A 144,179-nucleotide genomic window follows, 5' to 3' on the forward strand; every position below is an offset into this window, starting at 1 on the left:
AAGTGATTCTCTCACCTCAGCCTTCCAAGTAGCTGGGATTACAGGCACCCGTCACCATGCCCAGCCAATTTTTGTATTTTTAGTAGAGACAGAGTTTCACCATGTTGGCCAGGCTGCTCTCAAGCTCTTGATCTCAGGTGATCTGCCTGCTTCAGCCTCCCAAAGTGCTGGGATTACAGATGTGAGCCACTGCGCCCTGCCCAAACCTTAGTTTTGAGGACTGTTGTGACCATGAAAATTCAGCCCCCAACAAGTGCTCATGGAATTGCCAAGGAAAAATAAAAACCACATAAACAACTTCATTTTAGGGCATGGTCAAGCTACTTTGGGTAGAAAAAAACACTAGAAAAAAAAATAGAAGCATCACCTCTGTTACATGGCATTCACTCCCAAGACATCAAATTTTCTCCAGTATTTTGAAATAGGTCATGGAAAAGGAAGCCATTTCCCTTCATCTTTCAACAGTATGTAACTACTGATGTATTTCAATGAAGCTAATTCCTGTTGTTGTTTTTTTTTTATCTATTTTCACTTACACTATCAATGAAGAAGTCCTATTTTGCAAGTCCCACTGGGAATCTTCTCTTACCATCCACTTGTTCACAATGATAAATGGTTTCATTCCCAAGCAATTTACTTAGAAGGAAAAAATGAAATACTCAGGGCACACACAAACATAAATACCTTCATTGCTTGGAAACACATCTGGGATAAGGGGGACCATTTTTCTCCCTCTCATAGCATTCCCACCTAGGCTTATAAATAGGAAAATTTTCCCTCTTTCCAATTTTTTCTTTATTCCCATGATGGGAAAGGAAGTGTCTAGCATTCAGTGATACAATTTTTCCCTACAGAGCAGAGGAAAAAAGTCTCTACCTAGCCCTCTTCCTTGTGTTTTTTTTTTTGTTTGTTTTTTCTTTTGTTTTTTTTTTTTTTCTCTCTGGCATCCACCTACTCAAAACACACACACATTTTTAAGCTCCTTCAGGAGGACAGCTTCAATTCCAGATGGTTACTTTCATTCTAGGAGAGGATTATAGAAAGTCTGTTCAGACTACAAATGCAAAATGGGTTCCCATTCTAACTTCACCAATAATTAAGCTGGTATTTGATCTGCCCCATTTGACCCCAAAGTACTTCTCTCAATTGGCTCTAAACTCAAAAGTGGGAGAAAGGTATAATATATTGGCCCCTTAACTCTTAAAAGGCTTTTGTGTTTTGCAAATATGGTAGATTAGAAAAATGGCCACAGATTAATCTCCTTCCCACAGCCTCACAAGGTAGTGTTTCTCACCAATAGTTGGAGTTTGGGTCCAAGCCTTGAATGTGGGCTGACTAGTACCTTGCTTTGACCAGTAGGACAGGGGCAAAGGAACAAAAACAAATACTTGAAAAGTACTTGGTCTTGTTCTCACAGGCTTGCTCTCTGGCTATTCATGGAAGCCAGCCACCATGTGAACAAGCCCAGGCTAACCACCTGGAGGATAAGAAACCAACATGGAGAGTGAGCTCAGATATGCCAACAATCAAGACCAGGCTAGCCACCACAAACCAGCAGGCCCTTGCCAATCCACCAGCAGGAATGCAGATGCATGCACAAGCCCAGTCAAGATCAACTGAGCCCAGCTCAGACCAGAAGAAGCACCAGCTGAGCCCAGCCCAAACCGCCAATCCACAAAATCATGAGCCAAATTAATGGCTGTTGCTTAAGCACTAAATTGTAAGAGAAATGATACAGCGAAGAAAAAAGCATCAGATGATATTGCCCCTTGGTTGCTTTCTATATCAGTGTGCTCAAGTGTCAGGTCCAGCTGGTCAATCTCAGAGAACTTCCTGTTATCCTCTCCTTGAACCACCTTTTTAATGCTTATCAAGAAACAGGTGTAGAACTCAGAAGCCCTTATCTTGGGAGGCTCACCAGATTCTAGACGGTAAGTCTTAAAGCACTCAATGGAACTTCTGGCATATAGTCACTATTATCATTATTATTACTTTGCAGATTTAAAATGCTCTTTCTCAGAATAATCTGACAGGGAGAAATTCTTGGTGGACATTTTTGGCAAGTTGGATAAAGTAGCGGTTTGAATTCAAGCCCAGCATTCACCGTTACGGACACTGCCAAAAAGTTCCTAGCATTTCAGCAATTTTCACTCTTCTGAAAGAACTAGGAGGTGGAAAATTATCCTGTTTCCCAGTCAAGAAAAAATGTTTTTGTAGACTGTTGTACACAGTGACAAAACCTTGTCTGTTTCTCCATAAGCAGAAATCTGTAGACACCAGGAAATATAGCAGAATTCTTCTGAGGTTTACTAGTGTGTAGACAGCCTTACGATTGAACTGGATTCATAATCCTTGCCTTGCTGACACAGATGGCATCAAGAATGCACAGCCAACCTCATTAACTCTAGGACAAAGGGGATTATACAAAATAAATTAAACTCAAAGAGTCTTAGAGGATTCTGGGCCTCCTTGACACACATCTGACCTTGTGTGGCAAAGTGAGTTCTGGAAACAACAATGGGGTTTGTTACTTACCTTTCTGAGTCACAGTTTGGGGACTTGTTGCCAAAAAACAATGTTGAAATGATTAGATTGCTAAAATGATGCTGTCATGCAAAGACAGCTCCAACATTTCTATTTCTTTTTTAAGTCAAACAACAGCAGGCTCCTCACTGAAATGTTGCATTTCAGCAGAATTTCAATTTACATTTTTCATTCATTTGCAAAATTTGGATTTATTGCTTTTTTAAGGAAGAAAGCAGTGATATTTTGTGGAGGGAGGCAGGAAATGAGACAAATAATTTTTTGTAAGACTTGTTTGTATGGTCTGTCCATATGAAAAAAAATGGAATTCCCATGCAATAAAATAAATTACAAGCAAAAGTTTGTTTGTATATAGTTCCATGTATGTTTCTGCAGAGAGAAATGATAGCTTTTATCAGTTGATCAGAAAGGGGAAAAAGGATTAAAAGTATTTATCAGAAAGAGGAAATGGGCAATAATATAGCAGTTAAAAAATGTGTTCAGGGGGCCAGCCTTTTTTACTTTTCGCCACTTACTAATAGAGTGATTTAGGAAAATAAAAATATGTCTGAGTTTTGTTAGTAAGAATGTGGCTAATAATGCTTATCCAATAGGGGAGTTGTGAAAATTTGATCAGATCAGATATATAACTGGGATATAGTAGGCACTCAGTAAATAACAATGTACTTTCTGTCCTCTAATTGAGCCCCTTGTGTTATATTTAAAACCTCTCACAATCCAAACCCAACACAAATTCTCAAGAGATTCATCTATCAACACTCTATATGTTTTTGTCATATATCCCAGCAGCCCTGGCCTGCTATGTGGTTTCTGTCAACTTCCCTAACCCCTTCTTACCAGTAAAATAGGAATCACCATGAGGATCAAATGACATTATATATACAAAGAACTTGGACCAGGGCAGAGTGTATGATAAGCACTCAATAAATGTTAACTAGATATTACACTTATTATCCTCATCATCATCATTATTACATACCTCACCCTGACCTCTCCTTTCTCTGTATCATCATGGATGACACTTTATTTTTCTCAGCTTTCCTACATCCTGCTCATGTGTAAGTCTCAATTCACTGATCCCTCCCAGGAATGGTTGAGCCACCATGCCCCCTGATCCACGTGCCTCTCCTATCTCACATACCATATCACTCTATGTTTCCCTGCTCATCTGTCTGTCTCTCTAGCTAGTCTGTGAGCTTCTAAGGGCAAGAATTGTGCTTTATTCATCTCTGTACTACCAGGGCCCAGCACAGAGCCTGGTTTATGGCAACTGCTCAGTGAATAATGGTGCAACTGAAATAAAGAATAAATGTATGGATTCTATCTCCTTCCAAACAAGCATAGTTCTTATTTAATTTCTTCATTTATTTTAACTATTTTAGTTTTTAGTGGAAAAAAAATGATTTAAACTGGTGTCTTAATCCATCCATTCAGGCTGTTAATAACAAAATACCATAGACTGGGTGGCTTATAGACCACAGAAATTTATTTTTTACAGTTCTGGGAAGTCCAAGATAAAGACAGAAGAATAGTTGGTGTCTGGTGAGCACTTTCTTCCTGGCTCATAGATGGTGCCTCCTCACTGTGTCCTCACATGGTGGAAGAGACTAGTCAGCTCCCTGATGTCTCTTTTAAGAGCACTAATTCCATTTATGAGGGCTCTAATCTTATGACTTAATCACTTACCAAAGGCTTCACCTTTTGATACCATCACTGATATGGTTAGTCTTTGTGTCCCCACCCAAATCTCATCTTGAATTGTAAGCCCCATAATCCCCATAATCTCCACGAGAGACCAAGTGGAGGTAATTGAATCATGGAGAAAGTTTCCACCATGCTGTTCTCATGATAGTGAGTGAGTTCACACAATATCTGATGGTTTTATGAGACTCTTTTCCCTTCACTTGGCACTTCTTTTGCCTGTCACCTTGTGAGGAAGGTGCCTTGCTTCCCTTTCACCTTCCACCATGATCGTAAGTTTCATGAGGCCTCCCCAGCCATGCTGAACTGTGAGTCAATTAAACCTCTTTCCTTTATAAATTACCCAGTCTTAGGCAGTTCTTTATAGCAGTATGGAAACAGACTAATACAGTAAATTAGTACCATAGAGAGTCAGGTGCTGCTATAAAGATACCCAAAAATGTTGAAGCAACTTTGAAACTGGGTAACAGGCAGAGGTTGGAACAGTGAGAAAGTTTGTAACTTCCTAGCAACTTGTTGAATTCCTTTGATCAAAATGCTGATAGTGAAATGGACAATGAAGTCCAGGCTGAGGTGGTCTCAGATAAAGATTAGGAACTTCTTGGTAACTGGAATAAAGGTGATTATTGCTATGCTTTAGCAAAGAGACTGGCAGCATTTAGACTCTGCCTTAGAGATCTCTGGAAATTTAAACTTGAGACAGATAATTTAGGGTATCTGGCAGAAGAAATTTATAAGCAGCAAAGTGTTCAAAATGTGACTTGGGTGCTCTTAAAAGCATTCAGTTTTATGCATTCCAAAAGAGATGGTTTGGAATTGGAACTTATGTTTAAAAGGGAAGCAGAGCACAAAAGTTTGGAAAATTTGCAGCCTGAAAATACAATAGAAAAGAAAAAAACATTTTCTGAGGAGAAATTCAAGCCAGCTTCAGAAATTTGCATAAGTAATGAGGAACAAATGTTAATTACCAAAACAATGGGAAGTATGTTTCCAGGGCATGTCAGAGGTCTTTATGGCAGCCCCTCTCATCACAGGCCTGAAGGCCTAGGGGGAAAACGTTGTTTTCTGGCCAGGGCTCAGGACCTTGCTGCCTTGTGCAGTCTCGGGACTTGGTGCCCTGTGTCCCAGCCATGGCTGAAAGGGGTCAACATACAGCTCAAGCCATTGCTTCAGAGGGTGCAAGCCCCAAGTCTTGACAGCTTCCATGTAGTGTTGGTCCTGTGGGTGCACAGAAGTCAAGAATTGAGGTTTGGGAACTTCCACCTAGATTTCAGAGGATGTATGAAAACACCTGGATGTCCAGGCAGATGTTTGCTGCAGGGGTGCAGCCCTCATGGAGAACCTCTGCTAAGGTAGTGTGGAAGGGAAATGTGGGCTCAGAGCCCCCACACAGCATCCCCAGTGGGGTCCTGCCTAGTAGAGCTGTGAGATGAGGGCCACTGTCCTCCAGACCCCAGAATAGTAAATCCACCAACAGCTTGCACCATGCACCTGGAAAAGCCACAGGCACTCAATGCCAGCCCATGAAAGTAGCCAGGAGTGGGGTTATACCCTGCAAAGCCACAGGAGCAGAGTTTCCCAAGACCATGGGAACCCACCTCTTGCATCAGTGTGACCTGGATGTGAAACATGGTGTCAAAGGAGATCATTTCAGAGCTTTAAGATTTGACTGCCCCAGTGGATTTCAGATTTGCATGGGGCTTGTGGTCCCATTGTTTTGGTCAATTTCTCCTATTTGGAATGGATGTATTTACCCAATGCCTATACCTGCATTGTATCTAGGAAGTAATTAACTTGCTTTTGATTTGACAGGCTTATAAGCAGAAGGTACTTGCCTTATCTCAGATGAGATTTTGGACTTGGAATTTTGGCTTAATGCTGGAATGAATTAAGATTTGAGGAACTGTTGGAAAGGCATGATTGGTTTGGAAATGTGAAAAGGACATGAGATTTTAGAGGGGCCAGGGGTGGAATGATATGGTTAGGCTTTGTGTCCCCACCCAAATTTCATCTTCAATTGTACTCATCATAATCCCCAAAATCCCCACGTGTCAAGGGAGAGAGAGTCTCTCAAGGGAGAGACCAGGTGGAGATAATTGAATCGTGGGGTGGTTTTCCCCATGCTGTTCTCATGATAGTGAGTGAGTTCTCTCACAAGATCTGATGGTTTTATTAGGGGCTCTTCCCCCTTCACTTAGCACTTCTCCTTCCTGCCGCCTTGTGAAAAACGTGCCTTGCTTCCCCTTCACCTTCTGCCATGATTGTAAGTTTCCTGAGGTCTCCCCAGCCATGCTGAACTGTGAGTCAATTAAACCTCTTTCCCTTAAATTACCCAGTCTCAGGCAGTTCTTTATAGCAGTATGGAAAGGGACTAATACAGTTCCCTTGGGGATTTGAATTTCAACAAATGAATTTGGGGGGGAGGTAAACATTCAGACCATAGCAAGTGGTTTAAGCAAAAGGGAATGTATCTCTCAATTAAGAAGTCCAATAGACAGCTCCTGGCATACCTGGATACAGGTATTGTACCCACCTCTAACTCTGCTTTCGTCCATGTTGGTTTCATATTGATGCAGCCTCAGTCGTGCTCCCTTTTGGTGGCCAGATGGTCATTGGTGACCTCAGACTGCATCTTCCCAGACTACTTGTGCCAAGGCAAATAACTTATTCTTCCCAATAGTTCTATAAATGTTCCAGAATAGAAATTAACTGGCTAGATACCCTCCCCTGGAGAAAGGTAGTAGGAACTCCATATTCTCTAAAAGACTAGTTGCTTCCCAAAGGAAATTGGGTGTGGTTACCAGAAGAAGAATATATATAGGCTCAACAGGCAAAAATATACTTGTCTATCACAGGTTCCCTCCCTGTCTCTAGTCCTACTTGCTCCTAAATTTTCACCTAGAGACTTGGGCTTCCACCAATACTAACCACCTGCTTTCTTCTTCTCAGTTTGTTGTAGCCTCTTTCTTACAATCTGTGACACTTTGAGAAGACCCACTAGCCACCTTTAGTCTGTGCACCCACGGCCTGCTTACTTAAGTCATATCTGTGCAGCTTCCTGATCATACTCAGTGCTGGAGTTTTAGAGGTCTCAATACTGGACACCTCTTTCCTGCCCTGGTGCAAGACCAACTTAGAAATAAGTAAAAGATTCAGGCAGTTGGGATTTTAAAAGTTCCCTTCCCCACAGATAACAGTTGTTGGAGAACAAGACTTAAATGAGTAGCAGCAATGGGTTTCCTAGTATTGCACATTAGAACTGGGCAGACTTCTCTACCTGGTCACACAGAGTGCTGAAAGCCTGCTGGCTTCCCCATGGAGCCCGCCCCAGAAAAAAAAATTGAAAACATGAAAACAACTCAATTCCTACAGCACTGAGGAGTAGAATTGTGCTTTCTGCAGGCAGGAAGGAATAAAGAGAAAAACAGAAAGAGGCCACACCAGGGATGCCTAGTTCCTTCTCCCAAACTAACCAATCAAGTAAGTCTCTGCTCCCCCAGAGAAGGAGTGATGGACATGCGAGGGAGAGATGCCTGTGTATTACACCAATGCATGCTCTTCTGCATGCAGTGGGAGACAAGAGTCCCCCCAACAATCAACCTGGGTCTGGCTTGTTTGTGCATCACTGGTGCTGTAATCCTGACAAAGAAACACCTCCTTTCCAATCATGTTCTCTTTGCAAGCAGTTGGAAGTAATCGATAGGGATGTTGTCACTCTTTGGACACCCCCAGGAAGATCCCACCTCCAATGGGAGAAGATCCCACCTCCATGGGAAGAGGCTGAAGGGGAGGGGGCAAGTAGCCAACCCATTAAAATCAACTTGATGGCAGTTCCGTTTGTCTTCCAAAAAAAAAAGTGTGTGTACTGCCAAAGATTTTTGCTGACTCTTGGCTTTTTTGCTTTTAGTGCTATTGTTCACCCTGGGGATTTATGGTAATTCTTACTCCCTAAAAGATATCTCTGTAAGAATGCCCATAAATTTAGGAGGAATTGTTTCGATTTTTCTTACTAATTATTTTGCCTCTCAGTTATATATCAGCAATTTTTAAAGTCATAGGATGTTTCTTAGATACAATGGAGTATGAGACACAGGGCTCTGGGATCCAACAGATACCTAATTAAGAGTAAATCAGGTCAAAGCACAGACGGGGAACCTACTGCACACAGAAGATTGCTCTACCTGCCATGGGAGGCCAGGGGGGAACAGAAAAGTAGTGTCTGACCTTGAAGCAATAGCCATTCCCAAGGCTACTTCCATGAATACAAAATGACTTAGCAAAGCAAGCACATTTTAATACAGCAAGTTTTGTTTGGGATATTTCCAACTATATTAGACAGGGGTCTCTTGATGAGTACACAAGGGAGGCATTTCTTTCTGTTCTCTATACAAGAAAAATCTAGTAAATCTAGTATTTTACTGACAAATTATTTTGTTTGCAAACAATGAGCCATGAATATCATACAAGCTAATTATGGTTTTCTTTTTTATTTTGGCTGCCAGGGAGCTCAAAACCAATATTCAACCCATTTCTAACAAACGTATAGGAGCTTGTAGCAGGCATTTTACATACTAATCTTAGTTTTCCTTGGTTCTCCAATCCTAATGGTCCCTTCATCCTAATTTGTTCATCCATTTATGGTGGCCTGCTCACTGGGTTACAGAGTCCCTGGCCTTCACAGGTTCATAATTTTAGAAAGCAGCCCAAGCTACCTGTCTCTCTGCTCAATTTCAGAAGATGTTTGTCATTATAGAAACCTGGAAGCAGCCCATGCCTGGAAACAGGTAAGGGGTAGCTGAGATAAGGAATGTTCTTGACTTTGGGCAGAAGAGAAGAGACTAGAAAAAAATCCCTAGAACAAAGGCTGAGAGTAGAACAGAGTGTGCACAGCCAGGAATGGTAATAACCATTACAGAATTGAGTAGAAGTCATGAACAAGGACTTCCCGAGCCTGGGTTGAGGTAGAGGGACAGAAAAGGATGGGGGTACTTACACATGCTGTGGAAGATGCAACACTGGGAAGGAGAACATATATTCCATGAAAGCAGGAGACACATTGTCTTGCCCATTACTGTCACACATGCCAAGCATGGCATTGCATTCAACTAATATATTTTCAATGAACAAATGCCTCAGTAGGGATTGTTCATTCGTGATCTGCTTCTCTCTTGACACCTCTATACCTTGAACTCAACCTTCCTTTCATTTTCTGATGCAACAGTGTTGGAGAAGGCAAAGTAAATACAGTGACCTAGAATCAACAGTTGCAATATTAGTGAGCCCTCAGCATATTGGGCTAGCCAATGTACCAGGGGAGCGACTGATGCCATCTTACTTATGATTCTGCAGAGCTTAGCAGTTTAGCACATAGGCTGTAGATCCAGATATCTTGGGTTCATCTCCCAGCTCTGATACCTGGCATCTGTAGGACCACAGGCAAGTTATATGAACACTCTGTGCCTCAATTTCCCCATCTGTACAATGGGGATAATAACAGTAGCAACTGAACAGGACTGTTGTGCGGACTGAGCCAAGATATGTGCCTGGTATATAATAAATACCATATAGGTGTTAGTCACTATTTCTAGCTAAAGGCCTGGTCAGCTATGGCTCATACCTGCATGGTGATGCTATAAACTTTACTCTTTATAGTGAAGCAGACACTGGGAGCCAGGGTGGTACAGAGCATGGGAACACAGCTATAGAGGAACGGAAGAGGTCAACAGAATAGGGTATCAATGAGGATGGGGTCAGGAAGGACAGAGTGCACCAGCAGAACACGCATCTGGGAATGTACCCCTTCGAGTCCTCATTGGCTGAGATTCAAACATGAGACCCAAGTCTCCAGACCAGCCTGGAAAGACCAAGTCAGAGGGCCAGACCTCGAGGGTCTGGCACCCAAGGAAGAATTATTGGTTCTTGGCTCCTTCCCAACATTCCGCTGGGGAAAAAAATCCTTAGTCCTTCCGTGGTGTTTTTCAAGGAACCACCATTCAACTAGTCATGTAGGCAAACACCTTAGAACCACCCTAGAGTTATCTTTTGTCCTCATCCCCAGAATTTCCACTGCCAAAGCCTGACCTACACCCAGCTACTTCTCTCTATCTCTGCTACCACCACCTGGGACAGGCCACCATCACCTCTTGCCCGGGTAACTGGTCAGACCCTGCTTACTGGTCTCCCCCAAGCTTCCCCATCTCTCCACAACCCACTTTCTGAACAGCAAGCAGATGGATGTATTTTTTAGTGTAAATCTAATCACACCCTCTTCTACCTAAAACTCTACACTAGCTTTCTGTCACCCTTGGAATAAAATTGATGCTTCTTCCTTTAACCCATGAGGGCCTCAATCATCTGGGCTCTGCTGACTTCATCCTTCAACACGTTTCCTCTCTTGTACCATAATTTAGCTGCATCATTCTTTTTTTTGCATTTCCCAAACATGCTAGGCTATTAGCACTCTGTGGCCCTTTGCATTGGCTGATCCATCTGCTTAGAACTTTCTGATTTCCAGTCTTTTCCCCTAGATGGTTTCTTTTTGTCATTCAAGCCTCAGCTCAAACGGAAGACCTTCCCTAGCCCCCCCATGCTAGGGAAGCATCCAATTCCACTTTATCTCGCCCTCTGCCCCTCACTTCATGGCACTGAAAACTAATAGGAATGTTCTTGTTTGTTTGTTTACTTTTTCACTGTGCCCCCAAGTAGAAGGTGAGCTCTACGGGAGCAGGAATTTTACCTGTCTTGCTATCTACTATTTCTCTAGATCAATACAGTGCCTAGAACAATACCCGGCACGTAGTAAATGCTAAGAAAATATTTGTTGTGTGAGCAATGTAATCAATCAGAATGTGCCCCAGAGCCTGGGCTGTAGTCTTTAACCCTCTGTAATAGAGCAGACACTGAGAGCCAGGGTGGTACAGGACGTAGGAACAGGGCTATAGAGAAAGGGAAGAGGTCAACAGAATAGGGTATCAATGAGGATGGGGTCAGGAACTTGCACAAGCTTGCAGGTAAGTGTAAGGAGAGAGAGGACACAGAGACCAGCAGTCAAGCAAGACATGAGCAGCAATGTTCAACTGGATTGCAAGGCCACTGCCTTGGAGATGGAAAATCTATGTGTGAGGGAAGGTCAGGGCAGCTACTTGGATGGAGCATGTCAAGCTGACAGAGAGCCCATTTGGTCCATCCATCCTATCAACAAATCTCTCGGAACTTCTACCATGAGCAAGGCAGTAAAGTGAAATTTGTAAAAGACAAAGAAATTAGTGCACTTTGGTCCCGCCTAAAGTAGGCTCCTGGGCTACTGAGAACTCAAGTACATATGTGGTACTGTGTGGTAAGTACTATAACATTTAGAGTCTAAGGGAGCACAAAAGAAGAATTCCTCCCTCAAGTCCGTTCTGGGAACAAGGGAGGCTTTGCAGAGGAGGGGCAATTGAGCTGGGCATTGATGGCCAAGGAGTTCCCGGGAACCACGTTGAACCTGGGAGAGTAGAACACCTGAAATCCTGTGAAATCCACAAAATTCGTTCCCTGGCTTGTTGGCATTATGCTTCCCCAGCTAAACACCCCCAGCTACAAGGTCTGCCAACTATCTGCCTTTTCAAATCATGCGTTTTATCTGAAACAGCTTTGAAGCTCCCTGGGCTTACTGTCTTCCATTGTTCAAAGTAACTACTGGAAACGCTACCTCTTGGCAGTGAACCTTAACTCTGATCCATCGCCAGTGGGAGGTTCAATTGGTAAATCCTTTGGAAGAGTAATTTAGAAGACTGTTTCAGAAGTCTTTTTTAAATGGCCATGCATTTATTGTTCTGAATAATCCTGTTTCTGGAAATCTATCCCAAGGAAATGATTCTAAATTCGGAAAGAAAGATAAAAGCTGTATGTGTAAGTGTTCACTATATATACTAGTTATATTAAGAGCAAGCTAAATGTTCAGTTATAAGGGAACTAATTTTTTTAAATGGTTCATGCAGTGGAATATTATTTAACCATCACAAAGGGCACTTTCTTAGAATATATAAGAGCATAGAGAAATACTGCTAAAATAATGTTACGTGAAATAGGATTTCAAGACTTACAGGCAATATGAACACAACTATACAAGAAAAGTATGGCTTTGTCATTTTATGACAAAGGCTGGGAAATGAGTAGAAGGAATGTTACGTGCTCCATTACTGCATCTGGGGGGGTGTTTATTGGTGATATGCAGGAAGCACTGGGACTGTTTAAAAGGACTGGGTTAATGTGCTGTTGAAACCCAAACTGAAAGTGGCTCTTGCACTTGGATTTTAAGTGCCCATTCTACTGATACAGCTTGACTTCCCCTTCTGCCACCCAGACCCCACACAGAGAATACAAGCTTCCCCAGGGCATGAAAAGAGACAGAGACTGAGAAGGAGAGAGAAACATAAACCTAGCAACACAGACACACAAACACTCTCAACAACAGGGAACTCAGAGGGACGGCACAGTAGAGATACATTGAAGGAAGCAATATTGTCCATGGAAACCAGCTGATAAAGATTTAACTCTTAAAGCAAACTTGGAGCAAGTGCCTAAGTGATGACTGTCAACGAACTCATGCCAGTTAGAAGGTCTGAAAACGGGAGTCAGATCTTCCAATACTCCAATCTTCCACACTGAGCAATGTGGAACTCTCAGGAGAGTCCACATAGCATATCCTCAAAGACACAGATGCCAACCAGACCTGAATTTGGATAGGTCTGCCAATCTCACTGAGAGCTCACACCAGTTCCTTAGTGTGGGGAGCTGGAGATCAATAATGGAACCCACTATTTGGTGTTTGTTTATGCTGTGGATGTTATGACTAAATTTTGTATGTCTCCTATTCTGGAAGAATTTTGGTTTAAGTCATTCTGTTATTTTTACGTTTAAAAATAGAAAGCAAGGCCGGGCACAGTGGTTTATGCCTGTAATCCCAGCACTTTGGGAGGCCAAGGTGGGCAGATCACGAGGTCAGGAGATCGAGGCCAACAAGGTGAAACCCCGTCTCTACGAAAAATACAAAAATCAATTGGGTGTAGTGGTGCGTACCTGTAATCCCAGCTACTCAGGAGGCTGAGGCAGAAGAATCACTTGAACCCGGGAGGCGGAGTTTGTGATGAGCTGAGATTGCACCACTGCACTCCAGCCTGGCAACAGAGTGAGACTCCAACTAAAAAAAAAAAAAAAAAGCAAAACCTTTCTTATTCTAGATACATATATGTGGATACCTGAAATTATTGTAGTCAAGATTATATTCTCTAAAGCCACAAAAACAAACAGAACATAAAAGCAAATCTCCTTAAAGACTGTGGCTTTTTAAATGCTTATTTATACTGGGTGTAATATATATAAACATATATGTATGCAGGAGAAAAAAGGTGGTTACAGAAATTTCGGTGTTAACAGTGATTGTCTTTGGCTGATTAAACTGAATGATTTATTTTGTTTTTCAATGTTTCTGATTTAGACCAATTTTTCTTGATTCTCATGTATTACTTTCATATTCTCAAAAGGAAACCTACTTCTCACATAGGTTCTGTTGGAAGTTAATTGGCAGGGTGGGGTAAGGGGGTTTATAATGCTATTCCATATCCCACCATACAGTTTTGCTGGCAGACAATTCTCATCACACAAGAGCTGTCCCCCGGCTGCCTACACGCATTGCTAACACTTTATTTCCTTGTGTTTCCTGCTCTACTTGGACATAAATATGCCTGGCTCCAACCCCCACATTGCCCAATGCCTTCAACTCAGAATATCTGTCTTCTACCAGCTCTATCCCAATCCTAGACCTGATCAGGGGAAATTTAAGAGCCTAGGCCAGCAGTTGGTGACCCGAAATCATTGATTCTGGCTGCTGTTCCTATTGTGACCTCGATCCCTACACCTAGTAACTGGGCCATTCCAGGTATGAGCTATGGTAGATTGATTGTAGCGATGCCCCCAATTAAAGGCCTTCCTGTATCTGTGCCCTTTGTAATGGGATATTGAAGTCCCCACCACCCAACCACACACACACATCTAAAGATGGTGTCCATTTTTCTTACCTCCTTGAATCTGGGCTGGCTGTGTGAATTGCTTTGGCAAATAGAATGTGATAGAAGCCTAGGCCTAAAGAGGATTTATCCACTTCTGTTCTCTCTCTCTGTCCCCCACATCCCTCCCTCTCACACCTCTGCCACACCATAAGAACATGCCCAGGTAGCGTGGGACCACACCCAAACTAGCCTGCTGCAGGATGAGAAGACAGCCTACAGCCCACTATGCAGAGAGAGAGCCCTTCCAAGATCCACAGACTTCCTGCCAAGCCCATAGATGACTGCAGAAACTACATGAGCCCATCTAAAAGCAGAAGAACCTCCCAGGTGACCAGCAGATTCATGGCCAATAATGTTTCTTGTTTTCAACCACAGTTGTAAGGTGATTTGTCACATGGCATTATTGTGTCAATAGATTGTGATACAGAGTTGATACTCCAGTTCCAATGAATGTCTTTTCTCCCAGATCATCTAAATCTCTGCCCAAAATGCAGGTCCATGCCCCAGTATCCAGAGAAACTTGAGTCTTGCCATGGCCCTAGAGTGCTCTCTGCTTTGGCCCCAGGGTCTGCCTGGCCAGATCCTTTCCTAGCCCCTCTTATCAAGACTTTCCAGACACAGTTCCTCTCTGGGCCACTGCCACCAAGCTCCATGTGACCTTGACAGTGACCATTAACCTCATTCACTGTGCATAGAGCCCATCCCACAGCCTGTGAACATGGATATACATGAAATGCTTAATGATAAGCACTAAATGTAGAGTGATAAGAGCAATTGGGAAAATGAGGACACCCATGGTTATTAAGCACACAGTCTGTGCCAGACACCATAGTCAATGCTTCTGCTTATCGCATTCATACAATGTCTCTAATAGTAGATGTTATTATCCCCATTGTGATGACAATATTGAAGTTCAAGGAGTTTGAGTAACTTGTTCAGGATTGTACAGTTAATAACTGGTATAAGTGTGATTTAAAAGCACGTTTGATTCAAAAACTCTGCTCTTTTCACAGTTGCCACGAGTATCAGTTAGCTATTGCTGAGGAAAAGTCCACCACGAAACCTCAACATCTATTTGTCCCTGGTCTGGGGGATCAGCTGGAGTTTGGCTGATCTCAGCTGGGGTCCCTCATCCATCTGTGGCCAGTGGAGGTAGGGGGAGTGGTGGATCCACTCTAGACCTGACTCTAGAATGTCCTGGTGGAAGCAACCTAGCTGGGATATAGCTCAGCTCTACATCCACAGAGGATGATCTCTCTCATCCTCCTACCTTTGGGGGCCAGCAGGCTAGCCCAGGCATGTTTTTCTCCTAGCAAAGGCAGCAGCACAAAGGAGCAGAAAGAGACAAGCAAGTGCTCTTGAGGCTTGGACTCAGGGCTGGCACACCATCACTTTGCCTTTTTCTATTAGCCAAAGTGAGTCACATGACAGAGCCCCAAATCAAAGGGTGGAAAAGCACGCCTACCTATAGGGGGAGAGCCCTGCTAAGTTACATTGCTGGGGCATGGATCCAGGGAAGGGTGAAGAATTGGGCCTATTAGTTAAACTTAGATATCATGTCCCCTTATACCTGTAAGATGGTGGCAAATGTGAATCCTGCAAAGCAATGTCTTGTGGGTCAAGAGCATGAGCTTGGAAACAGACTGCCAGGTTCAACTTGTAGTCCTGCCACCTTTTAGCTGCATAGACTTGGTTGAATTATGAACTTCTCTGTATTTCAGTGACCTCATCTATAAAATAAGAATAATTAAGCCAACCTCTTAGCATTGTTAATGAAGATTAAATATAAAGCACTTTGTTTATATGTATTATATGTACAGATAACATGATTGCCTATGCATAAAATTCCAAAGAATCAACAGAAAAGTTCCTGGAACTAGTAGGTAATTATAGCATAATTGCAGAATACAAAGTTAATATACAAAAGTCAATTGCTTTCCTATAAAGCAGCAATGAACAATTGGAATCTAAAACTGAAACAGACATAGCATTTAGTAAATGTGAGCTATGATTACATAAAGAGGTTATAGGCACAGAGAGCAGGGTGCTTCCTCTTCTGTTCTTCCATTCGTTTGTCTCAATCTAAACCTCTTTAGGCCAGTTTCAGCCTCTAGCACTCAACATTGGTGTATAATCTCAAAGCACACTGATGAGTATTCTTTGTTACTGACTTCATTTTCCTCAAGAAAAACTGAACTCTGGAGGACATCTGGGCTTTATATAAGGTAACAAAGTAAGCATCATCATCACCATCATCATCACCATAATTATCACCATCATAACCCTGGTCTTCAGGTTCTCAGTCTCCAGGCTCTTACCCAGCCAGTGAGCCATGCTGCTCCTTTAAATAAAATGAGGGGTTTGGAAGAGAAGATGAAGAGAAATCCTTGGGAAATTTGAGAGAAATGAGTAAAGAAAAAGAAAATATATCCTTTTACCAGAGTTTTCCTTCTTAACCCTGACTTGGAGTTGCTCTTTGCTCTGGAGGAGAGCTCTAGATGAGCTGGGAGATTTGGATCTCATTTGTAGTATTTCTGAAAAGCAGCTGTGCAAACCCAGGCAAGTCATTCTGCCTCTTTGGGTGTCAATTTCCTCCCTTGAAAAGTGAAAATGATGTCTCCCTGTCTGTCTTACCAGTGATAAGGAAAATCAGATGAAATGATGGATGCAAAGGAGCTGTTCAAACTATAAAACATAGCATGGGCCAGGCTCGGTGGCTGACGCCTGTAATCCCAGCATTTTGAGAGGCCGAAGTGGGTGGATTATGAGGTCAGGAGTTCAAGACCAGCCTGGCCAATACGATGAAACCCCATTTCTACTAAAAATACAAAAATTAGCCAGGTGAGGTGGCACACGCCTGTAGTCCCAGCTACTCAGCAGGCTGAGGCAGAAGAATCGCTTGAACCTGGGAGGTGGAGGTTGCAGTGAGCTGAGATTGTGCCACTATACTCCAGCCTGGGTAACAGAGTGAGACTCTGTCTCAAATAAATAAATAAATAAATAAATAAATAAATAAATAAATAAATCACAGCATGAATGTGACCATAAGAAAAAAAATGAAAAAAAAAAATCTCTAATGAGGTTGTGGCCTAGTCCTTTGCAAAGACATTGAAATTTGGTGTCCTGGTGACTTTCTACATGGTTCCTAGGGAGTAAAGAACATGTCATCTACACACATACCCTCGAAAGCTCATTAATTGCACTGCTGGGTAGAAACACATTCATACACATGAAAATCTATCACTTATGGTGCTCTAACAATACCTGAGTTTTGCCGCTCAGGAAAAGTCCGAAGCAGAGACTTGCAGGTACCTAGCGGTCCAATGGAGTGATTGTGCACCAACGCTTTGAAGCCAAGAAGAACTGGGTTCAAATCACTGACTTAAAGTCTGATGCTCAGATGCATTATTAGAGAAAAGAGGGCAGGAGATGATAATATCAACCTCATGGAGCCATTGTGCTGTATCAATATATATAAATATTTAAAATGAGATAATGTCTACAAATCTCATTGATTGAGAAAAAGAAGAGGGAGAGTGATATCTTAAGTGCCAATCCCTTGGTGTGTGTTACCTCCCTGGAATCCTTATAGAGTTCCTACATTGTGGTATCAGTCTCCTTCAAAGCTTCCAGATCCTTGTGTGTCTCATGCTAACACATCTACAAATAGACGGACCAAGGCTGTTAAAATGCTACCACAGATCAGTGGGCTCATGGAAGGAGCCAGGAAAGGCTGAGGAAGGGAACAGCTCATACCATCATGGCACCCAACAGTTGAGCAACAAAGGCTATGGCAAGAATAAGTGGAGATATTCTGAATCTTCAGCTCCCAGAGTCCCTCCAGATTTGCTTAGAGACTCACTCCACTCTACGGACCACAGGCACCTGGAGCACTTTCTGTGACAAAAGAAAACAAACAGGAGGATAAGTAAGAAGTACAATTTTAGGTTATTACAGAAGATTATCGCAAACAAATAGAACTAGGTCTAAATCTCAGCATGCAATTTACTAGCTGGATGGACTTAGGTGGGTCCTGTGACCTCTCTGAGCCTCTTATCTATAAAACAAGAATAATCAAACCTACCATAGGATTGTGCTGAGGATTAAAGTACATGTCACTTGTAAAACATCTAATCCAAAGCTGGTGCTTAATATATGTTAGTTCTTTCTTCTCTTTCCTCTTACTTCTTGCATGTGGGATAAATTATCAAATTAAATATATTTACATTAAAGGCAACATCCAAACAATAGAATTCAAAAGGAACGTAGGGAGAGGAAAAATTCACAGTATCCATTCCTTAGAACTTCAGTCCTTATTTTAAAAATAGATTATTACAAACCAGTGGGTACTTCGAGAAAATTGTGTCTAATTCTACCCATTTTGAAGACTGGAGGATGTAGAATTGATGCCCAGAAAAATAAAATGGCTTGAAAAAATTCACACAGAGAGTTACAGGCAGATCTTGTATTAGAACCCAGTGTATTAATCAGCTACTGCTGCATAATAAACATCCATCAATCTCAGCAATGTGAAACCTCCATTATGGATTCCCAGGCACCTACCTGTGAATTAGCTGGGCCATGATGGCCAAGATACTCTTCTCAGGGCAAGAGAAGCCCCAAGACAGCTCTACCGCCAAACCACATTTCAAGCCTTTTCTTACATCATCTACTAACTTCCCATTGCCCAAAGCAAATCACAAGGCCAAGCCCCTCAGTAATGGGGTCAGGAAGTATGCCACATTCAGGGAGGATGACTCAGCCCAGGGTGTTCTTGTGGGAGTGGTGGGAGATAGAGAGAGAATATAAATGCCTGCAGTACAGGCAGGTAACATGCAAGGGTGAAGTGGGCCAAGACGAAAGGCAATAAGGAGAGGTAGGGCGTGTGGAACTGTGAGACCATGCCTTCAACTCCAACTGATTGTTGCTAGATCTTATCTTTCAAGAGATGCTGACATGAGGATCTCTATAAAGAAAGCTTCCTCCGTCTTAAATCAATGAGCAGGACAACAGAACAAGCTGATGGGCCACATTACCTCGAGCCCTCGAGCCTTCACCACACTACCTGTCCCTAAGGTTCTCATTGGTCTTTCTGCGACTGAGGATCTCAGTGTGAGTCCCTAGAAATATTCACAAGTGTCAGATCATGGCAACAGGTGAAATGGCAGCCCTGTCACATCCTGAGTTGACAGTATGTAGCAGGTGTCCTAAAATTAAGCTGAGTGGTTTTAGGGAAGTAGGGGAAGGAGAAGTCTTACAAATTTAATTCTTAGAGGCAAGTGCCTTTCTTTCATCAGGGCTCCAAGCTACAGCAATTTGCACAAGGAGCAATCTGCACATTTTCATCCCGTCTATCTTCCCAGGTTATTAAATATTTCTTGTCTAAGCTAAGTCGACAAAGTTTCTTCCAACATCTGGAATTTTTAATATCTGAGACTGTTTTGGGGAACTTCATTGTATTCTTCTGCTGACAAGTAAAAACAAGAATAATAGTAATAAGATGATGCTGATGATAATAATAGAATAATAATGAGTCACCATATAATGAACCCTTGCTCTATGCCAGGCACTGTTATAAGCTCCTTATATGTACTGATATATTAGATTTTAATTATCCTATAAGTGTTGTTCTCCATTTTACAGAATAAGAAACTGAGACACAGAGAGGGGAAATAATCTGACTAATATTATTCAGTAAGTAAAGACATTCGTTTTCCCCAATAAATAACTCTTACCAAGCAAGTGACCCACCCTTCAGAAAAAAATCTGATAACATCCAAAATTGCCTTTATGAGTCACAAAGACAGTTATTTATTAAATCTCTACTCTATGGTCAACATATTTTATTGAATTCTCACAATAGCACCATGGAGTGTGCCTAATCCCCATTTTCTCCACAGGAAATTAAGGCTCAGAGATTTGCAATCATTTCCCCCACTATCTAGATATAATTTGGAAGAAGAGGCTTTGAAACCCACATCGGTCTGGCTCCACTGGAAGACAGAGCCTCCAGTTTAGAAATGAGGCGGCGATATTATGATATATGTATATGTTGGTTTTTGCCCACAGTTCCTGGCTCATAACTCAGTTTTTTGTTATGATGTTGGGGCGCTTTAGGCCTCAGAAGCAGGACTCAGAAAACAGAAGCTCTCTCTCTCTCTGACCTTCCCCTGCCCACCTTTCACGAGCTCAAAGCAAAACTCCAATCTTCCCCTGCCTTTCTGATTGAGACCCTCGCTCCACAGAGGATCCTGCCCCATACCCTGGAGGGGAGAATGCTGCAGAGAGGCCCAATCATATTTTGACATGGTTGTCCATGCTTCAATCATGCCTGTGCAAAGTAGTCTCCATAAAGGGCCCAACAGGACAAGTTCAGGAAGGTTTTGGATAGCTGAACACATGGAGGTTCCTGGAGGGTGGCCCACCAGAGAGGGCATGCAAGCTCTGCCCCCTTCCCCCATACCTCACCCTATGCATCTCCTATCTGTATCCTTTGTAATATTCTTTATAATAAACAAGTACATAATTGTTTCCCTGAGTTCTGCGAGCAACTCCAGCAAATTAATCAAACCCGAAGAGGGAGTCGTGGGAACCCCAACTTGAAGCTTGTTGGTCAGAAGTTTGGAGGCCTGGACTTGTGACTGGCGTCTGAAGCAGGAGGAGGGTAGGGGAGAAGTCCTGTGGAACTGAGCCCTCACCCTGCAGGATCTGACACTGCTTCCAGGTAGACAGAAGAGGTCAGATAAGAGATCTGAAAATGAAGAGATCGCATCTGCTCTGACAAGAGGGGATATGGGATGGTTTTACCTGGGCCCTAAATCCAAAAAGCATTTTAACTAATCAACCCTTAGATACAGGGTGTCCTTAGAGGACACCCAGCTGGCATCTGCTGCAGAATTGATTGCTTATTTGTTGGTGGGGAGAAACCCTTCACATTCGGACACAGAAATCTTTTGTCTGTGTTGATTGTGGTGTTGAGTAAGAGAATAGACAATCTCACTTTGAGTTTATGGGGTTTTTTTCACTCACAGAGGCTCACAAATTCTTACTTACCTTCCCTCCCAGGCCTTCCCTCCAATCAAAGTTCCAGACTCATCACAGCCTCCCCAGAGCCTAAGCCAGAGATCCTGAAAGTCAGGTCCTGCCTTCCTCTGGCCTAAGCTGGAGATCCTGAAAGTCATGGTCCTGCCATGACCATGATAAAAGGTCATGGCCTTTTTATCTCACCAAGTGTGGTGCCTGCTCCTTCACATGCTTGGAGAAGGCTATGACCAGGACTGCTCTCTCTGCCCTCTTGTCCTCTTGCCACCCTCAACTTCTCTTCAACAACCCACATCCAGTTTGCCTTTTAATACCGCAATAAGGTCGATCTCATAAAATCATGGGTTTCTAGAAAGTTTGGTAGCATAATGAAACTTAGAGATGATCTAGTCTACCCTTAGTTTATCAGAGAAATTATGAGGCTTCCTGAAAATGCCAGCCCACACTGATACCTAACCCTCCACACTCTCTTTTGTGTGGATTTTATTGTTGTTGTTGTTGATACCATGCACATGAGCACTATATATTTGTCTTGTATTTTTTCTGATGGTCTTTTGTGTATCTTGTCTCACAATGACAACATCAAACAATCAGACCTTCAAGCCAGAGGAGCCCTTATAAATTCACTGGGAAGAGTACCTTCATTTTCCTGCTGAAGAGTTGAGTAGAAAGAAGGACCGAGACTCACCCAAATCCCACCACCTCCAACACTGGAGGAGCACAGACCAATGAATTTTAAGACCAGCCCCCTTGTACTCTACCAAAAGTAGGTGACAACTTCCATTGGCTTTACTTCCTAGAGTTGTCCAATAAAGACCAGTTGAATAGAGTGTAGAGATCATCACCCATTCAAGGCAACCAAACCAGCTCTGAAACCAACAGGCCCAGCAATGAATGCTTAGAGGCAAGAGAGACTGTATAAAAGAATACACAGGTGCAGAGTGAATACACTAAAAATAATACTAGCTAAAATGTATTGAGTCCTCAGCAGTTGGCATGTATCAACTCCTTTAATCCTCACAATAATCTATGAAGGAGGTTGATATAATTTGGCTGAGTCCCCACCCAAATCTCATCTTGAATTGTAGCTCCCATAATTCCCACATGTTGTGTGAGGGCCTCGGTGGGAAATAATTGAATCATAATGGTGGTTCCCCCATACTGTTCTCATGGTAGTGAATAAATCTCACGAGATCTGATGGTTTTATAAGGGTTTTACCCCTTTCGCTTGACTCTCATTCTCTTTGCCTGCCGTCATGTAAGACATGCTTTTGCTTCTTCTTTGCCTTCTGTCATGATTGTGAGGCCTTCCCAGCCATGTGGAATTGTGAGTCCATTAAACCTCTTTCCTTTATAAATTACCCAGCCTTGGGTATGGCTTTATTAGCAGCATAAGAATGAACTAATACAGAGGTATTATTATTATCCCTCTTTTACAGGTGAAAAAACCAAAGCACACAGAGATAAGGTACCCAAAGTCACACAGTCAAAAAGTGGCACAGCCAGGACTCAAGCCCAGCCTGTCTGGGTACAGAGCTTGTGCCCACAATCCTTGCACCACAGCCTCTTGATTAATGCATCTCCTCTCACTGTTAGCTCCTTGAGAGCATGGGCACTGTCTTGTTCACTACTTTATCCCCAGCACACAGCAAGGCAGCCAGAATTGAAAACTTATTGACCTAAATCAAACTGAACTGAAAAGTCTTTTATCACATGGCCAGGAGAAAGGTGCTATCAACCACTTGTTAATAGGGTGATCCAAAGAAAGTAGCTTGATCTCAGCTCCTCTCAGCATATATAAATGGGGATGGTAGTAACACATCATTGCATTAACTCCAGTTGTATTTAAGATAATGTTTATAAAGTGCCTGGCACATGATAAGTGGTCAACAGTGGTAACTGGTGTTATTAATGGTGGCAGGGAAAGCAAGACAAGAAAATAAACTCCACTGGTGCTGGGACTATGTATGTGCTCAGAAGCGGTCAGATCAGAGATCTGGAAATGAAGAGATCACATCTGCTCTGACAAGAGGGGAAATGGGATGGTTTTGCCTGGGCCCTAAATCCAAAAACCATTTTAACCAATCAACCCTTAAATACAAACTCTCACATGAATCTCAGAGTCCATCTAATTTATGTAGGGAGTAGCCATGCTCTGAAATCCAAAGACATCTAGACTCAAGGTCTGTATGTTTATGGCGGCACTATTCACAATAGCAAAGACTTGGAACCAACCCAAATGTCCAACAATGATAGACTGGATTAAGAAAATGTGGCATATATACACCATGGAATACTATGCAGCCATAAAAATGATGAGTTCATGTCCTTTGTAGGGACATGGATGAAATTGGAAATCATCATTCTCAGTAAACTATCACAAGGACAAAAAACCAAACACTGCATGTTCTCACTCATAGATGGGAATTGAACAATGAGAACACATGGACACAGGAAGGGGAACATCACACTCTGGGGACTGTTGTGGGGTGGGGGGAGTGGGGAGGGATAGCATTAGGAGATATACCTAATGCTAAATGACGAGTTAATGGGTGCAGCACACCAGCATGGCACATGTATACATATGTAACTAACCTGCACATTGTGCACATGTATGCTAAAACTTAAAGTATAATAATAATAAATAAGTAAATAAATAAATAAATAATAAATAAAATAAAAAAATAAAACAATAAAAAAAAGAAATACAACTACATGGGCCTTAATAAAAATTTTAAATACACTCTCACACACACTAAAAAGAAAAAAAAAAAAAAAAAAGACTTGCTCTGTGACCTTGGACAAGTCACTCAGCCTCTCTGGGCCCCTATTTCCTCATCCATAAAATAAGGCATTTGAACTAAATGATCTCTAGGCCTTTTTCCAGCTTTACTTAATAATCATGCTAAACTACTGGAAACAAAATGTCTTTCAGCCCATCTGGCTCCTTGGTGGAAGAACCAACACAGGACTTTATGAGTCAGGGCTTGGGAGCAAGTTCTAAATGGAAATGATAGCTTTGTGGAGGTTTTTGTTTATTGTGACCATAACTCACACTTACATGGTGTTTTACCATTCACAGCACCATTTTCTGTAGATTCTCATTTCATCTGCTCTACAGCCCCATGAGTCTGATCCTCCTCACTCTGTAGAAGAGGAAGCTCATTCTGAGAGTGTATCAGGAATTTGTTCAGCTGCAAGTAACAGCTGGCCTGACCCATGTGGTTTAAGAAAAGAGGAGTTTATTTTTATCTAGAATTAGTCAGGGATGGGCCAGCCAATGGTGGCAGGACTGGTGTCTCTGATTCTCTTGCGCTTTCTTTTTAATCATAAAATGATCCAGACATCGCATCCATGGTCAAGGCAGGATGCAGGGAATGAACGAACTAGTGACAACAGCCTCCCTTCCCAGGAAGCAAGACTTCCCCAGAACCCCTTCCAGCATCCTCTTTGCTCATATTTTATCAGCTCACACTATCACAGCTTTGGTCCTAGTTGCAAGGCAATCTGCCATGGCTCTTTTACCTGCCTGTGTTAGTTTGCTAGGGCTGCCATAGACAACAAAATATCGCAGACATGGTTGCTTACACAACAGACATTTGTTGTCACACAGCTCTAGAGCCTGGGAAGTCCAAGATCAAGATATCAGTAGAGTTGCTTCGATCTGAGAGCTGTGAAGGAAACCTCTATTACAGGCCTTGCTCCTTGGCTTGTAGATGGTCATCATCTCTCTGTTTCTTTTCACTTCATCTTCTCTCTCTGCATGTCTCTGTGTCCAACCTTCCCCTTTTCACAAGGACAGGAGTCATATTGGAATAGGCTTCAAGCTAATAACCTAATCTTAACTTGATTACCTCTGTAAAGACTCTCTCCGAATAAACTCACATCCCTGAGGAACATCAACATATGAATTAGAAGGGGAGGGGAGCACAATTCAACCCTCTGTAGCGGAGGCAGCTAGGCAGTAGGGTATTGGCCAATAAAGAGTGTCTGTCTTCGAGAGTTAAGAAATTTGCTCAAAACTAGTAAGTGGCAAAATTGGGACTTGAATTCAGCTCTTGACTAGAAGTTTAGGGCTCCTTCTCCTAAGACCTCCTACCTCTCATTTAGCCTCTCATTAACAGGCGACAGTAGTTTATAATGGTGCAGAGAACATGCTCTGGATTCAGATTCCCTGGGTTAAAATCTACAGTCACTGTATGACCTTAAGTAAGTTACCTAACCCCTCTGGCTTCGATGAAAGGGGAGACTCATTCACGATTTAACAAATAAGGATTGAGTTTCTTGTCTGGCACTGTTCTCAGTGCTGAGAGTGTCCACAATAGAAATAAAAGCACCTATTGAATAGTGTTATATTAATTTGATGAGATAACTCATGTAAATAAAATATTTAGTTCTACAGTATTAGTAGAACTAATACTACTAATACTAGTGGCATAGCACATAGCAGGCATTCAAGAAATGTTATCATTATCATCACAGTAATTGTCATTAGCCACTCTTCCTCTCTCCTCTTTCTGGAATTTCTGAGATTGTACTTTACAGTCTGGTCACTGCATATGTCCGGACAACGGATGTAGGTCAGCCGTGAACACCACCGCTGGTGGACACAAAACCACAGTGTGCAAGATACCCTGGAAACTGCCTAATACTCTACCATGAGATGTGTGTTTGCTGGCCCAGAAGTCTGGAGAAGGAAGTCGCTTTCCCCTTGATGCCCAGCAGAGCAGAAATGATGGAGGGGCCAAGACCAGTAGCCTCCAGCAATCAAAAGACAATGGGGCTATCACTGCAAGTTTGGCGGTCATGGGGAAAGTGAGTCAGAGAGAGAAGACAGAACTTGAGACCCTCTGGAAAGATAGTAATGGAAAATAAATGATTCATTTCATAACACTGGGTCCAGAATATGATGTTTCAACTGGGACAGTTAAGGTCTGTATCAAAGGAGGAAAGGTGGGACTGAATGATAATGACTTTGGAAAGAAAGGAGGAAGGGAGCTAATATTTAGCATCATTCTACTACGTGTCAGACACTATATACCACATCTCCTGAATCCCCATGACAACCGAGAGAGGCAAAATGGTATAAGAGATAAGAGGGAAAGTTATGAGAACTGTCAGATAAAACCCAAATATGAGTTCCAGCTTGGCTATTCGCCAGTAAATACTGTGCTGTCTCTGGAAAATTACTTAACCTTTCCGAGTTGGTTTTCTTATTTGTTAAGAATGGTAATGACAAACATACCTAATAAATTTTAAAAATGAAGGTATATGCTTAATAAAGAGTAGTTCCTGCTTTTATTATTTTTTGTTCTTTTTCCTAGTATTACTGCTACCATCTCAACTAGTAAGTAGATTTTTGTGCTAAAATTCTGAATAATCCTGACATTCTGCTAGAAAGCTTCTTGGCTATTTGCATATGATGATCCATCTTTTACTTCTGAACATATAGAATAGGCAAGTGAATTCTAAGAGCACTTAAGCCATTTTGTTCCAAGAAGATAATTTATATAAGTTATAGCAAGCAATTTGGAGGAAAAAAAAAATGAGAATAAAGGAAGCCCTCCCTCTCAGGGCACCCAAATGATAAAGCCAAGGTGTAACTGGCAATCTGTACTGTCAATCATTTGGGGTATAAAGGAAGAGGTGGGGCTGCTAAAAATCAGAGAAGCTTTGGTCCCCCTCTGACTTTCTCAGCCCTGCCTATCCTAGTCCCCACTCTCACCACCCACCTAAGGTGGGGAGAGGCCCCCAGATCTGTTGAGATGAAGAAGACTTCACCAGCAGAGGGCTGATAATATTAGATTTTTACTTAATAGGATCTTGGATGAAAAACTAAGAGTTTATTTTAAATAAAACACTTTATAATAAATGTCTGTCTCTTGACATTCCAAACCTTTTTCTGAGTATCCTCTGAAAATAATAAATTTTGTGACCGGCAGGGAGAATTTTTGGCCAAAAACACTCCTGACACATAATTCTCCCCATTCTCCACATAAGGAGATGGGGCACAGAGAATGTAGACAATGTGCCAGTTTGTGGTAGACCTGGCTTTTGAGGTCACATCTGTCCATCCCCAAAGCCCATGTTTTATTACACCTCACTCATTTCCTTTCTTTAGACAGAAAACCTGTGGATTCAGCAGCCTCGGGGCCTAGGACTTGTGTCTCAGCCTTGAAAGACAGGTCTTACCTAGCACATGGGAATAATAATAATGGCTAACCTGCACATGAAAACCTCCCAAATGCCGAACACTGTGCTAATTTTTAATGAGAATTATTTAATGTTGACAATTCTTCGACGTGGGAACTGTTATCATCTCTAGTCTATAGAGGAATCTGAAATTAAAGTGCCAAGTCATACAGTTGTGACTACTAAGCAGAGACAGGACTTGAACCCCAGCAGAGTATCATGGATGGGGACCCAGGCTCCTAACCAGCACACACTGCTGCCTATGGTAATAATGTACCTACATGGTGCTGGGAAAGGCTGTTTATGGAGAAGATGGACAGGACCTGTCTCCCTGAGACTTGTCAACAGTGACTTGCTCTAACAAACATCAGTAAAAATCGTGTAGTTATCAACTGATGAGCACACCTTCTCTACCAGAGAGTGTATCCCCAAAGCAGGAGAGACCATGAAAGGGAATGAGTTGGGGAAGGAGGAGCCACATGGGGTGTGCTAGCTACTGAACTAGCCACCATCGGGAACAACCAGTTCCTCCATCTTGCAGGCCCATCCTCTACCAATGCATCTTGGGATGCTTTACCAGGAGGTGAGAGAGGAGTAGGGAGGAAGAATTTACCCCTTGACTCCTACAACCCGTGGGTTAAGAGTTCATCCTGGGGTGAAGTGGGTAGAGACAAACAACACCAAGTCTCAAGGTGCCTGACGCTTCAGCTTCAACAGGGAAACTCTAGGGCTTGATGCAAGAGGCTCGCAGCACTGGACATAGGAGAGACACGGTCAGGTTGAGCCAGCATGCAGCTGGTCAAAATCCATACAGTGTAAATAGCCACAGCCCAGTGCAAAGTGAAAATGCAGGGCCCCTTGTTCAAAATGATTACAAATTTCAAAACGGCTATGGCAGAGCATTCAAGCAAGCATGGAGCCCTTCAAAGCCAGGGCCCTGTCCAACTGCACTGACCACATAGCCATGAAGCAGGCTCTGCCACGTACAGTTGATCACCACAGGGGTAACTGGGGCCAGAACAAAAAGCCCTGAAGACAGGTAGACAGGTGAGGCTGAGAGCACCTGAAGTGGCTTCTGAGATAGGCTCAAGTCAAGGCTTGATGAAAGGGTGAGAGGAGACAAGCTTAGGGCATACGGTGGGGCTAGAATGTGCTGGGACTTGGAGAAATTGGTTTCCGTCATGTACACAGATCACTTACAGAAGTCAGCACCTGTGAGAGCAGCCTCTAGGTTGCATGTGTTATATAAAAGGTTAGCAGTCCAGGTAGTAAGAGTAGAGATTACCAAATGAGAACTAGATTAGCCAGGAAAGGCCTCAGGGAGGCTATTAGATGCTACTTGGGGACAGAAAAAGTGGGAGAAAGAAAGCAGGGGTCATTTCCATTAGTTCTTCCCAAGTACCAGGTAAAATCTGGTGCCCCCTGGCTGGTAGCAGACACCTCTGTGTCCATAGAAGTTAACAAGTAAAAGCTTTGCCTGTGTGCAATAGACAAGGGGGATGGCTCTCATTTGCAGCTGGGACTAGAATATCTCTAAAGTAAGAGTATCGTTTCCTACTGGAGTACTCTTTCTCCATTATCCAGCTGAGCAAGGCGCTCTTGCCCTCCCACCCCTCCTCCGCCTCCACCCACTTGGTAGCAGGCAGCAGCAAACTTATTATGTGATTGTACAAGGACTCAGCTATGGACCACTTGTTCTTCAATTTTTCACAGCCAGGCAGCTTTTTATCTTTGAAAGATTGGTTCTCATTATTCATTCTCCAATTTCCAAACTTACATCAGCCCTTAAGATGTGATATTCAACACTATCGTCCTAATAAGATTCTGAAGTTCCCTCTAGCATGTGTTAGGGTCTTCTGGGCCCACCCCAAGCTGTGATATCTTTAATTCATACCCATCATTCTTGGACGAGGTCCTAGTACCCCTTTCTCCACATCACAGCTCCTCTGAAGCTCACCCTAGTCTCATGAATGGGAACTAGCTCTCTGTAGTTCAATAAAAGTAGGGCCCTCATATTCGGGGTCAGGCCTTAGCCATTCCCAAAAGAAGACAGTCACATAGTTCTAATGCTGTCCCTCTCTATGATTCTATAACTTAGATTTAGGTTATATGCAAACTTGGGATCCTGAGACCCAGTCAAGACCACCAGGTTGGTGTGACAAACTGGACCCTGGAATCATGAGGCAGGTGAGAGTCTTGTGATTCCCAAGCCACGGCCCTTCTAGTAGTCGGTGTGCTCTACTTGGGTACATACTCGAGTTTGTCTGGGTGACCTGCATCATATCTCAATGCCTCTCAAAATCAGGGGCTCACCTCAGACCCTTTATAGGGGCCTCGTGTCATTTCCAGTGTTTGTGGGTCTCCTCCTTTCTGGTACCAGAGCTGCCTGTCCCGCTGTAATAGAATACTCACCACTAATTTCCACCAAAGCCCCCGTGGTTCTCACAAGGTCAGCCTCCACCTGTTATCCCCATTGCTCATTGCTGCCCATCTGTTTGGCTACTTCAACAAGCCCTACTGCCAAAATTGGGTCTGAGATGGATGCAGACCCTATGCCTGGACTTCCCAGCTGTCCTTTCTGGAGCCAGCCTCTGTGGCTGGGCCAATTTCCCCAGCTACTATCGTACCTGGCCCCAGCTTGCTGCCCCTGCTTGTAGAGCCTGTGCTGCCAAGACCCCAGCATGCCAATTTCCAAACCCATCTAAGCACCTTTCTTCCTGGAATACTTTATTAATCATGTCCAACACCAAGCACAGAAATCCAGAAGAGAGAGAGAATTAATGGGAGCAGGAACTCCACTGGCATCGCCAGCTGTGGATTTTATTTGGCTTCATTCATTTATTCATATTAAAAAAAAATTTATTGGCCAAGCTCCCCATGCCAGACACTAGAAAACAGCAGTAAACAAGAGGGAGAGGTTCTGTCTTCATTACGCTTGGAATCTAGTAGGTAGAAAAGACTTTAAACGGAGTCACACAAGGAAATACACGGCAATTACATTTGTGGTGGATGCTAGCAAAAACTGCATAACCCTGGATCGTAAAACACAGAGGGATCCATTGCTGACTAGCCCTTCATTATCCTCAACTGACATCACAAGATTTAAACTGAAATTCTCCCTAATTCACAAATTCTTTGACATTTTTTCCAATTGTCCTTAACTTTGGTACAGGCATAATTTTATGATTCAAATAAAAATAAAAAGCAAACTACAACCTTCTGATTACTGCCATCAGCTCTAATAATAGCTTTGAGCTCCTTGAAAAGAGGGAGGGGAAACAGAAGAAAACTCTCTGGATAGATAAATGCCAAGCACTGTTTGATGATTGTAGTTCACATTACAGAGGCGAGGAGAGGAGCCGGGAAGCAGAAGTCAGGTGCCTTTGGGATTTCACAGGCTGGAGACCCCATGCATTTTTCTAATTCGAATAGGATAAGCCTCTGAGGCCCTTAATGCAAGATGGGTTTTGAGTGTTTCCAAGCTTCCTGAGAAAGATAAAGCCCACCTTCTTCATCAGAATTATTCAACTGTGGTGTAACTGCTTAGCAAGGGAATGGGGAGGGCTTATAGGACTCCTGTAGCTCCTCCTACCCACCCTGAAGATTTGCTTATGGCTAATACTACCCTGAGCACACCCCACTTTCTTTCTTGGCCTCTCCACATCTTATCTTCCCAAAACCGGCTCCCCATGCCTCAAACCCCACATTGCAGACAACTCCCTTTCCTCAACCCTCCTGCAGAAGCACCTCTTCCCTATTCCCTTACTCATGAACTCCAACTTTCTCAATGAGACCTGCTCCTGGTAGAGGCCAGGAAAGCAATCAATCCTAGGAAACTAATTTGAGCCATTGACATACTCCAAGGCTGTTTTCTTTTTAAAAAGGAGTGTCACCTGAGTTCTGGTCTCAGCTTTGCCACTTATTATGTGTGAGCTTAAGCAAGCCTCCTGGCCTTAGTAGCTGCAGGTTACTCATCAGTAAAACAGAGATAATACCAACCATACCATGAGGTAATATAGTCCAGTGGCTAAAAGTCTAGCTTCCCAAGTTTGAATCCCAGCTCTGCCACTCCCTAGCTGTGAGATCTCAGGCAGATTACTAAAACTCTTCCTACCTTAATTTCCTCATCAGTAAAATGAGGATAGCAATAATATCTACTTCAGAGGGTTTTATGAGGATTTAATGATATGTAAATACATAAAGCTCTTGGGCCAGTGCTTATGCTTTAAGCACTATACAAGGGTCTGCTATTCATAATAATGGTATTATTATTACATGCACTGAAGGATGAATGTGCTAACCAAACGTGGGAACAGATGGGACAATGCTCTTTGTACTCCAAGGGCAGTACTTACTTCAAGAGAGATCTCAGAACCTGAGCTCAGTGTATGGATGTCCTAGGAGGAAAGGAACAAGATAACTGAAAGGAAAAAAATTGTAGTCAGAGACAGATCAGCAGAAGTCCGAGATGAAACAGACTCTACACTTCTTGAGGGCAGGACTGTGTCTATGCTATGGTCTAATGTTTGTGCCCTCTCCCCAAACTCATATGTTGAAATCTTAACCCCCAAGGTGATGATATTAGGGGTTTGGGGGAGGTGATTAGGTCATAAGAGTAGAGCCCTCATGAATGGGATTAGTGTCCTCATAAGAGACCTTGCCTCTTCCACCCTGTGAGGACACAGCTAGAAGGCACCATCTATGAACCAGAAAGCAGGCCTTCACCAGACACTGAATCTGTTGGCACCATGATCTTGGACTTCCCAGTCTCTGAAACTGTGAGAAAAAAAATTTTGTTGTTTATAAGTCAACTGGTCTAAGGCATTCTGTTGTAACAGCTTGAATAGACTAAGACAGTCTATTTTTACCACTATTCAATCCACAAAGCCCAGTGTAGGGCCTGGCATATAGTTGATAGATATGGAAGAAAAGAAGGGAAAGAGGAAGAGAAAGTAACAAAGAGGAAAGGAGGGAGGAAAGGGAGGGAGACGGAGGGAGAGAGGGAGGGAGATAGAGGGAGGGAGATGGAGGGAGGGAAATGGAGGGAGGGAGACGGATGGAGGGAGGGAGGGAGGGGGAGGGAGGGAAGGAGGGAAGGAGGGAGGGAGATGGAAGGAGGGAGGGAGGGAGAGAGGGAAGGAAGGAGGGAGTCATCATTCATAGTTTGGTGATGGAAGTGGGTAGTAGAAGAAGGCATATCACTGGATTTGAGAAAGCCAGTGAAATAGGAGAAGAAAGTATTTGTGAAAGGAAAATAAATCTTGGGGCCCCAAAATCACTAAGCTAAAGGGAAAAGTTAAGCTGGAAACTGCTGGGGCAAACCTTCCTCCCATTCTATTCAAAGTCACCCTTCTGCTCACTGAGATTAATGCATAACTGATTGCCTCCTTTGGAAAAGCTAATCAGAAACTCAAGAAAATGCAACCATTTGTCTCTTATCCACCTATGACCTGGAAGCCCCCTCCCCACTTCCAGTTGTCCTGCCTTTTCCAGACCAAACCAATGTTCATCTTACATATGTTGATTGATGTCTCCTGTCTCCCTAAAATGTATAAAACTAAAGTGTGCTCTGACCACATTGGGTACATGTCATCAGGACCTCCTGAGGCTATGTCATGGGGGCACATCCTCAACCTTGGCAAAATAAACTTTCTAAATTAACTGAGACCTGTCTCAGATTTTGGGGTTTCACATACTGGACATGCCAGCCTCATAGGCATCAAAGTCCTTCAAGATAATGGTAGGACCGAATCTGGAAAGGAAGCTCATGAGTCAGGAGCTTCAAGAATGTGGAGGAGGAGCCAGGAGGTTGAGAAAACTCAGCCAGGAGAAGAGACAGAGGGTGGTGGAGCTGCCGAGAGGCATGAGCCTCAGAAATGCTTCTACACAGGGATGCAGGAGTAAGGATGGAGCACGTGCAGCCAGGAGAATGTTGTCTGGCACGTGGTGAAACATGCAGCTCCCCACAGCGAGGGCAGGTAAAGTGGTATATTTAGAGGAAGGCAGCCCTCAGCAAAGAGCAGAAAAGCAGAGAGAGCAGTCAAGGAAGCCGGATGTGCTTCCAGTGTAACAGTCAGTACAGGACGGTCACAAGTTATATTTGTGAGCACATAAGCTCACTTCAGTTTTATACTGACTATAATTTATTTTAACAAGCCTCTGTTCCCAGCTGACAGTAAGAAAATTATATTTAGCCCAATGCAGTCCACACAGTCCTGTCTAGTAATTTCTCCAGTCACTGCTGTTTTAAGACTTAGTCATATCTCAGATAAGCATTCAATCTAATGCAACTATTATTATTATTATTATCAGTTATTAGAACATAAGCGGTAAGAGGGCAAGGAGGAACTGATTTGATTCACCACTGTATTCACAGCACCTAGAAGGGTTCCTGGCTCATAGTAGGTGCTCAATAAATATTTGTTAAATGGATGACCATCTGGTTCAAAGCTCCTCGTTGAATACACACTCTGTTCCCAAGCAATAGGCGTCTTCATACTGCCCACTGCACCACAGCAGGGAGTGTGTATGACTTGACCTGGGCACATCAGCTGCTGCATCTGTGGCAGCATATTCCATGGCTCCTGGGCCTCCAGGAGGGAATTCTGTGTAGCTTGTTGCCCTGGATAATCAAGCCACAGGCATGCCCTTCCTTTCCTGGAGATGCTAGCCTTGACTCCACCAGGAAGTACGGTGGGGTGGTGAGCCAGCCCTGTCGCTACTAAATTCTATGGCTCATCCGGGCCCTTACAGGTTACTGTATCAGTTATCTCTTGCTACAACAGTGTTGCATAACAAACTACCCCCAAACTCAGTGGCTTACAATAACAAGCATTTACTATTCAATTCTGCAGGACGACTAGGTGGCCTTGCCTCAGGTTGCAGGTCCGCTGGGTGGCGGGTATGGTTGTGGCTCATGTGTTTTTCACTTTCCTGGAAAGGAAGGCTCTCCAGCCAACCCAGCCCTTCTCTAGGCAATGGCAGAAGGAGTGAGTGAAAACACACACGTGCACATGCACACGTGCATGCCCACGATGCTTCTCCAGGCTCAGGACTCGGCCCGTTACTCTCACCCACATCCCATTGGCTAAGGCAAATCACATGGCCATGCCCACATCAATGGGATACGGGAAGAGACCCCACCTCTAGCAGGAATAACCCCAAAGTCCCCTGGCAAAGGGCATGGATATAGAAGAGAAGAAATATTGGACACAATTGTGCAGCCGACCACAGCAACCCTGCCAGTCCACCCGGTGGGAACTCAGACGTCCCTGGGCACTGACCTCTCTCTCCACCACCCTCTCCACAGCTGTTGTGTCCCGCTCCTTCAGGATGTCTGTGTGAGCCACCAGCTTGCATTTAGGATCCTGGCAGGAAGCAGACACTCCGGCCAACTTTGGAATGTCCACTCTTCATGGGGAAGCATAAGGCCCCCAACCCCTTTCCTATCAAAGCAGGAGGGGGTAGCATGACCTCCCTCAAACAGCATCCCCTCTCTGCCTGCAAGATTGCTTCACTTGTGCTCTGAGGAAATGAGACAGAATCTGCCATGCTGGGTTTCCTGGTGGCTTTTATCTGACACTCCACAGGGTCTCCTTTGAGGTTAGTCTTGGGGAAATTGGCACCTTCATTGTTGGTGACCTGGATAAAAATGGAGAAAAAAAATACAGCTCATAGTTCAAATTATTGTCACACTTCTTTACCCTAGGAACCTGGGTTTCAGAGAAGAAAGAGAAAGGATTGAGGATGGCAAAGAAAGCACAGAGATGAAAACACCAGTGGGGGAAATAACACTCTCTCACAGAGTTTCAAGGGGGCTTAAATAAGAAAATGTGGGTGTTCAGTAAATATTTGTTTGATTTTCTTAAACTTTTAATTCATTCTACCTCCACTAAAAAGAGCTCTGGCCAAAAACACCACTGGGCAACTTTAGAGAAAAATAGCAGCAGCAGGGAGTGTGGTCTGAGAACGATAACTTGCCAGTAGATAGGTGGAATTTAGCCAAAGCAAAAAAATAGTGCTATTTATCTTAGACTTCTAAAAGCACCAACCTGGCCCAGGCACAATTTTTCAAATGACACACACACACACACACTCACACACCCCACATAAACAAACCCTATTATTATCCAAAGCAAATAAATGTACTAAGCAGATTTCTCACTGAAAGGAAATAGCATGAAACGAAGAAAAAGCAATAATTCCTAGACATTTTGGTTAATAAAAGCACAAAGCTGGCTAACTTTTGGTCTTTAATGTCTATATCAAAATTATGATAAATTGTATACATTAGGTGGGCCGTAGGCATAAACAGTGCTTTACCCACCATATAAAAAGATAAAAACCTAACTCACAAGCGGCATTTCCTACTACTAGAACCCAAGCCCACCCAGTCAGTCACAGAGTCCTGGGAAGAGACCACTTGAAGAAACTGGAATGTCACGTGCCTCATGCTCAAGGTGAGTGGAAGCATTGGGACGTCTAGAGCATTTCAGGAAATGGAAACAGCTCTGCAAAGGCTGAGGTCCGGGTGACACAGAGCAGTCAGGCAACCAAAAGGCCAGTATGCCTGGAATACTGTCAGTGAGATGGTTAGTGCCAGGAGGTGCAACTGGGGAAACATCAATGGCTGGACCACACTGTGCCTTGGAGGACACATCACTTACTACCTGACTGATACCACCATCTTTCAGCTCATTGTGGCTCATCTGCTAAGCAGACATGATTGGCGTACACAGAGCCCAGTCAAAAATGAGATCTTTCCCAATTCATGTTACTAGACTCCCTTCTGTTTCTTTTACTTATATCCTAAGCAGTCTCTAAAGCAATGCTCTGAAAAAAATATTTACCACAATCTGTTGGCCATGAGATAGATTCTTAACAAAAGCACAGATCTCTTTTCTCAATCCTGTTGGACAGCTGAAGGATTAAGGTCTATCTCAAAGACTAGCTTTTCACCAAATCTGTTTTCCGTATATCCTAGGACAACAGCTAGGCTGTATTTCTCAGCCTCCTTCACAGTTAGTTGGAGCCATGTAACTGAGTACTGCCAACAGAATGCGGGCAGAAGTGATGTATGTCCCATCCAGGCCTAGCGCATAAAAACTTCTCTCCATTCCCATCTGCTGGCTGGACGTCAGTGTCTGGAGACACCTTGGAAGCCAGCTACTGAACATGACAAACCACCATCAGCCTGGGTCCCTGAATGACTGAGTGGAGCAGGCCTCATTCCTATCCATGCCCTACTTTTGATTAGATTTCATATGAGGATGAAATAAACTTCTATTGCATAAATCATTGAGCTTTTAGAGTACACATATTATACCAACTAATGGTACCTTAACTATATCTGGAATTTGACCTATTTCCTCAAGGACAGTTTTGGTTAACTTTTCCCCATTTGGAATTACAGAAAGCAAGACTCATGGTCTTCAAAATCCTCTCTTGAAGAGAAGGTAATGCACTATACTTGTTGGAACAGCAGAAGTATAGTCATGCAAGCTGGAATCATGGCAATCTTGCTGTCCATTCTAGAATCTGCAGTTAAGGCATATCTTGGAGATATTACAGATTCAGTTCCAGACCACTGCAATAAAGCAAATAAAGTGAGTTACACAATTTTTTGTTTCCCAGTGCATATAAAATTTATGTTTACACTGTCTATTAGGTGTGCAATAGTACCTGAGAAAACAACATATATATATCTTAATTTAAAAATACTTTATTGCATGACAAAGATCTAATATCCAGAATCTGCAAGGAACTTAAACAAACTTACAAAAAAAATCAAAAACTGGGCAAAGGATATGATCAGACACTTCTCAAAAGAAGACATTTATGCAGTCAAGAAACACGAAAAAAAGCTCAACATCACTGAACATTAGAGAAAAGCAAATCAAAACCACAGTGAGATACCATCTCATGCCAGTCAGAATGATGATTATTTAAAAGTCAAGAAAAAATAAATGCTGGTGGAGCTATGGGGAAATAGAAGTGCTTTTACACTATTGGTGGGAATGTAAATTAGTTCAATCATTGTGGAAGACAGTATGGCAATTCCTCAAGGATCTAAAACCAGAAATACCATTTGACCCAGCAATCTCATTACTGGGTATATACCCAAAGGAATATAAATCATTCTGCTATAAAGACACATGAATACGTATGTTTATTGCAGCACTATTTACAATAGCAAAGACATGGAACCAACCCAAATGCCCATCAAGAACAGACTGAAAAAAGAAAATGTGGCACATATACACCATGGAATACTATGCAGCCATAAAAAAGAATGAGATCATGTTTTTTGCAGTGACATGGATGAAACTAGAAGCCATCATCCTCAGCAAACTAACCCAGGAACAGAAAACCAAATACCATATGTTCTCACTCATAAGTGGGAGCTGAACAATGAGAACACATGGACACACGGAAGGGAGCAACACACACTGGGGCCTGTGGGGGGTGGGGAGGTGAGGAGAGGGAACCTAGATGACAGGTTAATTGGTGCAGCAAACCACCATGGCACATGTATACCTATGTAACAAACCTGCACATTCCACACATGTATCCCAGAACTTAAAGTAAAATTAAAAAAAAAAAAAAGAACAGCCAGAAACTGAAAATTACAACCTAATATAAAGCAATGATTGGTACAGAACCATGTTTTTGCTTAGAGAAGAATAAACAAGTAGAGTGGAAGCATCTGAAGACAAACCTGAATAAATATGGGAAAAATATGATAATGGTGGTATTTCAGATTGGTGGGGAAAGAGATATAGGTTGTTCAATAAATTGTGTTTCAGAAAAAAAAATACTTCATTGCAAAAACTGCTAATGAGCCTTCAGTGAGTCATTATCTTTTTGCTGGTGGAGGATCTTGGCTTGATGTTGATGCCTGCTGACTGACTAGGGTTGTGGTTGCTGAAGGCTGGGGTGGCTGTGGCAATTTCTTAAAATAAGACAACAATAAAGTTTGTCATATCAATTGACTTTTTTTTTTTTTTTTTTTTTTTTTTTTTTTTACAAAAGAGCTCTCTGTAGCATGAGATGCTGTTTGATAGCATTTTACTCACAAGAGAACTTCTTTCAAAACTGGAGTCAATCCTCTCAAATCCTGCCACTGCTTTATTGACTAAGTTTATACAATATTCCAAGTCATTGTTGTCAATTCAACAATGTTCACAGCGTCTTCACCAGGAGTGCATTCCGTCTCAAGAAACCTCTTACTTTGCTCGTCCCTAAGAAGCAACTCCACATCCTTAAGGATTTGTCGTGAGATTGAAACGTTTCAGTCACATCTTCAGGCTCCACTTCTAATTCTATTCTCTTACTGTTTCCAACACATCTGCAGTTACTTCTTCCACCAAAGTCTTGAAACTCTCGAAGTCATCCATGAGGGTTGGAATCAAGTTCTTCCACATTCCTGTTAACATTGATATTTTGATCTCCTCCCATGAATCAGGAATGTTTTTAAAGAATGATGAATCCTTTCCAGAAAGTTTTCAATTTACTTTGCCCAGATCCATCAGAGGAACTGCTGTCTATGGCAACCACAGCCTTAGAAAATGCATTTTTTTAATAATAAGACTTGAAAGTCAGAATTACTTTCTGATCTATGGGCTGTAGAATGGATGTTGTGTTAGCAGGCATGAAAACAACATTAATCCCCTTATGAGTCTCCGTCAGAGCTCTTGGGTGATGAGGTGCATTGTTAATGAGCAGTAATATTTTGAAAAGAATCTTTTTTTCTGAGCATCAGGTGTCAAGAGTGGGCTTAAAATATTCATAAACCATGCTGTAAACAGATGTGCTTTCATCCAGGCCTTGTTGTCCTATTTCTAGAGCACAGGAAGAGTAGATTTAGCATAAATAAGACAACAATAAGGGTCCTAGGATTTTCAGAATGGTAAATGAGCATTGGCTTTAAAGTCACCAGCTGCATGAGCCCCTAACAAGAGAATCAGCCTGTCCTTTGAAGTTTTGAAACCAAGCATTGACTTCTCCTCTCTAGCTATGAAAGTTCTAGATGGCATCTTCTTCCAATAGAAGGCTGTTTCATCTATTGTACATGGAAAATCTATTGTTTAGTGTGGCTGCCTTAATTGTCTTAGCTAGATCTTCTGGGTAACTTGCTACAGCTTCAACATCAGCACTAGCCTTACAATTTGATGTTATGCATATGGCTTCTTTCCTTAAACTGCATGAACCCACCTCTGCTAGCTTCAAACTTTTCTTCTGCAGCTTCCTAACCTCTCTCAACCTTCATAGCACTGAAAAGAGTTAGGGTCTAGCTACAGATTAGGCTTTGGCTTAAGGGGATGCTGTGGCTAGTTTCATCTGTTCAGACCACTCAAACTTTCTCTATATTAACAATAAGGCTGTTTTGCTTTCTTATCATTCATGTGTTTACTACAGTAGCACTTTTAATTTTTTTCAAGAACTTTTCCTTTGTGCTCACAACTTGGCTAACTTTGGTGCAAAAGGCCTAGCTTTCAGCAAGTCTCAGCTTTCTACATGCCTTCCTTACTGCACATAATCATTTCTAGCTTTTGATTTACAGTGACAGGCATGTGAGTCTTCCTTTTACCTGAGGCCAATGTAGGGTTACTAATTGGCCTAATTTCAATATTGTTATGTCCTAGGGAGTAGGGAGGCCCAAAAAGAGGGAGAGAGATGGGTAATGGCCAATTGGCAGAGCAGTCAGAACACACACAACATTTATCATTAAGGTCTGCCATATTATATGGGCATGGTCCATGGTATTCTAAAACAATTATAATAGTAACATCAAAGACCATTGATCACAGATTACCACAACAGATATAATAATAATGAAAACATTTGAAATATTGCAAGAATTATCAAAATGTGACAAAGAGACATACAGTGAGCACATGCAGTTGGAAAAATGGCACAGATAGACCTGCTCAATGCAGGGTTGCCACAAACCTTAACTTTGTAAAAAAGACAATATCTGCAACACGCAATAAAGCAAAGCACAATAAAATGAGGTAGGCCTGTATATTTTTATCATCCATCACTGCACAGTTATTCCTCACCTACTGTACCATCCAAGGGAACAGGGCAGAGACATGGGCTCTATTGCTCAGGGAACACTCAGACATTAGACTTTCATGTGACATTTTTAAAAGGTTTTTCTTCAGGGTCCATATATAGCCCCTGCAGACCTAGGAGCTGCCACCTGTCAATCATTGGTATTTTGGGCATGTCCTGTAATTGTCCTTCCAATTACTGATATGCAGGGATAGTGGGCACCAAACCATAAGTCAGCAGAAGTCCGGGATTGGTTTTTCCTGGCCTTAGTCACTTTTTTCATTTGGAAACTTCCATTAACTAGGGAGGAGCCTGGAAAAAGGACAATATTTAGGAAATCTATGCCTCTTTCAGATTAACTGGCCACTGATCTATCACTAGTTCTGGGTATTGAAATGCTCCGTTAACTATAGGAGCCCTCTCACTAGGGAAAAGGGTGGGTGCATGTCTATAATGGGTGGAAAGGGAAAAGTCAAGCTGCATCTGTGTCTATGCAGCATATATGTCCATCTGTGTGTGTGTGTGTGTGTGTGTGTGTGTGCAAGAGAGAGGAGCACCTGTGTGTTCATGCTGAAATAAACCTCTGTGGGAGTGACAGTTATATTATTTGGACTTGGCAATAGCAAAGCCTTAAGTGTTCAGTAAAACCTTCCACATTCTTATAACCCAGAAAAAAGGAGGGCAGTGATAACGTAAGTTGTTGAAGGCCCTATGTAAAGATGGAGTGAGCTACTGAAAGTTCTTTGAAAGGAAGCCTGAACAATGCAGGAAGCCTGCATGGCTTCCAGGTCAGACAGCCCTAGGTTTGAATCAAGGCTGCACCATGTAACCTGGGCAAGTTACCTATCCTTTCCAAGATGGAATTTTCTTATATGTTAACTGAGAATAACAATAGCTATTGCCTGGCTGTTGAGCCCATTAAACAGCATCATGTTGAAAACTTCTAAAAGACTGAGTATAAAAGGAACATACCTCAACATAATAAAAACCATATATGACAGACCCACAGCTAGTATACTGAATGGAAAAAAATGAAAGCTTTTCCTCTAATATCTGGAACACAACAAGAATGTACACTTTCACCACTGTTATTCAACATAGCATCAGGGATCACCTGAGGTCAGGAGTTCAAGACCAGCCTGGCCAACTTGGTGAAAGCCCATCTCTACTAAAAATACAAAAGTTAGCCAGGAGTAGTGGTGGGTACCTGTAATTGCAGCTACTTAGGAAGATGAGGCAGGAGAATTGCTTGAACCCGGGAGGCAGAGGTTGCAGTGAGCCGAGATCACACCATTGCACTCCAGCCTGGGTGACACAGCAAGACTCTGTCTCAAAAAAGACAAATAAATAAATTAAATAAATAAAGTAATTAAAAGAAAACACCAGAGAAATTCTCCAGGACATTGGTCTGGGCAAAAATTTCTTGAATAATACCTCACGAGCACACGCAACCAAAGCAAAAATGGACAAATGGGATCCCGTCAATTTAAAAACCTTTTGCACAGCAACAAGAACAATCAACAAAGTGAAGAGACAACCCACAGAACGGGAGAAAATATTTGCAAACTATCCATCTGACAAGGGATTAATAACCAGAATATATTAGGAGCCCAAACAACTCTATAGGAAAAAAACTAATAATTCAATTAAAAATGGGCAAAAGATTTGAATAAACATTTCTTAAAAGAAGACATACAAATGGCAAACAGGCATATGGAAAAGTGCTCAACATCACTGATCATCAAAGAAATGCAAATCAAAACTACAATCAGATATCATCTTACCCTGATTAAAATGGCTTACATCCAAAAGACAGGCAATAACAAATGTTGGTGAGGATTCAGAGAAAAGGGAACTCTGGTACACTGTTGGTGGGACATAAATTAATACAACCACTATGGAAAACAGTTTGGAGATTACTCAAAAAAGTAAAAATAGAGGTACCATATGATCCAGCAATCCCACTGCTGGGTATATACCTAAAAGAAAGGAAATCCAACCCAAATGTCCATCAATGATAGACTGGATAAAGAAAATGTGGCACATATACACCATGGAATACTATGCAGCCATAAAAAAGGATGAGTTCATGTCCTTTGCAGGGACATGAATGAAGCTGGAAACCATCATCCTCAGCAAACTATCGCAAGGACAGAAAACTAAACACCACATGTTCTCACTCATGAGTGGGAGTTGAACAATGAGAACACATGGACACGGGGAGGGGAACATCACACACCGGGGCCTGTTGGGGGTTGGGGAGCTGAGGGAGGAATAGCATTAGGAGAAATACCTAATGTAAATGACGAGTTGATGGGTGCAGCAAACCAACATGGCACATGTATACCTATGTAACAAACCTGCATGTTGTGCACATGTACCCTAGAACTTAAAGTATAATAATAATAAAAAAAAGAAAAGTGGGAGGGTAGGAGGGGTGTGGGGGATTAAATACTACCTATTGGGTACAATGTATATTATTTAGGTGATGGCTATACTAAAAGCCCAGACTTCACCACTACCCAATATGTCCACGTAACACCACTGCACCTGTACCTGAAATCTATAAAAATTTTACAAAATTTGAAAATTTTTAAAAATAAAAATGTGCATATTTGTCCAAAAAAAAGAAAGAAAGGAAATCCGTATACTGAAGAGATAGCTGCACTCCCATGTCTGTTGCAGCACTGTTCACAGCAGCCAAAATTTGGAAGCAATCTAAGTGTCCATCAAGAGATGAACGGATAAAGAAAACATGGTACATATACACAATGGAGTACTATTCAGCCATAAAAAAGACTGAAATCCTGTCATTTGCAACAACATGGTCATTAGGTTGAGTGAAATAAGGCACAGAAAGACAAACATCACATGTTCTCATGTATTTGTGGAATCTAAAAATCAAAACAATTGAACTCATGGAGATAGAGAGTAGGAGGAGGGTTACCAGAGGCTGGGAAGGGTAGTAGGAGGGTTGGAGTAACTTGGGGATAGTTAATGGGTACCAAAGAAAAATAATAATTAGAAAGAATGAATAAGACCTAGTATTTGATAGCACAACAGGGTGACTATAGTTAATAATAATTTGATTGTACATTTTAAAATAACAAAGAGAGTGTAATTGGATTGTTTGTAACACAAAGGATAAATGTTTGAGGGGATGGATACCCCTTTTTACATGATGCGATTATTACTCTTTGCACGCCTGTATCAAAACATCTCATGTACCCCAAAAATATATACACCTACTATGTACCCACAAAAATTATAAATTAAATCCCTGGCACAGAGTAAACATTCAACAAATGGTCACCATTATGGCCTTAGAGTCAATGGATGCCCTTTGGCCTATTTACCATCTCATTATTTCGTATGTGCAGTTTTCATCCTTGTTTTGTTTTTTGATTCAGCCAGCTACCTCGGTGTAGGTAGCTGGCTTCCTACACACTTCCTACACTTCTTAGGACCTTGAGTCCATAGACAAAACCTCTAGAGCTGTGCTCTCTGGTATGGTAGCTGCTAGCCTCATGTGGCTATTTAATTATAAATTTAAATTAATGAAAATAAAATAAAACTAGAAACTGAGCTCCTCAGTTGCACTAGCCATATTTAAAGCTCTCAGTAACCTCATGTGGCCAGTAGCCACTGTACTGGATAGCACAGATAGAGTGAGCATTTTCCCCATCATGGAAAGTTCTATTAGACAGCACTGGGCTAAAAAGGATTATATAGAACTATGAGCCATTTTCCAGTATTTCCAATGGCCTAGTGAAAACTCTATATTTACTCACAACGAGACTGCCCAGGTTAGCTAAAACACCCAGGGGACTACTTTCGGCTGGAACTACAACAGGCTGTGCTGTTCATATCCTCCATGGCCAATGATCAAATAGGTGGGCTGGGAACAAGCCAGGGCCCTAGGCCCTGCATCTGGACCTGGAGAGCTGGCTGTGCAGCAGGCACAGCAGCTAGTGGGCAGTGGGCAGGACCTCTGGCTGCAATCCCAGCCCCTAGTATCTTTGTGGTAGAAAGTGTGGAGGAGTCAGGAGCTATAAAGCCCAAGTACGGCAAAGCCAAAGAGGTAGGGAGGAGATATGATGACTGAGGATCAATCAGGTGTCAAGGACATGGGAGGGAAGGCAGCATTGGACCCCAGCAGAAGCTGGAACTTGTGAGCATGAAGACGACTGTGGAAGAGCAGCTCATCTTCCTGACCCTGTGTATATTGCACAGTCTCCTAAAGGTAGCGGGCAATAGATCTAGATATTACTTGTCAACAAAAATGCTCCTCTAAGAAGTTGTGTTTTTGACTCATAAAAGCGGAAGAACAAGTTAAATATTACTTTATACATGCAGTTTACTTGTTGGATGTGACCAGTCCATGAGATCTAGTCTCCTTTTTTCTTGCTAAGAGAATCCCAGCTTTGTCTAGCCTGTAGTCACATGCCTAGTTAAAAATACTTCCCAAACTTCTCTGCAACTAGGAGTGGCCATGGGACCCAGTTCTAGACAATAAGATTTAAGAGTAGAGCTTCTGAGAGAGCTATAATTTTCCTCATATAAAAAGACCAACTTAACTGGATCAATCCTTTTTTTTTTTCTTGGCTTTTTTCCCAATGTTTTCTGCCTGAAATTCACATGTGAAGTCCGACCGTGCAGCAGACACCCTGAGGTTGAAAGCCACATCTTAACAAAATCAGGGTGCTGGATGGAACATGGGTTTGTTTTTTCTTTTGTTTTGTTTTGTTTTCTTTTAAGATGGAGTTTCGCTCTTGTTGCCCAGGCTGAAGTGCAGTGGCGCTATCTCGGCTCACTGCAACTTCCACCTCCCAGATTCAAGCGATTATCCTGCCTCAGCCTCCCAAGTAGCTGGGATTACAGGCGGCTGCCATCATGCCCAACTAATTTTTTGTATTTTTAGTAGAGACGGGGTTTTACCATGTTGGCCGGGCTGGTCTTGAACTCCTGACCTCAGGTGATCCACCCGCCTTGGCCTCCTGAAGTGCTGGGATTACAGGCATGAGCCACCACACCCGGCCCAGAATATGGGTTCTTAAAGACTATGTACGTACTCTAAACCACTAATTCTGGACTCCTCATTGCATGAAAAAGGCAAACCCCCATTTTTTGAGGCCACAAAAATAATGGTTCTTCATATGCTATCATAAACAATGGGCAAAATATACCAAAATGTGTACTTTGTGGAGGAAACACTAGTAAAAGGAGCCTTTGAGAAGGAAGAGATACTGCTTTCCCCCGCTTTGTGAGGTCAGAGAACAGATTCTGAAATCAGGCTGCAGGGTTTGAATACTGGTTCTTCAGGGGCCACTGTCCTATACCAAGTTTTGGTGCAAATCAAATAAGGCAACTCCTCTAGGCAGATAAAAGTCCAGTGGGCCCACAGCTTGGTGAAAAGGTCATATCTTTTAATGAATTTGATAAAGGATTTGTTCTTCCCAACAAACTCAGCCTCATACTAGCATCCATGACTTGTTAACCAGATTGGTGGCCGGATTTCAGACTCCTGGGCCAGGTGTCACTGAGCTGTGAAAAACATGCACAGCCATACACGGTGGCCATGGGGTCCACCACCTCCCACTTGTGAAGCCTGGGCCAAATGAATGGATTTCCCTTTGCCTCAATTTCCTTATCTAAAAGATGAAGCTAGTAATAACATGCTATCTTTACATGCTATATCATATACAATGGGCAAAATATATCAAAATATGCACTTTGTGGAGGGAACGCTTGGGAAAAGAGACTTTGGGCTGGGCACAGTGGCTCAAGCCTGTAATCCTAGCACTTTGGGAGGCCGAGAAGGGTGCATCACGAGGTCAGGAGTTCAAGACCAGCCTGGCCAACTTGGTGAAACCCTGTCTCTATTAAAAATACAAAAATTAGCTGGGTGTGGTGGTGCATGCCTGTAATCCCAGCTACTCAGGAGGCTGAGGCAGAAGAATTGCTTGAATGGAGGTGGAGGTTCCAGTGAGCTGAGATCACGCCACTGTACTCCAGCCTGGGTAACACAGTGAGACTCCATCTCAAAAAAAAAAAACTAAAAATTAAAAATAAAAAAAAAAAAGAGAGACAGAGACTTTGACAGGGAATCTTACTGGATCATAGATTAGGGAACTGGTTTGGAGACTCCTTTGAAGCAATGAGTTTAAGCCTAAACTCCTCGGCTTCCTCCCTTTAAGAGTTATTTTGCATATTAAATGAGATACCCAGTATCTATGTCTGCAAGATAGGAAACATACTACCTGCTGTTGTTAACAATGCAATGGCCATTATCATCATTATCACCATCATCATTGCCATCATCATTGCCATCATCATTTTCCTTCCCTCATAACGTGTTTACAAACCCCTGAAGTGTTGGCCAGCAAATAAGGACTCAATTATTCTTAAATTTAGAATCCAGTTGAATGATGGCCCACAGCTCTGCCTCCATCCGTGTTCATGAGCTCCTCATCTCTCTCAACTAAATCCCAAAGCATTGCCTTGATTCCAAGCATCAGTTTGTCATATCTGCAGCATCAACCCAGAAATGTTTTAATTGCCAAAAGTTCTGTTGAGCCAGCTGAAGAATGAGGACTTGTACAATAGCTGTCTCCATTTATTGTCACATCAGCACAAATAGAAAATTTTCTCAAAGTGAGAAGGAAGAGCAGAGGGTGGTCTGGAATGTCCTAAAGGAGGAATGAAGGGCTGTGTTGAGTCTGGGAGCTCAGGTCAGGGTTTTGTTGATGAGCAATCAATAAGGCAGGACCAGCGGGTAGAGACTGTTGCTCTGTGTTTAGAGCTGGCACAACAGCTTGTGGAATGTGGATCCCAGGAAGTGGTGGATCCAAGGGCAAATAGCTGTGTGATTCCTCCGTTTCTCCCCTCACACTCAGCCATAACCACAGGCGTGAAAACAGGTGGAGAGCATCACTGACAAGATGCTCACTTAGGATGAGAAACAGCAGCACTGGGGTGGAAGAAAAGCCTGGGAGATCCACGTAACAGAGGAGCCCTGTTCCCCTCCACCAACTGCCCCTAGCCCAGGTGTGGCGCTGGTGCCAGGTCTTCAGAGGAAGGGAGTTGTCCCTAGGAAAGGGACCAGGGACAGGGTGAAGAATGAGGCTGGAAGAGAAGCAAGGAGCCAGGAGGATGGAGATAGACTGAGATGAACTCAGCAGTGAAATTCCACGTGGCAAAATGGAAAATCTACATTAGAGAGTGGTGATTCCTGCAGTGCCTGTCAATGATGCCTCAATGTCTCCCCCTCAAACCTCCAACCAAATTTCCATTGCTCACTGATGCCTGGTGTAAGTGAATTCACCTGAGGGGGACACAAAGAGAAGATGAGATTCACAGCTAGGTCCTCACTTTGCTCAACAGAGGCATCACAGGATGCCTGAGCAGTCAGGACACAGTGAGCCCTCAGGACTCTGCAGAAACCCAGGGGAGGGACTCTGGACTTCCTCGGGGATTGGCAGGGGTTTGAGTCTCATTTACACCTTTGAAGGGCAAAGGTTCCCAGTGGAGATCTGGGTTATGCATCCAGGGTCAGTTGGTCAGGAGTTTGCACGTTTCATCTTCTGCAAAGCCTGTTTGGAAGGAGGGTGGGTGCCTCCAAAATGGAGACTCCAAAGATATCCATGCAGATCTCAGCTCTGCACTTACAGACTGCTTGGCCTTCAGAAAGCTCCCTGACCTCTTGGAGTGTCATTTTCATCTAGCACGGTGCCTGGTTCCTAATTGGCCTCAACCACTCTTCAATGACTGTGCAAATCAGCCTGGTGCTGAAGACAGTCTTTATGCAGAGAGAGCTCCACAGATCCAGCCTGAGGGAAAGCTACGTGGGGAGGAGGGAAGGCTGAGTGCTGTGTCTCCGGGGAGCAAAGAGGAGCAGGGGCCCCACCAACCCTCTGCCCCAGGTCTTCTAGGGCGGTCTGCATTTTGCCCCAAATATGTAGCTACATGTTATGCCACGTAAAGGTGTGGAGTAGAAGCAGGGATAATCTTGAAAACAATTAACAACTGGTACAGTCAGAATGGATGCCATCTGTCACTGGTGTGCACCAGCCACGTGTATAAGGTATTCGTGGGTGCAGAAAATAGTATCCCTATAGGCAGCACATTGTGATCACCAGAATATCAACTCATGGCCTTTGAAGGAACATGTATGCTGGTCCCTGCTTTACAGCCTCACTTAAAACCACGCAATGTTGGAAATAGCCCTTCTCTCCACGAGCTTCAAATTCCTCACCTATGAAGTGAGTAGAGAATGGCCTGCAGAGCTGAAGTCAGGGTGAGGGAAGGAAGGCGGGGTGGAGTCAAGCAAGGGAGCAATTTCAGGAGTCCCAGCCTCAGCCCCAAGCCTTGGGGAGCTTTGGGGCACAAACAACCCCTCAGACTCTGATAGAGTTTGTCTGGAGACAGAGGAGCTGGGTGTTTTGCACCCACACTGGTCAACTAGTGACTACAGGCTGTTCCCATTGTGGCATGGAATCCCAGGCATGGTGGCTCTGCCTATGCTCAAAGAGACTCCAATTCCCAAGAACAGTCCTCTGACTGTGGCAGTGTAGGTGAGAGCCATTGCAGCAAAACAGCATCTGGGCTGGGAGCACAGAGTGGGTTACGGGGATGGGGGGAGGAGGACCACACTAGCTGGAACTCTTATGAGAATCAAATTAAATCAATGCAAGTCAGAGTTTTTTCATCTTCCTATCCCTGGGTGCAATAATGCTGATAACCACTTACATGTCTCTTACCCTAAGCCAGGCACTGTTCTAAGTGCTCCACATGAATTCACTCATTTTATTCTTACCTCCAGATGTGAAAACTTGGGCACAAAAAGGGGAAGTAACTTGCTCAAGGTCATGCAGCCAGTAGGTGGCAAAATGGGTACTTGTGCCCGGAAAATCTAGGTCCACAGCCCCTGCTCTTAAACACCGTGATGTGCTGCATTCGGGTCCCTCATGTGCTGTCCCCTATAGCAGTTGCCTGGCACGTGTGGCTACCTACGTGTCAATTCAAAGTTAAGTTTTTTAAGTTAATGAAATTAAAAAGGCAGTCTTTCATTCGAACTAGGCACCTCTAAAGTACCTCATGTAGAAAGTGGCTACCATGTCATATTGGACAGTGTACACACAGAATATTTCCAATAGAATGTTCTACTGGACATTAAATATATATATAATGTATTTTTTTTTGAGATGGAGTCTCACTCTGTCACCCAGCCTGGAGTGCAATGGTGCAATCTTGGCTCACTGCAACCTCCACCTCCCAGGTTCAAGCTTCTGTTGCAGCCTCCCAAGTAGTTGGGATTACAGGCATGCACCACGATGCCCGGCCAATTTTTTGTATTTTTAGTAGAGATGGGGTTTCACCATATTGGTCTGGCTGGTCTCGAACTCCTGACCTCAGGTGAACCACCTGCCTCGGCCTCCCAAAGTGCTGGGATTACAGGAGTGAGCCACCTCACCCAGCCAAGGTATTTAATGAAATAATAGCTAAATACACATTAGCTATTATTACTCCTGCTACTTCTACTTATTATCTTTGCTGCTTTTATTATTGTTGTTGCTAATATAAAGCTGGAAGGAACCACCATAGAGCTCATATCACATCACAGATGGGGAAATCAAGGCACGGAGAAGGAACTCTGCATAAAGGTGACAAAGCCAGAACTCTCACTCTCTCGATTCCCTGGATGGCCGCCTTTCCACCAGTGTGCTATAAAACAATTCCACAGCCATTTTAGCACTTCAACTTCAAGCTTTGTCTATGGGGTTTAAATATTCCATCTCTGACCAACCGTGAAACCATGGAAACTGAATGGCAAATTGAAAAGGCAGCAAACAAATTAGCTTGCAAAACCCCACAAATGATATAATCGCTCCAGTATTTAAGCTGCAGATATTCTCTGCATTTCAGCCAAGGCCTTTCTCAATTGCTTTTGTAAACCTGCACTTGTGTGTTCCACGTTCAGCATCAGCCCACACAATACTGTGGCCAAACTCTACATCCATCCTCAGCTCCACAGATTCAGAGCCAAACTCAAAGGGGTGAAACTTACCCTTGACCCAAACCTTTACCCTCCCATCCTGGGCAGGAAGGTCAAAGCACACGAACAGGTCTCCAGTTCTGTTGTTTTATACCTCCTGGGAGGCTCCAAAGATAAGTAAATAGGAGGGCTATTCTGTGGGTGGGAAGAGAGTAAAATTGTTTAAAGTGGAACAAGCAGGAAATTACAATAAAAACTAGCCAGAAGCAGAGAGGCATCTGTGGTAGACTGCATTAATGGTTCAATTTTTCACCCCTTCTGGTATCCACACCTTTTGCCAATTAAATGGGGTGCTGTACTTCCCACTATGCTAGAGCATAATTCCTTATCTCTGTGGGATTTTCTTTGGCCAGTGGAATGCTAGTAAATGTAACACATTTACTAGCCTGAAAGCCTCTTGTGTAATTGAGCTTGCTCCTTCTTGTGCCATGAGAAGAACATGCCCGCTCATCCCAGAGAAGATGGAAGAGAGGCAACAGGGTCAGAGCTGCCTCAGCTTAGCTAGCCCAGATAAGCCCAGATGAAAGCAGAGCACCCATTCCTCCCACCCATGCTGACCCAAAAAAGCATGAGTGAGTCCAGCCAAGGTCAGTAGGGAGCCCACCTTAGGCCAGCCAGTTCACGACCAATGCACAAGAGGCATGATCTGTAATAAATGACTTGTTTTAAGCCACTTAATATGGGGGTTATTTGTGACTCAGCAATAGCTAGCTGATACAGCATCCTTGATTCCTCTCTCCCTCACTTCCGACATCCAATACATCAGCAAGCTCCAAATAAATCTACCCACTTCTTTCCAATTGCCTGGCCACACACTTAGTCCATTCCAACATCATTTCTCACGTAAACCACTCTTTCTCACCTACACTCTTGCCTGCCTCCGATCCGTTCTCTATGCAGAAATCGGGATTCTTTTTTCAAAGCAAAATTGAATTAGGTCTCCCTAGACCTAGAGTAGAAATAAATCTTAATAAAATCCCAGCTCCTAATGATGCCCACCAGGCCTCTACAGGATCCATCCCCTGATGACCTCTTCCAGCTCTGTTCATCCCACTCTCCTTGAAGTCTGACCAACCTTATTTTAGTTCTTGAAACATGCCAAACTCTTTCCCACATTGAGGTCTTTGCACATTCGGTTCCCTCTGCCTGAAATGCTTTCCTCCTTATTTTTAGCATAGCTGACTCTTTCTCGCCCTTGAGCCTCATCATAAACATATTTCCCTGGCTGTATTCCTAAAGGATGGTTCCCTCTGTTTTCTCCATCTCAAACTAGCTATCTCTTTCTGTGAATTATTGAAATTGGCTACTATCTTATTCCTTTGTCTGCTCTCTTTATTCATTCACTCAAAAGTTATTTATGAAGCTCCTATTATGTGCCAGGCATTGTTCTAGGCGCTGGGGAGGCCACAGTGAACAAGATAGACCAACTCCTTCCCCTCATGGAGACACTGAACAAGTAATAAATAAATTGTGGCTCACACACCTTGCTCTCTGTGGGGTGTCTGGTCATGTAATGGGGGCAACAGAGGAAACAGGGGAGACTCCATTGGCCTTGAGTGCTCTGCTTAGAATTGGTTGCAAGTGAAATAGTGAGAGAAATAAAAAGTATACACAGACCCAGAAGCTCTAGGTCAATCTCTTCTACCCAGCACTCAATTTCATGCCTTTGTGATCTCATCCTTATTCTGTTGAACAGCCCCTCTGGGTTCCTCCCCCAATCTTGAGTTGTCCTGTCTTCAATGTTGTTTACTTCATTTGCACAGGACGTCTCTCATTATTATTTGTATGGGCCCCAGTACCTAATCAACTTAGTATGGGAGATCAGACTCCTATCCCCATTGTACCCTCTGCTTCATTCAATCAAAGCCCAGCTGTGTTCTTGACTCACCTTACTCTTGTGCTCATCAGAAAATAGACCTCTGCTGGGCTGAAATCTCCTTATTTTTTGTCGTTTCTCCACGGGGCAATAATGATTTATAGCAGTTCCCATGAATTTGCAGACTTCCCACATTACATTTCTTCTAGCTCTAGCAAAACTTGATAACGTTTCCTTCTCTAATGCAATAAATTTACCTTCTGGTAAATACTACTCTGCTCAAGAGAGATAATGTAATTTTAAATAGCGATAAATGAGATGAAGAAAATAGAGCAGTCCTATGTTTAATAGAAGTGGCAAAAGTGGGCATCCTTGTCTTGCTCCAGATCTTAGAGTAAAAGCTTTCAACTTATCTCTGTTCAGTACCTCAGCCTTGGATTTGCCATATATGGTTTTTACCGTGTTGAAGCACATTTTTTCTATTCCTAATTTGCTGAGAGTGTCTATCATGAAGGGATGTTGAATTTTGTCAGATGCTTTTACTGCAGCTATTGAAATGTGAGATAAATTATATTGAAATGATCATATATGGTTTTCGTCTATTTGTTCTCTTCAGCACAGTACTAGAAGTCCTAGCCAGAGAAATAAACAAGAGAAAAAAAAAGGCGTTCAAATTGAAAAGGAAGAAGCTAAATTGCCTCTGTTTGTAGGCAACATAATCATGTATATAGAAAACCCTACAGACTCCACTAAAAAATTGTTGGAATTCATAAACAAATTCAGTAAAGTTGCAGGACACAGTGTCAACATACAAAAATCAATAACATTTCTATACACTAACAGAACACTGCCTGAAAAAAATCAAGACAACAATCCCATTTATAATAGCTACCAAACTTATAAATAAATTTAACCAAGGAAGTGAAAGATGTCTACACTGAAAACTATGAAACATTGAAGAAAAAATTAAAGAAGACACAAATAGATGAAAAGGTATGCCATGTTCATGGATTGGAAGAATTAGTATTATTAAAATGTCCACACTACCCAAAGCTATTTATAGATGCAATGTAATTCCCATCAAATTATCAATGACATTCTTCCCAGAAATATTTTTTAAAAATCTAAAATTAATAGAAAACCAAAAAAAGACCCTGACTAGCCAAAGCAATCTTCAGCAAGGAGACCAAAGCTGTAGGCATCATGCTACCTGATTTGAAAATATATCAGAAAGCTGCAATAAGCAAAACAGCATGGTACTGCAATACAAAAAGACACATAGACCAGTGGAATAGAATAGAGTGTCCAGAAATAAATCCATGAATATATGGTCAACTTATTTTCTGCAAAGATGCCAAGAACACAGGATGAAGAAAGGACAGTCTTTTCAATAAATAATGTGGGAAAAACTGGATATCTACACATGGAAGAATGAAATTAGACCCTTATCTACCACCATATACAAAAATTCACTCAAATGAATGGCTATTATCAAAAAGACAAAAAATAATAAATGCTGGTAGGGATGTGAAGAAATGGGAACCTTTAAACACTCTCACTGGAAATGTAAATTAGTTCAACCATTATGGAAAAGAGTATAGAGGTTTCTCAGAAAAGTAAAAATAGAACTACCATATGATCCAGAAGTCTCATTCCTAGGTATATATCCAAAGGAAATGAAATCAGTATGTCAAAGAGATATCTGCACTCCTCTATTTATTGTAGCAGTATTCACAACAGCCAAGATATGGAGTCAACCTATCGTCTATCAACATATGTACGGATAACAAAAATGCGGTATACATACACAATGGAATACTCTTTAGCCATAAAAAGGAATGAAATCCTGTCATTTGTGGCAAATGAACCTAGAGGACATTATGTTATGTAAAAGGAGCCAGGCATGGAGAGACAAATACCGTATGCTCTCACTAATATGTGGGAGCTAAAAAAGTCAAAACTCATAGAAATAGAGAGTAGAATGGTGGTTGCCAGATGCTGGTGGGGAGGAGTAAAAGGGGAAAGGGGAGAAGTTGGTCAACAGGTGCAAAGTTACAGTTAAGAGGAATAAGTTCTGGTGTTCTATCGAACAGTAGAGTGACTACAGTTAATAATATTGCATCGCATTGCATATTTTACTTTTTTATTTTTTATTATTTATTTATTTAATTTTTTTTTTTTTTTTTTTTTTTTTTTTGAGGCAGAGTCTCGCTCTGCCACCCAGGCTAGAGTGCAGTGGTGCAATCTTGGCTCTCAGCTCACTGCAACCTCCAGCTCCCAGGTTCAAGCGATTCCCCTGCCTCAGCCTCTTAAGTAGCTGGGATTACAGTCATGCATCATCACGCCTGGATAATTTTTGTATTTTTAGTAGAGACGAGGTTTCACCATGTTTGCCAGGCTGGTCTCAAACTCCTGGCCTCAAGTGATCTGCCTGCCTAGGCCTCCCAAAGTGCTGGGATTACAGGAGTGAGCCACTGCGCCTGGCCTGTATTGCATATTTTAAAATAGCTAGAAAAGAGGATTTTGAATGTTCTCATTGCAAAGAAATGATAAATGTTTGCGAGGACAAATGCTAATTAATCCAATTTGATCATTACAAAATGTATATATCTATCAGAACATCTCTGTACCCCATAAATATGTACAATTATTATTTGTCAATTAAAAACAAAATAAAATTTAAAAAAATAGGGGAGAAAATATGGCTTAGGTAGCTGCCCCAGTCTGTGTTCAATCAACATTTGTTGAATTAGTAAATTAACAAGTGAAAGAAACCATTAAGGGTCTTGCAGCTTTTCTTATCCTCCCCAATCAAACTTCTTCCCATCTCTCCATTTTCTGTCTTCTCCTGAGAGTTAGACTGAATTAACTAGGTGTTTCTTCCTCCAGATGTGATCCAGGTTAAGATCCAGTAGATTCATTAATGTACAGACTAATCTGTTATAACAAAGAAGCCCCAAAATTCAGCTGATTAAATAAGACAAGAGTTTCTTTCTTTCTTATCTAACAAAGACAAGAGGTCCAAGCTGACAGAGCAGCTCTGCTCCATGAAGTCATTCAGGGGCCCAGGTTCCTTCCATCTTCCTGCTACATCACCCCCTGGTATTTTGTCTTTACCTCTGTGATCAAAACTGGGTCACTACCATGCCCATACTTTGGCCTACGTAAAGTAGGAGGCAAGCTGTTTCTTAAAGAAATAACAGCAAGTTACACATTCCATTGGTGAGACTTTAATCAAACTCGGAGAATCTCAGAAATGTTGTCTATAGCTGGGTGGCCATGTACTTAGATAAAACTTGGGGATGTGCTATTTCTTTCCTTTTTTTTTTTTTTTTTTTTTTGAGATGGAGTCTCACTCTGTCACCTAGGCTGGAGTGCAGTGGCATGATCTCAGCTCACTGCAACCTCCACCTCCTGGGTTCAAGTGACTCTTCTGACTCAGCCTCCCAAGTAGCTGAGACTTCAGGTGTGCACCACCACACCCGGCTAATTTTTGTATTTTTAGTGGAGACGAGGTTTCCCCATATTGGCCAGGCTGGTCTCGAACTCCTGATCTCATGATTCGCCTTGCCTCTGCCTCCCAAAGTGCTGGGATTACAGGCGTGAGCCACCGCGCCTGGCTGGGGATGTGCTATTTCTAACAGAAAGAAGGAGAGGATGGATATTGGGAAACAGCTAACAACCTTAGCCACACTCAAACCTTTTATGATAACCAAACCCTGGCAAGGCACCATTGATCCTGCTGTTTCCCCCCTCTGAAATGTTCCTTTTCTTCTTCCTCACCTACCAAACTCCTACTCTTCCTGTAGAGTCCAGCTGAAATGAACCCAGCATCACTCAGCTATTCAGAGCCATTTGTGCCGAGGGCTGTGGAAGGAGTGCTAAGCCCCTGCACTCTGAAGACTTCACCATGAGATTTTGTAGGTAAAGCATTAGCACATTGCCTGACTCAATAAGTGACTGAATGGATAATGTGTTCTCAATAAATGAGCAGTGTCATCATTGCTATTGTTCTTTTCTCAAGGTTTTCCTGGGAAGAGGCTATATGATACAGTAGAAGGAGCACCAGCTTGAGAAACAGTAGACTGGTACTTGAATCCTGTTTCAGTCACTTTTTCACTATGTGACCACGACCTGTGCTTAACCTGTCTAGGACTCTGTTACCTCATCTGTTAAATGGGAATAATAGCAGTGCTACCTTACAGACATAATATATTTATCAAATTATATGATCCATGTAAAGCATTTAGTACAATGCCTCCAAAGAGAGTTTCAATGAATGGTAGTTTTTCTAATTTAGCTATCATCATTCTCATAATCAGGGAAATATAACCATGTGTATTGATCAGGTGTGCATTTAGCTGTAGAATAACAGAACCCCATAACAATGACACTGAAAGATGGGAGTTCATTTGGCTTCCAAAGCAATAAGCCCAAAGGTGGATGGGGCTACAGTGGAGACTCAGGAACTCAAGGACCTAAGTTCCTTCTCTCTTTTCTCTTTACCATCACTAGCATGTTGGCTTTTCTCCTTGCATATGTCACTTCTAGCCCCCAAATGATGGCTGTGCCTCTAATATGAACATATTCCAAACCAGAAGTAGGAAAAATGATAAAAGGAGGCTTGCCAGTCAAGTCTCTTCCTAGTTATCAGGGAAAGTAATGATTCCCTGGGTGCCCCATCCCATAAACCTCCTGAGCTCTCAGTGGTCAGAACTGTGCCATATGTCTGCCTCTAAGTATCAGGTAGCTGGAAGAGGACGTTGTGAATGGGAGTGGGATCAGCCACCAACAGTGACTGTTAGGGGTTAAATTATGTCCCCCACAATGCTATGTTCCAGTTCTAACCCCTGATGCATGTGAATGTGACTTTATTTGGAAATAGGGTCTTTATAGATGTAATTAGTTCCCGGAGTAGAGTAGGCCCTTAAGGCACTATGACTAGTGTTCATATAAGAAAAGAGGGGCACAGGGAAAAGACAGCCATGTGACAATGAAGGTAAAGATTGGAGTGATGCTGCCACAAGCCAAGGAATGCCAAGAGTCATCAGAAGCTGAAGAAAGCTAAGAGGGGTCCCCCCAGGAGATTTTGGGGAGAGCATGGCCCTGCCAACATCTTGATTTTGGACTTCTAGCCTCCAGAACTGTGAGAGAATAAACTATTGTTGTAAGCCATCCAATTTGCAATGTTGGGGTACAGCAGCCCTCGGGAATAAATACAGTGACACTGTCACAACCAGGTGAATAAATGGATGCATCACCCTGTGACTAGTGCTAAAATTGAGGGTTGTATTAAGCAGACTCATTCATTCATTCATGCAACCACAGTCTGACCTGGGTGGTTTGCTTCAAGCTAATGTTACAGCCCCAAGTGTAGCCCCTTATCTTCCCAACAACCCCTGCTCTTGGGTCTCTAGAGCTCCTTGCTCAAGAGCAGGTTTACTTGTCCACACACCAAGTGGTTGCCTGCGCACAGCTGAAGCCAACAGTGCATGAGAGGACTTAGCCCCAGCTGGCCTCTATGCCTACACCTGGCTGCACCACTGGGAAAGTGGCTGGTGACAAGTAAATGTAACCTACAGCCTAAAGGACCCAAGACCCCAGAGCTGCAGGAAGCCTCCATGAGGAGCTACTGATGCAATTAACTTGGGAAACACTCACTACGAGTTGGAGTAGTAAGAAGCAATCCATGGGGCAAATTGGACAAAAGACACATTTTTATGCAATCAGGTAGACTTGAACTGTGAGTTATTACTGCTTATCAGAATGTCTCTCCTGCTCTGCAAACCATCTTTAAAGATAAACAGTGCTTCTCCCCAGGGTGGATTCTTTCTCTTATATTTATTAAACTCTATTGAGCAAGCATAATGCATCATGCTTCATGCATCAGTATACTTCAGCCTCATCACAACAGGAAAATGGGGGAAAGTGCTATTTTAATCCTTGTTTTATCGACAGAAAAACTGAGAAGATTGACCAAGGCTGTGTAGCCAGCAAACAGCAAAGCCTCGACTCAAACCCAAATCCATTGTTTCTGATTCATGTGCCCTCGACCACTTAAAGCAATTCTGCTAGCCCAGAAATTGTGCTTAATGCGCTCAGAAGACAGTTTCTTTACTGAACACTTGCTCAATTCAAATAAAGTTATTATACCATATTTCACAGGAAAAGAAATACATATTAGTCTTCTTACACTTAAGTTTGTTTCCCATAATTTTTCTTTAAAATATCATACATCTGCTGGTCTATGTGGGCAAAAGACAAGCAAATGAACAAATAGAAACATGCTTTTTATAGAAAATTGAGATGTTTTTAAAATTCTTTATGTATGTGTTTTAGGCTTGAAGACCAACTTTCACGTAATATAGTCAGATCTGAATCTGACCACGTCATCGGCAATATTGTTTCTAGTTTGCTTTGTAGAAGAAAATGCATCCATATGTCACGGTATTCCATATAGAAGTAAATGTTTCAGAGTACTCTAACCCTTGAATAAATTAAATAGTTCAGAGAATTCTGGATTTAAATCACAGCTCACCCATGTCATATGAAAAACCAACCTTCACTTAGGATAGGAGAGACTTACAATGCGGAGAACATTGTGACTTTGGGGTCTTGAAGCATCTCAAATTCAAACCAAATAGGGCTTTCTTCTCTAGGGAGGGGGAAGCAGAACTGGCAGGGACTTTGGAGGAGGCTGGCAGGTGGTGAGGGGAGCAAATAACACGAAGGGGGAGTTTAACTGGATTTCTCTTTCTGGTCAGCCTCCCAGAACAAGCTGTTCTACACCTGGATGCTTGCTTAAACTTAAGGATGAGCAAAGTTTAGGAGCCTGTAGGAAGGAGAAGCCTGATTAAAGTTTGGCTGAGCCAAGTTCATCGGTACTAGGATCACTTGCTCACCCGCTTCTGAGTTGTGTGACCTTGGGTTACTTACTTTTCCACTCCGAGATTCAATTTTCCTTTTTTTTCAAAACATGGACAATAACTGGTCCCTGCCTCACAGCATAGTAAGGAATAGATGAAACCCTTTGCAAAGAACCATCGACCTCTATTTCCTCAGGCCTAGAAGAGCAGCTAAGGACATAGCGAGTCCCTGTCTACTGCAGCTGCCATCCTTGTATACCTGCATAAAATGGCGCTGGGTGAGGCCACTTGTGCTTATGTTTGGAAAGTTCTGAGTCTGCAGCATGAAAACAAGGCTGTCCCCACTCTCTCTGAGCTTGAGACCCCCGCTCACTCCCCTGCAAAGACAATCTCTCAAATACAAGCTTGGTAAATTTGTTCTCAGCCACAAAGGAAGTGGATTCCAAAGCTTAATTAAAGAGGACATTTTCCATTCTGTTATTTTTTTAATGCATCTGGTTAGGGAAAATAAATACTTTTTATCAGCCAGGAAATTCTTCAGATGCACTTTAGCCTGGGATGCCAGAACCAAGCAAAATGCTCAGAATCTTCAGTTCTTAGGAATGACATCTAGAACGTAGGAACTGAGGAAAAGGAATTAGGCAGCTTGAAGAATGGGGAGTGTGGTTATTCTATCTCTGCTCCTTGTCCAGCAGAAGGTGTGACATGATGGCAAAGAGTCATTTATTCAACTGACCTGTGAGCACCCATTAACTCATGCACTTTTCATACACCATCTTGTAGAATCTAACTCCAAGACCCCATCCTGAGCTCCGGGACCCCCATGGCCCAGCCCTGCTCTTCTGACCTCATTTTCTCCCCCTCCCCTGTCATTCTTCTCCAGCCATATTGGCCTCCTGGTTCCTCCACTAGAGAAGGAGGCCCCTCCCTCAGGTCACTGCACTAGCTCTTCCCTCTTCCCTCAGCCTGAAATCAGCTCCCTTTCTTACATAACTTGAGTCTCTGCTGAAATACTAGAAAGAACTCCTCATCCCCAACCCCTGCTGTGTAAACAGCCCTCCCATTGCCCCTGTACCACCACCACCACCACCACCCCACCCCCGCCACCGTGATTCCTTTATACTCATGGGACTTATTACCACTTAAAATGATATTTTTACATTTGTTTTCCATGTTCATGTTAAGCCTGCCTACAATGTAAACTCCATGATATCAGGGACTTGGTTTTATGCCTACCAAATTTCCATTGTCTAGAACAGCTGCTGGCATAAACATAATAGGTGATTGATAAATATTTCTCTATTATCTCACTTCATCCAGCCTGGAAGGTAGGTATTGTGGTCCCCATTTGACAGATGGGGAAATAAACCTTCAGAAAAACTAAGTCACTGCTGGAGAGGATGTGGAGAAATAGGAACACTTTTACACTGTTGGTGGGACTGTAAACTAGTTCAACCATTGTGGGAGTCAGTGTGGCGATTCCTCAGGGATCTAGAACTAGAAATACCATTTGACCCAGCCATCCCATTACTGGGTATATACCCAAAGGACTATACATCATGCTGCTATAAAGAAACATGCACACGTATGTTTACTGCGGCACTACTCACAATAGCAAAGACTTCGAACCAACCCAAATATCCAACAATGATAGACTGGATTAAGAAAATGTGGCACATATACACCATGGAATACTATGCAGCCATAAAAAATGATGAGTTCATGTCCTTTGTAGGGACATGGATGAAATTGGAAATCATCATTCTCAGTAAACTATCACAAGGACAAAAAACCAAACACTGCATGTTCTCATTCATAGATGGGAATTGAACAATGAGAACACATGGACACAGGAAGGGGAACATCACACTCTGGGGACTGTTGTGGGGTGGGGGGTGGGGGGAGGGATAGCATTAGGGGATATACCTAATGCTAAATGGCGAGTTAAGGGGTGCAGCACACCAGCATGGCACATGTATACATATGTAACTAACCTGCACACTGTGCACATGTACCCTAAAACTTATAGTAATAAAGAAAAAAAAGAAAAACAAGAAAAAGAAAAACTAAGTCACTGGTCCAGGGTTGTACAGCTAGGAAAAGGGAGCCCTGGCTTTGAATCCGCATCCCAAGCTTCCTGTACCACTCACTGCCTCCTGAGAAATAATGCTGTTAAAAGTGACTCTCAGAGTTACCCGCAGGCTCCAGAGGACCAAGAACTCTGTCTCAATCCTAAAGTGTAGATAGGCTATGAACTCCAGCTCATCAGGGTACTGGCAACTTACATAAACCCCAGGCACTCCTCCAAGATCAGATATCAGATTTGCTAAGTTCAAGTGCATTGGAATCATCTGTCACGCCTTCAAAATTATTTACTCTAAGCACTTGATAATGAGAACATTTATAAAGAAGATGCCCACCTGAATAGTATCGCAAAGTAACAGACAGCCGGTGTAATGGTTCACTAATTGGTCTTTGCTAAACATCAACTCAAATGGCCAAAATACTCCTTAATGGACCAACTATATTAAAAGTCCAGGCGCAGGTGAGATGGGAAACAGCCTTCAGCTATGCGTGCTGTGGGAAGGCCCTGAGGCCCTAAGGAGGCAGCAACGAATCTCGCAATGAACTCAGGCTTTGGAGCCAAATAAACTTTAGAATCCCCCTTCTCCCAGCCCTACTCTCTCCTTCCCTACTACTTACTACTTATAGCCTTAATGGGAAATAGGCTGTGATTAACTTCGCTAAGCCTCACTTTCAACATCTACAAGGTGTGGGATGAAAGACATAATAATGGTACCCAAATTTATGGCAGACTATGGAAAATAAACCACATTGTACCTACAAAGCACTTGGTACATTCCCTGGCACATGGCAGGTGTTTGATAAATGATAGTTCACACATTTCTCTTCAGTGCACCTGTTTCCCTGAGCCAAGGGGCCCAGAAGTGGGAATTTTATTAACTTTTTAATAAGGAGGCTATGAAATAATCTCAAGACTAGAGTATACTTGGCCATTCTTTTTAAAACCCCAATCACTGCATTTGCTGCTCACTTGTCTTGCACCAGGCTCTGTGCTCAGCTCTAAAAGAGACAGAGATGAATAAGACATGAACCCCAAGGATAAGACCCTGGTGATTGTGTCTATGGAGGTAATACTGCATTTTGCCTTCTAAATAAAGTTTGTTTTCTCATGCTTAATTAGTATCATTTCTTCTATGTGCTTAGTAATTGGTTCAATGGATTGTTGGAACTGTGGATAACTGTGGTGATAAGAGTACTTTTCAGTTTGGGGCTTTAGCACAGTCTTAACTGTCTCATTCATTCAGTAAATATTTGGCCGAGCATGGTGGCTCATGCCTATAATCCCAGCACTTTGGGAGGCCGAGACGGGTGGATCACCTGAGGTCCGGAGTTCAACACCAGCCTGACCAACATGGAGAAACCCCATCTCTACTTAAAAAAATACAAAATTAGCCAGGCATGGTGGCACATGCCTGTAATCCCAGCTACTCGGGAGGCTGAGGCAGGAGAACCGCTTGAACCCGGGAGGCGGAGGTTGCGATGAGCCAAGATCGCGCCATTGCACTCCAGCCTGGGCTACATGAGCAAAATTCCATCTCAAAAAAGAAAAAAAATGTACATATTTGGGGGCACTCACTAGGCGACAGACACTATTTTAGATGCCAGGGATACCATGGTGAACAAAGCAAAGTTCCTGTCCCCATGGAGCTCATATCTAGCTGAGAAATGTGGTAGTTTTAAGACATGTCTGCAAATTCTTTCATCTTTTTCTCATCAAGAGATGGGCTCTCTATTCCTCACCTTGAACCTGGGCCCACCTTAATGATTGGTTGGTCACCAGCATAAAGAGGAAGTGATGTTCTGTGACTTCCAGGCTGGGCCATAGAAACCAGGCAGTTTCCTCTTGATTCCCTGGATCACTTGCACTGGAGCTGCCACGTAAGAAGTTTGACCATCCCGAGGCCTCTATGCTGTGAGGAAGCCCAAACTAGTCCACATGGAGATGCCCTGAGTCTACAAGAAAAGTGAGGATAGACAGAGATGCTGCTCTGGCCACCATCTCACTGAAACCATATGAGGGTTCACCAAGCCAAGACCACTGAGCTGAGCCTTTCCCAGGTTCCTGACCACAGAAACCATAAGAGATAATAACATGATTGATGGTGGCCAGACACTGTGGCTCACACTTGAAATCCCAGCACTTTGGGAGGCTGAGGTGGGAGAATTGCTTCAGGCCAGGAGTTTGAGACCAGCCTAGGCAACATGGGACGATCTTATCTCTACAAAAAAGTCTAAATATTAACCAGATGTGATGGTGTGTACATGTAGTTCTAGCTATTCGGGAGGCTGATGTGGGAGGATCACTTGAGCCCATGAGTTTGAGGCTGCATTGAGGTATGATTATACCACCAGACTCCAGCCTGGGTGACAGAGTGAGACTTCATCTCTAAAAAAAAACAAAACAAAACAAAAAAAGATTAATGTTGTTTTGGGGGTGGTGTATGATGCATCAACGGATAACCAGAATAGGGAGAAAATAATAAACAAATAAACACATTTATCAGGTAATAATAAGAAATATTAAGAAAAGGAAAGCAGAACAAGAGAATAAATTGACATGGGTGTCATCAGGGAAGACCTCCTTGAGGTGGTGGCAACTGCACAAATATCAAGGAAGGAGCCTCATGCAGCATTCCCAGTGAAGGGAACAGCAAGCATGAAGGCCCTGCGGCAGGAACATGCTTAGGATACTCAAGGTCAAGCAAGAAGGAAAGTGTAGCTGGGCCACAGCGAGGGAAGAAAGGAATAGAGGAAAGTTAGATTAGAGAAGCAGGCATGGGTCAAATAGGGCCTTACAAGATAGCATCATCACGATAAAGATTAACACTCACAAAGTACTTACTTACAAAGTGTCAGGCATTATTTGAAGCACTTTCCATGTATAAATCCATTTAATATCACAGCATCCTTCAAGATAAGTAATAGCATTAACTCCATTTTACAGATGAGAAAACAAAGGCACAAAAAGGTAAAATAAGTTGTGGAAGATCACAGAGCGTGATGAGCGACAGAGCTAGGATTTGAATTCAATCAGTCTGTCTCCAGAACCCATGACTTACTTAACCACTACTCCTCAATGCCAGGGTGAGAAATTTGATTGCATTCTAGGTTGCATGGGAAGCCACTGAAACTCTGAACAGGGGCAGTGTGGCAGGGCTGACATTGCATCAAGGTTGTTCTGGCTGCGCTGTGGAGCATGGATCATAGAGAGGCAAGGGTGGAATCCAAAAGACTCGCCAGGGGACTATTGCAGTCCCAGTAAGAGATTGTTGGCTTGCACTAGGGCAACAGCTCTGGAGGGAGTACAGAGTGGGTGGATTGGGAATAAAGCTTGGAGCTGAAATGACCTGCTGATGGGTAGAACCAGATGTGAAAGAAGAACCAAGGATGACTCCCTGAGGGTTTCAATATGAACTACTGGATGAGCAGTGATGCCTTTTAATAAGAAAGGAAATTGAGAAAGGGGCAGATTTGGGAATCAGTCCTTCTGGGGTAGTTGTAAATCTTAGTCATTTCTACATGGACCCGCCAGTCTCCAGCACAAGGCCTAACACATAGGAGGGTATGAGCAATATTGTTTGAACAACAGGGCCACCAAGATCCAGGTTTGGCCTTGCCAGAGTCTATCATCCTCAAAGATTAAAAATTGTAATTTCTGGCTGGACATGTGGCTCACTGTAATCCCAGAACTTTGGGAGACTGAAGCAGATGGATCACTTGAGGTCAGGAGTTCAAGAACAGCCTGGCCAACATGGTGAAACCCCGTCTCTACTAAAAACACAAAATTAGCCAGGCATGATGGTGCATGCCTGTAATCCCAGTTACTCAGGGGGCTGAAGCAGAATTCCTTGAACTCGGGAGGCGGAGGTTGCAGTGAGCCAATATCGTGACACCGCACTCCAGCCCGGGTGACAAGAGTGAAACTGCATCTCAAAAAAAAAAAAAATTCATAATTTCTCTCTAAAATCATCAAAGATGACCTCAAAAATCCTTCTTTGTCATTTATACTTTAACATAAATGATTTTTGTCACATCCTCTCCCGGGATCACTTTTTAAGATGGGGGAAGAGGGTTGGAGTTGGGGGAAGGTCCTGAATACTTGGGTAAGAAATGAGACCACACCTCTGCAAGTTCAATGGGCAAGTTCAAAGGCCTCCTGAACTCCTGTAGGTCTTACATGCACAGCACCCAAAGTGGAAATGATTGCATTGACTGAATAGCGCCCATGTTCCAGGCCTCATACTAAGCACATGTCATACCCCATTTTGTTTGACCTCAACAACACCATGTGAGTGCAGTCCTGTTATCCCCTTCCAAGTGATGCAACTGCTCTCATAGACAGCAAATAATTTGCTGATGGTCTCACAACTTCTAAGTGATAGAGGTAGTATTTAGCCCAAGGTTGATTCAAAAATTGGTGCTCTATTCACAACAGCAAAGACATGGAATCAACCTAGGTGCTCATCAATGGTGGACTGGATAAAGAACATGTGACATATACACCATGGAATACTATACAGCCATAAAAAAGAATGAACTCATGTCCTTTGCAGCAACATGGATGCAGATTGAGGCCATTATCCTAATTGAATGAATGCAGTCACAGAAAACCAAATGCCACATGTTCTCACTTAGAAGTGGGAGCTAAACATTGTGTACACATGGATATAAAGACAAGAACAATAGACACTACAGACTCCAAATGGAGGAGGACTGAGGTGAGGAAGGGTTGAAAAACTACTTATTGGGTACTATGCTCACTATTTGGGTGATGGGTTCAATTCAAGCCCAAACCTCAGCATCACACAATATATTCATGTAGCAAATCTGCACATGTACCCTCTGAATCTAAATTTTATTTCAATCGGTACTTTTCCCACTCTGCCACCCTGGGAGAAAGACTGACGAGGTACAATGAGCACTACAAGGTGTCCCAGGCACAAGGTCCCTGACCTGGCTCCACACCTCACCAGCTGAGGACCTTAGGTCAGTGACTTTCCTTTTGTGTGCCTCAGTTTTCTCATCTTTGAAAGGAATAGTAATGAGGTTCCTAACCTCATTATGCTTCTGTAGGGACATAGAAAGTAAGGTGCTGGCAACTGTTCTTGTTACAGTACTAACAATCATGGCAGGCCTCCTGGAGGACTGGAAAGCAGTGCACTATGGACTGAACTGTGTCCTCCCCTCCCCCAAATCCATATGTTGCAGCCCTAACCCCCAGTGAGGCTGTATTTGGAGATGGGGCTTTTAGGGGGTAATTAAGGTTGAATGAGGTGATAAGAGTGGGGTTTGGATCCAATAGGACTGATGTCCTTATAATAAGAGACACCAGGGCCAGGCACAGTGGCTCATGCCTGTAATCCCAGCACTTTGGGAGGCTGAGGTGGGTGGATCACCTAAGGTCAGGAGTTCAAGACCAGCCTGACCAACATAGTGAAACCCCATCTCTACAAAACTACAAAAATTAGCTGGGCATGATGGCATTTGCCTGTAATCCCAGCTACTCGGGAGGCTGAGGCAGGAGAGTCACTGGAATCAGGAGGTGGAGGTTGCAGTGAGCCGAGATCACACCATTGCACTACAGCCTGGGCAACACAGTGAGACTTCAACTCAAAAAATAAAAAGAAGAGACCCCAGAGAGCTCACTCACCCTCCTCTCTCTGCATGCTCAGAGGAAGAGCCATGTGAGGCCAAAGCAGCCATCTACAAACTAGGAAGAGGGCCCTCGCCAGGAAACAAATCAGCTGGCACCTTAATCTTAGACCTTCTTGCCTCCAAGAATTAAGAGAAAATTAATTTCTGTTATTTAAGCCACCCAGTCTATAGCGTCTTGTTACGGCAGCCCCAGCAGCTAATACACAGTTCCAAGCTGCGCTTCCTCTCTCATTGCCCAGACTTTCCAGACAGTGCTTTCTGCCTCCTGCTCTCTGAGGGCCCTCTCCCTCTAAACATGCAAATGTACTCACTCAGTTCCCAGGAAATGGGAAGCAGACAGTCCTGGAATTCAAAACAGCCTGCAGACTGCAGCCTCTTATTTTAATGATTCTAATTTATCTCCAAAATTATCAATAATAAATCAAACTAAGTGGAACTAAAACAACTTTCCCTGTGGCTGTGTCATGTTCTGTTGGAAAAGACAACCCCTTCAAAAGGCTGTGTTGATCACCAGCTCCTCCATCTGCCCAGCGAGCAGGTTCCCTGAGAAGGTGCTCAGTGACTTTCCTCCATGGAGAAAGACGTTTTCCATTTGTGCCTAAACAGCCATGCACAGTTTCAGGAGCATCACATACAACCCTCATTTAATTTAAGCTTATGGGGTAGGAATGAGTATGACCTCATTATACTAACGGGAAAACCAAGGCACAGAGGGGTTCAGTGACCCTTTCAAAGTCACAGAGCTGGGATACTAACCCAGCCCTCCCTAGCCCCAGTCCCACTTTCCCTCCCATAAAAAAGTTGCCTCTGGACTGCAGATGTCAGCTTGGTACCCTGGAAAAGGCTCAGACTTTGGAATTCAGCATCTGGGTCTGAGTTCCTCCTCTGCCTTTAATGATGGGTAGGCATTCAGGGAAGCAGCTAAGTCTCACTGAGCTTGCTTTCCCATCTCTAAAAGTGACAGCTTATCATGCTGAAAGGACAACCACGTAGGTAACTCCAGAGAGCCCCTAGAACAAAGAACACAGGAACAGCGTCCCTGGAGGTGATCCGTGGGGTGGTGGGGAATACATCCCTCAGCAGGTTGTAGGAAGACTGAATTAATAGTGGCAAAGCACAAGTAAAGTACCTGTGACTTAATCAATAATCACAATTATCATTATTTATTATGGTGTTTGTCTGGATTCTCGCCGATATTCACAAGCTGAACTTCAGGTGTAATAAGAATGGCAATGACTGTACTACCTCCTGCTTAGCCAGTGGAATAATTGTAAATTATGGTCAATAAAGTGGAATGTTCTTGAAACCATGGGAATTCAAAAGTACATCATCCAGCCTGAATGACTACTTTGGAAAATAAGGAAGATGAGGTCAAAGAAGTTGTAAACTTGTTGGAGGTCACACAAGCACCGTCTGGTGGAATCATGGTGAGAAGACGGGTCTCTCCTGTCCCTCAGCATCTTCCTTCCTGGATTTCCTCCCCCACAGAATAACAGTGCTGGTCTGTTGCACCACGCGATGCAGTTGAAATGTTGCTTTCACCGATATTACTACTTTTTGGTCCTTGTTATATGTTGAATTACGTTCCCCAGAAAGAGATTTTGAAGTTCTAACCTCCTGTACCGGTGTATTCCCCGCTACCCCCCACGGATCACCTCCAGGGGCGCTGTTCCTGTGTTCTCTCTTTTGGGAGCTCTCGGGAGTTACTTAGATGGTGGTGCTTTAAGCATTATAAGCTGCCCTTTTTAGAGATGGGAAAGGAAGCTCACCCCAACTCAGCTACTTCCCTGAACACCTACCCATCGTTAAAGGCAGAGGAGAAACTCAGACCCAGATGTTGAACTCTTATTTGGAAATAGAATCTTTATAGCTGTAATCAACTTATGACAAGTCACACTAGAGTAGGGTAGACCCTAAATCCAGTATGACTGGTGGCCTGGAGAAGAGATGACAAAGGCAGAGATTCGAGTGCTAGGTCTACAAACCAAGGGATGCCAAGGATTGCCAGCAACACCAGAAGCGAGGAGAAAGACATGGAGCAGCTTCTCCTCCTAGACCTTGAGAGAGCACAGCCCCGCTGACCCCTTGATTTCTGACCCCAGCCTCCAGAAGTGTTCGAGAAGAAATTTCTGTGGCTTGAGGCCACCTGGTTTGTGGTACTTTGTTACAGCACCCCTAGCAAACTAATACAGCCCCCCCAAGCAGACACTGGAGTAATGTTCCCTGCTTTTCAGGCAAGAGCCCAAGCTCAGAAGGTATGAATGGCTAAGACGTCACCAAACCCTCCTACCTCACTGCTCTCCAATCGCACTGGCCTCCTTCTCTTCCTCAAAGCCACCAGGGCCTTGGCACTTGATCCTACTGTTGGGAACTGTGTTAGCCTGTTCTTGCTTTGCTATAAAGAAATACACGAGACTGGGTAACTTATAAAGAAAAGAGATTTAAGTGGCTCATGGTTCTGCAGGCTATACAGAAACCATGGTGCTGGCATCTGCTCAGCTTCTATGGAGGTTTAGGAAGCTTCCAATAATGGTGGAAGGTGAAGGGGGAGCAGGCACATCACATGGCCACAGCAGGAGCAAGAGCACGGGTTGGGGGAGATACCATACCCTTTTAAACAACCAGATCTCACGAGTCCTCACTATCATGAGGACAGCACCAAGGGGATGGGGCTAAACCATTCATGAGAAATTCATCCCCATGATCCAATCACCTCCCACCAGGCCCCACCACCAATGCTGGGGATTACAATTCAACATGAGATTTGGGCAGGGACAAATATACAAACTATATCAGGAACACTCTTCCCAGACCTTGAAGTCAGCTGCCTCCTCCTGCCCTACCCCAGGCCTTTATCCAACATCAGTCTTCAAAGAGGTCTCCCTCTCCCACCACTACCCACCTCAGTCCCACTCTTTATATGATGCCCTCTCCTTCTTCATCCCCCTCAAGGCACCAGAGTGATCTTGCTTATCGCTTGGATACATGTTGATTGTCTCTCTCCCCCCGCAAAAACATTTGCTTCTTTGAGGAGCTGGAATTCTGTCTGCCTCTTTCTTTCCTGTCTTTTTAGGTGGGAGCACATAACTGATGCTCAATAAATACCTGTTAATAGACTGGAAAGAGCAGGAGCTTTGAGATCAAACCTGTGTTCATAATTTAACTTCATCTTTTTTACTTTGGTGACTTTATTCGTGTTCTTAAACCTTCCTGGTGCTCAGTTTCCTTGTCTATCAAGTAAGAACAATAATAGTCAACATCTACTGAGCTTTTCTTTGTGCCAGGTGCTGTCCTAAGCATTCGAAAGGCAGGAATGCATTTAAACTTCACAAAAACCATATGGTAGAGGTACAATCGTTATGCCCATTTTACAGTAGAAGAAACAGACAGAGAAGCTGAGTAACATCCCCAACATTCACACACTGCACTGGAATTTGACTTCTTCTTTGACCAGAATGCCTGCACTTAAGCATTAGGATTTGCTCTTCCAACAATGCCAATGATTTTTATCTCATTAGGCAGTAGTGAGGACTGGAAATGATTCATGTACAGTACTCAGTGTGGCCCCTAGCATATAATTCGAGCTCAACTTACAAAACTCATCAAAGTGTTGCTGACATGCTGCAACTCTTGTTACAACACTCAAATCCAGTGTCTTTTTACTCTTGTTTTCTACTTGCTTCAGTGGTTCATTAATCAGTGCTCCACCCTTTATTTTACCCTATGTGCTAGCCATTGGAACCCACAGGCAAATTTTGCTACTGCAATTGGCCCAACCAGGGGACTGGGAGAGATTCCTCTATCTCGGGTTCAACAGAGCTCAGTTTTGTTCAACAAACTCCCTCTGAGCCCCTAATTATGTCCCAGGCACTGCAGCAACCAGGGCACAGGGAACAAGCCTTCAACCCCAGCCTGCCACTACCTAATCTTCTAGCTTCACTTTCTAACCCAGGTCTGCACAAGAAGAAAGAAAGCCTAATCATGAGAGCATCGGCAAGTAGATACTCCCCCTGAGGATGATCAGCTTTTTTTTTTTTTTTTTTTTTTTGAGACAGAGCCTTGCTCTGTCACCGAGGCTGGAGTGCAGTGGCATAATCTCAGCTCATTGCAACCTCTGCCTCCTGGGTTCAAGTGATTCTCCTGCCTCAGCCTCCCAAGTAACTGGGATTAAAGACGTGTGCCACCACACCAGGCTAATTTTTGTATTTTTAGTAGAGACGGGGTTTCACCATGTTGGCCAGGCTGGTCTTGAACTCCTGACCTCAAGTGATCTGCCCACCTCAGTCTCCCAAAGTGCTGGGATTAAAGGCGTGACCAACTTTATGACATGAGGGACAAGCACTAGACGGAAATCAGAAGACTTGGGCTCCGATCCTCAGTAGATAGGATGGGGTGGTAGGAAAACAAGGGCTTTACAGTCAGACACACACGGGTTAAAATCCAAATCTGCTAACTGGCCACATGACTTGTGAGCTCCTTAAGCTCGCTGAGCCTGTTTCTTCATTGTAAAATGGGAGCCACAGTAATGCCCATTTTGCAGGACTTTCTAAAGGATTACATGTAACATACATGTAGTACGTACTTAATAAACGGTGGCTACTATTACTACTCTTATTACTAGTGATATCATCTTGAGTAAGTCAATTACTCACAATTACTCTCTCTGAGGTCTGGCCTCTCAACTATAAAACAAGGTTAATAATCCTCATTATTAAAGAGATGTTGGGATAACTTAATAAAACACATATGTTAAAAGCCATACCATAGAGGTGGTGGTTGCACAACATTGAGAATGTACTTCAATATCTGCACAGGCCCGGTGCTGGCAGTGCCCTTTGTACTGAGGTGTTGGAGCAGGACAACAGTGAAGTTCATTAGGAATGCAACCCAGGGTGGGCTGCTGGGGTCCATCCTGTCTGAGGGGCCAGGAGTGGAGCCCACACTCACTCAAGTCCCACCTTGGGGAACGCCTGAACACCCAGCTGTTCTGTGGAGGCGCAGACACTCGCCCTCAACAAGAAAACCATTTCAGAATCATTTCTTGAATGACCCAGAAAAGTCACTGTGCCAGTCTGTCCATTTCATTTTAATAGGAAATAATCAGGTACTTTTCCTGGCTTGGAACAAGAATGGATCCTCTTTACTGTTTAAAAAAAAAAAAAAAAAAAAGGCCGGGTGCGGTGGCTCATGCCTGTAATCCCAGCACTTTGGGAGGCTGAGGTGGGCGGATCACAAGGTCAGGAGATCGAGGCCGTCCTGGCTAACATGGTGAAACCCCGTCTCTACTAAAAATGCAAAAAATTAGCCAGGCATGGTGGCGGGCGCCTGTAGTCCCAGCTACTCGGGAGGCTGAGGCAGGAGAATGGCATGAACCTGGGAGGCAGAGCTTGCAATGAGCCAAGATCGCACCACTCCACTCCAGCCTGGGCAACAGAGCAAGACTCTGTCTCAAAAACAAACAAACAAAAAAACACCCACGGACACAGGGAGGGGAACATCACACACACATAGAGGCCTGTTGGGGGGATGGGGGCCAAGGGGAGGGAGAGCATTAGGACAAATACCTAATACATGCGGGGCTTAAAACCTAGATGACGGGTTGATGGGTGCAGCAAACTACCATGGCACATGTATACCTATGTAACAAACCTGCACATTCTGCACACGTATCCCAGAACTTAAAGTAAAATAAAAAATAAAAATAAAAAGACAGAAAGAGAGTGAATGTACTTAACGCCACTGAATTATACACTTAAAAATGGTTAAAATGGTAAATTTTGTTATATATATTTTACCACAATGAAAAAACTGAAAATTAGAAAAACCAACAAAATAAGCCATTCCAGTTGGGATTCCTATTTATAAACAACAGAGCCCACTCTAGCTAGTTTAGCAGAAAGTGAATTTATGAGAATGTCAGGGCACTCACAGATCTCCAAGTGGGTCAGGAATCAGTCTCAGAGGCTGTGCAGCCAGGACCTGCCTCAGTAAAAGCTCCACAGTGCCACAAGGGCACTAACCCCACAGAGCTCAGCTCGGCTGGAGCCTCAGCCAAGCAGGACACGCCTACCATCACCGTCACTGAGTGGATTCTACATGGCTCCTGTTCCTCCACTTCTCTCCACTCCCTTGAAAGTCCAGGTTTTGGCCGGGTGCAGTGGCTCACGCCTGTAATCCCAGCAGGCGCGGTGGCTCCCGCCTGTAATCCCAGCACTTTGGGAGGCCAAGGCAGGCGGATCATGAGGTCAGCAGATCAAGACCATCCTGGCTAACACAGTGAAACCCCATCTCTACTAAAAAATACAAAAAATTAGCCGGGCGTGGTGGTGGGCGCCTATAGTCCGAGCTACTCGGGAGGCTGAGGCAGGAGAATGGCGTGAACCCGGGAGGTGGAGCTTGCAGTGAGCTGAGATCGCACCACTGCACTCCAGCCTGGGCGACAGAGTGAGACTCCATCTCAAAAATTAAAAAGAAAGTCCAGGTTTTGCACAGACCTGAACTTTCTAACTGCACTTGCTTTCCATGTTGTCATGATCAATGTCATATGCCAGGGCTATGGTTGCAAGGAAAGCAAGTCAATGTACTGTGTCTTAGGATGCATGAACTTCCATGGTGGGGAATCCCCAAGTAAAGGAAAGTGTGCACAGATACTGTGCCATCAAAAGTCCCCTAAAAGTCCATTTCAGGGGCTTTGAAACCCAAGCTGACTTGGGTTTTAATACCAGCTCTAGTAATCGCAGGCCATATAATTTGCAGCAAATAATCTCGCTGATTCTCAGTTTCCTTATCATGAGAGAGGACTATTAATATCTACTTTCAGAAATTTTATTCAAATATTGAAAATAATACATCCAAAATTACAGCATATTATAGGTCCTTCCTCCACACGCCCAACAAATGCAATTGAGCAATGGACAGGAAAACTTTTTGACAACGTACCACCATGAATGGCCTTAATGCTGATGATCTCTGCCATGGAATATTGTCTTTTCCATGAACATGCCAGACACCCTCTTCATAAAAAGAAAGTCAATCTTGACATGTCTTAGTCCATCTGTGCTGCTATAACAAAAATACCGTAAAATAGGTGGCTTATAAACAACAGAAATATATTTTTCACAATTCTAGAGCCTGGGGAGTCCAAGGTGAAGACAGTGGAACATTTCATGTCTGGTGAAGGTCCATTCCCTGTAGACAGCACTTTCTCACTGTAACCTCACATGACAGAAGGAGTGAGGTAGCTCTCTGGGGTCTCTTTTGCAACAGCACTAATTTCAGAGCCTTCATGACTCAGTCACCTCCCAAAGACACCACTCCTAATACCATCACCTGAGGATTCGAATTTTGACACATGAATTTGAGGAGAACACAAACATCTAGACAATAGCATGAGGCAACTTGCAGACTTCCTGCTGAATGAGACCATGGCAGACACAAAAAAGACCCCCAACTCCAGGGGAGAGAATTGCCTAGCTGAGGGTGAGGGCTGAGCAGTAGGAAGCTCTTCCATTGCAGGGGCATGTGCCTATGCATGGCCTGGAAGAGAGGAAATGTAGCATGTATGTCCCAGCAAAGGGACATATGACATAACCTCGATTAAGTGCCAGAGGTCACACAGTCCAGCCTTGGAATGGTATTTTTGTTTGTTTTTTGTTTTTTTGAGATGGAGTCTCCCTCTGTCGCCCAGGCTGGAGTGCAGTGGCTCACTGCAAGCTCTGCCTCCCGGGTTTATGCCATTCTCCAACCTCAGCCTCCCGTGTAGCTGGGACTACAGGCGCCCACCACCACGTCCGGCTAATTTTTTTGTATTTTTAGTACAGACGGGGTCTCACTGTGTTAGCCAGGATGGTCTCGATCTCCTGACCTCATGATCCGCCCGCCTCAGCCTCCCAAAGTGCTGGGATTACAGGCGTGAGCCACCGCGCCTGCTGGGATTACAGGCGGGAGCCACCGCGCCTGCTGGGATTACAGGCGGGAGCCACCGCGCCTGCTGGGATTACAGGCGGGAGGCACCGTGCCTGGCCTGGTATGGTCTTTTAATGAGTCCTGCATCAGAAGTATTTCCAATCTGTATCTGAATCTTCCAAAATACATTGCAGAAGACCCAAATCCTAATACATAGCCACACTCTTTATAGTTCTTATCTCCCACTCCTCCCAGTCTCCAATTCTCTCATCCTCAGCAGCTGCCCCAAAGCCTCTCTCCTTCTCTCACTGCTCTGCCTCGAGATTCCTCCTGAAATCACAGCAGGGGCTCTCATTTTTCTACCCTTTTCCACACTAATTTTCTTTTCCCTTTCTCCTTTACAAACTGAATCTACCCAGACTAGCACCTCCATTTTTTTCCAGATGACTCCACGTGTGTGTGTGTGTGTGTGTGTGTGTGTGTGTGTGTGTGTGTGTCTTGGGCAGGGCAGGAAAATCACATCCATCAGACAAATCTAGAGGTTTCCTTCGTGTGCAGAGAGAAAGTGGGCACGACTCTACATACATTAACAATTTTGTCTCTGTTATATACATTTTTGGAGATGATAATTAAACCTGTGAGTGAATTTAGTCAATCATAAGGTCTGGCAACAACCTTGAATGGAGGTTTGCATCTTAGAATTCTCTAACTATGATAGATTGAAAAAATGGCCACAATGCTTTCCAGCTTCTCCCATCAAGAAGCCTGCTGCCCACCTGCTGAATCTTGTAAGGTCTTGGGACTTGCCTTGGCCAAGTGAATATGGCAGCCGTAGCACTGTTTGAGTCCCGAGCCTAGGTTTCAGTCAGCTTTGCATCTTCTGCTTTTGCAGCTTTGGCAAACTGGACACAGAGTATGAGAAGTACCGGGCTAGCCTGCTAGAGGAACAGAGACAGTGGCCCAGCCTCCTCTATTACTCCAGCCATCAGACAGGCAGCCCCCAGGAACAGAGCTTCCTAGATGACCAGCAGCTGGCCACAGACACATGTGTGAGACCAGCCAGGACCAATAGAGAATAAATATCCAGTGGAGCCCAGCCCAAATGCGAACTCACAGAGTCATGAGCTACGTAAATGGCTACTGTTTTAAGTCACTAAGTTTTGGGGTAAACTGTTACAGAAGGTAACTGATAAGATATGGCACCCCAAACCATCATGGTAACAGGTTCTAAAGGAGGCTTCTGAACCAGTGTCTGCCTGCCATTGAAAGGGCTTCCTGTCTCCTGTGGGTGTGGGGTACTCATAGGTCTCCCATGGAAACCTTCTGTTGGCTTTCCTGTCTAAACCTCTGGATCTCTGAGTCCTGCAACCCTAGGACAGTTTTGTTTTCATCCTTCCCTCCCACTGTCTCCCATTATCATGGTGACGTATATCAGAAAGGAAAAATGGCGCATTTCTGCAAATCAGCTAAGGTTTTGCAGCAGAGACAGCAGCTGGGATTGCTGGCCCATTGTGGAGTACAGTACCACAGAATCTCTTCCGGATAGAGAAGCAAACTGGACCCACTGCAGGAAGCAGCTCTGTTCTCACTAACTAACATTAGGGTTTGGAATCAAGTAGCTTTTCTAGGGCTGGAGATTGTAGTAGAATCGCTAGTGACATGATGAAGACTACAGTGAAGCTCCCAGCCCCAGAAACTGCATCCTCCTTCCTCCCTACCCTGTTAACATGTTACCTGAAATTCCAGCATCCATTCCTTTCATTTTGTGTAATGGAAAATGCTCTGACATTAACTATATACTGTCTGCATAGCAAAGCCAATATCAACAAAGTTAAAAGCCCACAGAATGGGAGATGTCTGCAAAGCACATAGCTAACAAAAGATTAGTGTCGGGAATATATAAAGAATTTCTACAAGTCAGTAACAAAAAGACAAACAGCTCAAAACAATGATGGATGAAGGCAGTCGGAAGACAATTCACAAATGAGTTCACTCGAATGGCCAATAAATGTGTGACAAGGAGCTCGGCCTCACAAGGAGCCAGGGAAAGGTAAACAATAAGCAGTAATAAGATATCAACTCACAAGTCACCAGATAGGCAGAAATCATTGCAGGAGGGAACATCAATTGGTACAGCCACTTTGATGAGAAATGTAGTAACACCTAGTAAATGGGAAGATCCACCCTGAGACCCAGCAGTTTCACATCCCAGATCTAAAAAGAAAAAATCTTCTCGCACATGTGCACAGAAGACATGCCCCAAGGTGTTCACTGTGGCTCTGTTTGTAATAGAAAAAAATTGGAAACAACCTACATATCCATTTAGAGGGGAAATAATAAATTATTAAATATTCATACAATAGAATTCTATACCAATCTTAAAATGAGTGAATTAAATTTGTATGTATCATCATGAATAAAATATAATGTTGATATAAAAAGCAAATTGTAGAAAGTTAGGTCAAGTTTGCTGTTTATGTAAAATTTTAAAACCCCAAAAGAATCCTAGACACATATATAAAAGTACAAAATTGGGCTGGAAGATTACCCACCAGCGTTAGAAAAGGGTTATCTCTTGGGGACTTGGAAGGGGACAGGGACTGGGGAGGTGAACAAGGGGGCCTCCAATAGTATTTGTCACGTCTTATTTTTTTAGAAAAGAAAGGACCTACGGAAATAAGGCAAAATACAAATACCCATGAAACTGGATGGTGGATAGACAAGGGCTTATAATTTGTTTCCAAATCATTTATTCATTCATTCACTCATTCATTCAACAAATATTTACTGAGTAACTGCTTTGTGCCAGGTACTGTTCTAGGTGCTGGGGACACAGTTGTGAATATGACAAAATCCCTGCCCTTGTGGCACAGACAGTAGAGATGTGCAGACAAAAAACAAATGAGTAAAATTATTAAATTGTCAGATGATGATAAGATCTATGGAGAAAAATAGGACAAAGAAGGTCAATATGGAGTAGAAGTGTTGGGAAAAGAGGACAGAAGGTTTAAATTGGGAAGCCAGGAAAGATTTTGATACAAAGGAGACACGAGGATCAAAATGGCAGGGATAAGAGAGGGAGCCACGGGCATAAGCAGGGAGGGACCCTCCAGGCAGAGGAAGAGCAGGTGCTGAGGCCCAGGGCGAGTGCCTGGTGGGCTCAAAGAGCGTAGGAAGAGAGATAGGAGATGAGCTCCCAAGGTAATGGGGCAAGAGACAGGGGGCATCATGTATGTTTTAAATATTTCATAATGTTTAACAGAAAAAGAAAAACAATAACAGAAAGAGAGAGGGATTTCCAAAAGGTGGTTGGTTGAGCTCAAACAAAAATATACAGATTGGTGCAAAAGTAATTGTGATTTTTGCCACTTAAAAGTAATGGGAAGGCCGGGCGCAGTGGCTCACACCTGTAATCCCAGCACTTTGGGAGACTGAGGCGAGCGGATCACGAAGGTCAGGAGTTCAAGACCATCTTGGCCAATATGGTGAAACCCTAGCCCTACTAAAAATACAAAAATTAGCTGGGTGTGGTGGTGCATGCCTATAGTCACAGCTGTGACTCCTGAGTAGTCACAGCTGTGACTCCTGAGTAGTCACAGCTACTCAGGAGGCTGAGGCAGAAAAATTGCTTGAACTCAGGAGGCGGAGGATGCAGTGAGCCGACATCGCACCACTGCACCCCAACCTGGGCAACAGAGCAAGACCGAGACTCCATCTCAAAAAAAAAAAAAAAAAAAAAAAGTAATGGGGAAAAACACAATTACTTTTGCACCAACCTAATAGTTGGGAAATGCAAATTTTAAAAGTAGATCAACTCTTCAAAGTTTGAAATGTGCCACTAAGTCCAGTGAAGTTTCAAGAGGGAGCTGGAGGGGTAGTTCCCACTGGCTGCACACTGGACCCACCCGGGATCTTTACAACATCCAGATGCCCAGGTGGCACCCAAGTTACATCAATCAGAATGCCTGGAGCTGGGCCGAGCACAGGTCTACACCAACCATGGCCTGGTGCTCTCAATGTGCAGCAAAGCTTGGGAACCACAAGGATAGCGTGCTGAGTTTCCCTAACCTAGATGAACCCGGAACCTTCTGATTTTCATTACATATTTCCCAGACCAAATCACAGGACTGAGTTTCCCTACAGAACATCAGTTTGTGAAATGGAACTCAGTTGTTTGGGGTTATTTTTAACATAGTTTTTAAAAACATATTTTTTTTTGGTTAAAAAAGCAATATATTCCCAGTCATTTCCATATAGATGTAAAGTACTTAAAATAGTGTCTGGCACATCATAAGAGCTCAGTAAATATTGCTCTTATTGTTGTTGTTATTTATACCTTAACATGAAGTTCATCGTCTCTCGTCCTAAAAACAGGTCTTGGCTGAGACATCAAAACATTTATTAAGAATATTTATTACAGCCTTACAACATGCCAGAGACTTTATATGTCTGCAAGTCAGAATATTCTGATTTTAAAGATGAGGAAACAAAGGCTTAGAAAGGTAAAGCAACCAGCCAAGGGTCACTCAGATAATTGGTGGCATGACCAAGGCTATGTGCATGGATCTTGCCCACCACTAAAATTCATCCTGATTTTATAAGATTGTTGCTCCTTCCCAATATGTGAACGTAGTTTTGGATTTTATTCTTGTGTAAAGGAATACAGAAATGAAAGAACCAGATGCTTTTCTGGGCTCCCCAGGCAGAACTAATCTCTCCCGTCTCTGGGCCTCCACGGGCCTTTGTATGTTCCTCCATTATAGCTCTTAGCATATTGATTTCCAGCTGGAGTTGGGATTCATGGTAAAGTCAGGGAAGGGGGTGGCTGCCCCGGGTACCTCTGAAAGCTGTTGTTCTAAATTGTGCTGTGGTTCTGAATTGTGCTGTGGGTATGGGCTACAGTGCATGGGCTGCAGATTTGCTATATGAGCTATATTGCACGGCTGCAAATTTGCTGGTAATGCTATGACCCCTTGTGTGAGGGATGAGACTGCACAGAGGCAGTGCATCCTAGTGGTTGAGAGAGGGAGTCTGGTGGCAGAATGCCAGGTTTCCAATCCACGGTCTGGCCCTTCGTGGCCTTATGACCTTGGATGACTTTCTGGACCTCCCTGTGCCTCCATGTTTTCATCTGTAAAACAGAGGTAATAGCAGTATCTTCTGCATAAGGTAGAAAGGATGAAAGGAATTAATGCATGCAAAGTTCCTGAACAGTGCCCAGCATATATCAGCACTAAATAGACATTAGCTGTTTGCATCATGTTATGGTTGAAACTGGCATCAGAATGGGGTTACCTTTTTGGAGGTTGGGAGGAGACAGGGACTAAGGAGGTGAACAAGGGGGCCTCCAATAGTGTGACTTGGATGACTTTCTGGACCCCTCTGTGCCTTCATTTTCTAAATCCATACAAATAGAACACAGATTGGTGGTTGCCAGGGTCTGGAGTGAGGGGGTAAACGTAGTGACCACTTAATGGGCATGAGGTTCCCTTTTGGGAAGATGAAAATGCGTGATCCTAGATAGAGGTGGTGGTTGTACAATACTGTGAACACATTTAAGGTCACTGACTTGTTCACCTCAAAATGGCTAATTTTATGTTATGTGACTTTCGTTTCAATGAACAAAAATAAACCTGGCTAACCTATATTCTCATCCCAGTTCACCATATCTTAGTGAAATCACCTCTTCCTCATACTTCCTCATCTGTCAAAAGGTAATAATAGTAATATTTTGATCACAGGTCACATGTGAGAGTTAAATTAAGTAATTATGTAAATTAGACCCATGCATGTAAAGAAGTGGGCACACAGTAAATGTTCAAGAAATGATACTGATTTGTTTTTGAGCTTAAGGGCTACAATAGGGAGCACTTTGGAAGTGACCATCTCTGCCTTTTCATGGAATGGATTGACACATGTCACCTATAAAAAGATTGCATTGTCAAGCACATGCATGCAGGTCATGTACAAATTAAGGAGGAAGCATTCTCCAAGACTGACCTGCTGGGATTCATCTGGAAAACCCATTCTTGGCAAGTCAAAAATTCTCACACTTACCTCTTTTAGAACTAACTGTAAGTTACTTAGCAATATTTGAAATAGACCCATCAATTTCAATGAAATATATCTCTAAAGAGATTCTATCCACCTTTACTCAGGTATCAGGAAACGGTTCCTACTCCAGTGTGAAGTCACTGCTTCAACAATGCCTTTGATAGAAGACATTGGCAGAAAGGAATCTCTTGCACACCATTCTGTGTGTGGTGTTCAATTTTGTTTGAAAAACAGTCACCCAGGAATTTCTACAACACCTGTTCTGGCCTGGGGGAGGGGGATGGCTTTAAAGAAACACATGTCTATACTGCCCTTCCATAATCTGATCAAACTGCAACAGAAGGAGAGGAAGAAAAAACAGAGAGATTTGTAAGATATAAATCATAAAAGCAACAAAAAAGACAGAAATATTATAAATGAAAGACCAGGTGCACTATTCCAAATTATGCTGAATTGAGCCCAAATCCCTAATGTCTCATTTTGTAACGGCTATCCATACAGATGTCTTAGCCTTCAGAAAACTCACTAAAAATGGAAGTGCAAATCCTCCTTGAGCTGTTGCTTTACCCAAACCTCCTGCCGCCATGTTGACGCCAATGGCATAAAAACACCAGCGGCAGAAGGGAGGCAAAGTCTAGTGCCAGAAAGTGTCATGGAACTTTTCTTATTCACCTATTATATATCAAGAAACATGCTAGAAAAGTTAGCATTCATTAGCTCACTTAATCCCTAAAATAACTCTGGGGGAGTAGAACTTATTAGCCAGCTTTTTAAAACATACAAGAAGGCAAGCTCAAAGCTAACAGGAAGTCACCGCGTGGGCATATGACCTGTACTGTAACACAGGGCCCACGCTTGGTTGCTTGGTTTAATTATCTGCTGTTGTTGTTTTGAAGCTTCAACTTCTGAACAAGGAAACCAAGATTTTTCATTTTGCACTGGGTCCTGCAAATTCTGAGCTTATCCTGCTACACACAGACATGGCGATGTTTCAACAGGCCTACCACCACCTCATGTACTTCCCGAGGCAGTAGAATTAAGCCCCTGGTTGCTGTTCTTTCTGTTGTATCACAGATACAGGTTCATAATGAGGGTAAAAGGAGATTGCATATGCAACAGGGCTCTGAAAAGACAGCTGTCAGTTACAGAGAGATAGATACTCCAGAGGTGTCCTAGACCATCATTATGGCCCACAGACCAAATCAGGCTTGTTGCCTGAGTTTTATGACCCAGAAGTTTGGAATTGTTTTTGGTTTTTTGTTTTGAGACAGGGTTCTACTCTGTTACCCAGGCTAGAGTGCCATGGTGCAATCATGGCTCACTGCAGCCTCGACCTCCTGGGCTCAAGTGATCCTTCCCTGCCTCAGCCTCCCAAAGTGCTGGGATTACAGACATGAGCCACCATGCCTGGCCCTAAGAATAGTTTTTACCATATTAAATAATTGAAAATTTTAAATAATATTTCACACCACATGAATGTTATATGAAATTCAAATTGTAGTGTCCATAAATACACTTTTACTGGAACACAGCCATGCCCATTCATTTACATAGCAATAATAGGCTGCTTTCCAATGGCAGAATTAAGTAGTTGCAACAGAGATTGTATGGCCCCAAACCCTAAAATATTTACTATCTTACCCTTCACAGAAAAAGTTTGCCAACCCATGCTCTAGATGTTTGATGAGTGAATGAATGCAAAAATGAATGAATGAGTGAATTTTAAAATGTTCTTATAATTTCATTGTTAGTATTATATTTACACAGTGTCAGAACAACTTGATAAAAAGTCCAGGCCAGGTGCAGTGGCTCACACCTGTGATCCCAGCACTTTGGTAGGCCAAGGCAGGCGGATCACCTGGGGTCAGGACTTCAAGACCAGCCTGACCAACATGGTGAAACCTTATCTCTACTAAAAATGCAAAAAATGAGCTGGGCATGCTGGCGGGTGCCTGTAATCCCATCTACTCAGGAGGCTGAGGCAGGAGAATCGCTTGAACTTGGCAGGTGGAGGTTGCAGTGAGCCGAGATCACGCCATTGCGCTCCAGCCTGGGCAACAAGGGTGAAACTCCATCTCAAAAAAAAAAGAAAAAAAAATCCAAAACTCACTAATGGTACTCAATACCTGTTCTGATTTTTCCCTCAGAATTACCCAAATGTTTTAGAAAACATAGCATTTAAATTCCACATCTCTTTATTTTTCAGTTTATGGTAAATTGATTGCAAAAAATAAAAAATAAAAAAACCCTAATTATTCTTCTCCATAGATCTATGCCCCTTGATATGACTTTGCAGTTCCTTCTGCTAAGAAGATGAATCCATTTCTCCACCCGCTGAGTCTGGGCTGGTCTTGTGATGTGCGTTAGTCAACAGAAGTGGCTGAAGTGATGGACCGCCAGTTTTTAGCCTATACTTCAAGAAGCCTATGGACTTCCACTTGCTGTCTTGAAACCCTGTTTGAAAAAGGTTCCCTGAGGACAAGGCCAGACTAGCCTGCTGGAGGGTGAGAGACCACAGGGAGCAGAGACAAGTCAGCTCACATTAGCAGAACCTCTCAGTCAATCCACAGACCCGTAAGCAAAAATAAGTGTTCTTATAGAATGGCACAGTGGTTTGGGGATTGTGTGTTATGCAGCATTATTGTGCAAATAGATAACTGATACACTATCCCTTTTTTGTTCACTCATATGCATTCCTCGTTATCATCTACAGAAGAGTATTAGCAATGGACATTGATCAAACCCTCATAATAATAGCAATAAGAACTGATTCTGAAAATTATTATGTGCCAGGCAACGTGCTAAAGATTTTCCCTGATCATCTCACTTAATCCTCACAAAAGTCTTGGGAGGCTGTGTATGGTAGGCAGCTTCTACAATGGCTCCCAATGACCCCTGCTTTCTGGAATTCACACCCTTAGGTAATCTCCTCCCCTGGAGTGTGGACCAGAGCTAGTGACTCACCTCTAATGAATGAAATAGCTCAGTGTGATGGAAGCAGCTGCCCTGTTGTGAGCTCCCCTAGGGAGAGGCCCACATGGGAAGAAATCAAAGAATGACTCAAACCAACAGCCAGAGGGAAACTGAGGCTTCAGTCCAACAAGCCAGAAGGAATTGAATCCCACCAACAACCACTTCAGTGAGCCAGTAAGTGGCTCCTCTCCCAGTCTTGAGATGGCTCCAACATCAGCTGAGACCTTAATTACAGCCTCCTGAGGGACCCCGAGCCAGAGAATCAGCTAAGCCATGTCCAGATCCCTAGTCCTTAGAAACTATAAAACAGTAAATGCTTGTTTTTTCAAACTGCTAAGTTTTGGAGCCATTTGTTATGCAGTCATAGATAACTAATATATGATATGATGCCTTTTTTGCAGATGAGAAAGCTAAAGCTTGGTGAGATTAAGGAAGCCTACAGTTACACAGCTGACTCCCTCCAGAGGCCCCATCCACATCCACTGTTGGACTCCTGCTGCTCTCAGAGGCTTGGAGTTGGTTTCTCCTCCCCCAAATCAGTCTCAACACTCACCCTTACTTCCTGCTCTTCAGGGTCTCAGCCTCACTGTTCTTCCTGTACTCATTTTTTCTCTTCCCTTTGTTTTATTTTTGTCTCTTTCTTTCTTTTTTGTCTTCAGTGGAGTCCTAGCCTCAACATTTTCCTCTTTAATCCTTTGTTCCCCTTCCATTCTCTTTCCAGCCCTCCGTAAGCTGTAGCACAGTGTTTACAGTTAAGCCAGCCTCCATCGAGGCCTTCAGTTGCCGATGTTCAAAAAAATCAACCTAGAATAACAACGTATTGTTATATAAATGGCACCTCAGAAATAAACTAGTCAAATACGCTTATCCCCACAGTTCACATGGGGGAAAAGCTTGCTACCTGAGGTTCTAATACATAATAGTTGTTTTCCCATTTATCAACTTTCATCCCCAGTATCTGTAAGCTCCAAGAAGGCAAAGACTTTCACTATTTCACCACTCTTTTCTCCAGGCCTAAAATAGGTCTCACTCCAAAATAGACAGGCAAAGATTATTTTGTGAATGAATGAATATTAAATACAGAAGACAACAGATCAAGAGGGAGAAAAGGGGTTGCAATTTAATGAATAGCTCTTATGTGGCAGGCATTTTTACCAATATTATTTTCTTGAATGGTCGCAATCATTTTATAGGGCTTCCCATTTTGTAGGTGGGGAAAATTGAGGCTCAGAGAAGTAAGTTAATTTCCCAAAATAACACCGCTAGTAAGGGACAGAGCAAGGATTGGAACCCAGGCCCCCATGGCCTCAGAGCTTGTTCTCTTTGTTTCACATCCCACTACTGTGGGCCTGTGGGTCTCAATGATAGTGTCTCAAGCCCTCGGACTAGAATCTACACCTCCTATGTCCTGGCTTCTTGGCAAGCAGCTGAATGGCCAGAAATCCCACCATGGCCGCTACTACACCTTTACAAACACAGGTCACAGATCCATCATCCTTAGTAGCACTCCCTGCTCGTAAAATAACAATACAATCTCGTGTGACTGTGGGAGAAGGATTAAGAGCACAGCTGCACTAGAATCCAGTCCTCTCAGTTACTTGCATGACTAGAGCAAGTTACCTACCATCTGTGGGCCTCAATTTCCTCCTATGGAAAATGAGGAAAAGAAACACACCTAACTTCATCGGGTTGCTATGTGAATGAAATGAGTTGGTGTCTGTGAAATGCCCAGAAGAGCCAGACACATAGTAAGTCCTCAATAAAACTAAGCCAAAATAATTATTATCACTTAGCCTCTCACGTCACCCTCCCAATCCAGTTAAGTATGTCCCCTTTTTAAGGACGAACAAACTGCCTCAGAGAATGTCAGCGATTTGTCTGGATTCTTTAACAAAGCCAGGAGAAACGTGGCTCCATGTAACACTCCCCTTCCCATTCTGAGTACCACATCCAGAATCCATGTGGCTCCTCCATGTGCTCTTGCTCCACCCCTCCTGCACTGGCTCTTGTATGCCTACACTTGATAATTTGGCTTCACATCTCCAAGCTGCACTTGGAATCGTTCAGATCACAGCCAAGCATCTTTATGGGTTGTTCAATCTTTGCTTCTGAAATGAGGCTTTCTTTAAGAGAAGAGGGAGAGGAAGGCAGAAGATGGAGCCCCAGATGAAGAGGGAAACTGAGTAGGAGATGGGAAATACAATGAGAGGGTTTCCAGCAGGGACCCCGTCCATCTCCATGAAGCACAGCACGCTCATTTCCCCCGCAAAAGTCTTCTTCGTTGCAGAATGGAATGGGGAGCCCACAATAACAAGTCTTTAATTACGAAACTCTTTTACCTTATTGCTTTTGTGTGGCCCCGATGAAAATAAGCAGTGGCAGTTTCTATTAGAAATGTTAATTACTTTCCCGGGTAATTAGACTCACTGGGTATCATGAGCACCTGACCTCACTTCATAACAGCAGAGTCGGGAAAAAGAAAAAACATGGCTGGGGTGGAGGGAGGTGGGGAAGAAAAGGAGAATGTTTATAAATGCTGAGAAAAGCAAAATCATCCAAATTAGCTAATGGAAAACTGTAGCTAAAGGGCCCCTGAGAATGGCTGGGACAGGATACCTACTAGGAAAGGGCTTTTCAATGCCAAGGACTTGTCATGAGGACGGAAACAGGGACAAACCTCTCTTAAAATAATGGAACCTTGGAGAGATTCCTACCGGGTCTCCTCTAGCAAATGAGGCTGCTGAGGCGCCAAGCTGCTCAGAGACTTCCCAAGGTCACACAGCAAGGTGGAGGCAGGTCTGAGCCCAATAGGGCTGCTGCTTCCCCCTGTCTGATACCAAGGAGGATTGATTCCTTCAATGATTAGCCATTGACCACATGCTAGGGGCTACTTTGGCACTAGGAGAACAGCACTGACACAGTTCCCATTCTTAAGGAGTTTAGGGTCTAGGAGTACAGAGAGAAAATGGCCATACTGCTATGAAGGAGGCATATAGAAGGCTGTAATAAAGAATCATTGGTATAGATGGAGTAGTCAGGGAGGGTTTTCCTGTGGAGGTGGCTTTTTCCCTGAGACTTAAAGGTAGAGAAGAGTCCCCCCAATTGAAAAGTTGGGGTGAAAGAGTGTACTATGTGGTGTTGTGGATTAGTGTCCCCCAAAATTCATGTCTACTCAGAACCTCAGAATGTGACCTTGTTTGGAAATAAAGGTCTTAGCAGATGTAACTAGTTAAGATGAAGTCATACTGAATTAGGATGAGCCCTGAATCCAGTGACTGGTGTCCTTATAAGAAGGGGAGAGACACAGATACACAGCTGCACAGGAAAGAAGGCTGGGTGATGACAGAGACAGAGATTCAAGTGATGCAGCTGGAAGCCAAGGATCACTGGCAACCACTGATGCTGGAACAGGCAAGGAAGGGTCATCCCTTGGAGCCTTCAGAGACGGTTTGGACCCGCTGACACCTTTTTTTTTTTTTTTTTTTTTTTTTTTGAGATGGAGTCTCACTCTGTCACCCAAGCTGGAGTGCAGTGGAATGATCTCAGCTCACTGCAACCTCCACCTCCCGGGTTCAAGCGATTCTCCTGCCTCAGCCTCCCGAGTAGCTGGGATTACAGGTGTGTGCCACCACACACAGTTAATTTTTGTATTTTAGTAGAGACTGGGTTTCACCATGTTGGCCAGGCTGGTCTTGAACTCCTGACCTTAAGTGATGTGCCCACCTTGGTCTCCCAAAGTGCTGGGATTACAGGCATAAGCCACCGTACCCAGCATGACACCTTGATTTTGAACTTCTATCCTCCAGGACTGTGAGACACAAATTTCTCCTGTTTTAAGTCACCCAGTTTGTGTTACTTTGTTACAGCAGCCCTAGGAAATTCATACACTTGGCTACCATGAGCCCACATCCCTGGCACTACAGAATACATTCCAAAAATATAGGATAAGGTTATGTAGAGAGAGCTGAATGAGGGTTCCAGCTCTCCTGCTGACCTGTAACTTCTGGCAAGTCACTCCCCAATTTGGACCTTATCTAAATCAGGAAGAACTTGGAGTTCCCAAACACACAGTCAGGGCCAAGTCAAATCTCAATCACTTAAGGATCTGTTTAATATGCAGATTCCTGGGCCCACACTCCTAGGCTTACAGAAGCAGCATCTCTGGGTGGGGCTCCAGAACCTGTATTTCTAACAAGCTCCCTGCGAGAGGGATTTAGATATGCTTTTAGAATTTTAGATTTTTTTTTTAGAATTTCTGGGTCCAAACACACACTCTATGTCCCTTTTAGCGCAACGTGTATCATATTCTAAGAGCTGCACGCTCTGGCCTTGACCATGAGCTGCACCTGCCCATCTGCACTGACCTAATGCACTGCTGAGACCTGTTTGAAAACCCAGGCATCCTAGATGCCGAGAGATCCTTCTGCCAAAGGGAAGAGGCAGGCTCGGTCCTCAGAGTCATTAAAGAAGCTGTTTACAGAGCTCTGCTCCTCTTTTAATTTGTTTGTCTTTTCGATTGTGTAATTGAATCCAAGCCATGGGGCTCAGCCAAGACTTGCCAGGGAAGGAGAGATCCCTCGATACCCAGGAGTGACTGATAGTCATTTCTGAGGCAAGAGGTGCTCTGGGTCTGGGTGGCAGGAAGGTCTGAATCTTGCCATGCTTCTGAATGGAGGCAGTGTGGTGCGGGGGACAGTGCTGGGACTTAGTAAATTGGAGAAACCAGGGTTCAAATCCCACCTCTGCCATGAGCCAGCTGTGTGACCTGCACAAATTGCTAAGTCTCGCTGTGCCTCAGATTCCTCATTTGTGAACCCAAGAGTAACACACCCACCTAGCAGGGTTGCCGGGAAAACTACAAGAAGCAAGGCACACAGAGACTCCAACACATTGTGGATGCCCAGTAAAATATACATTATCGCTATCTTATTACATTTGTTATTATTGTTGTTATTGAATAGCAGAAGGCTCGCATGGAGAATGCTGGCCCTTCTGGCAGTGGATGGCACATAGCTGTTAGAGCCACGAGGGGATAGAGAGATGGTAGCCTGGTGTCATGAAAAGAGCCCAGAATCTAGAATCAGAATTTCTAATTTTGAATTCCAATTCTGCTCTATTCCTTCTGTATGGCCTTGGATGAGTTACTTAAACACTCTCATCTCCGAAGTGGAAACCAGTATTCCTATCATACCCACCTCTGCTTATGACAATCAAATGAGACAGCATATGTGAAATTGGGAAAACTCCAAATCTTTTTACAAATCCAAAAACGAAATGATTCTCTAGCCCCCTGGTTCATAAGTCTGGCTGCACATTAGAATCCCCTGCGATGTTTTTTTAAAAAATCTGAGTGTCTGACCCAGTTGAATGGCAATCTCCAGGAGTGCAGCTTGGAAGAACAGGCAGCCACTGAGAGTGACTGACCTGGCCCAGAGCTCTTGTGCTGCAGAAGAGGAAGGCTAGGCCCACAGAGGGAAGCAGCCTTTGTACACAGCAGGTTAGTTACACTCTGGAGTATCCCTCACTCCCGACCTCTGCCTCCTGCCAGGATGAAATTCCACCAGGCAGAGTCTCAGGGATGAATCAGGAAGCCAGGAAGGATGATTTGCATTGTGGCACCCTCCTGGGAAACCAGGGCATGCATAGTCAGTGTTAGCCAAGAGGGATATGCCCAGAAGCTCCTCAGCTTGTGGACACTCACCTTGCAGAGGTGCCCCTGTTCTTGGATGATCAAGAGGCAGGGGTCTACTGGCAGGCAACTCAGAGGTGCTTACTGCAGACAAGCCCACAGGAAAAAGCATGCAGAATGGAAGGTAAGCAAGTTTCGGGGTCAACCCAGCTAGATTTGAGTTCCCCACTCCCACAATCCCCTCCCCACCACCCACCACTGACTAGCTGTGCACCACCAGGCAGGCAGAATGAATGAGAGTTTTGCTATTTAAACACCATGTTTCCCTGCTAGGCTGGCTCTGGTTCCTGCTTCTTAAACATGCTTCCTTTAGCTCTGGTATTCAGTCTACTCCCTTGGATGAAGCAGCCCTTTCTGGGAAAGAACAATGTCAGGCAGGCTCCTTTATCTACAATGGCACAGCCAAGAAATTGAATGAACCAGATTGGGTTGCTTGAAGAAGATCAGGGAGCAAAGGCAGTGAGGCCCCACCCTCCAAAAAGCTGTGTGTGGAGGAGGCCCCAGGAGCAAGCTAAAGCCAGGACCCTAGGTGGAAGATCCAGCAAGGGAGATGCAGTGGAAGGAACTTTGTCAGCATAAAGTTGTGTAACAAAGGAACCAGCTGCCTTGAAAAGTAGTGAGCTTCCTGTCACTCAGGAATTGAAGTGGTGTACATTGCATAGCCACTGGTGAGGATGGTATTAACGGGATTCATACATTCAGTGGAGAGGTGGACTAAACAAACTTGAAGGCCCTTCCATGCTCACATTCTCTGTTTTCCAAAGTCTGAAGTCCCACTAACCACATCTGCTGAAAAGAAGTCAGGCAGACTTACAAATCCTGACTCCACCACTTGTCATGTGACCTTGAGCAAGTTTTCTAATCTTTCTGAGTCTTTTCCCTCATCTGCAATACAAAGATAATCATATTCATCTAGAATAACTGGGGTGAGAATTAAACCATGTACTATATGCACCGAGTGCCTTGAACAGGCCTTCCACACAGTCAGGTCTGAAATAGCAAACCACCACCCTGGCCACCCTCCTAATCTCCAGCAGTAGCTTCCCAGTGGTCCTCAGGTTTCCCAGGATATGTGCTCATTAAGCAGATTAGTGCACAAAACCAACCATTGCTCACATCCTTGGATGCCTAGGATTAAATGCTGGTCGTAATCTCCCTTCCCATTAAGCTCCTGCCTCGCAGAACACAAGCTATTTCACAGGGAGGGAAGTATTCATAACCATGCCTCAAGGGAAGCTGCTATTGACAGGGGGAGAGGAAAAAAAAGTGGTGTAAATGACCACGAAGAACGCAGCCATGGTGTTTGAGCTGAAAATGCACATCACAGATTCTGGTCTGCACTGCTAAGCAAGAAGGCAAATTCCTTCCTAGTTACTGCTGCCAAACATTCTCTCCCCAGGGCACCAACAGGCTGCCTTCTAAGCTTGTCTCCCCCAGGCCCATCCTAAAAGTAGGAGGTAAGCATCACTCTGCTGGGCAAATACCAGTCAGGGCCAGAGCGACACAGCTGACCCCCACCTCAACACCTTCTATGTGCACAATATAAGTAGGGACCTTCTAGTGGGATTTGAGGGGCCCAGAGCATACTGCCACCTTGGTCCAAAAAGCATCTCCCTTATTAATTTACCATGCATGCTTGGAACTTATGACTTTCCCATATTTCATTTTCAAAGTACTTTTACTTCTATTTCCTAAAACTGAATTCCTAGACCTCGTTAAAAGAAGGCAAAATGGTCAAAACCATTTCCCACAGCTAAGAACTCCTAGTTGGTTTAGAAATCACCTCCCAGTTAACCCAGGTGACCTGAGGGAAGAATAAACAACATCCTTGGAAACTGAGGTGAAATTCATACTGTCCAGGACCCTTCCACTTCTTCCCCTCCCTAACACACACACACACACACACACACACGTCACCAGATTCCTTTTTGAGCTATCAAATGCCCAGTCAGCCCATTTGTATTAGTCCTTTCTCACATTGCTCTAAAGAACTACCTGAGACTGGGTAGTTTATAAAGAAAAGAGATTTAATTGACTCACCATTCTGCAGGCTATACAGGAGACATGGCTGGGGAGGCCTCAGGAAACTTACAATCATGGTGGAAAGCGAAGGGGAAGCAAGCACATCTTCACATGGCAGCAGGAGAGAGGGAGTGAAAGCAGAAGTGCCACACCTTTAAACAACCAGATCTTGTGAGATCACTATCACAAGAACAGCAAGGGGGAAATCCGCCCCCATAATCCAATCATCTCCCACCAGGTCCCTCTCTAAACATTGGGGATTACAATTCAAAATGAGATTTGAGTGGGGAAACAAAGTCAAACCATGTTACCATTCATTCAAGATGATGGCAGCCAACACTCTTGTCTCACACGTAAGGGACAGCAGTGGCCGAGGGGCCAGGTTCTCTACTACCTGACAACTATAAATGCTCTAGATGGGCTCATATTATAGAAAGTTAATGACAAACCTCCTAATCAAAACACAAGGACAGATGGTTCCTCTGGTAGGTCAAATCAAGGAGGGTGAAGGTGAGAATGAATTAAGTATCATCGCATCCATTTTACAGATGAGGAGGTTGAGGTGGTAAGAAGTGACTTGCTCATTACCACAGCCAACAGATGGCAGAGATAGCTTCAAATTCAAGTTGGCCAAGCACTAAAAGGTGTGTTATTTTCATTATGTCATATGAGTCCTTACCCAAAAGCTCAACTTTCCCTACTTCACAGTGTGGAGACAGTCCAGGTCTGGGTCCTTTAGAAACAAGGCTACTCTGTTAGGCCTGTGACTGTCAAAACTTAACAAGCATAAGAATCACCTGGGAGCTTGTTAACCTGCCAAACGTAAGTGTGGTCTAGACCAGCACTTCTCAAACTTACATATGTACACAAATCACCTGGGGATCTTGTTAAACTGTAGATTCTGATTCAGTGGGTCTGGGGTTGGGGTGAGACAGCATTTCTAACAAGTTCCCAGAATTTTTGCGTTGCAAGAGGCTAGAGTTAGCCAGTGCTTGAATCCTGGCTCTGCCACCTACTGGCTGTGTAACTTAACCTCTGTGTGGCTCAGCCCTTTCTATATTAAAGATGTGTGTCAATACAGTGCTACCTCATGGAGTTCTTTTAGGATCAAATGAGATAATTCATGTAAGTCACTTAGCACAGCAAGCAGTGCATAGAAAAACCTCAATAAATGGAGAGCTATTATTATTATCAGTGAGTTTTGTGGCACATTATAAGCTTTCAATAAATAAATGAAAATTGTTAGTGTTACATTTTTCCATTAGCTTACATTTATTCAGCTTTTCCAAGTTCTGTAGTTTCCCCTGGAAATGAATTTCAGAGCTAGCAGTTTGCATTTGTATAATGCACATTCATGTAGATTTCCATTTTAGTTATCAATGCTAATTTAGTGCTGAAAACGACTATGATGCAAAACTTCTGCAATTCTGTGGCTAAGTTTGACTAGCCGGTTCTTCTGCTCCACATGGTGCAGCTGAGGTTGCTCACACACTTGGGAGCTTAGCTGAGAGCAATGCTGAGGCTGAAACGTCCAGGTTAGCCTCTCACCCTCCGGGGCTCTCTTTCTACATGGTCTCTTGTCATTCAGTGGTCTAACATAAGCTTTTTTCATAGCATGATGGCTGGTTTCCCAGAGCAAGTGTTTCAAGAGGAGGGGCCCCAATGTGCAAATGCATATCGATCCTCTACTTATATTATGTTTACTAATGTCCCATTGGCTCAAGTCAGTCACGTGGCCATACCCAGAGTCCAGGTGGGAGGGGACTACACAGGAAGTGTGATTCATAAGAAGCCACCCACATGAAGTCTACCATGATTAACTCATTTTATCATAAGCCCTTTGAAGACAGGAGCTCATATGCTAGGTGCACCATCGTATCCCCAGTCCTAGAAGATTATTGAATACATCTGATCCTCACAACCAACCCAAGAAGCAATTAAAGCAAAAATATTCTCCCCATGTGCAGATGGCTAGGAGAGCCTGAAGTCATGTTGCTAGTGAGGGTTGGTGCCCAGGATCCCAGGCTCTGGCCCTCATTCCTTCCTCTCCACTGTCCTGCCTAACCTCGGAGCTTAAAGCTTTTCTCCCAGCCCTTCCCTCCCTGTGTGACTCCTTTCTCCAAGCCTCCTGGTGACATAGTTAATTATTTATAAATGAACATTTAAATGCACCAGAATAAGTGCTATTTAAGGGAACCCTGTGGTGACTCACTGAGTAATTAAAATAATCATTTATTCCATAAGCATTTATCAGGTTCTCAGTTTGTATTAGGCACTGCAGGGGCAGAGATGGACAAGAAAGAGGTACAAAGAGTTAGAAGATGTGGTTCCTGCCCTCAGGGAGCTAAAGCACTTATTCTTTCACGCCACAGATACATATTATGCACCTCCTACTCATGTGTCCAACTAAGTACTGGGCAATGGAGGTGAACCCAGCACTGTTTCTGCCCTCAAGATGCTCACAGACTGGCAGGGAGTAAATGAGCCCATAGTTGTAACCGTTACCCCTGCAAACGCAGAAGGGCCTTAACTCTGCCTGGTGCAGAGACAGGGGTCAAAGAACTTCCCAGGAACAGTGACCCACAAACTTTCCCTGGACACAGAAGAAGTTGACTCATTAGACAAGACCCAGGAGGCCTTAACACACAGAGCCAAGAAGTCAGGGAGAACAGTACAAGTCACTGAGGTGGGAAGGGAGGGCTTCTGTCTTCTGAATCCCACGTGCAGAGCCAGTTTTCTAAGACAGGCAGCCCAAAATTGTTCCAGCCAAAAGTACCAGCAAGCATTACTTGAGCAAGGTGATGCCTCCCCTCTTCATTCTTTAAGACTCTGATCAATGCCATCTACTTGCACAGGACTCCTCTGATGTCCCAAGTGGGTTCCCCACATCCTTTGCTATCACGCACCATGTTTGCCCCACTCATGATGCCTAGCCCTAGCTTTGCTTATGTATTTACTATCTGTCACGTCCATTCAAATTAAACACTGTGAAGGTAGGGACTTTGCCATTCCCCAATATCCCAATTACAACGCAAGGCACAAAGCAAGGACTCTGTTTTGTTAATTTTCATCCCAAGCATGTAACAGTCCCTGGCACATGGTATCTTCCTAAAGAATGAATGAATGGAAGGGTTCTTGAAGGAGGCATGAAAGGGCTGTGACTTGGGGGATATTCAGAGTAAATACTATAGGTGTACTGTGGCTTTAGAATAAGACCAATCTGAGTTCTGATCTTGCCTCTGCCCCTCACTAAGGAACTACAGTAAAGCAATTTTTCCTCCTCAGATTCTCCACGTTCCTCAGCCTGGTGTCAGACATCCTTTTTCAAATGAAATTTTAGAGTGGATATGAGGGTTCTGTTTTTGACAAGGTTAGCGATGAGGGGGTCTTCTGAGTCTACCAGGGAGGTCAGCCTGGAAGGAGCCCAGTCAACAGCACATAATCAACATTGTGAGGAGATATCAACTGCAAAGCCAAGCTGAGTTTGGTTCCCAGGTCATAGCACCTAGGTCCCAAGGGGAGCTAGCGGAGTTCAGTTTGGGCTGATGGAGCATTGAGAAGCCATAATACACAGGGAGTCAGCTACTTGGCAAGTCTGTCTAGGGCCTCAGCCTGAGAGATAGAGAGAAAGGCAAGAGAGCTCTGTGTTTTCACACGTGGTGACCCCTCTTCAGAAAAAGCCATCCTTACCTTCCACATGGAGGACTTTTATCCATCCTTCAAAAACCCATTGAAATGCCCCTCTTCTCTAAATCTGTTCGGTCTTTCATACAAAGGTAGTCACTCCCTCTACTTTATTCCTATTGTAACTGGAGCATGCTTCTACTGATAATTATCATCTTTTCCATTGGGCAGAGAACTTTCCCAGAACAGAGAGTTGGCCTTACCTCTCTGTAGCTTCAATGCCCAGCACAGTACCTCTTGTATAGTAGCCATAATAATCACTACCTTTTATTAGGCACACACTCTGTTTTCAGGATTTTTGCTAAAAGCTTTATGTGCATTACTTAATTTAATCCTTACAACAGCCCAGTGAGTTAGGTTCTAACAGGATTCCCATTGTATGGTTGAGAAAACTGATGGAAGTAGAATTCACCACATACCCAATGAATGTGTGTTAAATAAATGGGCAAATAAGAAAGTGACTGAGTGAAATAACCAGAAGTAAAGTTATTTTTTGGCTGTCTTTGTCTTCTAGAGAGCAGAAAATCACTGGGACATCCTACTGGATGGAAGTGATCTATACCCATGTGCTTAGATTCCTTTCAAGTCCATAATGGGAAAAGGGTTGAATAAAATGTATGACTGGCTGGGCACAAGGGCTTATGCCTGTAATCCCAACAATTTGGGAGGCCAAGGCAGGTGAATCGCTTGAGGTCAGGAGTTCAAGGCCAGCCTGGCCAACATGGTGAAACCCCATCTCTACTAAAAATACAAAAAAAAAAAAAAAAAAAAAATTAGCCAGGCGTGGTGGCACATGCCTGTAATCCTAGATACTTGGGAGGCTGAGGCAGGAGAATTGCTTGAACCTGGGAGGCAAAGGTTGCAGTGAGTCAAGATTGCACCATTGCACTCCAACCTGGGCAACAGAGGCAGACTCCAGCTCAAAATAAATAAATAAATAAATAAATAAATAAATAAATAAATAAATGTGTGACTGAAATCCCTGGTTACAAGACATGATTTCTCAGACCCCCTAGAACAAAAGACAGGGCCTCGAAACCATTGTCTAAGAGCAGATCATTACCTCTTGAGGGGCTGCTCATTCTGGAATTTCTTTCCTTCCATAATACACCCACCTTGGCCACCCGGATGGTCCTCCAACTGCCTTGTGGAGGAATATGCCCGCAACTTGCATCTCTCCTAGCTTGAGTGATACGGGCAACTGTAGGTGTTAACACATACACATTTCCACTCCTCTCCAGTCTGACCTTTGTTGGTGAGAGCCTTCATCAGGAACAGTGTGTCCTATGTACTCAGAGATTAAAATGGACTTCCTCTTTAGTTGCTTCTCTTTGAAGCCTTGGTCTGGTAAATACCTGGCTCTTATGATTACAGCAGATTTGTTGCTCAGGTCTCAGTAAAAATTCTAGATTCAGTCTCAGAACCTTCATAAGGTGCTGTTACACTAGTTATGGGCCTGAGATAAAAGTTGTGGGTGGGTGAGCCCTGCTCACAAAGAGACAGCATCTTCTCATGCCCACCAACCAAATGAACTTAAAGGTTCTCAGCCTGTTCCACCCCCAAAGCCGTGTGCTTACTACCCCAAGAGGGCCAAAGAAATGCTTCCTCCCTGGCAACAGCTGGAGCCAAAGAAATAGTTTCAACATGAAAAACGCATGAAGGTGGGTGTGTAACATGTTAAGCCCTGCAACAGATTTTGCAATAGTTTCAGATCAAGACTATGTAATTCAGATAACAATCATATTTGGGCATATTTGGAAGTCTTGCAAATTCAACCCCTTCTAATGACATTATTTAACACTTATTGAGCATCCACTGGGGCTAGGCCCCATACTAAATATTCTACATGCAACCTAAGTGTTCATTAGCAAATGAATGAAGAAAATGTGGCATATATACAGAATGGAATATTATTCAGCATAAAAAGAAGGAAATTCTGTCATTTTCAACAAAGATAAACCTGTAGGGCATTATGTCAAGTGAAATAAGCCAAGCACAGAGAAACAAATACTGCATGATCTCCCTTGTATGCATAGAAGTAGAGAGTAGAAGAGTGGTCACCAGAGGCTGGGGTCATTAGTGGGAAGGGTGGGTTGGAGAGAGTTGGTCAGAGAATACATAATTACAGATACATAGGAAGAATAAGTTCAAGAGATCTATGGCACAGCATGGTGACTATAGTCAACAACTATATATTGTACTCTTGAAAAACAGAGAGTGGATGTTAAGTGTTCTCACCACAAAAATGATAACTGGCCAAACATGGTAGCTCTTGCCTGTAATTCCAACACTTTGGGAGGCCAAGGCTGGTGAATCCCTTGAGACCAGGAATTCGAGATCAGCCTGAGCAACATGGTAAAACCTTGTCTCTACAAAAAATACAAAAAATTAGCCGGACATGGTAGTGCACAATTGTAGTCCCAACTACTTTGGAGGCTGAAGTGGGAGAATCACCTGAGCCCAGGAAGTTGAGGCTGCAGTAAGCCATGATTGTGCCACTGTACAGCCTGGGTGACAAAGCAAGACCCTATCTCAAAAAAAAAAAAAAAATTATAACAATATGAGGTAATGCATTTGTTAATTAGCTAGATTTAGCTATTCCACAATGTATTAAAATACACACTTCAAAACATCATGTTGCACATAATAAATACATACAATTTTATCTGTCCATTTTTTAAAACTTTTTCACAATCCTAAGAGGGAACAACTATTAATATTACTCTCATTTTCCAGCTGAAGACATTGAAGTTCAAATAGATCCAATTGCCTGTGCAGGGTTTCATAGCCATGGGGTAGGGGAGTGCTGGTTTGACCCCAGGTCTGTGTGACTCCCAAGTCTCTGTATTATTCTGCCAGAATAAGAAGCCAGCCCAGCTTTGGTGGGCCAGGCCATCTAACTAGTGGAGCTTCCAGGCCAGGAATCTTAGAGTCACCCCATAGACTTTTACCAAAGCTTCTCAGCAGGGCCTAAGAACGCAGACACAGCATCCTTCATGAGGGAGCCAACCTGTCACCTGGAAAACGATCCGCCCCTCGACTCACTACTCAGGCAAGTGTCTGCCTCTCCCGTCCATACCTACATCCCATTCCAATTCTCTAAGGATCCAAGAGGAAACACTCTTCTCCTCCCTTCCCTTCCAGAAACACCCTGAGCTGCTGGCCTCAGCCCCCAGAGCGTCAGTTGATGACTTAAGACCCGGAAGTCACTACCAGAGCACTTTGAACACACTGGATCCCAGGACAATTGTACTTTTCTAGGCCTCCATTCCTTTCTCAGTGAAATCAGGAGTTAGATTAGACTAGATGTACTTTTTTTTTTTTTTTTTTTGAGATGGAATCTTGCTCTGTCACCAAGGCTGGAGTGCAGTGGCGCGATCTCAGCTCACTGCAACCTCTGCCTCCCAGGTTCAAGCAATTCTCCTGCCTCAGCCTCCTGCATAGCTGGGATTTCAGGTGCCCGCCACCACACCAGGCAAACTTTTTTGTATTTTTAGTGGAGACGGGGTTTCACCATGTTGGCTAGGCTGGTCTCAAACTCCCGACCTCAGGAGATCCACCTGCCTTGGCCTCCCAAAGTGCTGGGATTACAGGCGTGAGCCACCTCACCAGCCAGGAATTAGACTAGATGTACTCTGATAACTCGGCCAGCTTTGGCATTGCCAGATATTCTAGAACAGTCCATTTTCTGCTGTTCAACAGAACTTTCTGCAGTGATGAAAATGTTCTGTATCAGTGCTGTCACGTACAGCAACCACTAGCCACACGCAGCTATGAAAGGTCGTCTGCTGTGATGAATGAATAGTTAATTGTATGTTAAGTTTGATGGATTTAAATTAAAATAGTTGCACGTGGCTGGTAGCCACATATTGGACACCGCAATTCTAGAACTATTATTAATAAGACAGCTTCTGGGCTCTGCAAGATATGTAAAGTCATTGTAGGTAATCAGTAATATCATTATAATAACCAACAAGGCACTGAGGAGTAGCTTGCAGGGCTAAGTCCTCCCAGCCTCCATCAGCCACTTAGCAAAGACACCAGAAATAAACAAAGTAATTTTATTTAAAAACAAAATAGTTTCCTGTGCAAACAAGCTTCAACACTGTTTGTCCAGTAGCCCTGCATAACTGCACTGGGTCCCTAACCTCTTCCCATACAGACATTCTGCTGCAGCCACAGCCTCTTGCATCAGCTTGACATCGTTTAAAGTTTTTTGTCTTGCCACATCCATTATCTCTTTGATCCTCAAAACAGCTCTCTGAAGGAAGTCTCATTATTCCCATTTTATAGCGCAAAAATCTAAAATTCAAAAGATTTAAATGACTTCTACTGAACCAAAGAAAAATCCTACTCCATGCAATGAGGCTTGAGGCAGTTGGCTGATCTTCCCACATTTGGAAATGATAGAAGCCTGGGTCTGTGACTCTTTTAAATAGATAGGTAAACTCTCTCAGTACCTTGCTGGCCTGCAGGTGTTATTGGATGCACAAGGCAGGGAGAAGAGCTACAGGCATGGACAGAGAGCAGATGGTGTCTGGCCTGATGGGAGGGGGGCATATCACACAGGGCATTAGGGGCCATATGTAAGGCTCGGTTCAACTTCAATGCTCTGTGTGATGTCCAGCACATCTCTCTACCTCTCAGGGCCTTGGTCACCTCCTCTGGATAATAAAGGTGGGAGATACCTTTATCTCTAAGGCCTCAGACAGCTTAGGACTTAAGGAACTCATGGAGCACTGCTTGCTCTGAGTCTAGCACCATGCATGAGATACAGGGAAGAAGGAGGCAGGGCTGCCTTCCCTCAGGAAGCTCTGCCAACTGGTCACTGCCATTTGCAAAGTCATCTGACCTGTGGAGGTGTGTGTAGAGGGGACAGAATGAGACTCAGGAGTCAGCCAGACCTTGGTTCACCACCTTGCCCTGCCTCTTCAAGCTATACAGGATTGGGCAGATCGCATAACCTTTCTGAAAACCTCAGTTCTGTCAACTACAAAGTAGGATCACCATGGCCCCTCTCCAAGGTTGCAGTGAAGACCATATGAGCCAACACATGCCAAGTGGTTCCTATCAGCGCTGCATGTACCATGAATGTCACTTCCTTTCCTTTTGCTTTATCCACCAACTAACAGAGAGAACACCTGGTGTCTGCCAGAAAACTCCTGTCATTGGTCTTGATTCACGGCAGGTCCCCCACCTACTCCACTCTCCAGCCCTGATCTATGCTTCCAAGCCCTGCCGGATCCCTAAAACATGCATATCAGGCCTGCCTGGTGAGGCAGGAGACAGAGACAAGAAAAGAGAAGCAGGTTAGGATGACAAGGAATGAAGTCTCCCTCCCCAGGACAAGATGTTTAGCCAACTTTTCCCCCGTCTTGGCCGAGACAGGCTGGAAAGTTGCTCTCCTGAGGGCTCCCACCCAAAGATCCCACTCATACATCAGCCTTCAAGCAGGAACAGCTCCCACAGCTACAAGGAAGAGACATCTGTCCCTCCCCTTCCCACTGACACCCAGAATGAGTCTAATTAGATTGTCTCTGCTCTCAGCTGCCACTATGGTTGGTGCCATGGAAGTGCAGCAAGAGGGTGATGTGAGACACAGATGCCCAGAAATGTCAGGTATTTGCCAACCCCGGGGGTCAGGCACTTTGGCTGGGATGGAGAACCTGCAGTCAAACCACAGAGATCTGTAGAGGGTGGACAGTGAGTTGAGGCCAAGATAGGAACTGTTTTTCTGGAAGGAAGTGAATCGTTTTTCAAAATAGGCTCTGAGCCAAGCTAGCTTTCGAAATCTTATTCCCCAAATTTTGGATCTCTGATTAGAAATTATACCAGTCAGGGTCTTGGCAGGAAACAGAAACTCACTCATCTGGTATTTTTTGAGGAGATTTTTAACGAAGGGACTATGATGGGTACACAGGGGTGGGCAGAATTCAGACAGCCCAGAGGGAATGTTGAGGAACCCAGGCACTAGCAACAGCAAGAAGCTGTGACCACTCCTAGGGCGAAAAGGAAAAAGGAAGAAAAAGTTGCTCTCAGGGTCCAGTCGAGAGCTGGGTTCTTTACAAGGCGCCACCTACCAGAAGCTGTGGAAAGAGATACATCCATCCATCACCAAAACCACAACAAAGCAGGGAGGACAGGGTGAATTCAGACCCCCGGCATCTATCTCCTCCCAAACTCCAACTCCCCCAACTGGTGAAACCTGACAAGAAGTTAAATGGCAAGAGCCCGGCAGTGCAGTCCATAGAGGTCAGGCTCGTGGGGCACAGAGCAGGGCAGAGAAAGAACCAAGACAGATATGAGCAGATGAAGAGTATCCAGGTGAAAAACGGAAAAGCTCTCGATTTTGTTTTGGAGTTCCTGACCTGGAATCAAATCTTAACTGTAGCACATATTAGCTAAGTGACACTATGCAAATTCCTTATCTTTTCTGAACATCGGTATCCTTATTTAGAAATGTCCTATTATCAAATTCAGAAAATTAGAAATAATATTTATAAATAGAATTTATAGTGCCTTGCACAGAAGTGGTAAACAATGACCTGGAGGTGGCTAAAAAAAAAAAAAAATCACTGGCTTTGAGATCAGGTACTGGGTTTCCTATCCTGGTTCCTTCACTTTCTTGTGTGACTTTTGGAAAGCAGCTTGACCTATCTGAACCCAAGTGTGTCACCTGCCAAATAGGTATAAGAACATCTGCTTTCACAGAGTAACATTGATTAAATAATATATACAAGTAGTTTAGTTGCCCAGGCACAGTGGCTCATGCCTGTAATACCAACACTTTGGGAGGCTGAGGCAGACAGATTACTTGAGGCCAGGAGTTCGAGACCAGCCTGGTCAACATGGCAAAACCCCATCTCTACTAAAACACACACAAAAAAATAGCTGGTTGTGGTGGCGTATGCCTGTAATCCCAGCTACTCATGAGGCGGAGGCACAAGAATCACTTGAACTCAGGAGGAGGAGGTTGCAGTGAGCCAAGATTGCACCACTGCATTCCAGGCTAGGCAACAGAGCAAGACTCTGTCTCCAAAAAAAAAAAAAAAAAAAAACAACAACAACAACAACAAAAGGAGTTTAGCACAATGCCTAGCACAGACAGTTCCAATAAATACTTATTATTGTCTTCTTCTTGTTGATAAAGATTGAGTAGAAAGTATGTCTCATATGTGCCTGGAGGCATATGATTTTCTCATCTTGACTTTGTTTCCCCTATCAGAGGCTGGTGAACTTGAATTTCAATGGTTCTTCACTCAGCAGAGCCTCTTCTAGGATTGGTATTCTCTTCAAGCCGAGACCCATAGACCCAGGGTCAGCCAGACCAACAATCTTCCTATAAACTTGGCACCCACCCTCCACAATCTGGCTGTTCCCCCACCCCAAGAGGAGAGCAGCACTTGGATTATGGATCATGGAAGAAGGCTCAGCTGGACAAAAGAAATTTTGGCCCCTCCGTGTCCCATGTCATGATTTCCTCAAAGCACAACGAATCTAGAGACACAGCCCTGAAGACCTGGGCTTTGAAAGTCCTTTGCCAATTGAAGGAATGGGTGTGCTCTGACTCAGGCTCACATCTCGACTGTGAGAAGCTTGAGGACTGAGATGGTCTAACCCACCTTGCTGCTCCTGCATCTGACACAGGGCCTTGATGATAGACCTGAGCACCCACAATATGCCAGGCCCTGGGCTACACCAGGTGTACTTCATTGAACAAAGCAGACATAATTTATAATCTCCTCATGAGGCTTATAGACTGGCTGAGGAGTCAGAAATTTTACAAGTAATTACAAATGTTATCATTGTGATTGAAGTTAATGTAGGAGATCCACTGTTATTAGAATGCACAAGGACCAATGTTCCCATCAATAACAGAATAAAACACCAGATAAACTCAATATTGTATTTCTCTTTAAAGTCACACAAGAATGGTGGATGCAAAAAAGGTTAAATGAACCAAATGCCAGAGAGGAATGAGCCCTTCATCAGTGAGGAAAGAGCAACTGCTACTCTCATACCTAAGGCCAATTGCCAGGTCTGGATATGTGTGGGTGGAGAAGAAGGCCTGCCATAGGCAGAGGAGCTTTGCTGGAACAAGGATAAACCAACCGAGCTTTTAGTGACAATGTGGGCTGGTGTGACAGATTGGAATCTCAAAGAGTCCAAGTGCAATAATAAATCTTTTGGCACAACAGTTCTCCCCCACAGGAATTGTGCTGAGCCAGCAGCTGTGGGGGAGGAGCTGGAAAGCAGAGATAGATCTTGCAGTCTTGTGCAGTGCTTAGGCTAAATCTGGAGATAAACTGAAACTTACTAAAGCTGCAAACCAACTCCCTCCTAGCCCAAATTCTGAGAAGATCAATGGATAAGTCCCTCACCAGTGGCTGCATAGGAAGTTGGACACTGGAATAATGGAAGATGAAACATATCTGTTATTTCATTTGAAACAAGGAGTAAACTAAAACTAAACAAGGTTTCAACTCAGCCCAGTTCAGCTTGATCATGGTGGGATCTGAATGATCAGCCTCTCACCCTAGCTTCCTGATAGGGAAAAGGGTGGGCACTCTCTGGAGAAAACAAAATAAAATGTATCATCTCATTCAGTCTCTACCGTTCTTTTAATCAAAATGTCCAACACATAATTGAAAATTATGAGACGTGCAAAGAAGCAGGAAAATGTGACCCATAATCAAGAGAAAATATAGTCAATAAAGATAGACCCACAGATGATTTAGACTTGGGAATGAGCAAACAAGAACTTTAAAATGATTATTATAAACATATTAAAGAACTTTAGTAGAAAATTTGTGCAGATTAGTGGTCAGAGGGGGAATTTTAGACGATAAATGAAACACTTATAAAAACAACTAAGTGGAAATTCTAGAACTTAAATTTACAATATCTGAAATGAAGAAGTCAATGAATGGACTTAACAGCAAAGCAAACTTAGCAGAAGAAAAAATTAGCAACTCAAAAAGCAATCAATATAAAACCCTCAAACTGAAACACAGAGAAAATAAGGTATAAATGGAAAGAGTATGTTCTAATATACTATCTATTGACCTAACATATGTAATTGAAAAGGTAAAATGGAATTACTATGGGAGCATGTAACCCATCAGCATGTTCCCATTTTAGATCTTTAATTGTGCTGCTCCTTTTACCTGGAACACAGATAGCCACATAGATAATTCCTTCATATCCCTCAAAATTTTGCTCAAATGTTTTCATCTCGGTGGAGTCTTTCCTGACCACTCTATACAAAATCTGCATTCACCTACATTTCCACTTATAGCTGGGATTTCTCCACACATTTGTTTTATTTTTTCCTTAACTCTTGTCACCATTCATAAACATATATTTTATATACATTGGTTGTTTCTTCTTTCTTCCACCTTAATATATGTTCCCTGAGAAGTTTTTACCTGTTTTGTTGACTCTCCAGCACCTAGAACCTAGTAGGTGCTCAATAAAAGTTACTAATCAAATAACAATGAGATTTAAACCTTCTCATATATAAAATAGGCAGAAGAAAGAACTTTAGGCTTTAACTGGAGAGACAAGTGTTTCAAGGCAGGTCCTTTTTAAATGCAAGTGGCAGAAATCTAACTAAAAATGACTAAAGTAAAAAAGAAAAGATATTGGTTCATACAATTGAAAAATGCAGGGTTTCTTGCTTTAGATATGACTAGATCTAGATGCTAAAATGAAATAACAAAAAAAATGGCCTTTGTCTCTGGGTTCTATTTTCCCTTATGTGAGCTTTATTCTCAAGCAGGCTTTCTCAAGGGCAGTGGTAAAGAAGACCCCCGCAAGCTCCAGCTTTGCATGCTTTAGATAAACCACTCCAGGGGAAGAAAGCTTCTTTCCCAACGGTTCCAGCAAGAACTTCAATGCTATGCTCATTGTCCAGACTTGAGTCACAGTCAATTTTTGCATAGATCCACTGTGGCCAGGAACTGGGGTATTGTCACACTCCTACTAAACCACATGGCCTGAAAGTGGCAATTCGTCAAAGAAAAGTCAAGGTGCAATTTCCAGAAGAGGTAGGAAATACCAGGCAGGTAAAAACATGTGTCTATGTCCTTAAGAATCATCTGAAGTGTGGGGATTAGGACAAGCAAGAGTATATCAAGCAAAGAGTTGTGGTAGGGGGAGCATGAAGAATTTTAGAAAAAAATAATTTCTTTTTGGTTAGAAAGAGCAAGAAAAAAGTGGTGAGAAATGGGGAATTAAAGAGAAGACAAAATTTAGGGGCCTTGTCAAGAATGTTTAGAAGTTCAAATATAATACTAATAAATAGCAAAAGGAAGCCCTTGAAGTATTCAAAGCTGGAAATTTAAATGGTTAACTTTTGGTTTTGAAGAGATCCCATTAACTGTCCTATTTAGAATGGATCAGACAGAAACAAGACTGAAGTCGACCACCTGTTTGGTCATCACAATTTTGTGACATTTGGTGTCACGATTGTCTATAAGAGAAAGATGATGGAGACCTATGAAGGTGACAGTGGGGATGAACAAAGTAAAACTATTTGGGAGACAATTTGTAGAACACAATTCAAGAATGCTCTAAGAAGATCAGGGTTTATCAATAGCTCTCAAAGCCTTACCCAAAAGATCTCAAGCTCTCTGTCACTTCTATGCTCTTCCTCCATAGGTTGTAAGAAGTTCTAGTAGGAAGACAATGCTGTACCTGCTGCTTCCTTTCTCCTCTCCTTTCCTAACCTCACTACAGGGCAGATCCAGACAAGCATTCCCAGAAGTAGGTCCCTGCTCTGAAACCTATACATAGAGGAGAGGTTTAAAAATGTTTAGATAGCAAAGGTAAGTGAAGAGAGCCCATGCTGGCACCACCAAGGGCAAGTATATTGCCCTAGAGTCAAACAGAGCCAGGTTTTATTCCTGCCTCTGCCACTTATTAGCTGTGTGCCCTTGAGCAAGTTACTCAACCTCTCTGAACCTTAGCTTCCCCATTTGAAAAATGAGTATATCACATTAGCTCACAGAGTGCTTATGAAATTTAAATGGCTTTGTGCATCTGAAGGCTGGAAACAGTGCCTGGCTCACAGAGTGAGCTCAAAGGAGATTGGTTCCATTTTTCTCCCAATCTTTCTTCCTTAGATGCCTAAGGACGTATTCCCACCTATTTTCCTTTTTGACAGCAATCCTTCATCATGCCCCAGTTTTGTGATATAATTTTTAAAAATTAAATGCAAATAGTCAAGAGTCATCTAATTCATTACTTTCAGCTTCAATGACAATTACTAACTGTACCAAGCCTCTGGCAGGACACTGGCAGCTGTTGGGCAGCTTCAGAGTATTGATTAGGCTCTCCTGGGCCACAGGTTCATATGTTTAGGCTAATAAAAAGAAAATAGCACTTATCAAATAGAAGGTTATACATATCCCTTTAACCACTGGGACATTTGTGAGACCCCTAGACATTAGAAAGTTCCTAATGAGTTCCCAGCAACAAGCTGCTCCCCTTATCTCACCCCCTAACCCCCGCCTCAATTACACTGATACACTATACACACCTGGTGCTAATCATCCCCACTAGAGCTGGTGATTAGAAAGTATGGAGGGAATAAGGAAAGGATACCTGAAAACTCCTGAGTGTGGGTGAGCCCTGTGACTTACTTTTAACCAATAGAATGTAGCTAAGGCAATGGGATATACATGATTACATATAAGTGATTATGTGACTATGTTACATTAAATTGTAGTGCGCCTCTTGGTGGAGTCTCTCACTCTGTTGCTGATTTTGAGAGAGCAAACAGCCATATTAGGGAATGCTTTGTAGCAAGTAACTACAGGCAGCTTCCAGTTGCTGAAGATAGCATTCACTAACAACCTTCAAGAAACCAAAATCCCCAGTCCTATAGCTCAAGAAACTGACTTCTACCAAGAACTGTGAGTTTGGAAGTAGTTACTTCCCCAGTCAAGCATCCAGATGAGAACCCAGCCCTAGCCATTACCTTAATGATAACCTTGCAAAGTACCCACCTAAGCCATGTCCACACTTCAAACCCACAGAAATTGTGAGATAATAAATGCAAGTTGTTTTAAGCCACTAGGTTATAATAATATTATTACATAGCAGTGGATAACTGATATACATGGTAAATTCTAGAGGAATTAATTAATGAGGAAATGGAGAAAAATTTTAATCAGAAAAGGGGCAGACCAAGACAGTTTGATTCAACACACATGTATCTATCAAGGTTCTATGTAGGCAGAATACTAGCTGATTGATTGTGCTAAGAGCTGACGGAACGGTTTATTAATCAGGGTAGGCCACTGCTATAACAAACAACCCCAAATCCTTCATGAGGATTCACATCAGAACCCAATGCCTGTCATAGAGAAATAAGGAGAGAACTTAGCTCTACTCCATGCAGTCATTCAGGAACCCAGCCTCCTGCCATCCTGTGGCTTCCCCATCCCCTATCCTCAAAGTTTTCCACTGGAACCTCTGCATCCAGCTTGTAGACATGGGGAGAAACAGAACATAGAGAACCACATGGGTGGTTTTTTAGTAAGGAGTAAAGCCAGAAAATAGACAAGTCACTTCTGTCCTCATCAACTCAGGCACATGGTTTCTCCTGACTACAGGAAATGCTGAGAATTATAGCCTCACTCATGCCCAAAGAAAAAGGAAAGAGTCTGGTAAACCCATCCTAGTCTATGCCCTGGAAAAGGAATAATATTTTTTTTTTGAGATAAAGTCTCACTCAATCTGTCACCCATGCTGGAGTGCAGTGGCACAATCTCAGCTCACAGCTCACTGCTACCTCTGCCACCCAAGTTCAAGTGATTCTCCTGCCTCAGCCTCCTGAGTAGCTGGGATTACAGGCTACCAAGAACTGTGAGTATGGAAGTAATTATTTCCCCAATCAAGCATCCAGATGAGAACCCAGCCCTAGCACCATCCAGCTAATTTTTATAGTTTTAGTAGAGACAGGGTTTCATCACTTTGACCAGGCTGGTCTCAAACTCCTGACCTCAAGTGATCTTCCCACCTTGGCCTCCCAAAGTGCTGGGATTACAGGCATGAGCCACTGCACCCAGCCAGGAATAGTAAATGTTCAAGAATAATTCAAGCACAACCTTGACCTTAAGTAATTCACAATGTACTAAGGAAAGCAGGCAAGTAGCAACAAATGATAATACATGACACAATATGAAATGTTCTTGAGAGAGAGAGAAAAGTTGGGGAGAAAGACAGAGAGAAGAAACTTGATGTAATAGAAACTATGACCCAGGTTTTTTCACTTACATTCCCTGAGCTTATGTTTTCTCACATTTAAATTTGAGAAAATAACTGAATCTCTCAGTGCCTCAGTTTCCTCACCTACTAAATGAGAATAATAGTGCTTCTCCCAAAAGTTGGCTGTGGAGATGAGATAATCCATGCAGATAAAATGCTTAACACAGTATCCAACACAAAGCAAGATTGTATAAATATTAGCTATTATTATTTATTATTATCATTATCATTATTATAAATTCAGGGGACCCAAAATGATTTGGAAGTGCTTCATAAAGTATAGTTTTTCTACATGTAGTAGATAGTTTTTATATTACCCCCAAGTGCTTCTGCTGCTCAGAATAACAGGAGATTTATTCTGGCCCTAGGAAATGTGGATAGGCTTCCAAGAGGAGGCAGCATTTAATCCAGACTTGGAAATGTCAGAACTGTCTTCATTCCACAGATGGGCTCCTGCCTGACAAGCTGGACAACTGGTTGGCCTCTTCATTCTGGATAGTTACAGACTGAGAGGGAAAGAAATGAAATCCACGGAATTCAGGGCAGGCTGCAAGGTGGCCATGAGCACATTCACCAGCTCCCGATTAGAGGCAGATGCCGCCACCACCCCCATCTTTTCATGGCTTGGATGATTTAAAAAAGAAATTTAAAAAGAAGCACCAGGTGATGCAGCAGGTAATAAACTTATGGAACTCATTTCCCCAGGAGGCTACTGAGGTGAAAATTTTAGATCACTTCCCAAAAAGCTTAGTTAAATTCATGAGTGATTGATTCCTAATGGATTATCAAAGCCTGTTAGGAAGGAAATCCTTAAACTTTAAGGTTGAAGTCTTGGAAAACAGGTGTGCTCTCTGATGAAACTTCTCTCTGCACCTCTGTCACAGACAAAATATTAGGCTGCATGTATCTCTCTGAGTTGACTCACTGTGACAATTCAGTTAGAGAGTCACTGCAAGGAAATGCCTGAAATAGCACTTGTGACCAGAGAGGGCCAGTACAGGGCACCTGCACCATCACTCTTCCTGACAGATTCGTGGCAGACATCACTAGTCCATCCCAGCACCATTTGCCATGGAGCCCCATGATAGCTCCAGTCTCTTTCCCAGCATAGAAACAACTTGGCCATCCCTGATAGACCCCACACCTTTACTCAGGATGAAATGAGGCCCAAGGAGTGGAAGTCTTTGGTCCAAGATGTTTGCTCCAGGGTTATCCCTTTAAAATCTCTAGACAGGCAGGCAGGCTAGTGTGGGAGGCAAATAAAATCTGATGTCCAGTCTCATTCCATGCCTCTATGTCTTGTGATTCAAAGATGTACAATCCTACAGGTCCTTCCCTCCTTTCATATTAATAAACCTGCTGTTCACTTTATATAACATATGTCTGGACTTAGAGAATAATACACGAGTCAGGAAGAAGAGGAAGAAGAGGGAGGAAGAGGTGAAAGAGAAGGAGAGAATCATGTTTGCACTGCATTTGACATTTATAAGCACCTTTATATCAATCATTGTTATAGTTAATTCTCTCTATCTTCCCATCTTCACAAAGAAAGAAAAACAAATGAGGTTCAAGGAGGCAAAGTGACTTGCCCAAGCTCTCACATCTCCTCCGAGGCAAAGCTAAAGTTTAAATCAGGCCTCTGTACTACGCTGAGCTCCTTTTTCACTCCCACGAACGAGGATTCATTTGGAAGTAAAGTTTTCCTCTAGGTGTCAAAAGCACCTGTCTTGCACATGGATTGAAAGGGCAAATCACCTAGATCAAACCCTGTTTCCCAATAGCACGACTGATTCCTCTAGATCATGCTGTTTTGTCCCTGGCTCTCCTGCTGCCCAGAGAATGAAGACACATCTGTTAACACATTAGCAGAGAATGTCATACTATGACAGCTGTGGGTAGCATTTGGGTACCAGATGTCCACTATCTCCCAGGCCAGATCTCTGTCCCTCTCTAATGGGGATATCAGTGCTGCTAGAAATAACGTAATTAACCAACTACCTATTATTGACTCTCCGAACAAATATTTATTGAGTGTTTACTATGTTCTGGGCCCTGGGCCAGGCCCTGGGGACAAAGGCAGGACAGTTCATGGAGCTTACGTTAGAAGTAGTAGTAGTAGTTTTATAAGTAAGTGAAGAAAATAACATCAGAAGTGATACATGTGATACGGAGTCACTGCAGGATTAAGTAGGGCATGCCTGCTTTGGACAAGGCTCTTTGAGGAGGTGACATTAAGCCGAGCCTTTAAGGATGAAGAGGAGTCATTCATGTAAAGAGAAGACAGAAGAGCATCCTAAACTGTTAAGTACAAAGACTCAGAGGCCACAGAGCTTGCGTTCAAGGAGTAGAAGGCCAGCAGGAAGCTAAAGCAAGATGAGAAAACCAAAGCCCTGGGAGTTGGAGCAATTTGACTACGATCTCACAGGCATTTTTGTTGATGTAAGTTAAACAGACATCCCCAAATGGATTGCGACATTATAAACAGTTTCCCCAGGTCTTTGTCAGAAAGCTGCTCCCCTGCAGCTCAATATTCACCTCTTCTCCCTGCTCAGTACCCTCTTGGCATCCTAATTTTCCCAGAGTAATTTCACAGTAATTCCCAGGCAGTTGACTGCAGTGTCACCAGCCGGAGACAATCAACTGAGCTGAGGTGGGCTACAAGGAAGGAGACGACATGCTCTCTGGACGAGAGAGTTCCTTTCTGCTCGCAAAGGACCTTCTCCAGCAGGAAGAACAGCAAAGGCAGGGGAAATAGCACATTAAATGACATGATCAACTAGGCAGGTGGCTGGTTTGTTTTTCCAAGAGCATAAGCTAATCTCGATAACTGGGTCTGGGGGCTGGGGGTGGGAGCAATCCTCTGGGTTCTCTTCATTCCACTTCTGCAAACTACTTCATATGCAATTATTTTATCCCTCGCTTTGGGTTTATTTCTAACCTCTAGAAAAGCTCTTGTATCCAGTAGGCACCTAATAACCATCAGCAGAATGAATGAACAGGTTATGCACGGTAAGACAAGGATGCAAAGGTGTATAAGCCTGTATTAGTCAGAGTTCTACAAAGAAACAGAACATATATATATATATATATATAGAGAGAGAGAGAGAGAGAGAGAGAGAGATTTAGTATGAGGAATTGACTCAAATGATTAGGGAGGCTAAGTCCCATGAGCTGCCATGTGCAAGCTGGAGACCCAGGAAAGCCAGTGGTATAATTCCAGACCAAGTACAAAGGCTTGAGTACCATGGTAACCAGTGATGTAAATCCCAGTCCAAGGGCAGAAAAGGATCTATGTCTCAACTCAGCAGGCAGGAAGCAAAAGGGGTGAATTCCTCCTTCCCCTGCATTTTTGTTCTATCCAGGTCCTCAGCAGTTGTATGATGCCCACCAACAAGGGAAGGGCAATCTATTTTACTGAGTTCACCAATTCAAATGCTAATCTCATCCAGAAACACCCTCACAAACACACCCAGAAATAATACTTAATCTGGGCACCCTTGATGGACTCAAGTTGACACATAAAATTAACCATCACAAAGCCCATTCATTCATTATTCCTTATCAATAAGCACTATATGCCTGCTATATGTATGGCACTGTGCTGGACATGAAATAGAAGAAGCTAAAAGATGGAAAAGGTATTCATTCATTGACTCGTTCAATTATGCAACCTATTTTGGGTACATGGACTAATGTTCCACAGCATTTTGTAGTTACATGGCTTCATTTTATCGTTGCCATTTAATAGCACAGTCCTTGGAGTCGATCCTGAGTTCAAATCAGGTCTGACCATCTGGACAACCTTGGGCAAGTTACTTAACCTCTCAGTTTCACTATCAGAAAAATGGGAATAATAATACATTTCTTCCTGTGTTATTATGAGTCTTCAAGCAATAACGTGAAAGGGGCGTAGCAGAGATCTTCACACGTGGTAAGTGCTCAATAAATGGTAGCTAGTCTCATTATTATAATGTATGTTATTTTTTATCCTCCTGTCCATACTTTGAAGGTATTTTTTTCCTCATTTTACAGGGCTGAAAGTCACAGAAAGTTACATGGCCAAATATCTCAAGGAACCAGAACTAAGCTGAATCCTTTGCCATCCATGGCAATGATACCTCTAAACTCAGGCCTTCTGATCCAAATAAAGCATTTGGGAGGCTTATTAGACACCACAGTAGCAAGCTTCACAATTGAGGCTCACTTTATAGGTGGAGTCACTGAGGCCAGAAAGGTTGAGCAAATTGTCCAAGGTCAACAGTCTTGATGGAGCTGGGAATCAAATCAAAGTTTCTTGGGTTTTGAGGTTCTTACTATGTGACAGACAAGATGCTCAACTCCAAAGATGTTAAATTAAATATGGCCCAGGCCCTACCCTTGAGAACACTCAATCTAGGGAGGTGTGGGCAATTAGAATGGAGATGTATCTTTCTGAAAAGAAAGATTCTTCAAGAATTTGACTGCAGTCTTCACATGTATATGAAGCACTGTCCTTTGAAAGGCAAAGTAAAAGGTAGCATAACACATTGACTTTGGGTCAGGCAAACCCAGGTTCAATTTCCACCTCTTTCACTCTCAAGCCTTGTGACCGTGGGCAAGTCATTTAACTTGATGAGCAAACCTGAGTTTGCTCATCTCTAAAATGGACATGATAACAACACTTACCTCCATAAGCTGCCCACAGCCCATCAGGAATGGGCTCCATCTTTAGCTCTGTCCCTTCCCCCAGGATTTAAGTCTAAGTATAGCAGAGACTCCAGGGATCTTGTTCATTGTATTATGTCTGGCACACAGCATGGGCACTATGTGGATGGAGGAGGGTGACCACAGAGAGGCATCCCAGGCAGAGGGGAAAGCATGAAAATAATCATGAAGGTGTGAAACAAAGCGGTGTATTCAGAAAACTGGAAATAATGAGTAGGTATGGCTGCACCTACGAAGGAGTATGGCAGAGGGAGTGGGCAGGGACGTTGGCAGTGAAGTGGAAAGTGGGAACCTGTGGGCTGTGATGCAGACCTGCACTTTACCCCCAGGTTCCTTACCTTGAGTTCTGTGTCGAGTCTGTTCGTCCCTGTATTTCTCACGAGGGGGCTGGGCCAGACACTGTGAATTGTCTACCCAAAGACTATTTATAACCAATTTCTCCTTGTCTTTCTCTATTTCAAAGGTTGAGAAGGGTAAAATAACCTATTTCCCACCTGCCTGGCAAGCCATACACACAGCTGTGGCCAGCGAGATGTAGCAGAAGCCCCAGGGAATGTTTTTCCTTCTAGAAAAAGTCGTGTGTGTGCGTGTGTGTGTGTTTGTGCTGTGTGTGCATGTGTGCATGAATGTATGTATGTTGCCCTTTTCTCCTTGGTGCTGCTTGTCCCTTACCCCTTCTTTCCTACTGGAAGACTCCTAGGGATGCAACAGCCATGGTGCAAGTAACTATGAGGTGACAAGCATAAGAGTACAGGCCTACGTGGTAAGAAAGGCGATGAAGCACTTGGTCTATTTGACAAATAATCCTTTATGTGTTTAAGCCACTATGGAGGTGTTTTTCTATTACATGTAGCCAAAAGCAATCCTGGTTCATGCAAGGACTTGCTAGCCACCCTATCCGGGTAGCCCTACTTGGACAGATCTTTGCTGATTCCTCTTATCCTTGGACCAATCTTCTGTATGTTTCCAATTGGGCTCATCAAGATGCACCCCCTGCCCCCATAAGGTTTAGATGTGAAGTCCTTCCACATCATGATCCTGGTTTCGTGACCAAGACATTTATTTCCTTTCATTATCAAGGTGAGATGTAAGACAGAAATGACTTACCGACTGATGCGCGGCCTCTGTTTTGTGGCTTTGTCTCACGCTGTTTGGGCTCCCAGCTTCCTGACTGCTCCGTCTGCCACGCTGAAAACACTGCCACTCCCAGGATACCAGGCTTAGAAGAAGCCTTTCAGGGAATTGTGCTGGAGCAAGAGCAAATCTCAATATGTTTATCCTTATGTTTTTTCTTTTCTGCATTGCCTAGAGGATAATTAGGATTATGATAATCTCTTTACTGTATGTTTTTTTTAACTTCTACAATAAGCTCTTTGGAACCAAAGGGAAGAGCCCAGAGGGAAGATGGACATGGAGCTTATGCCGTAAGGACAGACCAGAAACAGAAGGCAGAGAGTCAGGCAGCCCTGTCACCAGGGAAACCAGAGGAGGGTTTGTGGTGTCAGCAAAAACTGACAAAGACTTGGAAATGAACAAAACCAAGCGCTGGGCGTCCTTTCCCTGGAGTTCTGTGTATTATCCCATGGATCTCCAGGGATTACCTACTTTTACCAAGATGAGTACCTTTGGCCAACTTCAATCAGCTGGGGTATTTTACAGCTCTCTATGGTTAGAAGTTATACAGAGCTCACAGTAATGCAAATGATTCTTGTCCATAGCAATGAAAATGAATTTTATTGGGAAAAATATAATCCCAACCATTACATTTTATTGCCCAAGAGCAGTGGATCTCAAAGTGTCACCTGGGTACATCAGGAGATTGCCTGAGACGCTTTCGGGGAGCCTGTTAAGTTGAAACTATTTTCATAATAATAGTAAGGCACTATTTGCCTTTTTCACTCTCATTTTCTCATGAGTGTATGGCGACATCTTCCAGAGATTACATGACTTGTGATACTCTTAGTATTGCTCTGACAGCAAATGGAATTTGCGCTTGTGTATTCTCGTGTTTTAAAAATGTCTCAGTTTTAACTTCTAAAACAGCAAATATTGGGCGGGCATGGTGGCTCATGCTTGTAATCCCAGAACTTTGGGAGGCCGAGGCGGGTAGATCATTTGAGGCCAGGAGTTCGAGACCAGCCTGGCCAACATGGCAAAACCCCATCTCTACTAAAAATGCAAAAAAAAAAAAAAAAAAATAGCCAGGCACGGTGGCACACACCTGTAATCCCAGTTACTCAGGAGGCTGAGGCATAAGAATTGCTTGATCCCAGGAGGTGAAGGTTGCAGTGAGCTGAGATCGCACCATGGTATTCAAGCCTGGGTGACATAGACTCTGTCTCAAAATAAATAAATAAATAATTTTAAAAACAGCAAATATTGATAGATATAACCCACATAAATAAAAGCTCTTTGAGAGGTCCTCAATAATTTCTAAGACTGTAATGATAATCCAAAACCAAAAAGTTTGAGAACTGCGGCCCTGTAGCATAGGAACTAATTTAACTAATTTTGCATCTATCAGCAAATTTATTTCAGCATCCCTGACTGGTGTGTGTGTGTGCATGTAGGTGTGTGTGTGTGCATGTAGGTGTGTGTGTGCATGTGTGTGTGTTCTCCCTGAAACTGTTTTAATATCTTACTGATCCTTTATTAACTAATGAGTTAAATAAAATCTTTATTTTATATCTGAACGTCACGTTTTCAACTTTTTGAAAAATGATGCTCAAATACTAGGCTTGGAGTAGAAGAAGGAGATGTGAGTTGTAGCCAAGAAGAAGACCAAAGAACCAAGACCACGTGGAGGGCACCCAGGCAGCCTGGGATGGGTCTCATATGCTCTTTGTGCCCAGCAGCACGGAGCCATGTAGGAGTCCGGTCAACACCCCAGACTATGTCTCATCGTTCAAGCAAGGACAGCACTTGAATCAAGTCCTGCCTAGCAGCCCAGGTCCCCCATGGACTATCCAGCAGCAGGACTCCAGCCACACCCAGAGGCTTTGCTAAGCCTATCCAGATTTTCCGACATGGAAATCCCACTTTTCAATGGCCCTGTGTTTTAGTAAGCCCCTTCAAAACAAAAGGCAAAGCTCTTGACACCCAGAGCAGGTGTAGAAGGGAAAGTCTTGCTCCCAGTCCTAGAGTAAAACTGGGCAATATCACACCATCCAACTACATGGCCCAATCCCCAGAAAAGGCAAGAGACCTGCCCAAAATAGCACAGACTCTTGGAGGAGGAGACAGGAGCAAAATGCAGGCACCTGTCTCCCAGCCCAGGGCTCTTTCTCCTGCTTTCTATTGTCTCATTATGCTGCCAAATCTACTAATGCGTGCACTCAACTTTCCTAGGAGTCAATACCTTTGTCAAGGCCATCAGAGCTCCTAAAAGGAGACAGGATGTGGATTTTGTAAGCTCCATCACTGACTCTTCTCTCTTTGAGCAGTCTTTATCCTCACTGAGCCTCAGTTTCCTCACTTGATTGTGAAGATGGTAAGAGGAATAAAACGAACTAGCCAGATGTTGAACCCACAGGAGATGCTGAGCAAACATTTGCTGACTCAGAATCCTTTTCTCTTTAAATTAATTCCTGCCTATTGCTCTCCAGCCTAAATCCAAGTGCTGGCCGATGGAGAGGTACCAGCGGTGCAAGGAGAGCGGGTGGGAGCCAGGAATATAAAGAAGGAGCGGCCGGGCTGGAGGGAAATCACTCCTGGTCAAATGGAGCCATGTGGTATGGACGACTTTTAAAGGAATCCCTTAAAATGTGTGTTTGTGTGTGTGTGTGTGTGTGTGTATGAGAGAGAGACAGAGACAGAATGTGTGACACCCCCTTAGTGTAGCAGATATAATATTATAAATGCGTGAGTATTCCTGTAGTCCTCTCCCCTCAGATACTAAAAGGGAGGGATTCTTGCTTGCAATCTCAGCCTACATTGGTCCTTTGCTGGGGAGAATTTAGGATAATGGGTGAGACAGAGAGAATTTAAGGACCACTGAGAGGCTACAATAATCTAGATAAAGGATTGGCAAACTATGGCCCATGGGCCAAATACAGCCTTTGACCTGAGCTAAGAATGGTATTTAGATTTTTACCTTTTTTTTTAATTTTATTTTATTTTGTTTTATTTTTTTGAGACAGAGTTTCACTCTGTCGCCTAGGCTGGAGTGCAGTGCCGCAATCTCAGCTCACTGCAACCTCCACCTCCTGGGTTCAAGCAATTGTCCTGCCTCAGCCTCCCAAGTAGCTTGGATTACAGGCATCTGCCATCATGTCCAGCTAATTTTTGTATTTTTAGTAGAGACGGGGTTTCACCACGTTGGCCAGGCTGGTCTCGAACTCCTGACCTCAAGTGATCTGCCCGCCTCAGCCTCCCAAAGTGCTGGGATTACAGGTGTGAGCCACTGAACCCAGCAGGTATTTAGATTTTTCAATTGTTGAAACAAAATCAAAACAAAGTACTATTTCATAGCGTGAAAATTATATAAATTTCAAATTTCAGTGTACACAAATCAAGTTTTAATGGAACATGGCCATGTCCCTGTGGCTGCTTTGAGGCTACAGTGGCAGAGCTGAGTAGTTGCTACAGAGACCATGTGGCCCGCAAAGCCTAAAATGTTTACTCACTGGTCCTTTAAGGAAGAAGTTTGCCAACCTGATCTACACAATAAGCCGAGACAGAGGAAACAGAATGCAGGCAGACTGAGCATCAGGAAGAATGTGGAGGGAGGTGGGAGGTAAGGGGAGGCAAAGATATCTAGGGGTGAGTGAAGCAGCCACCATCTCCATTAAAATACTGAGAGAGAGAAGCAGCATTCAAGAGAGAGGATCTTCAGAATGTTTTTGTATTTTAAGAATACACCAGCCAGACACAGTGGCTCACACGTGCAATCCCAGCACTTTGGGAGGCCGAGGCAGGCACATCGCTTGAGTCCAGGAGTTTGAGTCTGGGCAACATGGTGAAACCCTGTCTCTAAAAAAATACAAAACAAAAAAAAAATTAGCCAGTCATGGTGGCATGCAGCTGTAGTCCCAGCTACTCAGGAGGCTGAGGTGGGAGGATGGCTGGAGTTTGGAAGGCAGAGGTTGCATTGAGCCAAGATCGTACCATTGTACTGTAGGCTGGGTGGCAGAGTAATCTTGTCTCAAAAAAAAAAAGTTGGTAAAGTTTTGTTGATATGGATACAAACATCTGTCATAAAAATTAGAAAACATATACGACAGTAATGTATGTCACCAAATTCAAGACAGTAATTCCCTCTGGGAGAAAAGGAGAAAGGGGAGATAAAGCTATTATCTGTCATATATTGAGTCTTTCAAATTAAAATATTATATATTTTAAGAAAATAAGCTGTTAAAAAATGAAAGAAGAAAAGGCTAATTAGGGACACAGATGAAACAACAAGAAGTGATTTTTTTTGTCATTTTCCCTAATGTCCAGGACTAGGGAAGTGAAAGCCCAAGTGAGCTTCTCGGTCCTAGGCTCCTCTACACTATTTTTTGTTGTGGTTGTGGTTGTGGTTGTGGTAGTGGTGGTTGTTATGCTATGTACTACTATTTTGCAGTGAATCTAAGACATACATTTTTTCACATTTTAACAACTCTGAAATAGGGCTGCATTTTACAATGGATGGTACAAGATAATTAAATTGGCAGAGTTTTTTCCTTCCTTAGTGCTACAAAAAAATAATGATTCAGCCGGGCACGGTGGCTCATGCCTGTAATCCCAGCACTTTGGGAGGCCGAGGCAGGCAAATCACGAGGTCAGGAGATTGAGACTATCCTGGCCAACATGGTGAAACCCCATCTCTACTAAAAATATAAAAATTAGCTTGGTGTGGTGGTGCACACCTGTAGTCCCAGCTACTCAGGAGGCTGAGGCAGGAGAATCACTTGAATTTGGGAGGCAGATGTTGCAGTGAGCTGAGATTGGGCCACTGCACTCCAGCCTGGCGACAGAACGAGACTCCGTCTCAAAAAAAAAAAAGTGATTCATTTTATAATCAGTAGTATATTAAATCTTCTTTCAAAGGGATAAATAAATAAAGATTCTGTTCTTCAGCATTCCACTGAGACCAGGTGAGAAATGAAGCACTGTTGGTTTCCTTTTGGAAAGGCAGGCTTTTTTGAGTGAGACACTATATGGAGACAGGGCCACAGGCAGCCCCAGGATTTACCTGTTTAATTACCTTATGGGAGGAGGAGGAGAGTTTGAGTCATATACTGTTGTTTGAGATTATCTCTTCCTAGAAAACAAAGAGAGTAAAAGTCATACTGAGTTGCTTTGATTTAGAAGATGTGAAGAATCGGAGAAAGCTCTGTGCTGGTCAGCAGAACCCAACCTGGGAAAAATATCTGTCCTAATTCCTAAGTGTTGTTAAACTTTGTCTCCCAGAGTAAAATAAAGTACAGAGTCAATAGTAATTAAGCCTTCTTTCCTCTGAGTGGGTCTTAGAAGTAAGGGATTCTATAAGAAACAAGTCCCTACTTCCTGATACAACCATCCCGTGGGAGAGAAAGCAGAGAAAGCAAACTGTGCTCTGTTGAATACAATTGGAAGCAGAGGAGGGTGAGGGTTTGGGAAGGCCTGAGCTGTAGTCAGAGGTCATGGCTGCAGAAGGATACACAAAATCCATCCGGTTCAGATGCAACTCTGAGAATCAGCTCCTCCTTCATCCTTGCTACCATGTAAAAGCCTTGAAGCAGAACTTAAAAGAATGAGGCATGATCCTCAAGAAGCTATGAATATGACATCTGTCATCAGCCACACCCATCCCAAGAAGAACAAGGTTCAAACCCTGAAAGTCTTCTCTGATGCCAGAAATGAAATACCGAGGGAGCAGGCAGCCTCTGCAAGCCAGATAAGGAGGTGTCATTGCCTTTAAATGTTGAATTCAGTAGACCCACATGGGTAATTTATGGATTCATTCATTCGACACACATTTTTTGAGCACTTACTATATGCCAGGCACTGTTTTAGGTACCTGAGATAGAGCTCTTTCTTAGTGATTCTTACATTTCTCCAATTTAAATGCTATATAAATTACCTCCCTTAATTCTCTATTATTAGTAGTAAATAGTAGAGCTGGGATTTGAATCCACAGTATCAAGATTCAGAGTCTGTTCTTAACTACTATGCTATATCACCCCCCCAGATGGAAATTACAATTAAAATACTGCATCTGAAAATTGTTCTGCTCTCTCAGAAGTCATTCTAAAACAACCGATAAAACCCTGGGTTTTGGAATCATTGGGAATTAGAATTCCTTCCTCTCTGCTGGCCTCTGATCTCCGTAATGACAGAGACCATGTCTGACTTGAGACTGTTGTGTTCCATAGCATCAAGCCTAGCACATAGTAGGTACTCACTAAATATTTGTTGACTGACTGAATGAATGAGTTCATATACCAGTGGTAGGATCTTGGAAGAATGACCTAATCAATCTACCCTTAGTGTCTCAGTCCATTTCTGTTGCTATAACAAAATATATTAGACTGGGTAATTTATAAACAATAGAGGTTTATTGCTCACAGTTCTGGAGACTGAGAAGTCCAAGATCTAGGCACCAGCAGATTCACTGTCTAGTGAGGGCTAACTCTCTGCTTCAAAGATGGTGCCTTCTTGCTGCATCCGTACATGGTGAAAGGGGCTAAAAAGCTCTTTTATAAGGGCTCAGCATTCATGACCTAATCATCTGCTAAAGGCTCCATCTCTTTTTTTTTGAGACAGAGTCTCACTCTGTCACCCAGGCTGGAGCGCAGTAGCGCGATCTCGGCTCACAGTAAGTTCTGCCTCCTGGGTTCACGCCATTCTCCTGCCTCAGCCTCCTGAGTAGCTGGGACTACAGGTATCCACCACCATGCCCGGTTAATATTTTGTATTTTTAGTAGAGATGGGGTTTCACCATGTTAGCCAGGATGGTCTTGATCTCCTGACCTCGTGATCCGCCTGCCTCAGCCTCCCGAAGTGCTGGGATTACAGGCATGAGCCACTGCGCCCAGCCAAGGCCCCACCTCTTAATACCACTGCACTAGTGATTTTTAACATATGAACCTGGAATGGGGGACATGTATAAATATATTCAAACAATAGCAATCAGGTATTCTGCATGTATCAATATCTCCTTACAGAGCCACCGTATTAAGTGAAATTAGAAATTTCAAACACATAACCCAATGCCTAACGCACAGTAAGCACTCAATAAATAAGTCTGATACCACCTGGCATGTGTCACACACCTGATCCACAAGCAGATGTTTTAAGGATCACAGAGCTTGGCTTGGAAGACAAGCACATAGCAGAGACAATTGTTGATTTGGGGGTTGGAAGGGCAGAAGAAATGAAGGGGATTAGAACTAACTCTCCTTGATAATAGCACTTTCCCATCCTTTCTGGGTGTGCCCCCATGACAGGCAGTGTTTGCAAGCAATAGCACCCACCTGCCCTGATAGAAATCTGAAGGACTCATCCTCAGCTTCTCAGCCCTAGCATCTTCAGAGGCCCAAATATATGATTCACATTCAGCTAGTCTCTGTCTTTCTCTCTCTCTCTCTCTCTCTCTCTGTTTCTTTTTTTTTTTTTTTCTGTCTCTCTCAAAGGGCTGACCAGGCATCACAGTCAACATAGGGCCAGTGCTGCAAGCCCTCCAGGCTGTTCTCACAGTTTAGTTGGTACCATGGGTACCACCAATGCTGTGGGTCTAGCTACATCATGTTTATCTGATACCCCTCCCTAATATCTTTCCAATTCCCTCTGTGCTTGAGGCAACTGTTTTGAGTTGAACTATATCTCCCGCCAAAATTTGTATGTTGAAGTCCTAACCCTCAGTACCTCCAAATACGACCAACCCTGCCAACACTTTGGCCTTGGACTTCTAGCCTCCAGAACCATGAGAAAATTAATCGGTATTGTTGAAGCCCTCCAGTCTGCGGTACTTTGTCATGGAAGCCCTATAAGCCAATACAGCATCCACGGTCAGTTTCCACTATCTGCAGTCCCTAAGTGATGCAGCTTATGACTTTTAAATTTGAGATGGGGGCAGACTGTGGTGATGAGCAGCATGGGATGGAAGTTAAAAGCCTGGACCTTAGAGTCCAGCTGCCTAGGATCAGATGTTCACTCTGCCATTTCTACTGCAGGACGATGGAAGTTAAAAGCCTGGACCTTAGAGTCCAGCTGCCTAGGGTCAGATGTTCACTCTGCCATTTCTACTGCAGGACCCTGGGTCAGACCTTTCATGTCTCTGTGAGCCTTGGGTTGCTCATCTCTAAAAAGGAGCTAATAGTTTCACTTTCCTCATGGGGGTGCTACAAATAGGATTAAAATGTGAAAAACAGAACAGTGCATGGCACAAAGTAAGTGCTGCATAGGTATTATTTATTACATCTATTGTCCTCTTGGTGGAAAGACAAATGTGCAAGAGAATCAGAGAAGGCTTGCCTTAGAGGTGGGATTGGAGCTGGGCTCTACCCAGCCTTCTGTGGGATGTTCTTCTCTCTCAGGTTCTGCCCAAGTGAAGTTTTTCCCCCTTCATCTACCTCAGGACCATGGGGTGGGCGCTGTAGCTCATGAGCATCTATGATGAACCGGCTACATCTACACAAAGATTACCCACCATGTTTTAAGCCATGGAACCATACAAAGAGGAGTTGGGGGAAACCTGCCTCCTCACCCCCTTCTCCTTGCCCAACAGTGGGTGGGGGTGGGGGTCTGGGGGTTCTGTGGAGGGCAGTGTGAAAACAGCCAGTTCTAATCCAAACCACCCATTTTACACCCATGGAAACTGAAGCTCAGAGAAGAAAAGTGCTGCCCCCAAAGTCACGTAGCCAGCTCATGGCAGGGCTAAAAGCAGAAGCCAGGTCTTGACACTGGGAATAAAAAGCCATCACAAACCATTTATGACCCCCTTATGCCAAGAAGAGAAATGATGTGAAGAGAGGAGGAAATAGAGTTTCCTACTGCCTGGAGCAGCCATGGGACATCAGTCCTTAGAGGAAACTAAAATACTGGAGAGATGTGGAAGCTGGGTTGGCAGGCCATGACCCCCGCACTGACGTTCCCCCACCCTGACCCTAGACAGCCTGGCCCTTGGGCTGCCGGCCCCACACTATGCCCTGTGAGTCACTGACCCTCCTTTCCCTTGCCTCCCTTTCCAGCTGGGGGTCTTCCCTTACCTCTTCCTCCCTCTCATCTTGATTTGACATGTTGTGGCTTCGTAAAAGGAACATTGAATGAAACAGACAGAGCTGGATCCAGAGGGAAATTTAAACCCTTCAGCAGTGGGCACAGTACAGACCCTGACTAATCATACGTGCAGTGCTGTGTAAGCAACTTAGGTGCTCATTTCAGTCTCACAACCACCCTATAAAGTAGACACCATTCATGGCCCGCTTTTACAGATGAGGAAACAGAGGCACTAGAGCAAGTTGCTCACATGAGGTTATCAGCTTCCAAGTGGCAGGATTAGAACCCTGCTCAAGGCCAAGCCTGTGCACCTGACCACATCTTTATACGGACCCCAGGTAAATGGAGGTGGCTAAAGTAACCAGTGAATGTGTAATGGTCACTTTTAAGCCTTTGTGGAGGTTGACTCCTTTCCCTACACAAACTCCATGTGTCCTCACTGTCCTTCCTGCCAACCCCAAGTGTGCCAGGTGTAGCCCCACCTCTGTAATTTTCTCACATGGTCTCACTTGCCCAGAAGGGTCATACCTTGCTCCCTCTCAACCCAAGCCCTTCTGTCTGCAAAACGGCAAGAAATTCAGATGAGGTGGTACCAGACGGGGAGCACAGGCATGGGGAAATGAGACCCTTATCCTCACTCACCAGCTGTGTGACCTTGAGTAAGTGTCTGGGTAAGTGCTGTAGCTCTCTCGGTCTCAGTTGTCTCATTCATTAGGTCAGAAGCAACAGCAACTAACTCACAGGGTTGTAGTAAAGAGTTAACGAGGCTGGGCGCGGTGGCTCATGCCTGTAATCCCATCACTTTGGGAGGCTGAGGCAGGTGGACCATGAGGTCAGGAGATCAAGACCATCCTGGCTAACATGGTGAAACCCCATCTCTACTAAAAATACAAAACATTAGCCAGGCGTGGTGGCAGGTGCCTGCAGTCCCAGCTACTCGGGAGGCTGAGGCAGGAGAATGGCATGAACCCAGGAGGCGGAGCTTGCAGTGAGCCGAGATCGCACCACTAAACTCCACCCTGGGTGACAGAGCAAGACTCCATCTCAAAAAAAAGAAAAAAAAAAGTTAACGAGAAGTCCGTGTGCTGAGTGCCTAGTACATGACAGCACAGAGTAGGTGCTCAAGAAACTGGCTGCTGTGCAAGGGGCTCACGTATGAGCCAGGGGACTGGGGACACCATTCGGTGTCAACCTAAATCATTCCAGAAACATTTTGTGTCCCAGCCTAAACTGAGGACCCCACCCTGCTTATGAGTTCTCCAGCCTTTGGGGGTTCTGACCCCACAAAGGATGCAGCCACCCTGGGTTTCTCGGGGAAAGCCAAGGCCCTGGGAGATAAATCCGCCAGCTCTGTTAGCCTCCCCTGCTCAGCCCCCTGAATCTCCCATCCACACTTCATCATCATACAGCACAGCCTTCCCCAGACTCTGTGAATAAGAGGCCACCCTGGTCAATAGGGCTGACACAAGGGACTGACTGCCCTCCTCTCCAGTGACCCAGGATGGCCCGTGGTGCCCACTGACCTGTGGTTTCTAATGACAGCCCTACAGAAAGTAACTGAATCTCAACCCAATGGCCTTGGAGTCTTGTTAAGGATGGAGTCTTGTTAAGGATGCAGAGATGGCAATACCCAGAGAGTTTCAGTTCCCTGGTCTCAGACTCACTCCACCTCCCCAAAAGCCCCATCGGTCAAAGGGAAGAGTGACCTTTCACTCTGGATGCAAAATAAATGTTGCCCCCTCGGTGTCTTTCAAGCATCTTTTCCTTCCCCCAGCCAGCCACACCCGGCCATCCATCCTGGCAGCCAAGCTCCCACCAACAGCACCCTGCCAGCTCCTTCCACAACCACCCAGGCAAAGTCTGCTCTGAACAAAGAGGGAAGCATGGGCAGATGGGCCAGGAGGTAAGCTGCAGCAAGGAGTGGGGGACTCTGGACTCAGCATCAGGATGCTCAGCCTGAGCCTAACAGCAGCTTAGGAAGAAGAGGGAACCCCAAGAATGTGGCACCCTCATTTATAACCACTACTTTATCTTATGGGTTGGAAAAACTGGGCTCCAAAGCAGGGAGTGACTTGGCCAAGGGCTGAAATAAAATTTCCTGGTAGAGCCCAGCCTGGCTTCTAAAGCCACGCCTTCTCCTGTGCAGAACCATCTTTGCCCATCAACCCTCAAGCAAGCACACAGTAAGCACTGCCAGGCACCAGCCTGGCTGTACACTGGCTACAGCCATGGGATTTACAAGACGTGTTCACATCCGAGATCTCCTGAGCCCCAATAGCAAATCTCAGCATCCTCTACAAAGCCAGGCACACGCACATTTCTCCCCAAAGCCTGGGGTCTGCACTGCCCTTTGGGAAACATAAAGACAGGTCAACCCCTGCTTGGCACAGACAGTTGACCTCGCAGTGATGCTGCATAAAATGTCCAAGCTCAGCATCTCTGAAGCCACAAACGCTGAGTGAAACCTGACTGGATGAATGGGTGGGTGGATGAATGAATGAACAGAAGGAACCATTTCTTTTCCACTATATTGTCTGTGATTTTAAAAAGAGAGTAGGGAGTTTCCAAACATGAGGTGTTCTCTTCCTGGTGGAAAGAATATACAGGCCTTCCCTGAGGGTCTTTCCATTTGAGCTGAGCAAAAAGTCATGGGCCCGTAGCAATGTCTGGAACCTCTAAACCATTTTATCAGCTTCTCAAAACCTGGTCACAGTGGGAAAACTGAGGGAAATTCATTTGGTGAAAAACCACAGGTTCTTGACCCAGACTGCCACATACTTTGTGTGGGACCTCGATCAAATTACTTAACAGCATAATGGCTGAGCTTGACTGCTTTGCCAAGGAAAAGGAGAGAGATGGTGAGGCCCCAGGAGGAGACCCCCATGGAAAACTGGTTAAAAACATAGGGTCTGGAGCCAGACCATCAACCCAGGTGAAGTTATAACAGCTCTGTGACTCAGTTTCCTCCCCGGTAATCGGGGATCCCACCTTTTCCTCGTTGGATGATGGTGGGAATAAGATGGGTGCCAGGAACACTGCCTGTCCCAGCAAGGACTCCCAGGGGCCTGGGATTCTCAAAGGGGTGCCACCTCCATTGGATGCCCCTTTCCTCGAGAAACCCCAAAGCTCCTTCAGAGGCTGCTTAGCTGTAACCGCACTCCAAGGGCAGTTTTCTGGATCTCAGTAGCCTTCCTCTTCAAGTTACTGTGATGTCAGAGACATGAAGAAAGTGCCCTCTGCAGACAGAGGGCACCAGGCAAGGAGAGCAATGTCATGGAATGAGACGACACCCACGAAGAATGCGGCCCCCGACCCAGGCAGCCCACTCGCCCGACAGAGCACTTTTCCTAAAAGTGATGGGCCTGCATGGTGGGCCTGCACCAGGACCAGGAAAGGAGAAAATGAAACAAAATGGTCCATAATTAGAATGGCAATAAACGCAGGGGGGAGGAGGAAGGCAGTGAACTCTATTAATAGTGCTAATAAATGTTCCGGGATAATACCGCTGTGTTCTGAACCTGCCCGTGGGAGGTGTTGCTTATACTCATTTGCATATTAATTTGGAAGGAAAATGCCAGGCTCTTTCTGCTGGGATAAATCAATTCCAGTGGAAGTTCTCAGATGGGAAGCGGCTAATTCTTCTTCCCTTTTCCTCCCAGCAGGAACACACCCATTTGCTGCCAGGAAAATATTTTTAAGAGCCACCATGGTGCAAAAAAAACTAGGCCAGAAAACTATAGGCAAAGTGCAGACTTTGCAGATGGCTGGAGCCATGCCGCGATGAGCTTAGGCAACGCCCAGCTTAGAGGAGACTCAGGAGCCAGGATGAACCAGAGAGAAACCTGGCTTCCCTTGAATAACACCATTGGAGCAAAGATGGCCACCTTGAATTCCAGTGTTTATTGATTGGTACTGGCTGGTAATGGAACCACAGAGTTGAGAAGGATTTTAAATCCAGGACCAGACTCAGAGGACAGAGTGCGGTGATCAGTTGGTGATGTCTGCCACGGGAGACAGTATGGTAGGATGGAAGATGTCTGTCATGCTGCCCTGAGGAGAGTCACTGTTCATAACCTGAAACGGGGCATTATGGGCCATTCAAAGCAGGCAGGGTAGAAAATGAGAACAAAACTTCAGAGCAGCCAAGCAGAGCGATAGGCCAAAGAATGTAGAGAGACATAGCCCAAAGAATGCTGAGCATCTACTGTGTTTTGGACACTTCGGATGTGGAGGATACAGAGATGACTAAGGCAATGCTTTAAGACATTAAAGCTAATAAAGACAGGCATGTAAACAAGACTTATGCTGTAATGAGACATCACTCCTCTGCTTCTTCTAATTACTGGGCTGCCCCTTCCCGCATCCTCCACAAGCTGCTATTTCTCCACTTCTCTTGTTTATTAATACAACATAGAGATTCCTTCCTTGTATCTTTTAGCTCCTCTCCTCACTGTGCATACTCACAAGGGAATCTCTCACTCCCCAAGCTTGAACTTCCTCCTCTGCACCAATAGCTCTCAAAAGTTAGTCTCAAGCCACAGTTTTTCTCCCCAACACCTTTCTTGGATGCACTTTAGGCATCTCCATGATTACAATCCCCATTTTGGAGATGGGGAAACTGAGGCTCAGAGGGATTCAATAACTTCCCCAAGGCTAAACAGCTAGCAGGTGGTAAAGATTAGACCCAAGGTCTGTGTGACCCAGGGCCTGCACCCCAACCCCCAGACCATTCTGCTGCCAGCCGATACTGCCCGTAACAACATCACAATGGACCTCAGGAAGAACCTCGCTTACAGGGCGAGATGCCTGAAGACAAACACAGGACACTTGTTCCTCTCACCTCTCTCAACCACAGCCTATGCTGCTTATGATGAGATGTGGGCTGTTATGGTTACTGGATGGGACAGTAACCAGATATGCAGGAGGGCTGTGAAGGCAGGAGACGGTTGAGGTTCTGTGACTTTGAGTAAAGCCTGTTTCTTTCGAGCTGCACATTCTTATGACGTGACACCGTTCACTCTCATATATCATGAGGTCAGCAGTCACCAGACTTCTCCAGTAAACAAGATCCTAAAAGCAGAGTCCTGGGCCGGGCGCAGTGGCTCACGCCTGTAATCCCAGCACTTTGGGAGGCTGAGGCGGGTGGATCACGAGGTCAGGAGATGGAGACCATCCTGGCTAACATGGTGAAACCCCTTCTCTACTGAAAATACAAAAAATTAGCCAGGTGTGGTGGCGGGCGCCTGTAGTCCCAGTTACTCGGGAGGCTGAGGCAGGAGAATGGCGTGAACCCGGGAGGCGGAGCTTGCAGTGAGCTGAGATCCACACCACTGCACTCCAGCCTGGTTGACAGAGCAAGACTCTGTCTCAAAAAAAAAAAAAAAATGCGGAGTCCTAAGGAGATGACATCATCCTCACCTCCACCTCCTTGCTGAGAAGCTGGAGCTCAGAGAGGTCACCATCTTTCTTTCTCAGAGCCCCAGCAGAGCAGAGACCAAGCCCAGAGAGCTCAGGCTTCCAGCCCCAGGAGTTTCCTTTCAATACCAGAATTCTTCCTCTAAAATAGGCCAAAACTAATTCCGAGTGGTGTTTATTAAGCATAGAAATAGAGGAAAAGAGATGTTAGCAAGATGAACATGCATTTAAAACATGAATTTTTCAAAGGATCTATTTGTCCGGGAAAATCCTTAGTGCTCTGTATTCCATGTTGCTGCACAGAAAAGAGCTGTGGACACTGGGTGTCTGGAGTCATGGACCACTGCTACGTCCCAGCACTCTAGTGCTTGAAGAGTGGACACTCCCAGCATCCCTTCCACACAGAAAGGAGAGACTGTTCAACATCACCCCTCAAAGAGGTCTTCTCTCTGACCACCCTCCAAGTCCAGAAGAGCAGCTTCATCCTCCTGGGTGCCCACCCTGCTCGTTCCTCAGAGCACTCCCCAGTTGCAGGGAAAGGGAGTGTGGCATCAGGGCCAAAAGCAGGACCAGACGGCCTATGTTCCAACCCCAGCTATTTTCTACTGGCTGGGTGGCTGCAGGCTACTCACCTCCCTTTGCCTCAATACCCTCACCCCTAACATGAAGAAAATAGCAGCACCTGCCCCATGGGGTTATCATGAGGATTACAGGAGTCAAAAGATGTGAAGACTGACCAGCTGTGGTGACTCATGCCTATAATCCCAGCATTTTGGGAGGCCGAGGCGGGTGGATCACTTGAGGTCAGGAGCTCGAGACCAGCCTGGCCAACATGGTGAAACCCCCTCTCTACTAAAAATACAAAAATTAGCTGGGTATGGTGGCACATGCCTGTAGTCCCAGCTACTCGAGAGGCTGAGGCACGAGAATCGCTGGAACCCACGTGCCAGAGGTTGCAGTGAGCTGAGATCACACCACTGCACTCCAGCCTGGGTGACAGAGGGAGACTTTGTCTCCAAAAAAAAAAAAAAAAAAGATGTAAAGATTTAGAATGGTGCCCAGCACACAGCGAGAGTTTGCCCTCATTATATTCTTTTTTTGCTGCTTTCCGTCTTCCCCTCTAGCAAGGAAACTCCGCCATAGCAGAGATTTTGTTTTGTCTGCCACTGAATCCTCAACATCTAGAATAGTTGCTGGCACTAACCACGGGTCTATTTGCAGAATAGTTGTTTAACACAAGCTCTGCCAGGCACAAGACAAGGTCAAGGTAAAATAACTCAGAAGGCACAGAGTGGAGGTGTCTACAAGGAGGAAATGTGAACAGATTGTCAAAATGTGGAGTGCAGAGATCCGTGATCCAAAGAAGGGAGGCTTTGCGGTCAAAGCTGAGTCTGAGCCCTTGCAGTGCCATTGTCTGGAGGTGGGCCATGGAGCAGCTGCACCTCTCGGAGCCTGTCTCTTTGCCTATGAAATGGGTGTTCTCCTCCTGCATGTGGGTTAGAGTGAGGTGGAAGCGATCACATCCACGTCGTGTGTGCAGGAGTTCAGTAAATGTCAAGCTCTTTTCCCTGAGCTCCAGCTTCCGCAGAGCCTTCTCCCACCATGAGCTCCCCATGCCCGAGCCCTGCTGACTGGGAGATGGTTGCCTCCATTAACAAGACCTCCTCTTCCCAGCCAGAACTCATCTCCGCTTCCCAATAAGAGAGATGTGGTGTTTCAGTTACACTCCTAGCTGGAGGTGGGAGGGGGTTAAGCTCCTGTTTTTGTTTTTACAATGCAAAATCTGTCAACTTGGTGCAGTTGACAGACTGTCTCTGTGTCACCGCGCTGGTTTCTTTAATTGCTTTCTCTGCATGCGAGCATCTGTATGTGTGTGTCTCCGTGTTCCCTGAGAAAGGCATGCTTGCTTCCGCAGAAAAGGCGCTGATTCCAGAAGACGGGCCTGTCCCTTAGTACATCTGGCTGGGACCTCTGAGACACAATATGGGGTGGATGAAGGGACCTTTCTGGGAGTCAGGAAACTGGGATTCTGGTCCACATTCTTCCCCTAAAATAATAGTAATAATTGCATCAAAGTCAATAATAATAGTGTGACATATGCTAAAAGAGGACTCTTTCTAGCTCAATTTCCATTTCAGGTCCCAGGACATTCCATATTCAAGATGAGTCCTCACCCCCACTCCAGGATGTATGAAGGTGGCCACGGGATCCCTGTTCTCCCATCCTTGGGTGACCACACCTCTGATCCAGTAAAAGTTGCAGCAGCTTCAAGAGCGTTTGGATATGGAGGGACTTTTATTTGGAGAGCCAAGCCTTGCCCAAGATGGTGGAATGGAGATAAGCGTACTTCCCTCTCACCTCAAGCCCAGAGAGATGGTCTTCAAGGAGGCCAGTGGGGACCTTCCCTGGGTCTGAGTGGTTTGCACACCATGGTCTGCCATGCAACACACGCCTAAAGAATCTAGGGGTGAGAGGCTGTGGCTACCAGCCTGAAGCAGTGAACAGGCGGAGGGAGGCACGACATGTCAAGATTGAGCTACCTGTCCCCCAGAGTGTGGACAAAACTGGGCCGGATGCGGGCCACAAGGAGGAGCCAGTCTGGCGCCTACCCAAGTGGACTGAGGCAAGATGATCTCAAAAGCAGGACTGACTGACCGTCACGTTCCAGGTGCAGAGGGAGAAAATTTAAGTGCGCAGTTGGTCATCTTGTGACCCCGAGGGGAGCCGATACAAGCTAAAAGTGGAAGAGCATTGAGACTGAAAAAACCTGAGTCCCCAGTAACGTCACTGAGCCACTGAATGAGCCAACCTTGGCCCCTCCAACCTCAGGACTTGCCAGCATGTAAGGTACTATATTGTCCTTGTTATCTAAGCCTTCTGAACTTTCTGGTTCTTGGATCCAAGCTGATATGAGTAATTTGCCCTAAAGTCTGCAACTAGCAAGTGGAAAAGTTGAAACTGGATGATGGGCCTGGGGCCCTCTGAGTCCAGCGTTTGTCATGGGTCACTGTGCTGAGATGTTCAGATGTTCGTGGGAAAAGTGCTGTGGATGCTCACATCACAGACACGTGAGCCCAAGTCACAGCTGAGACATGGGTAGCATGCAAAACTGAGGAAACAAGATGGTAAGAAGCGTTAAGATGGGTGCTGTAAGCACCCATCAGGATACAGCGAAGACTCCATACAAGTGTATTCTGAGAAACTGTCATAGACCAGAGGAGACAGGGGTTGGGGGAGACATGACATATAAATGCCAGGTGGTGACCTGGATTGGATCCTGGAAGAGAAAAAGGAGGCTTGCTTCCTAGTACTGCTGAACTGTGGGCGGGTGGCTGCGGGACTCCCAGGTGACCCTCTTGATGTTTGAGTAAATTGCCCCAAGGTGTTAAAAAAAAAAAAAAAAAGAAAGAAAGAAAAGAAAAAGCCAGGTGTGGTGGCTCATGCCTGTAATCCCAGCACTTTGGGAGGCCAAAGCAGGTGGATCATGAGGTCAGGAGTTCGAGACCAGCCTGGCCAAGATGGTGTAACCTCGTCTCTACTAAAAATACAAAAAAAAAAAAAAATTATTTAAGCCATCTGAGCTTTCTGGTTCTTGAAAACTGATGAACTCCAAATAAAGTCTGCAGTTCAGTTAATAGTAATGTACTAATCTCAGCTTCTTAGTTTTGACAAATGTACCATAGAAATGTAAAGATGTTAACAACGGGAAAAACTGGGTGGGCTCCTTTGACCCAACCATCTACCTGGCATTAGGGTTAGAGCTGGGTCAGAGCCTGGGAGGCCTCCTGCCTTCTCTGCATGACCATTCCAGGATCCAGCCACTCAACATCATGGTCTATGCTTAGAAAATCCTAAAAGCAAACAGCTATAGCCTCTCCATCCTCCTGAAATCAGCACCATAAATCTCAATTCTAAAAGTTAATAACATTTGTCTTTGCATTTATGGCATTATTATTATAGAGCAGTCTGCCGAGTCTCAAGGTGGCTATAGGAAATGGCTTTATTTGATACACTGCCTCAGCCTGTCCCCACCAAGCTATGATCTGGCCTCTCCTAATGGAGGGATAGCAGAAGCTGTAGGAGGGATAGGCTGGCCACGATGATTCAGAACGGCTTGGGGGTTCCCAATTAATAGTGTTCAAGTAGGGTGGGCAGCTTTTTCTGCAGATCATACTTCCTGAGGGTGCTCATCACTCCAGTGTTTAGGGACACACCTGTCTTGGTGGTAAGAATTCTAACAGAAGAACCCAAAGGAAATGGGAAAGCTAGAGTAAAAAAGTGAAACTGGCTCATCCTCTCCCCTCTACCTGCTCCTCCACTAGATCTACCAATCCAAACATGAAAATCCCATCCATCCTTCAGAGTCCAAGTCAGATCCCACCTCTCTCTCTCTCTCTCTCCACCCTCACCCCACACACACACAGTGGTAGTAAATCTCTCACTCCCCTAAGATCCTGTCAAAGCTTGCACCTGTGCCTCTATCATAGCACTTGTCAGAGTCAACCTGAATGAAGGGAGGCACTCATTCATTCACTCAGTGAATATTTATTGAGCACTCAGTGAATATTTATTGTGCTACGTTCTGAGGATATAATATATAATACCAACCGAAACAGACAGGAGCCATGGAGCCATGCCCTCATGGAGCCACCAATCTAATTGCTCATATGAGTCTATCTCCCCCATTAACTGTGGTGTCTGGAGTCAGGGACCTCTATCTCCTTCATCCTAGACCCCCAGTACTCAGCACAGTACCTGGCACATGTGAGGAGCACAAGACATACTTTCCGAATGCACAATCAAATGGATTAATCAACCAACACTAAAAACCCGCCTGTCTCTTTCTTAAGACCCTCAAGTGTCCCCAGTTGTCTGCATCAGAGTCAGAAAACTGCAGCCCATGGGCCAAACCCAAACATTACCTATTTTTCTAAATAAAGTTTTATTAGAACACAGCCACACTGATTTGCTCACACACTGTCAACGGCTACTTTCATGTTACCATAGCAGCAGTGAGTATCTGAGACAGAGACTGTATGATTCACAAAGCCAAAAATATTGACTCCCTGTTCCTTTACAAAAAAAGGCTTGCTAACCTCGGATCTACGGAATAAAGCCCAAGCTTAGAGTAGCATCAGGGCCCACGAACACATCTCTCCATTGTAGTCTGCGTTCTGCATATGCCTAACTGCCCACAGCTCCCTGATAGGCCCAGCCTACTAGTGCCTTTAGGATTTTTTTGCCTGCTTGGAATAGTCTTATCCCCAAACCTTTCCACCCAACTAACTTCAAAACTACACACAGAGTCAGCTCAAGCATCTCCTTCAGGTTGTCTACCTCCTCTTCCTCCCTTTCCCCGCCTCCTGACCAATTTGGGCATTGCCCCAGGCTCCCACCACATCCAAATTCTTCTCTATTGTGGTTCTTATCACTAGTACTGAAATTATCTCTCTCCTGGTTCTTCTCCCCAACTAGTTCGAGTTTCTTGTGGACAAGGACTTGTCTTGGATGGAGGCTGTCCTGGTGATGTCTTGTTTTTTGGTTTTGTTTTGTTTTTGAGACAGAGTCTGGCTCTGTGACCCTGGCTGGAGTGCAACGGCGTGATCTCAGCTCACTACAACCTCCACCTCCCGGGTTCAAGCGATTCTCCTGCCTCAGCCTCCTGAGTAGCTGGGATTACAGGTGCATGCCACCATCCCTGGCTAATTTTTTGTATTTTTAGTAGAGACAGGGTTTCTCCAGGTTGGCCAGGCTGGTCTTGAACTCCTGACCTCGTGATCCACCTGCCTCGGCCTCCCGAAGTGCTGGGATTACAGGCGTGAGCCACCGCACCCGGCCGATGTCTTATTTATTGCTCTCTTTCCCAGGACTTGACGCAGGGCAAGTTCTCAGTGAATGATGTGAACAGAACTGTGTGCCTCTCCGTCACTTCCGTTAGTTCTAAATGCTCCCCACTCCCAGTGCCCAGCCTCCCACTAGCTCAGAGAGAACAGGAGCATAGAAATTGAGTCCAAGGGGAAAATTCCAGTTATATAAACCAGGGATGATCCAGGATTTGGTACCCGTGAGTGGGAGTTGATGGTGATGGGAGGTTGCATGTTATTATAACACAAAAGAGGGCAGGAGTGGCAAGGGCAGAAACCCAGGAGGGACCCTTACCCAGGTTCTTATTGGCTGCCGCACTGGGAGACCAGCTGGGGCATCTCCTCTGGCAGCTCAGAGCCAGGGGTGATGTCAGGGTGTGGCTAACCGGGTGGAGTGGGAATGAATAGGATCATGCCTGTGGCCTGGCACAGGGAGGTCACCAAGGCTTCCCTGCTTTGTCCCTCACCCTCTGCGATCTCTTCACAGAGCAGCCAGAGGGAGCCTTTTGTAAAATAAGTGAGATCATGCCATATCCCTGCTCTCTGCCCTCCCACAGCTTCCCAGTACCCGTGGGATCAAATCCCATGTCCTTGCTGTGGTCCATCAGGCCCTATATCAGCTGTGGGGTCTGCTCCCATGCCACGATGGTCCTCACTCTAAGACCCAGGATGATGGAGAGCCACTATCCAGAATGTAGCAGATGACTTGCCAGACGGAAAAGAGAATGTGGCAAAGCATGAACGCTGGCATACATAATTCTGTGCAGACTTTATTCTGTATGAATGAAGCCCACATTCAATGGGACCCGGAAGTATAATCATCTTCCAGGAAGGGAAGAAGAGGATGGTGACCAGTAGTAATCAGTCTTCCAGAGGCTAAGAGCTCTGTTTTGATTCTCTATCCATAGTCTCTAAAATGGTGCCTAGCTTGATCAGGTGTTCGATTAATATTTGCTGGATGGACACAGGGATGACCCCAAGGTTAGACGGCAGTTTGACTTCCTTCCTGTGTTCTGAGCTGATGCTGTTCCAGATCAGATAGGCTCAATGGCTTCTGACATATCCATGGAAGCTATGGAAACCAGAAAAGCTAGCAGTGAATCTAACAACAGCCTTACGTGCCCAGAGCCAGAAGGAAGTGTCAAGGGTGTTCCCAGTAAAGGAGTCCCTCCCAGTGAAGGCATCCCTCCCAATGAGGGAGTCCTCTTGTCCTCACACAGAATCCTCCCGGGGTGGGAATGGGGTTCTAGGCTTTGGCAGGGAAACCCCAGGCAGGGTTTCTGTGCAGGCCACTAACAGAGACACTCAAGGGCCCAGGGACTCTGAGTTTAGCACTCAGACACCCAGGCCAGGATGGGTGTCTCAGAAGACCTGGGCCAGAAGGCAGCTGGGAAAACAGGACCTCATGAGAGTTTGGAAAATGGACACACGGTTAAAAAAAAAAAAAAAAGAAAAGAAAAGAAAAAGCTGCTCCAGGGAGCAGATGATGATTCTGAGACCCAGAGCGGGGCAGTGACTTACCCCAGGTCACACAGCAGAGCCAGGGTTCGAACCCGGAATAGTAGGACTCACAGCAATAATGATGGTGCCAGTAATCATAGCTAACCCTTCCTGAACTCTTACCACCTGCCAGGCACTATTATAAGCACTTTTCATACGTAAATCACCTAGTAATTTTATGAGGTAAGTATTGTTATTCATCTCCATTTTATAGATGAGAAAACTGAGGTGCAGAGAGGTTAAGTGATTGATCCAAGCTCACACAGCTACGAAGTAGAAGAGCTAGAATTCGAGGCCAGGTCTCTCTGTCTCCCTGACTCCAGCCTCCATGTCTTTAGGTTTTTTTTTTTGTAAGAGATATATATATATTTTTTTAATTTTACTTTAAGTTCTGGGATACATGTGCAGAACACGAAGGTTTGTTAATGTGGCATGGTGGTTTGCTGCACCCATCAACCCGTCATCTAGGTTTTAAGCCCTGCATGCATTAGGTATTTGTCCTAATGCTCTCCCTCCCCTTGCCCCCAACCCCCTGACAGACCCCGGTGTGTGATGTTCCCCTCCCTGTGTCCATGTGATCTCATTGTTCAATTCCCACTTATGAGTGAGAACATGTGGTGTTTGGTTTTCTGTTCCTGTGTTAGTTTGCTGAGAATGATGGTTTCTAGCTTCAACCATGTCCCTGCAAAAGACATGATCTCATTCTTTTTCATGTTCAGCCTCCATGTCTTTAATGGCTATGCTACTAATACTATATTAGACTAGTGACCAGCCATGCTCATTATAGATCCAGCAGATGAGATCAAAGTCAGCCAAAATTAGAGTTGGGGACCCAGGCCTGGGGAACCAAAGTATCTAGAGCAAGGGAAGACGACCCAGGAAACCTGAACCAAAGGTCAGAGCAGGGCCAGTGACAAGGCCAACGGGACTGCGAGCCCGAAGCAGAGGACTCCAAATGGAGAGCTGGAATACCAAAAACGCCATTCATGTTGCCCTTTCTACATACAGGGCACCCAGACTCTTATTAGGAACTACCTCATTTAATCTTCACAACAGCCCTGTGTAGTGGGGACAGTATTACCCCATTTTAGTAACAAGGAAAGAGAGAGGACACAGAGAGGTTAAGTGACTTGCACAGGGTCACACAGCGAATCACCAAGGAGTCAGGATTTGAACTTGGGTCTGGCTCCACATTTCACCACCACATTGCAGGGAAGAGTGAGGTCCCAGGCACGGAACTGTGTAAACACAGCCAGCTGGCCACAGGGCCCTGCTTGAGCACATCTGGGAACAGTATTGCTGTGCTTCGTTAGGCTCAGTCATCCAGAAAGTGTTCCTAGCCTTGGGAGATTCTGGATTATCTAGGGCTGAAGCTGTCCCTCCTGGTAAGCTTCTTCCACGAACCCTACCTCTGGCCTCAATGGTCATAGTGATTAAACCTACCCACCCACTCACTGCGTGTCCTCTTCTGCATTTTCAGTGTCCCCCTGCTTTGGCTGGGCATCCGGCCCCTCACCCTCTCCTCCTCATCCTCTGGATAAAGGCTGCCATGCCAGCATCCCCTCAAGCCCAGCGGTCCTGGTTCCCCAGACACCACTTCCCAGCACACGGCCTCAGAAGAGACGCCCAAGCAGTTCAGTGTCTTCTAAACACACACCCTGATTTTTCACACAACTACTGCCAGTTTTCTTTTACATCAGGGAAAGTAGGCGAGCGTTTATTTTCCCAGATCCTCCAAAGAGGGCCCCTGAGCACATGCAGGCTTGTTCTTTCCTGGACTCATAAAACATGGTATTTACACAGGTGCGACGCAGGGTGCTGCCCAGCTGAGCCTCTCTTCCACCCAGCCGGCATTCAGGCTCCAGAGCTTGCATCTGCCCGTCTGGGCCAGGCTGGGTGCGTCTGTCCCCATGGAGCTGTCCTGGTGGAAGTTCTGCCCCTACTGCTTTGTCCTAATGCTCTCTAACTCTTCTTTTCAGAATCTTTGCCCGTATATATCCTCTGGACAGGGCTGGAACAGGACAGCAACTGTCAGTGTGTGCCCTGCAGAACGGCTGGAGTCGATGGGAATGAAGCGGGAGAGAGAGTGGATTCCATGTTCAAGTGAGACTGAGAAGCTCTGAGTAAGACAAAACCACATCGGTTCCTTACTGTCAGACTTCCCAGGGCCTTGAGTGTTCCCAAGTGTATTAGAAATCTACTAGGACCAGGCGTGGTGGCTCACGCCTATAAATCCCAGTACATTGGGAGGTCGAGGCAGGCGGATCACCCGAGGTCAGGAGTTCGAGACCAGCCTGGCCAACATGGTGAAACCCCATCTCTACTAAAAATGCAAAAAATTAGCCAGGTGTGGTGGCGTGCCCCTGTAATCCCAGCTACTCAGGAGGCTGAGGTGGGAGAATTACTTGAACCTGGGAGGCGGAGGCTGCAGTAAGCTGACATCACACCACTGCACTCCAGCCTGGGCAACAGAGCGAAACCCCAGCTCAAAAAATAAAAAAAGAAAAAGAAATCTAGTAAAGGGACATTGTTTGATTCAATAAATATTTATTGAACACCTATTATGTCCCGAGCATTGTTTTTAGGCACTGGAAACACACCAGTTGATAAAATAAACCAAAAATAGAATTATTTGTTGACAGACAAGAAATATAGGAAATAAGTAACATACAGAGAATGTTAGAAGGTGATCCGTGCTACAATTTAAAAAAAAAAAAAGTTTTTTAAAGCAGGATAAGATACACGAAAGGGCCACGGAGGAGGCGCAGGTTGCAACTGTAAATACGGTCATTAGACTAGATCCCATTGAGAAGGTGGCGTTTGAGCAAAGGCCTGGAAGACATGGAATGAGCCAGCCAGGCAGAGAGGATGAACTAGCCAGTGTAAATGCTCTCAGGCAGGGCATGTTCGAGGCACAGAAGAGGGCAGTGTGGATAAGTGGAGGGGGCCAGGGGACAGTGGCTGGGGATGAGCTAAGGGAACTGATGGGGCAGAACTGTGTAGAGACAGTCCCTCAGCCTTGGCACTACTGATATTTGGGCTGGATAATTCTTTGTCGTAAGGGCCTGTCTCGTACATTGTAGGATATTGGCCGGCATCCCTGGTCTCTACCCACTCAAAGCCAGTAGCACCCTCCACCCAGTTGTGACAAGCAAAAATATCTCCAGATATTGCCAAGTGTTTCCTGGGGGGCAAAATTGGCCCCAGTGAGATTCGAGGCATGGAGAAGTGAAGTCACTTGCCCAAGGTCACTTTGACTCATACCAGTCTCACACCATGCTAACCCATAAGGCGGGCCGCTGCTCCCGAGTGCAGAGTCCTGAAGTTCTGTGTGAGCGACCAGCCTGGGTGGAGCTGTCTTCTCTCCACCAGAGCATGCCAATACAGCAAGCATCCTCCAGCCATGCCTGGTCCTCCTGACCGTGTCTGAGCTCCTGTCCCTCCCCTACTCAGCAAACTTACGCATCGTTGGTCTCATTTCTGTTCAAGGCAAGGTCCCAGGAAATGGTGGGGCCCTAGAGCATGACGTAGGCAACCTGCTGGGTCCCCCAGTTGCCGACCCAGGCTGGCCTGCTCTTGAACCTGGTTCCCTCTGTTCAGCCTCTTCCCATCTGTTCGGCCCTGCAAAACAGATGAGGATGTGAATTGAACCTGCGGCTCATGGCTGTGGTGAGGCTTAAATGAGAAAACGTTCATGAACCCATCTAGCAAAGTGCCCAGCACTGAGTAGGCTCCTAGATGCTGGTTTCTTTCTAACACCTTGTCGCAGTTTCCTAGCCCTGCCATAACAAACGACCACAAATTGGGCGGCTTAAACAACTTATTTTTATTCTCTCACAATTCTGGAGGCTAGCAGCCTGAAATTGAGGTGTTGACAGGGCCACACTCCCTCTGAAGGATCAGAGAAGGATCTTTCCTTGTCTCTTCCAGTTTCTGGTGATTCTTGGGCTCCCTGGCTCATGGCAGCATCACACCAATCACTGCCCCATCTTCACACAGCATTTTTTTTGAAACAGAGTCTTGCTCTGTCACCCAGACTAGAGTACAATGGTGCAATCTCGGCTCACTGCAACCTCTGCCACCTGGGTTCAAGCAATTCTCCTGCCTCAGCCTCCCAAGTAGCTGGAATTACAGGCTCCTGCCACCATGCCCAGCTAATTTTCTGTATTTTGAGTAGAGACAGGGTTTCGCCATGTTGCCAGGCTGGTCTCGAACTCCTGACCTCAGGTGATCCACCTGCCTCTGCCTCCCAAAATGTTGGGATTACAGGCGTAAGCTACTGCGCCCGGCCCTTGACACAGTATATGTGTCTCTCTGCGTCCCCTCCTCTTATAAGGACACCAGTCATTGGATTTAGAATCTACCCTTCCCCCACCAAGGGAGGCCATGGGCAGGTCTTCCTTTCTCACAGTCTGTGCCTCTGTTTCCCCTCCTGCAAACATGACCTTCCTGGTCCCTGGGCCCCGGGTGTTCTGGGAATATCCTGGGGCTGACCTCAGGCAGGAGAAAGGAGTTTGCTTCCCTGACATTTTTTATTCTGGATTAACCCAGTGGATCTTTGGGGACTGCGAGGGCACGGACACGGTAGAATCCCACGTGGAAGAAGGCAAAGTGGGCGGGAGGGGAGAACTTGCATATTTTAACCTTTTTCTTGCACCCAACCCAGCCATCCGGCGCCAAGGTCCCAGTCAAACCTGAGACCACAGCTCCCCCTGGCGGTCAGTGCGAGCCCGCACCGCGGCTCCCCTGTGCTCACGCAGCCCTGCGCGGGGGAGGTGGCTGTAAATGAATTTAGCGTCAGCACAGTTATTTAAATTGTTTTAATTAATCACAGATTGAGCAGTAAATGAACCACTAAGCGGAGAGAGAGCGCGGGAGCAAGCGAGAAAGAGGTGAGAGGAGGAAGGCAGAGCCTAGGTGATGGCTCGAAAAAGCAGACAGCTTCAGAGGCGGGCAGGAGGAGGGGATACAGGCACAGGTCGCGGAACTGTGCCCCCCACTCCTGGTGCCACGCGTTGGGGCGGGGGGCATTCCAGCCCCAGTGGGGTTAGGAGGAGCGCAGAGCCTTGGGGCTAGGGCCTGCCTTCTCCCTTGACAAAAAGGCTGGAAGGGGCCAGGCGCGGTGGCTCACACCTGTAATCCCAGCACTTTGGGAGGCCGAGGCGGGCGGATCACGAGGTCAGGAGATCAAGACCATCCTGGCTAACACGGTGAAACCCCATCTGTACTAAAAATACAAAAAATTAGCCGGGTGTGGTGGCAGACGCCTGTAGTCCCAGCTACTCGGGAGGCTGAGGCAGGAGAATGGCGTGAACCCGGGAGGCAGAGCTTGCAGTGAGTCGAAATTGCGCCACTGCACTCTAGCCTGGGTGACAGAGCGAGACTCCGTCTCAAAAAAAAAAAAAAAAAAAAAAAAAAGTTGGAAGGTTGGCTAAAGAGAAGACAAAGCAGGAAGGGGGATTAAGCTTAGTAAATTTTTTTATTATTATTATACTTTAAGTTCTGGGATGCATGTGCAGAACGTGCAGGTTTGTTACATAGGTATAAATGTGCCACGGTGGTTTGCTGCACCCATCAACCTGTCATCTACATTAGGTATTTCTCCTAATGCTCTCCCCCGCCCAGCCCCACCCCCCAACAGGTCCCCAGGTGTGATGTTCCCCTCCCCGTGTCTATGTGTTCTCATTGTTCAGCTCCCACCTATGCGTGAGAACATGCAGTGTTTGGTTTTCTGTTCCTGTGTTAGTTTGCTGAGAAGGATGGTTTCCAGCTTCATCCATGTCCCTGCAAAGGACATGAACTCATCCTTTTTTATGACTGCATAGTATTCCATGGTGTATATGTGCCACATTTTCTTTATCCAGTCTCTTATTTATGGGCATTTGGGTTGGTTCCAAGTCTTTGCTATCATGAATAGTGCTGCAATAAACATACCTGTGCATGTGTCCTTATGGAGTGATTTATAATCCTTTAGGTATATACCCAGTAATGGGATTGCTGGGTTAAATGGTATTTCTGGTTCTTGAGGAATCACCACACTGTCTTCCACAATGATTGAACTAATTTATGCTCCAACAGTGTAAGAACATTCCTATTTCTCCATATCCTCTCCAGCATCTGTTGTTTCCTGACTTTTTAATGATCGCCATTCTAACTGGCATGAGATGGTATCTCATTGTGGTTTTGATTTGCATTTCTCTAATGACCAGTGATGATGAGCTTTTTTTCATGTTTGTTGGCTGCATAAATTTCTTCTTTTGAGAACTGTCTGTTCAAATCCTTTGCCCACTTTTTGATGGGGTTGTTTTTTTCTTGTAAATTTGTTTAAGTTCCTTGTAGATTCTGGATATTAGCCCTTTGTCGGATAGTTAGCAAAAATTTTCTCCCATTCTGTAGGTTGTCTGTTCACTCTGATGATAGTTTCTTTTGCTGTGCAGAAGCTCTTTAATTAGATCCCATTTGTCAATTTTGGCTTTTGTTGCAATTGCTTTTGGTGTTTTAGTCATGAAGTCTTTGCCAATGCCTGTGTCCTGAATGGTATTGCCTAGGTTTTCTTCAAGGGTTTGTATGGTTTTAGGTCTAATATTTAAGTCTTTAATCCATCTTGAGTTAATTTTTATATAAGGTGTAAGGAAGGGGTCCAGTTTCAGTTTTCTGCATATGGCTAGCCAGTTTTCCCAACACCATTTATTAAATAGGGAATCCTTTCCCTATTGTTTGTTTTTGTCAGGTTTGTCAAAGATCAGATGGTTGTAGATGTGTGGCATTATTTCTAAGGCCTCTGTTCTGTTCCATTGGTCTATATATCTGTTTTGGTACCAGTACCATGCTGTTTTGGTTACTGTAGACTTGTAATATAGTTTGAAGTCAGGTAGCGTGATGCCTCCAGCTTTGTTCTTTTGCTTAAGAAAAAAAAGAAGGCTCTTTTTTGGTTCCATATGAAATTTAAAGTAGCTTTTTCTAATTCTGTGAAGAAAGTCAATGGTAGCTTGATGGGGATAGCATTGAATCTATAAATTAGGGCAGTAAGGCCATTTTCATGATATTGATTCTTCCTAACCATGAGCATGGAATGTTTTTCCATTTGTTTGTCTCCTCTCTTATTTCCTTGAGCAGTGGTTTGTATTTCTCCTTGAAGAGGTCCTTCACATCCGTTGTAAGTTGTATTCTAGGTATTTTATTCTGTTTGTAGCAATTGTGAATGCGAGTTCACTCATGATTTGGCTCTCTATTATAGGAATGCTTGTGATTTTTGCACAGTGATTTTGTATCCTGAGACTTTGCTGAAGTTGCTTATCAGCTTAAGGAGATTTGGGGCTGAGATGATGGGGTTTTCTAAATATACAATTGTGTCATCTGCAAACAGAGACAATTTAACTTCCTCTCTTCCTATTTGAATACCATTTATTTCTTTCTCTTGCCTGATTGCCCTGGCCAGAACTTCCAATACTATGTTGAATAGGAGTGCTGAGAGAGGTCATCCTTGTCTTGTGCTGGTTTTAAAATGGAATGCTTCCAGCTTTTGCCCATTCAGTATGATATTGTCTGTGGGTTTGTCATAAAGAACTCTTATATTTTGAGATACTTTTCATCAATACCTAGTTTATTGAGAGTTTTTAGCATGAAGTGTTGTTGAATTTTATCGAAGGCCTTTTCTGAATCTATCGAGATAATCATGTGGTTTTTGTCATTGGTTTTATTTATGTGATGAATTGCTTATTGATTTGCATACGTTGAACCAGCCTTGCATCCCAGGTATGAAGCCAACTTGATCATGGTGTATAAGCTTTTTGATGTGGTGCTGGATTCAGTTTGCCAGTATTTTATTGAGGATTTTCACATTGATGTTCATC

At 44.1% G+C, this 144,179-nt stretch overlaps 1 long non-coding RNA gene across 1 annotated transcript; it reads right to left on the reverse strand.

Annotated features, from left to right (window-relative positions):
• Positions 1 to 13,344: 13,344 nt before the first annotated feature.
• Positions 13,345 to 115,670, reverse strand: LOC129023417 (uncharacterized). Its single transcript, XR_008496799.1, has 5 exons — positions 115,587 to 115,670; positions 114,473 to 114,612; positions 18,051 to 18,191; positions 15,865 to 16,024; positions 13,345 to 13,426 (listed from the first exon to the last, which is right to left on the reverse strand). It is a non-coding gene; the product is annotated as an uncharacterized LOC129023417 (long non-coding RNA).
• Between the last annotated feature and the right edge of the window lie 28,509 nt (positions 115,671 to 144,179).

The sequence above is a fragment of the Pongo pygmaeus genome, chromosome 23 (assembly GCF_028885625.2).
Source record: "Pongo pygmaeus isolate AG05252 chromosome 23, NHGRI_mPonPyg2-v2.0_pri, whole genome shotgun sequence".
NCBI classification, from domain to species: Eukaryota; Metazoa; Chordata; class Mammalia; order Primates; family Hominidae; genus Pongo; species Pongo pygmaeus.